The 108179-nt window shown below is 45.8% G+C and overlaps 1 protein-coding gene across 2 annotated transcripts; it reads left to right on the forward strand.

Annotated features, from left to right (window-relative positions):
- Nucleotides 1-279: 279 nt before the first annotated feature.
- TTLL11 (tubulin tyrosine ligase like 11) lies at nucleotides 280-80131 on the forward strand. 2 transcript variants are annotated; one of them, XM_060251408.1, is made up of 9 exons: nucleotides 280-463; nucleotides 20600-20696; nucleotides 23593-23726; nucleotides 28519-29094; nucleotides 31858-31953; nucleotides 34046-34164; nucleotides 64492-64749; nucleotides 67210-67316; nucleotides 79759-80131. In XM_060251408.1, the coding sequence occupies exons 3-9, from the start codon at nucleotides 23595-23597 to the stop codon at nucleotides 80046-80048; spliced, it is 1578 nt and encodes a 525-aa protein (XP_060107391.1). In that variant the 5' UTR covers nucleotides 280-463; nucleotides 20600-20696; nucleotides 23593-23594; the 3' UTR covers nucleotides 80049-80131. The 2 variants fall into 2 exon arrangements, with proteins under 2 accessions (XP_060107391.1, XP_060107389.1); XM_060251406.1 differs by lacking the exon at nucleotides 79759-80131 and adding an exon at nucleotides 73773-74171 and having other exon boundaries at nucleotides 428-463.
- Nucleotides 80132-108179: the final 28048 nt, after the last annotated feature.

The following is a 108179-nucleotide window of genomic DNA, read 5'->3' on the forward strand; positions in this document are numbered from 1 at the left end:
CTTGCCCGGCAGGGGGTGCCCCCCTCCTCTCCCGGCAGCAGGAGGAGGCCGGCCTGCAAGCGGCGGCGGCGCCGGGGCAACGACTCGGGCACACGGAGGAGGAGGTGGTGGCGGCAGCGGCGGCGGCTCCGGGGAGCATGCTCAGTTTCCCCAGCGGCGGCGGCGGCAGCGGGAGCAGGAGCAGCCCCAGGCCGCCGGGATGGAGCCGCCACCGCCCGGAGCCGCCGCCGCCGCGCCCACCGAGGCCCAGCCGGAAGGAGAAGAGAGTGCGGCCCAACCGGCCAAGGGGCCCCCGGGAGCCAGGGCGGCGCCCCACGGGAAGACGCGGGGAAGCGCAGGCGGGCGACGAGGCGGGGCCAAGGCGCAGCAGCGCCTCCGACGGCCCGTCACCGTGGACAGCTCCAAGGCGCGCACCTCGCTGGACGCGCTCAAGATCAGCCTGCGCCAGTTGCGCTGGAGAGAGGTAAGGTCGGGGCGCACGGGCAGGCCAGGGCAGGGCAAGGGGCGGCAGGCACAACGGCTCCGGAGAGGGATTGACCCGGCCTGCCCGCGGCTCGCCCAGGAAGGGCTTTCCCGGGCCCTGCCATCTGTCACTGGAGATCCCAGGGATTGAACCGGCGACCTTTGCGTGCGAAGCAAGCCCTTGAGCCCTAGCCCACGAGGAGCCAGCTGCCTTACGCCCATCCGGCTCAGCAGCTCTTCAGGGAAAGGCTTTTCACTAGCCCGGGATGCTGTACCTGGAGATGGGGGGAACCAATGAAACCAAGTTTCTCAAGTTGTGTTATCTACTATGTCTGGTAGCAGCTCTCCAGGATCCTGGGCAAAGACAGGACTTTTATCTTGGTTAGTTTGGAGGGCGGATCAGCCCATTAAACAGCCCAGGGAACTGGCCTTGGGGCTACCTGTCACTGGTGTCCTACTCAGCTCTCTGCTCAACTATGGAAGCCAACACTTGTACAGTTGGCAACTCCAACCTCCCTTGCAAATGTTGAGTTGATAGGTAGGGTGTATGTATGTATGTAAGGATGGCTGGATTAAGAGCCCCGTGGCGGAGAGTGGTAAAGCTGCAGTACTGCAGTCGGAGCCCTCTGCTCACGACCTGAGTTCGATCCCAGCGGAAGTTGGTTCAGGCAGCCGGCTCCAGGTTGACTCAGCCTTCCATCCTTCTGAGGTCAGTAAAATGAGTACCCAGCTTGCTGGGGGGAAAGTGTAGATGATTGGGGAAGGCAATGGCAAAGCACCCCGTAAAAAGCCTGCTGTGAAAACGTTGTGAAAGCAACACACCCCAGAGTCGAAAATGACTGTTGCTTGCACAGGGGACTACCTTTACCTTTATGGATGGATGGATATTCCTGGGAAAACTGCCACACCAGTGCCTGTGCCACAGATGATGTGCACCTGAGTGATTATGAGATCATCACTAGCAAATGCATGTGCTCCTCTATGTAGTTTGCTTAAGAAGTAAAGCTGTCTTGTTTGTGTTGGATAGTCTGTGCATGAGGAGTCTTGCCCTGCGCTACAGCAAGTGCCACACAACGGTGCATAAAGCAGGCCTGGCATTCTGCTGTTTTATTCTCCCGTTACTTATAAAAAACACAGGCGAGTCTTTTGGAAGTTCAGTCTGAGGTTAGTTGTGGCTCTGCTTCCTGAATGAATTCCAGCGGCATCTTCTGCCAGGAAGGGGGAGAAAGACTCTGATTTGAAGATGGAGCAAATGAGAGTGAGGGTTTGTGCACCAGGGATGTTCCTTAACTGGGGCACCTCTTGGGACAGCCTGACCTTTCCCAACCTTTGCTGAGACTCTTTGGGGCTTTCTGTGCTCAAAATTGGACATGGTCTCCTGACCCCTCGTCATATTTGTTGCGCCCCTCGGGATATGTTCCAGCTTGTCTATATCCTTCTTGGGAAAGTTAGAGGTCTTCAGTGAAAGGACTAATTGGTGAAAACCATCTTGTTTTCATTACTGCTAATCTACTGCTAAATCCATTCTTTTTTCAAACAGCAAGTATTGGAGTTGCATGTTTGAATGGGTCATAGTGTGTGTGGGGGAAACCCTAAAAAAATGGCCTCCCTCCCCAAAAGGGGTCTTTATGGTCAGCTGTCTCCATCTCTAGTCCAAGATGCTGTAAAACTAGACCAAATGTGTGGTTTGTGCCAGAGTAATCATTGAAAAGGACATCTTGGCAGGGCACATACTTAGGTCTTGTGCTTCACATTCTTGGGAAGGTCAGAATAACAGCAGTGCCCCCATCTCCTCATGCTCTATACATGCAGGGCTGCTGTATAGTCTCTGCTGGTTCTCAACATTCCATCTCATTTGAATGTAGCTGTGAATTGGACCCCAGAATCGGGTTATGCAGAGAGGAGGGAGCAGGGGTCCAGGGCAAAAGTGATTCTGAGGCCTTGGGCAGAGTCCAGGATGGGGCTCATAATCACTACCACCACTCCATCCCCTTGGACACTCTGTTGAGCTTCCCCCCCTCCACAGTAGGATCACCTTCCCCCCCCCCCATCCCTGGCCCAAGCACAGGCAAGCCCCTTATCCTGTGCAACTTGGGCAGAATCCACAGCCACTATCAGAGGCCAGCTGCTCAAGCTCCAGACTGGGTAAGTGGAAATGTCAGCTGCTACCAATGAGCCAACTGCTCAAGCTCCAAATGGGGCTGGTGCAAACAGCGGCGAGATTTTTCTTCCTTCCCTCTGTCAAGAGGCTGGGGCAATTGGAGGCCCTCCAGCATGGGGCAGCTGCCCCAGGTGTCCATTGGTTGAGACCACACCTGGGAGAGAGCCAGATCCTTAAAGGACCAATAAGAGCAAGGAGTGGGATTGACTTTGTCCCGGCAATATCCTTGCGTTGCCTTTTCCTGCTAGTCATGTGGGATGGTCAAGGAATCAAACTAAGTGGGTATCTCATCCAGCTACCCACCTAGATTCTGATATTTCAGTAGATGTTGACCTTTGCTTTTGGGCATCTTTGCAGTCTGAGGGCTAAACACTTGGTCTGATTTTGCAAAACATAGAAGCTGGAGATCTTCCTAAGTTGAATTTTGTGACCAGTCTGGGCTGCAATAGAGTGGCAACTGCACAAACAAGGCTGCCAACTTTTCCTTCCTTTTTCTTTTGGTGTCTTTTTCTGTGGCCTCCTCTCCCCTATCCTGCTTGCCCTCCTCCAGGTGCTGCTTTTGTAAATTTTCCATTCCTTTTTCATCTCCTCCTGTCCCACTATGACTGTTTCTAGGAGTGAGTTTTGCACTCTGGAGTCCTTGCGATCAGTTGCCCTGCAACTGAGCCAAAAGAACTCGTTCTGCTCAATTGGGTCTTTATGAGAAGTTTCTACAGCTTCACAGTTCTTTTGATAGACACCTTGGAAGGCTGACAGAGGGCTTTGCTGAGCTTTGACAGATGTATTTCATTCATCTCAAAGCAAGCGTGGATCTTTTGACAATTGCTCATACTCCACACTGAAGGTTTTACAAACATTTCCGCTAACTGCTCTAATTTAGTGCCAGTCACCCCCTTGCATTCTGAAATTGGTTCAAAAACTAAGCAGGGTTGACCCTGGTTAGTCCCTGGTTGGGAAATGACCCAAGAAGTTCAGGGCCTCTACATGGGGGAAGGTGATGGTAAACCACTTTTGTTCATCACTTGCTTGGAATGCCCCATGGATGGAGTCACTGTGAGTCACTTGTGACTCCACAGCACATTCTTCTGCATTCTTCTTCTTCCTCTTGTCCATGCACTTCCAAGCATTTTTTAAAAATTGAAATGATTCCAAAGACACTATAACATTCTTTGCTTGCCATTCATTTTCTCAGAAAATCCCAAATATGTACACACAATCTTGCTCTGCCCTGATGTTTTAGGATGCACTTGATCCTGGCCATACATTGTTTTATTTGCTCCTCTGCCCACTGACCCAATGAACTTTCCAAGGCTTCATGCAATTCTTAGAATGCACTTCATCTTGTGTTCAAGGGAGAGGGGTGTCAAGCATACAAAAGGTTCAGCAATGATGCCCCTGATAAAGAGTTCTTCGTAACGCAAAGGTTTTCAAAACTGTAACAGAGCCTGATCTTTTGAGAAAAATAGGCAACCCACTTAGAAAACAAGCTGAGGGGTTAAGCAGATGTTAACAGAGGGGGTTGCCTTGCTTGCATGCTTCTCCCTTATAATGGCTGCTAGAATACAATGGGCATTGTGATGTCATTGTGGGGTGAAATGCCCCACCTCTTGCTGCTGAGAGATAGTGGCCTGAGGAGAGAGTGGTGTCAGACCCAGAGTCAAGGAAAAGACAATTGAAGTTCAAGATCTTTATTCCAGCTTCATGGGCATACACACGCATTGTCGGAACTAACCTCTCTGTCATTTTCCCCAACTTATAAACCTTTGCCCTGACCGTTATAATTCAAGCCAAAGTGCGCCAAGCAAAAGTGGGGGTTTTGTGCAGGTTTTTTGCTAAGCTCTCATCATCACAGGTGCTCACTATCAGTTCATGGTTCTCATCTCCTCGAACTCTTTGACCTTGGTTACCTGGCAACTAACTAATTCCCAGACATGCCATCCTCCCTCCAGATAAGCAACAAGTTACAGATATATCAAAGGCACAGCAAGCGCAGCATAGCATTGAAGCACAGCATAGCATTGTACAATTGAATACACATGACGAGGAACAAGATGGAGTGACTCTTGACAAGTGGTGGTGGAATGTACTCCACAGTGACAACAGAATATACATCACACATTCAGCTGGGCATTACGCTGGAAAGAAGGGGGAAAGGTGTGGATTGTGGCAGCCCTCTCTGAGTCTCTCTTGACATCCAGTTAGGCACTCAGGTTGGAATGTGCCAAAGAATGGGAGGAGAATAAAAGTGTATACCGTTCTCAGGAGTCCATAACTGAGCATTGGGAGTGACCTCTGGGCCCGTAATCTGAGCCCTGGCCCTTGTTAGCTGATAGAGCATTGATTGAAATATTTCAGCTCCTCCTTTTCATCCTGTCTCCCCACCTCCAAGAGGTGTTTTTTCTAACCTAAAGCAGATTCCAGTTTTTTTTTTAAAAAAGATTCCATTAAACTCCAATCAAATCCTAATAAAACAATAAACAACCAGCTGCCAATAAAAATAATCAACAGCTGGTCATTAAATAACATGGTAAAAACAGCAAGTGGCAAATGAGAAGACAGAAACAGAAACTGAGATCTCAGCTCAAAGAGAAGGGAACCGTTTCTGCCTTGCCACTTAAAGCATAGCTAAGAATATGCTGAGCAGAGTTCTCTTGGGACAGGATTCTCTCCATGCCGGATGTGATCGTTGAGGCCTTAAATTAAGGGATGAGTGAACTCTCCCTGTTTTGCTTCTTTTTATAGCCTGTCTCTGTTTTTGTCAATCTTTCTGTCATTGGCTTTGTATTTTCGTTTGTATTGCGGATGCGCATGCTCTTTGTAGGCAATGTACATAGCATTTGCACATATCTAGCACACCATTCATATATATATTTATTGGCTCTCAAGTGACATTGAGAAATGTTTGCATTTTACCCCAACATTTCAGTCCAAGGATACAGAAAACATTGAGGGAGAAACAAAAGGAATCATGGGTTTGGTCTGCACAACAGAGAAGAGAGTTCAAAACAGGGGTTTTCAAGTTACAAGGGATTCCAGTGCTCCTGGGGAGGGGAAGATATGACGGTGGGAACAGACAGTTATACAAGAGAAGGAGACAGAGACAAAACGGTGCTCGGCCACCTTCCAGTCTACTTCCCATCCCAACGGTGGTAGGTAGTGGGACCAAGAGGAAATGCTCGTCTCCGTCACTGGTGTTATGCAACGGCAGGTCCATCAACAACAAGACCTCGATCCTCAAGGAGTTTCTACTCCAACAGGATGTGGACCTGGCTTGCATGACCGAGACCTGGGTGCGGGACGGAGAGACAGTAGCTCTCTCCCAGATGACCCTCCCAGGTTACTCGGTCTTTCACCAGTCACGGAGTAACAGGCGGGGGGAGGGGTAGCGTTGTTCATACGGGAGGGTTACACCTTTCGGGCTCTCCCGGCCCCAAAGATCAATGGCATTGAATGTGCCGGCCTGACATGGGATGTTGGAGAGGGGTTGGCGATCTGGCTGGTGTACCGTACTCCCAACGCACCAGCCAGCGCCTTACCATCACTATTGGAGGCAGTGGCGGGCTGGGCATTGGAGTTCCCGGGGCTTATGGTCCTGGGTGACTTCAATGTCCATGCCGATGACACGGCCTCCACTCAGGCGATGGACCTAGTGTCTTCCATGGCGACACTGGGGCTCTCTCAATTTGTCACAACTCCCACGCATCAGGCCGGGCACACATTAAACCTGATCTTTGCATCCGGGATTCTGGTGAACGATATCGCGGCTGAAGCGGTTCCATGGTCGGATCACCTAGCCCTTAAGGCCCGTATGGAGACGTTGCCCCAACCCTGTATGGGCGGAGAGCTTATTTTGGCTCGCCCTCGGGGCTTGATGGACCCGGAACGGTTCCAAACAGCCCTGAGGGATCCCTGGCCCACTGGCAATTCCCTCGATGACCTGGTGGAAGCCTGGCAGGGCCAGCTATCCAGGGTTATCGATGAAATTGCACCTCGGCGCCCTCTGCGCCCTCGTAAGAGGCTGGCTCCGTGGTATACCTTGGAATTACGCCAGCTGAAACAAGGGCTCAGACGACTAGAGAGACGGTGGAGGCATACTCGGGACGAAGCGACGAGAACATCCTACAGAACGCTTATGAGGTCTTATGAGATGGCAGTCAAGGCTGCAAAGAAAGAATACTTCGCAGCCAAGATTGCATCTGCAAAATCGCGCCCAGCACAATTGTTTAGGGTAATTGGAGATCTCATAACATTGCCACAAGGCAAACCAAACATTAGAGAATCAGAGATAGGCTGTGAGGCATTTGCGAAATATTTTGCAGATAAAATCTCATCGCTCCGCCAAGACCTGCCTATCACATTAGATACAGTAAGTGAAACTGAGGCTCCGCGCCTGTCTTCAGATTTAGTACTGGACCACTTCGACCCACTCAGCCTGGAGGAAGTTGATGGAATTCTCTCTGCTGCTCGCCCAACGACATGTGATTTGGACCCTTGCCCCTCTTGGCTGATTAAATCTTGCCAGAGGGAGCTTAGATGTCCTTTACGGGACATCATAAATAGATCCCTCCTAGAGGGGCATTTTCCAACGTCTCTAAAAGAGGCCTTGGTCTGCCCCCTCTTGAAAAAATCTACAGCAGACCCAGCCGAATTGGCAAACTACCAACCGGTGTCCAATTTACCATTTTTAGGTAAAATTATCGAGAGGGCAGTGGCGTTGCAGCTACAGAGATTTCTAGATGACGCTTCTGTCCTAGACCCGTGCCAGTCTGGCTCCCGACCAGGCCACGGGACGGAGACGGTCCTGGTCGCCTTGGTGGATGACCTCCAGCGGCAACTGGACTGAGGCAGTGCGGCAATACTGATGTTACTAGACCTGTCGGCTGCATTTGATACAGTCGACCATCAGTTGCTGATCCACCGCCTCGCCGACATAGGGGTTGAGGGGCTGGCCCTACAATGGCTTTCTCCTTCCTCATGGGTCGGGGACAGAGGGTGGCGATTGGGGGTGAGCGATCCCAGAGGCGCACACTTGATTGTGGGGTGCCCCAGGGAGCAGTTCTCTCCCCGATGTTATTCAACATCTATATGCGCCCCCTCGCCCAGATTGCCCGGAGATTTGGGCTGGGTTGCCATCAATATGCAGATGACACCCAGCTCTATCTACTAATGGACGGACGGCCCGCCTCCGCCCCGGGGAACCTGGATCAGGCTTTGCGGGCTGTTGCAACGTGGCTTAGACTGAGTGGGCTGAAGTTAAATCCAGCGAAGACAGAGGTTCTCCATGTGGGTCGTGGCACTCTGGGAAAGGAAATATCCCTCCCGGCCTTTGACGGGGCGCCGCTGAAGACGGCGCAGCGGGTAAAGAGCCTGGGTGTTTTACTGGAGCCTTCATTATCAATGGAGGCCCAGATAACAGCCACTGCCAAGTCAGCATTCTTCCACCTGAGGCGGGCGAGGCAGTTGGCCCCTTTCCTAGAGCGTCGGGACCTAGCAATGGTGATCCATGCGATGGTCACCTCAAGACTGGACTACTGTAACGCTCTCTACATGGGGCTGCCTCTGTACCGGACCCGGGAGCTGCAGCTAGTGCAGAATGCGGCGGCCAGGCTGTTACTTGGTCTCCCAAGATGGGAGCATATACGGCCAGGGCTGCGCGGACTGCACTGGCTGCCGATCGTATACCGGATCCAGTACAAAGTGCTGGTCATAACCTTTAAAGCCCTATATGGCCAAGGACTGACCTACCTGAGGGACCGTCTCTCCCCATATGAGCCCCAGAGAGCACTGAGGTCAATGGGAAAAAACAGACTGAATATCCCTGGGCCAAAAGAAGTTAAACTTCAAAGCACCCGCACTCGGGCCTTTTCCGCTGCGGCCCCACAACTCTGGAACCAGCTCCCAGAGGAGGTGCGGGCCCTGCGGAACTTAGACCAGTTCCGCAGGGCCTGCAAGACCGTCCTCTTTAAACAGGCGTTCACCAATGACTAAATTAATACTTACCGCCAGATTAATAATGTTTACCGCCAGTATCAGATCTAGGAATGTTTTAATCATTTATTGGTTTTAATGTGAATTTAATATGAATTTATTGTTTTATTATTGTGTTGTTCACCTTAAATGTTGTTAGCCGCCCTGAGCCTGCTTCGGCGGGGGAGGGCGGGATACAAATAAAATTTTACATTACATTACATTACATTACAAAAGCAGAGATGATGAATTTGTAATAATTGCTGCTAAATTGTTTGGGACTTGGCTTCCTGAACGGCTGCCTTCTGCTGCCTATGTGCGATCACCTGCTAAGATCTTGGGAAGCCCTCTCCCATCAAAACTTAGGCACGTAGCAACTGCAGAGAGGGAATTTCTGTGGCTGAATCCTGTTACTGGAACTCTCACCCAACTGAGAGCCACCAGGTGCCTTCTTTGTTATGTTTTAGGCTACCTCCTAGCATGTAGAGTGTGTGTTTCGTCTTCACTCCTTTTAATTTCCTGTGACATTGGCTGTTGGACTTCTCCATGCCTGAAGGTCCTCTTCGGTTTCATAGTGAAATTTTAATTTTTTAATGGATTTTCAGTGACTGAGATACAAAACAGGACTGAATTGTGGTATGAATTCTGCTTTTGCCAGGGACCACTAGTTGGCCTTAGAAAAGCCCCTCGTTCACAGCCTCTCTCACCAATCTGCAATGTGGACAATAATGATACCAGTCTACTTCAATAATACTGGCCTACTGGTTTTATGCTGTAAACTGCCCTGAGCCCAATTTTGGAATAGGATGGAGTATAAATTAGATAAATAAATAAATACTTTACAGGGTTGTTGGTAAAAACTACAACTAGACAATGCATACACAATACTTCAAACACTTGTAATTGTTATGCAAATATTTGATACTAAAACAAATACGAATAACAGTAGTAATCTTAATAATGTCCTATGTTTTGGTTTGTCAGTGATTTGTAAATTGAGAGAAGGGCAGCACTCTGTTCTTTTTTTTTTAACTGACTGGCCAGTAAAACTGAAAAGGACCTTTCCCCATAGCCACCTGTCTGAAAAGAGTTCTGAAGTTCTTTAAAGATTGATGCATATTCATATGGGAACAGGTGACTTTTTATTAGGCAAGTCTGTCTGTTTGTTTGCTGTGATTTGTTTTTCCTTAGAAAGCTTAAGACCGTACAAATTTGTCACATAAAGCAATTGAAATATATCAAGTAATTTTATAAAATACCAAGCATTTTGAAATAGCAAAATTGTCAGTTTGAAAAGTTGCCTGCTCTCTCCATAGGTACTAAACTATGTCTTCTCTGAGCAGATTTTCATGTCTTTTATGCAATTTATCCCTTTATTTTATATAATGTTGTTGGTTTTGCTAGGGGGGTGGTTAATAAGTCCCTGGAATTCTTGTTTGGACTTTCTGGTGATACACTTTCAAACTTATCATAAGGGTTAGAAACTTGATTTTAAAATAAAACAAAATAGAAGTAATTCTCAGGAAGCTAAATGTTGTGTGTCCAAACACTCTCATGGAATCATAATGTGCACAGAGCCCTGCACTTGGGGTGTGGCCAGGTGGAGGCCAAGGAGTGTGGGGATTTTTGTGGCTCCTGCTTGCTTCCTCTTCAGGACATTGCAGCCCCCCCTCCCCATCCTGGAGTAGGAACTAAGACATTTACTCAACAATAGAAACTAATATTGCAAATGGGGTGGGGGAGATGGAAGATATTGTAAGTGTTGCAAGCTACTTCAAGGACTTTATAGTTCGAAAACCAGTTATAAATGTAGTAAAGAATAAGGCAAATGGCAATGAATCAGGTGAATGGCAGTTGTAGAGTTATGGTTATGATGGCCCCTCTCCACCTGTGAATCCATTGAGCCGTTAGCCTTGCTACTGAGTTAAGTGAAAGCTGTCAGTCTCTGTGGAGAGTTTGCCTTTCTGATTGGCTGCATAACCAGGCTTGAAGTTTTCTCCTGCTGCGGTTGTGTTTGAGGGTGACAATGCTTATTAACGGGGAAGAGGGGGAGAGAGAAAAACAGTCCAGCATCTCTGATGGGTAGCTAATTAAGGAGAGAAAACGTTTGGATTCACAAGACTGGAAGAGCTTTGTTTCTCACCACTGCCCTTTCTGGTGAGGGCTTTTTCTCTGCCAACCCATTCCCAATTTTGCTAACTGGTGACACCCTCCATTTCCCATAAGGGCCCAAGGGTGTTCCTTGTCTCCTCAGCCAAACAATAAACACCCACTATTTGGCACCCATTCTCTGGATAGGCTAGGATTTGAAGTGGGAGCTACTGATCTGTGAGCCTCCTGAAAAAGGGTTTGCTGCGATCATCATCTAAAAGAAATAAAGGATCCCCCTTATTTTGTCCGGGTGTATCCTTTTTATTCACACACGAGTGTATACAGGTTTAATATACTGATTGATTAAATCATGCATAAAGCTAAGGTTAATTAGTTGACCCTCTTCTTTGAAATCCTTCTCGTTGGGGCTGGCCCTGATTCTGGCTTTGCCTGGCTGATGCCCCTTCACCCTCTGTGGCAGCCGGAAGCTTGGGTGGGGGAAGAGGGGGCTGTGCTGGAGCAGCATCCAGGCACAGTGGATACCCTGCAGCTGCGACAATGTACAATAATATCAATCTGTGATATATAATGGATATTTTAAAACAAGCAGCACATTAAAAACATATACACCAATTTTGAAACTCACAGGTGCCAGCTGTTTTTTAAAGTCAGCAGCATCCTAAAACAGCAGCTCCATAATTCAGCAGCTACATCTCAACAAATTAAAATTCCCTGGAAAGAGGACCAGTTTCAGCAGTTGCCAAAGAGCCAGTCAGGATGGGGTGGGAGAAAGTCCCCTAGCTTGGCACTGCAGCCAAGAAGACACCCGCCAGCTGACTGCCATACCCCAGGGAGAAGGACCTTTGATAACAGACTCCAGACAGGGCTATAAACATTTTTGCCTTTTAGAGCTTTAAAGCTAAGGACTGGCACTTTGAATTGAGCCAGGTTAGAAATGGACTGGTACTGAAGCTGGTGCAATAAAACGTGTGCCCCTAGAGCAGTTCTGATCAGCAGACCAGGGACTAGCGCGGGGGTGGGGTGGCCAAACTGCAGCTCGGGAGCCACATGTGGCTATTTCACACATATTTTGTGGCTCTTGAAGCTCCTACTGGGCGACTTGGAAAAGGCATTTCTCTCTCTAAATCACTTCTCCAAGCCAGCCAGTAGCTTGGAGAATGCATTTAAAGTTGCTTTCTTTCCACCCCTCTCTCCCTCACCTATCTATTTATCTATCATCTATCTATCTAATCTGTCATCTCCTTCCTCCCCCTCTCCCTCCCTCCTTCCTTCCTGCTTTCAAACATCAGATGTTCATGTCTTGTGGCTCTCAAACATCTGACATTTATTCTATGTGGCTCTTACGTTAAGCAAATTTGCTTAACGTAAGAGCCACATAGAATAAATTTCAGATGTTTGAGCAAATTTGCTTAACGTAAGAGCTTAGTTAGTTACTATAATGGATCTAGAGCCTACTCTCTATTTGTATTATGTTTTCTGAAATGAGATTTTAACTGGTTTCATTGATGCCGGCTGCCCTGAGTTGGGTTGATTGGGAGAAAAGCAAGACATTAATGTTGCAGATCAATAGCAAAGAGAAGCATAATACGTCCCCAGCCATATTCTGCACAAGCAGTAATTTCTGAATCCTCTTCAAAGGGCTGTCCTACATAAAGCATATTACAGTAGTCTTGTCTGTGTGTCGACAGCACATGAGAGACTGTGGTCTGATCCCTTGGATTTGAGAAGGAAAACAAAAGTTCAAAAATTGACCCCACCAGATATAGTCGCTTAAGTCTTTTTGGTTTCAGGGTTTGATGGGCTGCCAGTAGATTTTGAATTTGCTCCCTGAGTGGTGCTAGAATTTCTTCTTGCGGTTTTGAGGAGGGAGGCTAGCAGAAACAAGGTTGGCTAAAATTGGATTTTGTTCTAACACGATCCAAGCATTTCAGGCTGACTTGCTGAAGGAGTCAGCAAAGGTGCAAGCAGGAACTTTGTTGATTATGTATGAAGGTGTTAATCAGAACGGATAACGCTTCTGAACAGTCCGCCGAACAAATCCTTTTGGAATGAGATGACACCATCGTCCGCTCACATGATTTGCATAATATCACAGAATTAGCATAATTAGCTAAAAAAAAAAGCTGAAAGCTGCCGATTAAAATAGTTCTGTATATGGAGTTGGAAGTGAAGATCAGTGGGGATACTTGGACCTGTAGGGGGAGCCCTTGTGTTTGCTGTTGGAGACTTCTGAGGGATAGCAAAATAACAAGAGTTACAAAGGGAGATTTGGGAGCCAACCCCAAATCTGGTTGCAACCTGTTAAGGCTGCCAATCTCCAGATGGCTCCTGGAGATCTCCTGCTATTGCAGTTGATCTCCAGACAACCAAGATCTGTACCCCTGGACAAAATCGCTGCCTTGGAGGGTGGACTCTTTGTCATTATATCCTGCTGAGGTCCCTCCCATCCCAAGCTCCACCCCCAAATCTCCAGGTATTTCCCAACCCACAGCTGGCAACCCTAAACCCTGTAAAGCCAGAATTATTATCCCCATATTGAAGCAGGGGGTTGAGAGTCTTGGCAGAAGTGAGATTTTAAACCGAGTGATGTCCTCATCCACATAGCTTAATTAAAGAATTGTGTGCTGTCAAGTCCCAGCCAACTTAAGGAGACTTCAGGATCCTGGGGGTTTACCATTGCCTGCCTCTGTGTAGTGAACCTGGATTTCCTTGGAGGTCTCCCATCGAAATACTGGCCAGGGCTGAGCCTGCTTGGTGTTCAAGATCTGATGAGAATGGGCCAGTCAGGCCGCTGACTGTTTAGCCTCTTTTATTTTGATTTTTTTTGTTTCAATGTTTATACTATGGTTTTCTTCCCAAGGGGAATCTAGATCAGCTAACAACATCATTCTCCAGTTTGGTGTAGTGGTTAGTGTGCAGACTCTTATCTGGGAGAACCATGTTTGATTCCCCACTCCTTCACTTGCAGCTGCTGGAATGGCCTTGGGTTAGCCATCGCTATCGCAGGAGTTGTCCTTGAAAGGGCAACTGCTGTGAGAGCCCTCTCAGCCCCACCCACCTCACAGGGTGTCTGTTGTGCGGGGAGAAGATATAGGAGATTGTAAGCTGCTCTGAGTCTCTGATTCAGAGAGAAGGATGGGGTATAAATCTGCAGTCTTCTTCTTCTCCTCCTCCTCCCTCCTCCCATTTTGTTCTCACAACAACCCTGTGAGGTAGGTTAGGCTGAGCAAGAGTGACTGGCACGAGGTCACCCAGCAACCTTCTGTGGCAAAGCTGGGATTCTTTTCTGGGTCTCACAGATGCTAGTCTACTGCTTTGCTAATTACCCCATGCTGGCTCTTGGCTGCTACAGCACACTTGCTGAATTAAACATCATAGATGACTGTAGGGTTGCCAACTTTGGGTTGGGAACTATCTGGAGATTTTGAGAATGGAGCCTAGGGGGGGCTGGGTCTGGGGGGGACAGGGACCTCAGCAGGTTACAGTGCCACAGAGTCCACTCTCCAAAGCAGCCATTTTCTCCAGGGGAACTGATCTTGGTCATCTGAGGATCAATTGTCATAGCAGGAGATCCCCAGGTGCCACCTGGAGATCAGCAACCCTACCATGATGCTTTGGAGGTATAAGGAGCAGCGAGATAGAGTCAGAGTAAACATGCATGGGACCCATCTGCTCAAGAGCAGTAGCCTCATAGGGTTGGAGGAGCCACTTTGTTTCTCTCCTCTAGCCCACTACTTCGTTTCTCTGCTATTCAATGGACAAGGTAGGTGGGGAGGAGAAGGGGGAACCATCAGAAAGGTTCAAGAGCTGTGTTCCTGTGAGCTCTTTGTTTCTCTGTCCCTGTTGCCATGGTGATGGAGGCTTTGTGTCACCCGCATTCCTCCCTGCTCTGCAAACAACTCCCGCCCATGTTTCTAAGCATCGGCTTCCTAGTGGTGTTTCCCCTCAGGGCTTACTTCCTCCATGGCATTCCTTAAATTCTCCTTCTTTCTCCCACTGTTAGTGAGAAAAATCCTACTTCATATCTGTTGCAGTCAGAAGTTTGTGACTATACTGGGGAAACTGGGATGCTGCAACAAGGGCTTTGGGGAAGAAAAGCACAGCATTAGGAACAGGCAGCATGTTCAAATGGGTAATGCTTGGGACTAGTAGAAGGAAGCAAGTTCCATTTGACTGTCCTGGACTAGACCATCACAGAGGAATTTCATTTCATACATTTGTTCCTTTGATTGCTTCACTTTGTGTTGGTGTTCTGTTTGCACTGTGTGGGCAGAATTTGTTTGTACTCTGCTGAGTCATCACAGAAGGTCTGGAGATCTCTTTAATGATTGCATTAATAACTGGGTTTGTACTTGGAAGTCTCCTTAGCCTCTGCTAGTCCTGATTGTTTAGATAAATTTCAGCTGATTTCCAACAAAGTTTAATTCCAAGTATGAGCTTTCATGTGCATGCACACTTCTTCAGATGCATTGAAATAGGTCCTTCTGGACTCAAATTTTGTTCTGTTGCTTCAGACCAACAAAGCTACCCACCTGAATCTAGCTGATTTCCAGTTGAGAATGCTCTGATGGCTTCACTCAACCCTTGCCTATCTTAACTGACAACTGCTTGTTATTTGGGATTGGCCATTGTTGTCAGCAGAGTACTAAATGTGTCACTGGGGCCTCTGTGGGGTCTTCTGTTTTGCCTGGCATGCTGGGGGGTATGTCTCAAGCAGGCCTTGAATTCAGCAGGAGCTCACAGGAACACAGCTCTTGAACCTTTCTGAGGGTTCCCCCTCCTCCTCCCCACCTACCTTGTCCACTGAATAGTAGGTACAGCTGCATAACAATCCCTGGATTAGGACAATGGGCAGCCAGCCAGCCACTAGGAGCTTTGCCACATCCCCAGCAGCCCTCATTAACCCCAGGAGAAGCCCATACCCTTTCTCCTTATGTGATTTTGGGTGGCGGGTGGCTTGCTGGCCTTTTGACTGTTTGGGGGTGGCCAAGGAGAGTTCCAGGTGTGCAAGGCCTGCTTGGGCTGGCTGGATCTAGCCAGCCCAAGCAGGCCTTGCTTGCCCAGGGCTCTCCTTCCTTGCATTAGGTTGCTTTTGGTTGGAAGGGGCAGCATATGCTAATGAGTTATGCTAACGAGCTGTTTTGGGGGCAACATCCCAGAGGGAGTGCTACCAGGCAGGGAGGTTCCAGTTGGTGGAAACTGCAGTTCTTTCACCTAGGAATTGTCTGGTGAGGTTCTCAAACATCTAAGCACCTATCTGAAACCACTGGCCAAAATTCTTTGGAGATATGCAGCGCAGTATCATTAGTATGCAGATGCTCTTCAGTTGCATTTCTCCTTTTCACCAGATCCAGTCTGGTCAGAGAGCTTCCATTAATGTGCACCTAAAATCTGTAAGTAGTGGGCTAGAGGAGGGTAAACAAGCTGAAGCTCTGACCCAATCAGCAAGAAAGGGGCTCAGTCAGTTGGCTGGCTGGAAGTGGGGAAGTTCCTAATGCTCTCCAAGAGTGTGTTTGCTGACATTCCTCAACATTCCTTAGTGGCATATTTCTCTTGCGCTGCTATTTAAATAGCTGCATGAATATCTTCCTTGCACTTTTTTCAATGTTAATGATCTTGTGGCCGGGATAATCTGATTTGTCATGATGGCGTGAGAGAGGAGCCCTGAATGCTAGTCTGGCTGGCATTGCTCTCTTCTTCTTCTTCCCCTGCTTGTAAAAATCAGCAAAAAGGTGGGCCTCCATCTTTGCGCTGTGCTCTGGATTGACAAACAAGAGTTCAATTTTAAACCTTTATTGAAGAGCATAAGACTAAATCAGCCTTGTGGAAACAAGGCTGGAGAGTGGCCAAGCTAGATGCCTCCAGGACGTTCACATGCAGGGTGTAAAAAGTACGGTAAATGGTTTTGGTTGGTCCCCAGCATCTGATATTCAGGGGTAGATTGCCTTTATAAATGGAGGCTCTGTATAGTTAGCGTGCCTAGTTGTCATTCTTCCTCCAGGAATATGCTTAATCATTTGGTCTGCCTGAGCATCCTTAGAATACATGCATAAATTTATTGATTTTCTAGCACATCCCTTCTTAGTTGTTTCCTCCCCCCCCTAAGCTAAAAGACTCAAATTTCCCCCCTCTGCAGTACCACTTTTAAAGACTCTGTGAAATGATTTATTAAAAAATGCAATTGTTGATTTAAAATTTGAAATAAATACATTGAAATTCTGGAGAGGAGAGCACGCTGATACCCAAATCTGGATTCCAGGTGTGTTAGTGTGTTACAGCCACATTGTTTCTCGGGAGTTAATCTTTTTCACACATTCCACTCCACGCAGTCCTTTTTCTGTTTTGTTTCTCTCCCCCTCTCTCTGAATAAAATAAAAACAACCCTGATGAATCACCAATCCTTTCCCTCTGTTGTCTTCTGTTGTGAATGCCACCCTTTCCAATTAAGGAGTGGAGAAAGAAAGCATTCACCCAATTAGCATACTAATTAATTAAGAAAAAATCTTTTCCAAAGCTCTTTGCTCAGTAAAACTGTAGTTTGGGGATAAGTTGTGAACAAAGGAAGCTGGTTCAGAAGAAAGTTTGTAGGAGTACTACCCCCCACCCCCTAGCTGAAGATGCAGCAAAGGAAGTAATGGGGGAACAGCCAGATGGAATTTCTTCTGCCCGCTGCTGTTAGGCTTTTTACTCTTTCCAGTGGTTAAAGTGTTTCTCAACAGTGGAAGGTCCTAGGTCTATGTCTTCCCCTCCAAGCAGGGTCCCAGAAACAGCACTCAGGAGTGAGGACACATTTGCCTCAAGGGTTTTTGCCATGTGACATGCTCCTTAATCTGCAGCATGGATTTGCTTGTCCCAGAGAGGGGGAAATAATTCAGAGCAGGCAGGAAAGAGCAAATTGTGAAGAGGGAAGGCAGAAAGCTTTTTGCATGGGTGATGAATGCATGAGTTGGTCTTTGGACACTGCACAGTTAACTGGTGAAACTCACTGCCACAGGATGAAGTGATGCATTTGCTTAGATGGCTTTAAGATGGGTCACAGTCATGGAGGAAGAGAAGTCCATCAGTGGCTAGTAGTCATGATGGCTAAATTGAGTCTCCATGTTCAGATGCAGCACATGCCTCTTGATGCCAGTTCCTGGGGGGGGGGGCAGCAGCTGGGCAACCTTGACCCTGTGTGGGCCTTCTTGGGGCATCTGGCTGGCGCTGTTGGAACAGGGAGATGGACTAGAGAGATTCTTGGTCTGATCCAGCTGAGTTCTTCTGATTGATCAGCAAGGCTGTTTTGTATTGGGGGCATACTGTCTCATTTCTGAAGCATGTTTGGATTCTGGTATATCCTGTCCTAGGGAGTGAAAAGCAGGGCTGTCTCTCTAAAAGGGGCTGGTAGCTTTTGTTCAATAAATTACTGTAAATGTATTGGGTGTTGTATTGATTGTCCTTCAGATGGTGTTTTCTGCTCTGGCCTGCATGCACTTCATGCTAACAATTAACAACACCAAGGGAATTCAAATTCTGAAATCTGTATGTGAGGCAAATTAGTCTGGTGTCCCTTATGTGTCATAGGCTGCTTTTCTGCAGTGGTAACATGGGGGAAATGGCACCCAGGGAAAGGGTTATGTAGCTCCTGTTTGATCCTTAGAGAAACTAGGGTTGCCAATCCCCTGTTCGGGGCAGGGGAGCCCCGGTTTGGAGGCCCCCCCCCCACTTCAGGGTCATCAGAAAGTGAGCAGGGGTAGGGAAATATCTGCTGGGCACTCAATTATTCCCTATGGAGACTGATTCCTATAGGGTATAGTGGAGAATTGATCCGCGAGTATTTGGGGCTCTGGAGAGACTGTTTTTTTGAAGTACAGCACAAAATTTTCAGCATAACATCTGGTGCCTCTTCTCAAAACACCCCCCAAGTTTAAAAAAAATTGGACCGGGGGTCCAATTCTGTAAGCCCCAAAAGAAGGTGTCCCTATCCATTATTTCCAATGGAGGGAAGGCATTTAAAAGGCATGCGGTTCCTTTAAATGTGATGGCCAGAACTCCCTTGGAGTTCAATCATGTTTATCAAAACCTTGCCCTAGGCTCCAGCCCCAGTCTTTTGGCTCCACCCCCAAAGTCCCCAGATATTTCTTGAATTGGACCTGACAGCCCTAACAGCAGCCCTGGAAGGCAGTTGAGGCAAAGGGGAGTGCCTAACGTCACCAGCAGTAGGGTTGCCAGCACTGGGTTCTGAAATGCCTGGAGATTTGGGGGATGGAGCCTGAGGGGAGGGGAGGAGGAGAGACCTCAGTGAGGTATAGAGTCTACTTTCTAAAGCTGCTATTCTCTCCAAGAGAGCAGATCTCTTTTACATGGAGAACTATTGTAATTCTGGGTAATCTAACCTAACCAGCAAGCTTCATAGCTGAGGGAAGATTCGAGCCCATGATTTTGAACTTTTCTGCACATTGTGTTGCCAGGTCCAATTCAAGAAATATCTGGTGATTTTGGGGGTGGAGCCAGGAGACTCTGGAGGTGGAGCAATGGTGTGACAAGCATAATTGAACTCCAAAGGGAATCCTGGCCATCACATTTAAAGGGACTGCACACCTTCCGCTATAGGAAATAGTGAAGTATAGGGGCACCTTCTTTTGGGGCTCATAGAACTGGACTTCCTGGTCCAATCTTTTTGAAACTTGGAGGGTATTTTGGGGAGAGGCACTGGATGCTATGCTGAAAATTTGGTGCCTCTACCTCAATAAACAGCCCGCCAGCATCCCAGATACCTGCTGACCAGTTCTCCATTATACCCTATGGGAATCGGTCTCCATAGGGAATAATTCAATGCTCAGCAGACGTTCCTCCCCACGACGACCCTGAAGGGGGGGGAGGGCCTCCAAACTGAGGAATCCCCTGCCCCCACCTGGGGATTGGCAACCTTATCTGCACAGTTCATTCTTTGCTTATTTGTCATGGGGGCTATCAAAGACTGAAGTGGGACCTTCGAGATTTGCTTCCAGTCTCCAGAAGTCTTGTTTATTTACATATTTTACATATTTTATTTACATTTACATATTTATTTCCATAATTTATCGCTTGCTTTCAGGGCTGCTGGGAAGTATCTAGAGGGACAATATTCCAGGGGCCCTCAGCTCAGCATCTGCCTTAAAATGCTTCTTGAATTATAACTGTCATCATAAAACCTTACTCCCATCATACTTTTTAAACTATTTTCTTCTATGTGACCGCAGTGGCATGATGATTTCCATCTGTCTGCTTTATATGTTTTTGTGGGGAAAGATAGTAGAAAGTTTGTCAAGTCTTAGAGTTCAGCAAAATTCTCCCAGGGGGTTTGAACAGTGGAGCCCAGAAGCAAGTATTTTTTTGGTGGGGAGGGGGGGTAGAAAGAAAGAGCACAATAAAATGTAGAGGTTCCAGAGCTCCGCTCCTGTGAGCTCCTGCCCAAAATGAGGCCTGCTTGTATCTACAGTTGCAACAGTACTAATGATCTTCTGTTGTAGTGTTGTTCAATAATCTACAGTCACCTGGATCGCTAATAATTTTTGCTGTAATAAACGTCCTGAGTTGCTTTACCATATGCAAAAAACTGTGTTACTTTACGTGATCCCATTCAGAAGCTGCACTTATTCCAAGTCGTAAAGGTTTTACGTGGACAGCCTGGATATCCAGAATCATAGACAGAAATGCAGATTGAGTCCATAACCGTTTTAGCAGAAATACATCCCACTGTGGCCAATGAGGCTTATTTCCAAAGAAGTGATTGGAAGCCACTGAGGCATTTCTGTTTCTGGCATGATAGCTTTAAATTAGATTGTTTCTGCATATCATTTGCCTTTGTGCGGCATCAGTTATGTAACGCCGGATTTTTTTTTTTTTTTACTTCCCCCCCATCCTCTCTCTCCCCAGTTTCCATTTGGTCGCCGTTTGCCCTGTGACATCTATTGGCATGGCGTGTCGTTTCATGATAATGACATCTTCTCAGGCCAAGTCAACAAATTTCCAGGTAATTGATTTCATGTTACTAATTAAACCGGTGATTTTACATGATGAGGAACTGGTGCATTTTTGCATCTTCTAATGGAAAGAAAAAGGAGATGTTCTCACTGGCCTTTGTGTGAGGGCTGATCTTACTCAAGAGGCCAAATCTCAGCGGAGCTCCTTTTTTAAATAATGCAAAAAAATTTGCTTGCATGACATAAAGCTGCTGTACAGACAGCGTGGCCCTTGGCCCATCTAGCTCTGTATTTACTGCTCTGAGCAGTACAGTCTTGGGCAGAGGAAGGTCTTTCCCAGCACCTGTTTCCTGCACAAAGATTTTTTAACTGGAGATGCTGAGCCATGTGTGCTTTTCTTGTGAGCCACAGCCTAGTCAAGGATGGAAACCGAGACCAAAGGCTCATGTAGGCCAGCATTCCCTTTCTAACAGAGGCCAGCCAGAGCACCTATAGCCTTCCGCTCTCCTTGGTCTCAAGAATCTGGTTTTCAGAGGTATCCTGCCTCTGAACATGATGGTTCTATTAGATAAGTTTATCCCTTTTAAAAGAACTCTTGCAACCTCCGGCGGTAGCGAGTTCAACAGGTTAACTCTGCATTATGTGACAAAAGGTATTCTTTTCTTTGCCCTGGGACTGGCACCCATCATTTCCATTGGATGATTCTTGAGGGTCTGATTTTATAAGAGAAAGAGAAAGGTTGCTCCCTTGTTAACTCTGTTCTTCATTTTATATTCTTCTAATCAGAGCCTCCATAGTTATCTTTCTTCCCCACTCCGTATATTTAGAAAGGTCTGTCGATGTTGTCATGGGTATAGATGTAAAAGAGGATAGCCCTCAGATAATGCCCATGAATCAGAACTCCAGATTCTTTTAACAAAGCCCAAATAATTTGCTCCGTGCAATTTACCAGACTAATGAATGTGTGAGTGTATTTCCACATTCTATCCTCTCTTCCAGCAAAGAACAAAGGACAGCCACACTGCTGCTCCTTATTTATTTATTTCTGGGAATGAGGGTTTTCCCTTTAATATTGAAGAGTTTATGCCAACTCTCCTCTGCTGTCTAAGATATTAAACTTTTTAAAGCTCCCTTATTTCCCCTTTAATCCTTGTCTGAATCCCACTAAGTCCAAGCTAAGGCTGCAGTGTTGATTTATCTCCATTCTTCACTTTTCATTTATTGCACTTTAAGAAGAGCTATAAAACCATGTTCTCCTGGATTGGAGTAGGCAAAAGGGCCTCCCCGTGAAAATAAAATGAAATTCTGGAGGTTTGTTTCTCTCCTGGATTCAAAGCAGACCCATTCTGCCTCCTTTCCATCTCTCTTCTTGCTTGAGAAAAGGCCAGAGTGTGGAGGGACGTCCTTCCACTTGTGTGACAGAAGAGAGGGGCAAAGAGGGTGACAGCCAAAGCCCCTACCAGGTTGTTCTCTGATCTTGGCTGATTCAGGCCCAAACTCCCTTGATACATGTCATCATGGATCAGAGGATGACTTCCTTCTCCAGGGCTTTCTTTGTAGCAGGAACTCCTTTGCCTTTTAGGCCACAACCCCTGATGCAGCCAATCCTCCTGGAGCTTACAGTAGGCCCTGTAAGAAGAACCCTGTAAGCTTTTGGAGGATTGGCTACATCAAGGGTGCGTGGCCTAATATGCAAAGGAGTTCTGGCTACAAAAAAATCCCTGGGCAGAACAACCAAAGAGGAAGGGGCGGAGCACTTGACACAGCTGAAGGAGGCAAGTTGAGACAACTCCGGTCCAGGAACTTTCTTTGAAGGGCAAGACGTGTTCCTGGAGTCTTGGCCAATCCCCTCACCGTGGAACAAGGCCTGCTTTCTGACATGAACTTGGCTTCTGAGCCCTCCTCCCTGGAGCTCACTGCTGCACACAAGATCTCTCCCCAAGCGCAGCCTCACAAAGCCCTGAACCATCTCCACCCTCAGCCTTGTTGAAGTACTTACCACCACAATCTAGTGCTGTACCAAAAGACTTGGGGGGGGGGGGGCTTGCATTGCCACCTCCTTGTGGGAGTAGTTAAAACCTCAACTTCAGCCTTTGCTGGAGCAACATCTGAGCTCTAACATTGCTGGCTGCAGTGATTTCACTTCCAGATCTCATCCTTGAGCGGGACAAAAGGGCTCAAGTGTGTTTGAATGAGGGTTATAAAGCTGTAAGCAGGAGCCATGTAGAATGTGCTCCATCACAGAATCCTTTTCTATGTAGCGATATTGAATCTTCTTAATTATATGCAGTTAGTTATTGTTGTGATCAATGTTCTCTCTAAGCTGTAGAGTCTTGTGAGCAAAAATTCTACTTTGTGAATTATGGCATAAATTAGTTTGCTCTGGGGCCATTTTTCCTGAGCTAAGGCAAAAATGCGTGAGTCAGAGACTAAAAAACTGTGAGCTAGCTCACATTAACTCAACTTAGAGGGAACACTGGTTGTGATTATTATTAGAATGCAGGCAGAATCCGTTCTCTTTTCTGAAGTTCTCCAGCCTCCCTTTAGCTTCCCTGATACTTTTCATCAACACCAATTATACCATCAGAGAGAGGGCAGAAGGTGGCCAAGAATCACTCCACCAGGCCCAGCTTCAGCTGTACTGACAATCCCCTTCCTGAGTTACATTTCCTCTTGAGCTTTAATTCTCATCTGTGTTTGATTTTTGTTTCTGTGAACAGCTTTAGGAGCCAGCTTTTAGCTGTCAGAAATATAATAAAGGGCCATTCTTTCCCTCCCTCTCTCCCCTATCTGCTTGGCAGATCTTGTGGCCCTCGGTATGTTTCATATAGCTCCTAGCCCATTTCTGGAGGCAAGAAACGCTTTAGATGCCAGCCTTCAGAGATGTTCATGAGGCTCAGTCCTGTTGGTTGCTGACTTCCAATTCACAGTTCACCTTTCTCTCAGGCATGACTGAAATGGTGCGGAAAATCACCCTGAGTCGTGCTGTGAGGATCATGCAAGATCTGTTTCCTGAGGAGTACAACTTCTACCCCCGTTCCTGGATCCTGCCTGAGGAGTTTACCCACTTTCTCACAGAGGTGAGTTGTCCTTTTGTTTTCTCCTCCAAACTGCCAGCTAAGGGGGTTGTATAGAGATCCCTGTAAGTTCACCTTGGCTGGTGGTGTAGCCTGCAGGCCTCCTTCTCTGGAGTTGTTCTCCTGAGGGACAATGAAACTGATACATAGGAAGGCAAGGCAGCATATATCCCCCCCCCCCCCCCGCCCGACCCCTTTTACACATTCTGTATGCCATTGTAGGATCTATGCAATCTGCAGAGGCTTTTACAGACTGTGAAATGTCCCATTGTCCCATTGGATGGAGGGGTCGGGTTCTTTGTCGGTCATATGTCGCCTGAGGCTGTGGGCGGTTGAGTCATGAAGGTAGCTGAACCGTGAGTCCCTGCAGGATTGTGTCCAGGCCTGCCTTGATGGATTGGGAGTGGGATGCTGGAGTAGATTTCCTGGAGGATCTCTCCAGAGACTGTAAATCTCAGCTGAGCTGAGAAGTCCAGGTTGGCCCTAAGGTATCTAGTAGGCTGAGAGATGGAAGGTAAGCAGGGGATCATTCTGGAAAGGCAGTTGAGTAGCCGACTGTTGTCTCAGCAGAGTCTCAGCCCTGACCCAGAAGCACACACAGGCAAGAGCAGCTGGTAAACCTCTTCAGGGGAACAGCCATTATGGTTGCCAGTTGTTGAACTATACCCCCACCCCATCAGCAACCTGACCTGCTAGGGTTTCAGTGCCATGGCCAAGAATGAACCACGCCAGGCTTCATTTCTGGTCCATTACCAATGGACCTACCATAGCCTACCAGAGCACTGACCAAGAAGTGAGCCCGTTTAAGGGAAAGGGCGGAATATAAGCCTACTAAATAAAAATAAATAAGTGCCAGAATCTGTGGTCTGGGCATGTCCCTGAAGGCAATCCTATACCCACCCTCCATTTGCTGACAGCCATGCCTGAATGCCTGCTGGCACATTCCTTGCATGAAGCCGGAGGGTGGCACAAATTGCAAATATGCAGCGCTTCTGCAGTAGGATTATCATCACCACAGGAAGAGGATTTGAATTGCCATTCCTGGAAGAGCAGATGGCCCATAAAACGTCTCTGCATATGGTCCTGTGTCTGTGTGGGTGGGGAAAGTAACAGTCTTGTTACCAAACATTGTAGTATACACTGTTTTTGCTTATGTTGGGAGGATGGGAAACTGCCTTATGAAGTTTTGTAAAGGGAACCGAAGATGCTGGCAGCAGCTCTTTGCTGGTGGTTTGTTGATGCCACCTCCATATGGGAAGTCTGCACTGCTGGGTCTCCAGGGGAGAAGATGGTTTAGGAGAATTGTCCTTATTTAGGCTTTCTGTTGTATATCAGGTATAGCAGCCTTTGGGTCTGAACTGACCCATCGCTGAGGGCAGGGAATCCTGGGAAGTGTAGTTCTCTGAGGGAAGGAGGGCTGGAGAGTTCTCTGCCAGATGCCTCTCAACAGTCTTAGAAGATTACAGTTCCCAGAATTTTCTGGGGGGAACCATGACAATTAAACTACTATAAATGTACACTGCAAATGCATCTCTTAGTTCTTGCTAGCTTCTTGTCCTGAAGCAGAGTGATCATGAAATTACAGATGTGGCTGACTCAAGTCCAAACGTCAAGCCCTTCTCCTGACCTAAGTAACACGTAACACCCCCACAGTGACCTCTATTGAGAGCTGAAATAGAGTTCCCAAATCGACCACCTGAGATTATGCCCTTCTGTGATACCCTCCTTAGCATTTTTGCTGTCCGTCCATTCCTGTTTTTGTAGCATCTCATTTGTTTTTATCCCTGGTATCTCCACCAGGGGGCAGTGCACTTCATACCTTGGAACAGTAGAGGATGGAAGCCCGAAGACTCAAGGGGGGCTGGAAGAGAAATTTTAAAAATGAGGAAAGGCTTTTAGAGTCAACAGGAGGGCCAAATAAAATATTAAAAACCTTCTACTCTACCTCATTAGTCTTGTGATCTCCCTTCTTATATATGCAGCATGTGGAAGGTTATGTGGTAGGACCTGTTGCGCTAGCATTTGACAGGTGTTTTTAATATATATATGTGTGTGTGTGTGTGTGTGTTTAGAGAGTCAGTTTGGCGTAGTGGTTAAGTGTGCAGACTCTTATCTGGGAGAATCAGGTCTGATTCCCCACTCCTCCACCTGCACCTGCTGGAATGGCCTTAGGTCAGCCATAGCTCTTGCAAGAGCTGTCCTTGAAAGGGCAGCTGCTGTGAGAGCTTTCTCAGCCCCACCCACCTAACAGGGTGTCTGTTGTGGGGGAAGAAAATAAAGGATATTGTAAGCTGCTCTGAGTCTCTGATTCAGAGAGAAGGGTGGGGTATAAATCTGCAGCCGTCGTCTTCTATATTCTTGCCTTGCATGCAATGAACCGGAACACACTTGCGGAGCAAAATTTCAAGGACTCACCACCATCCATGATGTTTTCAGGGCTTCTCATGCAATAGATTCAGATCCTTGCAATTTCCGAGAGATCATGAAGGTTCTCCTGAATCCTCGCAGCAAGATGAGCCGCAGAGCAACTCCAGTTCTACAGTAATTACAGAGGGCTATCTGGTTGGGACAAGGCTGCATCCTGGTGGCTAGCAGAATCTCCTGGTTGCACCACCAAAGAACAGAGAGGATATCTCAAAAGACTCTCCAGCTAACCCAGGGCCTCTCCCATCAACATTATTCTAGCACAGACTCGAACAACTTGAGACCCTCCAAGCTGAACTTGGTCCTCCATCCCTGTACAGCAACTCACTGGATTCCTTCAGTACCACAAAGGCAACAAAGCTGGGAGTTTAGTTGAGTCCACAGCAGGCCATACGCAGCTTGTGTGGCAGCATTCTGTGCAGCAGATCAGGCATGAGACAGGCTACCATGACAGAAAGCTGGTGGGGAGGAGCCTGGGAGGGACCTTCCTCATCTCCATGGTAACTTAAGGACTTAGCTGGTATTTGGCTGAGATCAAAGCAACATCTCTCTTTAACATGGGGTCAGAGTCCAAAATGGGAGTGCATCTGGATTACGGATTTCTGGGGTCATCTCAGACTGGTCTGATAATATTAACTTATTTGGCCTGCTTGTGTTCTCAAGACCCTTCTCCCCTTTTTTGTCCTCCAAAAGGACAGGTGGCAAGGAGGGTTCCTGAGAGCTGCTGTAGTCTTCCGGCTTCAGGCCATAGAAGTTATCGCAAGGGTGTGCAGCAGTGTCTGGGGGCACCAGGAGCTGTGGGAAGTATTGGTCTTAGTATCCCTGAATACAGTTGTGATAGTTTAGTATAATACAATTGGTGTGCTATAACAAGAAGAGTGTGATACATATCGGGGAGACCCAGATTTGCATCTCCACTCAACCATGAAGCTCATTGGTTGGGTTTGGGCGGGTGGTGACAATGAAATGGGCAGGGAGGGTCCAGCAGCACCTTAGAAACTGACAAGATTTTTTTGGGGTATAAGCCTTCAAGAGTCAAAGCTGCCTTTGGCAGAGTGAGCTTTGTCTCGCGAAAGCTTATATCTTGCAGCTATTGAGGCCTTTAATGCTAAGGTTCTCTCTCAGATTCTTTTGTTGTTGGTATTTTTGTATTTTGTGTGTGTGTGTGTGTGTGTGTGTGTCTGCACTTGGAAGTCATGGTGACCTCTGGTGACTGACCCCTACTGAGGGCCTGGAAGATATTGAAAGAGGTGGCTGAATAAAGCCTGCCCCTGCCCTCCTCTGGTATTCCAAGGAGGTCTCCCATCCAAATACTTGCCAGAGTCAACCCTGCTTAGCTTCCAAGATCTGACAAGATCAGGCTTGCCTGGGCTATCCAGGTCAGGGCTACTCTCTCAAATTCTTTACATCTGGATAAATAGTGTCTCTAACTCCATTGGTTATCGACTCTTACTATACCTCCAACAAATTGCTGGGATACTGTCCTGAGGAACTATGTTAAGAATGGAGTCTGCCCATTGCTCACTGGAATGTAGGGCTTGGATTTGTGCCTTAAAACTGAGACTGAAGTCCATTTCCAGCATCAAACTGATGTGGAGTTCTGTTACATCTTCTGAGGGAAGACATGTACAAAAGTGCTGGGGCTACGTGGGTGGACAAGTGCCTGGGTCTCGCCTTTACTATGATTCAAGATATGGGTGTCCATGAGGCAGCAAGATCAAAATGAGGGTATTTTAAACTCAACAGAACCAGCACCAAGCACGTTGGGTAGGCTCCACCTTAGCTCTTGGAATCTCTCCCCCTGCAACTGTCCCTTCATATCTTACTGCTCTCAGCAACTACCGTGTCTACCCTCGGCAGGCGGAGTTCTTTCGCCCACAGCTGAACTGAGGGGGCACTTTGTAAGCATCCCATTTCTGATTGCCTTTGCCCTTGTGCCTCCAGCGTGATCGAAACCATTGATCACATTTTTGTTATTCTGCAGTCCGTGGTCCTCAGTACAAGAACTTTGGATCCTCCCCATTTTCAGCAAATATTATCTTGCCACTGAACCCCCAGGTGGTTTCTTTTCTGTTGGCTGATGTTAACCCTGAAGTGACGTGATCGGTGGCCAAATTTTTGTCTCTTATAATTTCTGTAAGATGCTCCTCTGCTACGCATTAATGTGACAACTTGAAGGGTTGTATACCTTTTTATTTGTGATATGTTTTTGATTTATTATTTGCAAATGTTTCTAATATTATTTGTGTTTTAAATGTATTGTATTCGGCTGAAGACCTCAGGTCGATGGAACAAAGGAAAGGAACTACTGTTCTGTTTGGCTACGAGAAAAATAATTCATGATTACCTTCCCTCTGCCTTTCTTTTCCAGGTTCGTTTGATGAAGGACAGCAACCCCTCCTGGAAGCCCACTTTCATTGTGAAACCTGATGGGGGGTGTCAGGGGGATGGGATCTACCTCATTAAAGAACCCAGTGAGGTCCGGCTGATGGGGAGCCTCCAGAGCAGGCCCGCAGTGGTCCAGGAGTACATCTCCAAACCCCTTCTGATTGACAAGCTGAAATTTGATATCCGGCTGTATGTCCTACTGAAGTCCTTAGAGCCCCTTGAGGTCTTTGTTGCCAAAGATGGACTCTCCCGGTTTTGTACAGAGCCCTATCAGGAGCCAACCCTCAAGAACCTGCACCAGGTGTTCATGCACTTGACGAACTATTCACTCAACATCCACAGTGGGAATTTCGTGCACTCAGACAGCAGCAACACAGGCAGCAAGCGAACATTTTCCAGCATACTTTGCAGACTCTCTTCCAAGGGCATCGACATCAAGAAGGTCTGGTCCGATATCATTGCACTAGTGATTAAGACTGTTATTGCAATGATCCCCGATCTGAAGGTTTACTATCAGTCAGACATACCAGCAGGAAAGCCGGGGCCATCTTGTTTCCAGGTGAGTTCAGAATTCAAAGAGACTGTCCTGCTGTTGAGGTCTTCAAACCAGATTTTGTAAAGTAAGCCCTTGCGATAGACTGTTTATCTCTCTATAAGCAGGACTTTTTTTGTAGTAGGAACTCCTTTGCATATTAGGCCACACACCCCTGATATAGCCAGTCCTCCTGGAGCTTACAGTACGCCCTGTACTGTAGTAAGCACTCGGAGGATTGGCTACACCAGGGGAGTGTGGCCTAATAGGCAAAGGAGCTCCTGCTACAAAAAAAAGCCCTGTCTATAAGGTTCAGGCAGACTCAAATGGAAACTGTGCCCTTTGGTTAACTCTACCTATCTCTTTTCCAAAGGACAAAAAATGGTGAATGTCTCCCTCCTCCCTGTTCTTCTGGTGTGGTCCCTGTAGGCATCTAGCTGCCCACTGTCACCAAGTGTTGGATCAACCAGAATGTACTTTCATCATCCTAAGGGCCAGATTAAATATTAGGTTTAGTGTGGGTTTGAACCTTGATGGTTCCACAGCTTGGTAGTGGCCAGAGTGGAAAAGTGGCAGGCGGAGGAAAAGGTAAGCCCTTTGCTACATCTCTTCCCCAAATACCTGTATCCCCAAACTGCTTTTCCATGAAAGAAACAGTGGCTGTGGTTTAAATACTCTTTGTATAATGTTTAGTTTGGCCCTGAATTACAAACTTCATCTCCTCCAGCCCCCTTCCTTTCTCCACTTTCTCCTCCATTTCAGGAAATAATTTTTAAGAAATCCAAAAATAGTTTGAGAAAGGTTTTGCCTCCTCCTTGGGTTAGATAGGTTCAACAGGTTTTTGAAACCATGCTGAAACTTGCAAAGGCCATTAACTGGAGGCAAAGGGATAGGAGGGGCCACGGTCTGTCTCTCAATGTGCCCTGCTTGTTTCAGGCCTAGAGACCTGTCTGGATACCCAGCTATGCCCCTTGGAGCCTACCTTCATGAACTCGCTTAAATCAGGAGATGATTCCTTTGCTGCTTGCAGATTTGGCAACTGGGAGAGGTGCGGGGGGATGAGCAGATCACACGGCGTTGCTCCTAAGCTTTGCAGAATCACAGCTCTGGCGGGTCTCCCTGACAAACTGTGGGTCCCAGGCTGTGATTATGTTAGCCAACTGTGTCATTAAGACCAAGAGAACTGCTGGAGAAACAATTTACCAATTAGTGTTTAAAAATCTACAACGAAATGCTCTGCTGGAAAAAATCCATCTCAGGCAGAGTTCTGTATCTCACTCCCACCCCCCCACCCACTCCCACCACTGTCTTCCTCCCACCCTACTTTTGATAAGCATTTACTAAGTAGCCGCAGCACATTTTCTCCTCTGGCAAGATCTGGTAGCTTGAGTTGGCAGGATGCTGGAGCCAAACTGCAGGTTCTTCTTTCCCTCCTGAGCCCTGTATCGTCCAAGGGAGCAAGAAAGGAGGATTTGGGAACTGCATTTATTTGTCTGTTATTTTAATGTCATCTCAAAGGCACAGGGCAGGGGATCTAAATCAAACATACATGTCAGGCAGAATGGAGTAAAACTTCGTCATGTTGTTGAGATTTCTTCACTCTTTTGGCAAGTTCTACAAAGCTCTAGCCCCCACAGTCAATCTTGCAATCAACACTCCCTCTAAGCTGTAGTCTTGTGAGCAAAAATTCTACTTTGTGAGCTACTGGCAATAAAGTTCTGAGCTACTGCATAAATTAGTTTGCTCTGGGGCCATCTTTCCTGAGCTAAGACCAAAATGTGTGAGCCAGAGGCTAAACAACTGTGAGCTAGCGCACACTAACTCAGCTTAGAGGGAACACTGCTTGTGATGGTTCTGGAGGTGCTCTGGCGTGGACATTGATGCATCTCCACTGGGAGGAAGTTCTTGGGGATTGAAAGCAGGGAGGGACCACTGGAAATGTCTATCTTGGGGCTCTTGCTGACAGCCCAAAGCACAGATGGCCTTGTGACCAGGGGGCCCTGGAGGAAGCACAGAAACGGTCTTTGGGGTCCTTGACTGCTGCTCAGTCCTGGGGTGTCCTTGCCACTGTCCCCTTGAGCTAGTGCAGGATTGTGCACCTCTATTTCCTAAACCTAGTGGCTCCGGTTCAGCGAGTCATTACTATATCCCATTGGAAACAATGAGACATGAATGAATTATGAGTGACTGGTTCCTCTGGTTTCAACAGGACTTGATCATGACACACTTTTGTTTGATTCCAGCCACTCTAAAGAGTGATTGGATGAACTGAGAAAATGGGTGAGTGGATGGCGGGTTCATGCACTAGCCACAATAGCTCAATGGAGCCTCCATTTTCAGGGGCCAGGAGGGCTGTTTCACAGAAGCCCCTTTAATTGGAGATGGGGCTGACCTTTTGCATCCAAAATAGATGTGCCATCACTTGCTTATGAAACTTGACTAGTACTGGGCCAGCCCATTGGTTCATCTAACCCCATAAGAGTGAACTATTCAGAGTGTGGCCAAAAAGATCTTTTCCAATTCAAACAACCCAAGATCCTTGAACTGGGGATGCTGCAGGGTGGGCCTGGGGCTTTGCCATGCCCAGCAGGTGTCTAAATGTTCTGTCTACAGTCTGCTGGGAGCAGGAGAGGCTTCGGAACAATGACTTCTTGTCCAAAGGACGATATTGGGCACATCTTTTTCATAACTAGCCAGGTCCTCCAACCAACCATAATCCAGAAATAAAGGAGGCTTAAATGGCACTTTTTTGTGGGAAAATAAAAATTTCTTGCTGTTTGTTATCCAAAGATTTTAGGGTTTGACATTCTCCTGATGAAGAACCTGAAGCCGATTTTGCTGGAAGTCAATGCCAACCCCAGCATGAGAATTGAGCATGAAAAAGAGGTAAATTTCCCCTCCCTTCCCAACATGCTGCTCTTGTGTGTCATTTTTTGGGAAAGGGAAGGTGTGATGGAACAGATCCATTCCCATAGATCTGTTATCTACTCTTTCTGTTATCTGTTCCTCATTCAAATTTAAACTTGCTGCCTCCTGAAGGGAGGGTCGTTCTGGCTTTCTCCATCTTCCTGTACATTTATATATACATTGATAATGATTAATAGAGGATCTCTTAGGCTGTCATTATTTTTTGGAATCTTTACCAGTTTTATAGATTATGTTGGATGCTGGACACATGTCCAGCTTCCATGGTGCAAGTGGAGAGGTCTTGCACCTTCTTTGTGAATGAAGTGTGAGAGAATGGAAACAGAGGAAGTTGCCCTGAGAGTAGCATTCTAGTTCAAAGAAAAGGATGCTCTATGTGTTGACCTCTCTATCTGTCTAAATTCTTGGGTGCCATCTTTCAAGTCTGAGACGGGGGACATCGCAAAGTCCTCCACATCCAGCACAAGCAACACGTTCTCATGGCAGGGCTGAAATTATATTTGCCCAGCCTTCAGTATAAGGTTGCAATCCCTTCTTCTGGTCATGCCCATGAGTGCCATCTTATGGCTCCATAGTTGGCCCTTCCCCTGGAGCCTCGCTCCCATGCCCTCTAGCTCAGTTGGGTCCTCCCATGCCTGAAGGCACACCTTCACCCAGGGCCACAGATACCTGGATCCAGCTTTATCCAACCCAAAGCACATCAGGCCAGACCATGCCAACAGGGATTTCACATTCTTGTGACCCTGAGCTACACCACTGTAAGCTGGCTTTGAAGGCATAGCCTGGCCACTGCCCCTGTGGTCCTTGGCCTACCTGGGGCTGATCAATCTTCCTGTCACGCTGTTGCTCAAAGTAGTTTTGTTGTTTGCAAAAGTACAAGTTGGGCAGGAGGAAAGCAAGCAGATTAATAGGCATAGAAGAGCTTGAAGCAGCAACAGTAACAAAGGTGCCATGTTGGTCAAACCAAGGACACCCAGCTTTTTTTTTTTTAATTTACGTAGTTTTGTGTGTGTGCACCTGGAAGTCATGCTGACCCCTGGTGACTGATCCCTACTGGGGGCCTGGAAGATATTGAGAAAGGTGGCTGAATAACGCCTGTCCCTGTCCTCCTGACTGTTGATATTCCAAGGAGGTCTCCCATCCAAGAACTTGCCAGAGTTGACCCTGCTTAGTTTCAGAGATCTGACGAGATCAGGCTTGCCTGGGCTATCCAGGTCAGGGTGACACCCAGCATTTTGTCTCTGGCCAGAGCAGCCAGATTCCTCCTGGAAGTAAACAAGCAGGGTGGCCATCCTCTGAGTTTGAGATATGTTGACTCTGCTGACTGAGGTTCTCTTTAACTTTCTGGCTAATTCACTATGGATCTCTGTACCTTTTTTTAAAAACCCTTCTGGAGCCAATCATCACAATGCTCCTGAGAAGTCCCCAAAGATAGCATAAAGTCAACAGCTGTTCCCTAGCATCTAGCACTCAGGGCCTAACTACACAATTTAACTTCTCTTGGGTGGGTACTTGGGTTGGGTCAGCTGAGCAGACATATTTTGGGGAGCTCTATGCTTCTCAGGTATTGGTGGACCCATCTTGGATTAGGACTGCAGTACGTGAGGAAAAGGGTTTAAGCTTCCCCCACTGCGCACTGTTTTCCTAGCCTGAAACAGCCAGGGAGACCTTATACAAGGCAAACAGAAAAGTCAAAAGCTTCATCCTCCTTTCCTCGTGCCCTGTGGTCCCAATCTGGACTGAGCCCACCTGCAGTTTGGAAGCATGAGACTCCTGGAACATACTTGTAAGCCTGATCTGGGAAAGTAGCTGGGAAAGTTCAGCTGTTAAGTTAGACCTTCTGAGATATCCTGCCTCTGCACATGCAGGCTTCACCCAGCATCATAAAGTGAGAGCTGCTGACAAACCTCTTGAAGACCAGCCTTTGGCTGGGAAGCAAGTCTCATGCAGTTTTGAGTTGGTTGTGGTGAGCTGTTTTGCCGAGAATATAGTGGGGCTTCCAGGTGCTGAATGCCCTTTGCCCTGATCAGTCTGTCTTTTGGATTCTTTAAAGCTTTCTCCAGGAGTTTTTGAGTGTGTCCCAAGCCCTGTCGATGAAGAAGTCAAGGTGGCTGTGATCCGGGACACTCTTCGGTTAGTGGATCCCCATAAGAAGAGGAAGGAAGATAAACTGTAAGCATCTTTTGTTTCATTTTGTCTTTCTGTTCAGGGTTGGATCCCATGGCAGAGAGCTGAGATCAGGCCTGTGTGTTCTTTTTTTCTAAATTCTTCAGGAAGAATGGGGGGGGGGTGTAGATTCTCTAACCTGCATAATTGCAAAAAAATTTTTTTTACTCTTTTGCATTTTTTTTTTTGTCTTTTCTGATCATGGGAGGGGCAAGGACCCTGGCCAGTGCAATTCTTCAGTTACTTCTCTGTCTTCAGAGATATCAGGAGACATAACAAAAGCCTTGGAAGGCTTTCCAAGCAGCCTTAAGGACTAGAAACTTGACTACAATGGAAAGCTGAGACTGATAGGGAGATGAACTTTGCCCCTGCTACCATATTCTTTGCTTTTCATTTGGCTTACATGAATTTATGGCATACACAGAACCTAAGCTAAGACATGATCCATGAGGAGCGTCTCCCACACAAGGACTTTTGAGCGAATGACAGCTGTGTTGAGGGTGAAAGACGTCTCCCAAAATGACTGGCAGAGAACAAGCCAGTGTGGTCTTGCATTAGAGCCTCTTTTTCTTGCTTTGGTGCCAGCTTTGCTATAGAGATTTAATTACCAGCCTGCCTCTTTCTTTCCCCACCATTTCTCCCCCCGCAGTTGTGTTTTCATTTTAATAGCCTGCTCTAATATTAGATCCAAGAGTCTTAGTAATTTGCACTTGCTGTTCTACACATTTTCGATTCCTGGGCATCATCTCCGACTCTTGAAATCCTGCAATAGTGGATTTGCATATCCATTCACTTTGAAAACCACGCGAAGCAGCAGTGATGAATTGCTTATCCCATCCTGACTGAAATGTGTGGAAATTGCATGTACTAAAAAAAAAAAAAAATCGCTGCCTTGTTTGGAGAGAATCAACTTGGCTTTTCAGGCTATCTCCTCTTCTCCTCCCTTCCTCCCCCCAAATTGGGCCTCTCTGCTGCCCAGCAGCAAGCGTGCACAAAAACTGCCATTGAGTGGGACCCAAGCCAGAATTGTAACCTCCAGGAAAGAAACATGGAACTGCATCTCTTCTTCTCAAACATTGCTATAGTAAAAGTTGCAGACCGGAACTACCGCTATTAATCATTTGTACTCTATCTTGCACAACTATGGAGCAAAATGCCCTACCAAGACATAACTTTGGATGGCTCCTTGCTTGTTGTTTTCCTTCACGGACATCAAAGGGTGCCAGGAGACAAAAGAATAACTGAATCGCAAAATTCAATTCATCCTCCTCTCCTCTTTCATCTTACTTTTAAAAACACACAAATGTCTAGAACTTATGGTTACAAATGAATGTTTGAATATGTAAGAGCTGCACTTAGGCAAATCTCAGTAGCTGGAAAAGGAATGGATCAGGTGGCCAGCAGTTCAGGGCAGGACTGCTTGGCGGGAATTCACAAAGCTGTCTTCATGTTGGACCAAGTTGGTCCATCCAACTCAGAACAGTCTTGTCTCCTCCGACTGGCAGCAGCTCTCCAGGGTCTCAGGCAGGGGAAGGTCCCTCACAGCTCCTGCTGCCTTGAGATCCATTAATGGACTTTGCTGGGAATGAACTAGGAACTTTTCTGCCTGCAAAACAGGGGTTCTGATGCTTAGTGGTGCTTCCTCCCTGCCTCCTAAACATGATTAAATTATATAAAAGTGTCAAAGCTGCTTGAAAATGAACATAGCATGCGTAAGTTTAAATGAAATTCAGTTTCCGTAAACAAATTGCAGAGTGAAATATGTAAAATATGAGAAATCAGATAGATTTGAAGAAGATATTGGATTTATATCTCACCCTATACTGTGAATCTCAGAGTGGTCACAATCCCCTTTACCTCCCCCTGCCATGACACCCTGTGAGGTGGGTGGGGCTGAGAGCTCTTACAGCAGCTGCCCTTTCAGGGACAACCTCTGTGAGTTCTATGGCTGACCCAAGGCCATTCCAGCAGGTACAAGTGGAGGAGTGGGGAATCCCGTTTCTCCTAGATAACAGTCCACACACTTAACCATTGCACCAAACTGGCTGAACAATGGGCACGGAATTTGGAGTCTCTTGGTGCCAGCTTTTGTGTGGGTTTTTACAGGAGAGAGTTCTGCAGGGCAGTTATAACATCCCTTGTTGCTTTCCCCAACATTTCATACTCAGAGGTAGACTCTGATTATGGGGGTTTTAATGTTTGGCTCTACAGTGGCTGATAAAGCTTTGCTTGGAGCATCCATCGAACCTTAAAGCCCTTTAATGTTAGCAGTCATTGTGAAATCCAATGGCAATGAGTCCTATAAGCTGATTGTGTGTTGTGTGAAAAAGTTACTGCTCTCCGCTCTTAGGTCTCCTTGTCTTTCAGCATTGGATGGGAGCGGCTGTGAGGCACATCTTTATTTTTAACTCCAGAGTGTGTCAGCTTGAGTCGTCCTCCCTTTAAGCTCTCCTTGATGGTTTGTATTTTGCACTTCATGTTTGCTGCTTTCACTCCGGTGCCATTCTGTGCACAAGACCATTTGCCTGAGCACCTGTGAGGCCGCCTGTGCAGAGAAGCTGTGTGAGAATGTTTGATTTTAATTAAACACCTTGTTACAAAGCAGTTGCTCTGAGGCACAGGGTGTTCCCACCCTGTTTCTAAGGAATCTGCATGCTTTGGGGCTAGTATCTGCTTTGCTCTTATCAGGCAAAAAGAAGCAGTCCCCTTTTACCCAGACTTTGCTCTTTCTCTGTGAAAAGTCAAAGCTGAGAATGGAAACCTTAGTAAGAAAAGCCTCTGTTAATTTCAGCTCCCCAGTTTCCCCAGGGGTCAGCCAAATGCTGTAGTGGAAATAAGAGGGCCAGACCCTGCCTCTTTGGTCCCTTGTACACTGCATCTACACATGGAGGTTTTGTTTTGCTGTCTGTAATGGTGAACAGACCGTTGCTTCTTCTAATCCCTTTTTAAAAACCCATCAGAGCTAAAGAAGCTATGCCTGAACCTTGTGCCGGTGAGTTCCACAAGTTAATTATATGTTGTGTGAAGCAGCACTTTCCTTTGTTTGACTTGAAGCTCTTGCCAAGCAGTGTCATTGAGTGACCCCAAGCTCAACTCTGTTTGTAACTTCATAAACGTCTATCAATGCTCCCATCCCTTCATTTTCTTTTAAAAACTATTTTGCCTTCTTTCCATGGGTCAGACACTCACCTGTTTTCTTTGAGGACTAATAATGGTGTGGAGGGCATATTTGGGTGTTGGCAGTTGCCCAGTTTTGCTCAGCAAAACCATATGGAAGGGGAAATTGTAATCTACCCTGATTCAGATACCACATAGCGTCTGCTAGCATTTGAGAAAGGCTAGTTCTTGTGCCGAAAGGGCATTTCCTATCATTCAGTCAAGCTTATCAGTCTTCGCTTGCATTGCAAGCAGCGGATACGCCACAAGATTCCGGCTGCAGGGAGAGACTTCATTTGTCTCTAATCATCTTCTCAATTAAAGCAAGCGAAGCGTCAGAATGAAAGTGAGTTGTGGATACTGTTCGAAAGCTCTTTATGATCTGGAAAAAAAAAAATAGCTCAAAGAAATATTCCGTAGTATAATTCCCTCTTCCCCCCACTTTCCCCTTTTATAGATGTTTGATATCTTTTCCCTTATGAAATGATCTATTACTTTGAGTTAATAACGTCCCGCTTTGATTACAAATCACAACATACATCTCGACTGCCTTTTTCCTCTGCAACAACTTTTCCCAGCTGTTAGATCTGCATAGAATTACATTTGGATCGCTGACAACTGCTGCAGAAGCTAGGTGGAAATGGCAGCCCGGGGTCTAGTCCCGTGCCTCTTCTTCTGTAATATCTCCTCCAGGGGACCTATATCACAAAACCTGAAATTTCCCTAAGTCCTGCTCTTCCATCTCACCATGTCCTGGTTTTCTGCCTAGAAGTCTTGCAAACCCAGGTGCAAAGCTAGCTGAGACTTGGGTCTGGTGAAGTGGGTAATTTAGAATCCTACTTGGACTGGGGAGGTATCCCCATGGTGCAGTGGCAAGCTGCAGTACTGCAGTCGAAGTTCTGCTTATGACCTGAGTTCTATCCCAGCAGAAACTGGGTTCAGGTAGCTGGCTCAAGGTTGACTCAGCTTTCCATCCTTCCGAGGTCAGTAAAATTAGTATCCAGCTTGCTGGGGGTAAAGTGTCAATGACTGGGGAAGGGAATGGCAAACCAACCCGTAAAAAATCTGTCATGAAAATGTTGTGAAAGCAATGTCACCCCAGGGACAGAAGCGACTGGTGCTTGCACAAGGGATTACCTTTACCTTTTTAGCTGGACTGGGGAGACCCAGGTTCAAAGAATCTCCACTTGGCTGTGACATTCACAGGCTGACTCTGGGCCAGTTGCTCTCTCTCTCATCTAAAACTATCTTACAGGGTAATGAAGGTTCTTTCTACCATATGTGGTGGACTTGTGAAAGAGCAAAAAAGTATTGGCAGATGATTCAATAAAAAATTTCTAAGATCTTGGGATATGAATTTAAGAAAGTAGCAGAAACATTTCTGTTGGGATTACAAATGGAAACATTTCCAAAAGAAGGTAGAACTTTGATTTGGTACTTGCTTTCAGCGGCTAGGACATTGTATGCGCAGTCATGGAAGCAAGAAAAAATACCAGAAAAATGGGATTGGGTTACAAAAGTAATAACATGGAGTGAGATGGATAAACTAACAAGAATCTTAAGAGACTATGATTTGGAAGTTTATAGAAAGGAATGGAAAAAGTTTAGAGGTTATGTAGAAAAACAATGGAAAATAAAAGGACATTGGACAATTTTTTAATAATGATTAAGTATTAGAAAAAAGAAGAACATGAATCTAGGCTTATATGGTTCATATGGCTTAAGGGTACCTTTAAGTTTATAACATCGGCGGGAGTCAAGTAACGGGGGGAGGGGGATTTAGAAAATAGCATATGGGGAAGATAAAAAAAAAGTTATTAATGGATAATGCTACCATATGTTAATAATAAAATTCTTTAAAACTAAAACTATCTTACAGGGTTGTTGTTCAGGATAAAATGGAAGAGGAGGGACCCATGAAAGCCACCTTGAGATCCTGTGAGGAAGGGAAGGGTTAAAAAATGGGATAGATAGTAGGCAACATAGGAGAAGGCAGTGGGGAATCTCAGAGGCTCTTTTTTGGGGGTATATTTTTTTGTGTGCATGCGTTTGTGTCTGCCTGCACATGGAAGTCGTGGCAACTTCTGGTGGTTGACTCCTGCTGGGGGCATGGAGGATATTCAGAGAGGTGGCTGAATAAAGCCTGCCCCCATCCTCCCAACTGCTGGTATTTCAAGGAAGTCTCCCCTCCAAGTACTAACCGCAGTCAGTTCTGTTTAGCTTCCCAGATTTGACGAGATTGGGCTTGCCTGGCCTATCCACGTCGGGGCGGGAAACTCAAAGGCTCTTTGTGGAGACTTCTTAAGTCCGATGTAGCCTGCAAGTCCGGTGTGGCCTTTGAATTTTGAAACAAAGCCAATTACATGTTCACTGCCTCAGGAAGTGTGCTTGCCACCCTTTGGTTGTATCTGCACTATAAAACTACAAAGTCCAGTGGCATCTGGAACCCTAGCAACATTTATTCTAGTATGATGACACCCAGCTCTATCTGTTGATGAGTGGCTGGCCAGTCGCCGCCCCTGACCAGTTGTCCGAGGCATTGGGAGCCATGGCTGGGTGGTTACAACAGAACCGGCTGAAGCTGAATCCAGCTAATATGGAGGTCCTGTACCTGAGTTAGGGTGGGGTGGATATGGGCATTGAGCTCCCAGCTTTGAACAGTGCCACATTGGTGCCAGCCCAACAGGTGAGGAGCTTGGGAGTGACCTTGGATGCCTCCCTTTCCATGGAGGCCCAGATCACGATGGTTGCCAGGTCTGCCTTTTGTTATCTTCGGCAGATCAGGCAGCTAGCACCATATCTATCCCCCCAGGATCTGGCTACAGTGATCCATGCAATGGTCACTTCCAGACTAGGCTACTGTAACTCACTCTACGCTGGCTTACCCTTGAGACTGATCCGGAAACTGCAGCGGATGCAGAATACGGCGGCTTGCCTGCTGACTGCACCATGTTTACGGGTGGGCATTCGGCCGATGCTCCGCAGTCTGCACTGGCTGCCCATCGAGTACCAGATCTGCTTCAAGGTTCCAGTGCTAACATTTAAAGCCTTATGCGGCCTGGGACCAACATACCTGCAGGACCATCTCTTTCCATGTATGCCCGGGAGGTTGTTACGTTCGGCCTCCCAACATCTGTTGGTCATCCCAGGCCCAAGAGACGCCCTCCTCGCCTCAACTAGGGCCAGGGCTTTTTTAGTCCTAGCCCCAACCTGGTGGAATCAGCTCCCTACAGAGATCCGGCCCTACCTGGTTTATTAGCCTTCCGAAGGGCCTGTAAAACGGGGCTGTTCCGCCAGGCTTTTAGCTGAGGCTGCGGCCATCTATTCTTGATCTGTTTGGCCTCCCCGGCCAGCACTGTCATCTGTGCTATAAAATGGAATAAAAACTGCCATCCCTATGAGATATCATGATGTGAGATGACTAGGCTGGGCAATATGTGATTTCATGGTAATCTGAGTGCTGTTGAGTTGTCTGTTTATAAAATGTTTTTATTGTATTTTATTGTTTTATCATATGTTGTACTCCGCCCTGAGCCCTATGGGGAATGGGTGGAATAGAAATTCACTAAAATAAATAAATGATAGATAGGTAGATAGATAGATAGATAGATAGATAGATAGATAGATAGATAGATAGATAGATAGTATGAGCTTTTGTAAGTCAGAGCTCACTTGCTCAGATATAGCAGAAATAAGATTATTTTCCACATTATTACACATTATTACAGAAGGAGAAGGGAAAGAGGAAGAGTTTGAGCAAAGAGATGCCTGGTATCATAAATCACGAGTGATTCTCTGTGTCAGGGACTTGAACATGAGTAGTTATAGGAGAAGAGAGAGGTTGGCAGTTACAGCCTCTCTCACATGCAGTGAAGAGAATCAGCAGTGGCTGAGGATAGCAATGGTGGTTTTCCACCAAGCCTGGCTTCTTCCATTTTCCTCCCCCCATGGGGTTAAAGGTAGAAGAAGAAGAATTGCAGATTTATACCCCGCCCTTCTCTCTGAATCAGAGACTCAGAGCAGCTTACAATCTCCTTTATCTTCTCCCCCCACAACAGACACCCTATGAGGTGGGTGGGGCTGAGAGGGCTCTCACAGCAGCTTCCCTTTCAAGGACAACTCCTGCGAGAGCTATGGGTATCCCAAGGCCTTTCCAGCAGCTGTAAATGGAGGTGTGGGGAATCAAACCCAGTTCTCCCTGATAAGAGTCCTCAGAATTAGCCACTACACCAAACTGGCTCTCTCAGATTTTTTTATTTATTTATTTATTTAAGATTTATATCCCGCCCTTCCCACAAGTGGCTCAGGGCGGCTTCCAATAGTAGATCCAACAAAATTACAATAATTAAACATATAAAGGGATCCGTATTTAAACCAGATAAAACAGATAAAACAGATAAAACCTTAGTTATTAATACACATTAATAAATATTTCAACTGTATATAAAAGAAATCCAGCAAGTTACATTAAAATTCTCAAGCTAGTTATAGGCTAGCCGGAAGAGGGTCGTCTTACAGGCCCTGCGGAACTGAACAAGGTCCCGCAGGGCCCTCACCTCTTCCGGCAGCTGATTCCACCATGTAGGGGCCATAACAGAGAAAGCCCTTTCTCTGGTGGACTTCAAACGGGCTTCCTTCGGCCCAGGGATAGTAAGGAGATTTTGTGTTCCCGACCTCAGTACTCTCTGGGGAACGTGCGGGGAAAGACGGTCCTTCAGGTAGACAGGTCCCAAGCCATATAGGGCTTTAAAGGTGATAACCAGCACCTTGTACCGGACTCGGTATATTACTGGAAGCCAGTGCAGGGTCCGAAGACCCGGCTGAATGTGTTCCCGCTTTGGGAGACCCAATAACAGCCGGGCCGCGGCATTCTGCACCAGCTGCAATTTCCGAGTTCGGGACAGGGGCAGCCCCATGTAGAGGGCATTACAGTAGTCTAACCTCGAGGTGACCGTGGCATGGATCACTGTTGCTAGGTCGTCGCGCTCCAAAAAGGGGGCCAACTGCCTTGCCCGCCTAAGATGAAAAAACGCGGACTTGGCAGCGGCTGCTATCTGAGCCTCCATCTTTAGGGAAGGCTCCAACAGCACCCCCAAGCTCCTGACCCTGTCCGCCGCTATCAGCGGCGTACCGTCAAAGGCTGGTAGGGGGATCCCCCCTTCCGGACCACGGCGACCCAAGCAAAGGACCTCTGTCTTCGCAGGATTAAGCTTCAGCCCGCTCAGTCTGAGCCATTCAGCCACGGCATATAATGCCCGGTCTAGATTTTCCGGGACGCAGGTCGGCTGGCCGTCCATCAATAGATAGAGCTGGGTGTCATCAGCATACTGATGACACCCTAGCCCGTACTTTCGGGCAATCTGGGCAAGAGGTCGCATATAGATGTTAAATAACATCGGGGAGAGAACCGCCCCTTGGGGCACACCACAGTCAAGTGTGCACCTCCGGGACAGCTCCCCCCCAACTGCGACCCTTTGTCCCCGACCTTCAAGGAAAGAGGAAAGCCACTGTAAAGCCAACCCCTGAATCCCTGCGTCGGCGAGGCGACCCTTCAGTAGCCGATGGTCGACCGTGTCGAACGCCGCCGACAGGTCCAGCAACATCAGCACCGCCGAGCCGCCCCGATCCAGATGCCGTTGAAGGTCATCCATTAGGGCGACCAGCACCGTCTCTGTCCCATGTCCCGGGCGAAAGCCGGACTGGAATGAATCAAGGATGGAAGCATCCTCCAGGAAGGTCTGCAGCTGCATCGCCACTGCCCTCTCAATAAGTTTGCCCAAAAAGGGCAAATTTGAGACCGGCCGATAGTGTGCCAATTGGGCCAGGTCTAAAGATGGTTTCTTTAAGAGGGGACGGACCACGGCCTCTTTGAGTGGCGTTGGAAAGTGCCCTTCCCTCAGATTGCCTTTCAGTGCCATCCAAAATTGGTTTAGAACTGTTACTGTTTTAAACTGATAATGTGATTGTATATGTTTTTACTGAATGTTTTTATTGAAATGTTGTCGACCACCCAAAGCCCTGTATGGGGGGGGGGGGCAGTCTATACACCACCACCTTCATCATCGCAGCCATAAAGTATGGTTAATAACAAACTGATTAAAGAAGAGGCAGTTTGAAGCATGACAGAACTAAACAACATCCATATGGTAGATTAGCTTGGTCTTTAAAGGGCTACTGAACTTCTGTTTTGCTACAACAGACTAACTTGGCTATCCCACTGGATTTATCTACGCAATACATTTCTGTCATTTTTATACCACTTTAAATGTGGGGCTTCTCAAAGAATCTTGGGAATTGTAGTTCAGTGACACAGCCGAGAATTTTCTAACAAGGTTTATGAACTACCATTTCCAGTCTTGTCTATTGGTTGGGCAAGGGAATGACTGAAGTCATAACGTTTTTCCTTAGTGTGGAAAGTGTGGGCAGTGGACTACCTTGCTTTCTCCTTCCAACAGTTTAAAACCTTTTGTTGGGGCAAAGCAAGCAATTTGAACAGGAGAACTAAATGAGTAGGACAACAAAGCTCTGAACTGTTTGTGTTTTACATGAAAACAGCAGTTTAATTAAAGCGACCATTTGGGCACATCAGCATTGGGATTTGCTCCCCCAACTGATAATCAGTTTCAAGAGGTTTCACAACCTTTCGCCCTTCTGTTTGTACCTCTATAGTGGCCACAACAGTCAAAGTTAAAACATGGAGGAAACCTTAATTGCTGATGATTTTTTTGAAAGCTTTTTTTTTTTGAACGTGTGCATTTTCTGTAAAGCTGTCAGGCTTAAATGGGGGCTGTGCATTCAGTTATCAGGCATTAGGTTGTCTGACGGGTGTTTAATTGGATGCTGTGTACATCGCTTTGGCCTGTCTGCGTGCCAAACGGCTTCTGAAGATCACTCCATGTCAACCCGAGCTTTTCTTCCCCCTACCGCTCTAATAATTTTGCTTCCCTGTTGTGCCAAAAAGAAATATTTGATCCCTGCTTTATTAGTGCTAATTAGCCTTGGAAAAAAATGGGAGTAAAAAAAAATAGTTGTTGATTTAGTAACCCGTTTTCATCATTTAAAATTGCTGCACTTCCTTTTTACAAGCTCCATAACGACTGTGTGGAACTTACCTGCATAGACTTAGGGGCAGGTGAGAGAATAGAAACAGAGACTGAGGAACCACAAGCCGAATTGAAAGGGCTGTCTCTGTTCACATGTTCCCGTGTGCCAATGATAGTCTTCTGGTTGCCACCTATAAGACGTTCTCCTACTTAAGTTCTACTAAAGTCATAATCTGTAGGAGGAGCTAAAACTGCCATTTAAAACTCCTTGGGGATGTATAACCATTTTTAGCTGAAACGTTCACAGGTTTGACCCTAGGAAACCAAGTAGAGGTGTGTGTGTGTGTGTGTGTGTGTGAAGAACTGTTTTGCAAGTGCAGAAAAGACTCTGAGCTTTGAGGCCCTGAGAGCCAGTTTGGTGTAGTGGTTAAGTGTGCGGACTCTTATCTGGAAGAACCAGGACCAATTTTGCACTCACCTTACTCCACCCTCACGCCCGATTTCTCCATGCGGCGTCCTCCCGATTTCCTGCTATTTGCGTTGGGGCTGCAGCAAAAATCACGTTTTTCATGCAGCAAATGGAAACTGGTTTTTAGCAGTTTCTGTTTGCTGCATGAAAACTGCAATGTTTGCTGCAGTTCCAGTGCAAATAGTGGGAAATCGGGAGGATGCCGCATGGAGAAGACAGACGTGAGGGCAGAGTAAGGTGAGTGTGAAATCGGTCCAGGTTTGATTCCCCACTCCTCCACTTGCACCTGCTGGAATGGCCTTGGGTCAGCCATAGCTGGCACAGGTTGTCCTTGAAAGGTCAGCTGCTGTGAGCGCCTTCTCAGCCCCACCCACCTCACAGGGTGTCTATTGTAGGGAGGGGAAAGATAAAGGAGATTGTGAACTGCTCTGAGATGCTGAGATTTGGAGTGGAGGGCAGGATATAAATCCAATTTCTTCTTCTTTTGTAGCCAGCCCCCCCCCCATAGGCAGGGGCACACCGTACAGGTTCATATGAGAATGAGTGATCGTTCAGGTCTTCTGATCCAGGATCATTAAGAGTTCTTAGAGTCCCAACTAGCACTTGGAACTGGGATCCTGAACTGACGGGCACCTAGTGAAGCTTTTCAAGTACCAAGAAGCTCCTTCGTTGAGTTGGATCCAGGCTAATGCTTCCATGGGCACAAGGATTTCCTCCTGCAGGGTGCAATTTTCTCACCTTCCCCCCTCCTGCAGCAGCCTGAAATGCCCGCTGAAATCCTATTAGGGGGATTTCAGGGGGTATTTCAGGTCGCTGTGGGAGGAGGGAGGCAGGAAAATCATGTTCCATGACAGGAAGTTTTGAATCCGCAGAGACACTAGTCTGGATCAAAGGCCCAAGCTTGTTATTAGCCCTTGGAAGCAGCCTGGCTATCTCATTTTGACCCAGCTGGAACTTCTGAACTGCCTTCAAGAGCAGTCCTGTGCAGAGCCTGTTACAGTCTTCCAGCCTTAATGTCATCAGGGCATGGAGCACTCTGGGTGAATCTTGCTTTCAAAGGAAGGGCTGCAACTAGTGAACCAGCTCAAGCTGGCTTTGCATGCCACAAACACCCCTTCCATTGACCACAGATCTTTCTCCACTGCACCTCTTCATCCGGAGGTCTTGCTAGCTGGGACCGGGGCCCTGCAAACCACTTGGAGCATCTGGTCTCGTCCTACAATTAACTTGGGCAACTCATCGCATTCCCCCTGTTTGCTGCTGCAGTTACAAGGCTAGCCATGCTTAGGGACTGGAACTTGACTATTAGGGTATGAAGCTGGGGACTCAGTATGTGAGTGTCTACTGATTGCATGTGCTTGGGTCCCTGTACTCTCTTCAGGACTGGGCAGCAACAGGAAGGCATGAAACATAAGCCCCTATGATTGGCTGGCAGTACAGAGCCTTCTGATTGGCCAGCTGTAGTATAAATCTAGGGAACTTGGCCTTCTGCCATCACTTCAGTCTCCTTCTGGGGGCCTTGGATTGGAGAGCACCCCCTTCCAACTCCACAATTGGGTCTAGCTGTCTCTGGCACAGCCCTGACAAGCTGTTGCGTTTCCATATCCAGGTAGTTCTTTTTAACACCGTGGTGTGCTTCTGACTTTGTTAAAGGAGGGTATTGTAAATCGGGAAGGAAGGTGGGAACTGAATTAATTCCAGAACCGGTGCTGTGATCACAGCAGCTACCTTTTGGAAATGGAATGGTTGTCACGTCTCCGCGACCTAGAGCTGTCAGAACCGTCTATAGAGACGTCAGGAGATGCATGTCCAGGAAATTAATTTATGGGGAGAAGTCATTAGTGGGGAATGCAGCGCTGGCATCCATGGATAAACAAGCATGCGGCTGTCAAGCAGCCGAGAGCAGCTGCTGTTGTCTGAGATGACAGCAAAACCCAGAAAAGCAGACCTTGCTGGATTCTCTGTTTGAATTCTAGAGCCAGAGGGAGCCTAAAGGCCTTCAAGCCACCCCCCCACACACACACACTTGCCCCAAAGCCAGAGCAGAACTGGGTCTTGCTTTGTGTTGACTAGGCAGTGAGCCCACAGGGCTCTGAGTTAGGCTTGGAGAGAACTGGCTCTAGCAAGGATCACCCAGCCAAAGGAGAAAGAAGAAGGCTGCAGGTTCTAAGTGGCAGGTATGGTGAGGAGATTCCAAGTAGATAGCTTCAGAAGGTGGCCATGTTGGTTTGCAGGAGAACTGTTAGATTTGAGTCCAGAAGCACCTTAGAGACCAAGAAGAAATTCTGGCTGTAAGCTTTTGAGTGTCAAAGGTCCCTCCGTCAGACACATTAGAATAAGAAGAGGCGAGTCCTTAATATACATTGTACCATCGTCTCCTTTGCAAGCATTCTTTACAATGCCCGTCCCACCTTCTGACTAGGATAAGAGGACTCATATCTTCACTTTTATTCTAATCCATCTAACAAAGGTGCCACTGGCTCATATCTAACTAGATTTCAAGTAGATAAGTTCAAGTGGACAACCATGTTGGTCTGAAGCAGCAGAACAAAGATTGAGTCCAGTGGCACCTTTAAGACCAGCAAAGTTTTATTCAAGGTATAAGCTTTTGTGCACAGGCACACTTCCTCAGATACAGTGAAATGGAAATTACCAGTTTATACATATAGGTATGTATAGGTTATACAGCATAATGAAGATTTTTAACAGATTCAATGGCCAAACAGGAATAACAAGTGTAGTTCATATGGTTACCATTTGTTTGGGTTTAATTCTAGAGGTAAAAATTTGTCAATACTGATGGGCAGGCAGATGTATTCTTAATTGTGGAGTACTCAGAGTGATTAACTGAGACCCTGCCATTTCTCTCCTTCCATCTTTTCTCAAGCATGGGAGCAACCTTACAGCATATTTTTCTTTGAAGTGGGGTGATTAGCTGTGTAGAGTTATCTTCCCTGTCCCCAGACCAGAGAAGTACATTACAATCTACCATTCCAAATTACATTATATTCTACTATTCATTATATTACAATCTACTATTCTATTATTCCAAATAAGAAATAAAATAAAGAGGGTTTGTGGCCCTTCTGAGGAGATTGGTGAGAATACAAATGTAAAAGCTGAATTAGATTAGCATATGTAGTGAGAAAAGAAGCCAATATCCCTGTTAAGTCCTGGTATTCTGAGCATTGTAATAACTTGCAACTCAGCAATTTCAAAGTAGCAAGACTAGAGTCAGATTCTTCAGGACCTGGGAGAGCTCCCAAGGAAAGCTGGTGACACTGACACTGCTGAGCCTTGACATCCCCAGGCAGGATGTGGCTGCCAGAGTTCAACTTCTCAATCAAAGCTGCAGCCCTGCTTCTTAATGGGGAGGCATCCCTGTGTGCCTTTGGGTTTTTTCCCCCAGAGCCTTGAAGAGTCTTTTTTTTTTTTTTAAGAAATCCCATCATTAAACGCATTCTAGAGAGAAATGAAAAATCTCTTTTAAAGTTCTTTCCTGAGCTTTCCTGTTGTGTCCCCTGTTCTTTGGGTTTATAAAACAAACAACAAAACTGTCCTCTTCTAGTTTTGCTCTTATGCAATGTGTTTAGTAGTGGATTTTTTTTTCTGTTGCAGTGTACACTCAGACATGTGAAAAGTGACTGATGAATTCTGCAAGTAATTAAAAAGATGGGAAGGGCTGGCATTCCAGCTTGGGGCTGTGCAGGATGAGCTGCCAAATGGTCTTGGGCATTGCCCTTTGCCTCCCAAGAAGAGAAAACATGGTGGGAATAAGGCCACGACTTCAGTGCCCCTTTGTGCATGTGCACTGTTGCACTCCCCCCTGCATCATTTTGCAGAATTCATGTGTGCCTCTCCATGCTCACAAACAGTGAGCAGAATTTTAAATCCTCAGAACCACCCTCTGTGTTTAAAGAGGGCCAGAATGGCTTAGCTCATGGCAAGTGAGTGTGTCGCTGATGGGTCTTGCTGGTCTGAAAGCATTAGCAGACAAGAATTAATGGAACTTTAAAAGGTTTTTGTTATGTATCCCCACCCCCCTTGCAGCAGTATAGAATTGACCTCAAATGTAGCATATTCCAGCAGCAATTACTGTGTTTGAGGTTGTCCTCTGTTCTGTGTCTGCCTTAGCCTGTTTCTAACACTGTCAGGCTGTAGACAGGAACCCAGTTTGTCCAATTAGAGCTGGTTTGCTCAGCTAGTGCTTATCCCCCCCCCCCCCAATCTGTATTGGCTGTGTTTTTTTAAATTGCTTTCTAATGCTTTTAGAAATGGTTCCCACTCTTTTAAAAAAGATAAAAGAAAGATTTCTTCTCAAATAAGTGTTTCTAATTTTGGTGGCTCAAGGAAATGTTAGATCTGTCACCTTGTTCCAGGCATCCAAGGGGGTGTAAATCTGTCTGAGCTATATGGGAGGCCTGTGTTCCTGAGCCCACTGAACATGAGACTCTGTCTTATTCAGAATCATAGAGTTGGAAGGGACCTCCAGGGTCATCTAGTCCAACCCCCCACACAATGCAGGAACTTCACAAATACCGCCCTCCACATATATCCCCAGTGAGCCCTGCTTAACACCCAGAAGATGACAAAAACCTCCAGGATCCCTTGCCAAACTGGCCTGGAGAAAAATTGCTGACTGACCCCAAAGCGTCAGTCAGCATTTCCCTGGGCATGTAAGAAAGGGCCACAAGAACTAAACATTGCTGTCAGATAGCCATCTAGCCTCTGCTTAAAAACCTCCAAGGAGCCCCATTTTGTCTTCTGCCCCTTATTCCTGAAGCTGTCTCACAGAACTCCTGTGTGCTGGAGTTCTCTCTCTTCCTCACAACTTCCCTGCAAATCACAACTTTTCTGCCCTGAAACCATCGCAGAGCTCAGCTTTCATCCCCAGTCACAACAAAGTCAAGTTCTGTATAATGACCTTTCAGCTTATTCACCTCTGCTGCTTTCTCTCCCCATTTCTCTCTCTCTTTCTCTTGGCACTCTCAAACTTCTACTGTAATGCACCATCCCTGCTGAAGACCTTCTATAAATAAATGATGTGGTGAAACTTCAGAAAGTTTGTGCTTCCCTGTGAGGGCATCGTAACTTGAATTGCAGGCCTGGGTGGCATTTGCAAGAGCGCGTGAAAACTTTCAGGCTAAATGCCCAAGCAGCCCTCTGAATATTGGCAGAGAATCAGAAGGATGTACATCTGTGCAAAGCTAAATATGAAAACAGCTTTTTAAAAGAGGGAATTAGATAAATTAATGCAAGATAAATTTATCAGGGGCTATTTGTCAGGCTAGCTAAATGGAACCGCCATGTTCAAAGGCAGTCTGCTTCTAAATGCCAGATGCTAGGATAAATTGATTGGGGTGTGGGGGTGCCTTCATGCCTGGCTTGTGAGTTTTCTGCAGGGATGTGGTCGGTTGTCACTGGCAATGCAACCAGATGCTCATTTGGGCCTAATTCAGCAGGGCCCTCCCTTGCAGGAAAAGATGGCTGGTGCTGGGACAAAACCTGCCTTCCTCTCCCTGTGCAAATGCTGCTTTCACCCCCTTCATAGCAACAGAAAAGGACCAGTATTTCCTCCTCCTCCTCTTCCTCCTCCTTTTAAAAAGAGGAAGCTAGCTCTCCCCTTGTCACTTGTTCCCTGCATCGAAGACTTAGAGGTAGATCGCCTCTGAGCATGGAGGTTCCATTTAATTCTTGTGACTAATTCCTGCCAGCAGACCTTTTCCTCCATGAATTTGTTTTAATATAAAGGGATTACAGAGCAGGTTGTGAGGGACAGTGGAATGGCAGTGGGGGGAAACCATAGCTTTCGCCTTGTCTTCACAGCATGAAATCTTGCTCTTCCTTCTGTCGCAGTCATCCTTCAGGTGTCAATTCTGCAGCCTCCCAAGTTTATTACCTCCATTTCACAAGCAGCTTAAAAGCCCCCAAGAACCCGCGTCACAGACAGCTGTTGAGCCTGCCTGGAGATTAGAAAAAGATCCTCTTCCATTAAGTATAAATTAACTTAATCACTAGGTATGGGAGATAAGCAGCATTGACACACTCCCCAAAGCCTTCCTTAAAATTAAAATTCTATTTAAAAACCTGGTTTGTGTTTTCTACTTGGTACCCCCCCCACCCGCCCCCCTCTTCAGAGAGATTATAAGTGCCATAAAAGAAGAGTTGTTTTTGTGGAATCAGAGTGACAGAACTGGAAGCAATAAAGCGCTTATGTAATTGACCGTCTGCTGCTAGTCATAGGGCCGGTTCGAGCTATTTTCAAGCAAGAATCAGTGCTTGGTTTCTTAGCCAAAGAGGTTAAGGTGGGAATGCAGAATATCCATCCCTCCCCCATCCTTTGTTTATATTTTTGCTTTTGTAGATTTCATTGGTGTGGTGTAAACAAGTGGCATGTCTTTTAATGTGCGATTTATACAGTTTCTCTGCGTACAGTGTATGCCACTGATATATTTACAATACACAGATAATTCTGGTTTATTAGTGCTCAGATAAAATTGAGAGATGTGCAGGGTTTTGGTGGGAAATAGTAGAAAAAATGAGAACGGGCATTTTGGAGGCGACATATGAAACCTCCCTTCTGTATAGGCAATAAAACTAATTTTTATTCCCATTCCCAAATGAGAGCATCAAGCGACATGGCTTACAATGGTGTGCAATTCCTAGTAGTGTTGGGAGAAATTCTTCACATTGAGCTCTGGAGAGGGTTTAATTCTTCCATCAAAGTTATCCAAGGCCCACAGTGGTGCCAGAATTTTATTACTTCTGCCTGTTACCTGCTTGGGATCCAGGCTGCTCTGGAATGCTCACAAATTTTCTACTGCTGGGGAAGAGCAGTCACTAGTCCAATATTCACAAACAGGGCAGCTTTCTTGAGATGGCAGCAAAAGACCATCTTGGTGGGGTGGGATCTCCTGGGGTTTTTGGGATGGCTTATGGGAATAGGAGCAGAGGGTGACTTCACTCACTGCACTTAGGAAGGTACATCAGCCAGTTTTATTTTGGTGGATGCTGACTGGATGGTAAACTGTTTTGGCAAATCTGGTGGTTTTTATCATGTGCATTTATATTTTCTGTTTGTTTTTTTATCTTGTTAATGGATTCCTATATTGTTTTTAGGTTTTTGCAACCTATGGTTGCTTTGTTGGCTGCCTTGAGCCTCGGGAGATAAGACTGGCTAAAATATATAAATGAGAAAGAACAGATGCTGTTGCTGGGAGGAACAGCCAAGGAACAAGAGAAAAAGCATGAAAGGGGGGGCTGGAGTGAAAAAGCAGGGACCAGAAAAAGGACGAAAGGGGGAGGCAGAAGGCAGAGGGAAAGAAGCTGACGGGTGAGGCATTGTGGAAAGAGAGGTCATCTGAGATAGGAGAGACTGGGAAAGGAGCTCATGTTTGCTTTCAGAGGAAGCTGGGGACAGGCTGAGAACTTGGGAGTTTAAATGAGTGGAGGGCAGAGATGGATTTCTCTGGAGAAGTTAATTGAATGAATTTCATATAGCCCGAGGCAGTCAGTGGAAGTCTATTACAAACCTTGCTTTTTGAGCGAGTTCTACATTTGCAATTGCATTCAGTGGCAGGCACAATGCCTACTCACTCCAGGTTTCTTTTTTAAAAAATAGCAGTATTTCTGTATAACTTTATTTATGCCATCCTGATGGAAATGCCAGACTCCCATTTTAACTATGCTGTTACATTTAGAGCCTTATTTTTCATGCATTAAATAAAACTGAGAGGGAGCTACCAGAAGATACAAGGCACAATTGACTCTTAAAGGGAAAGGAGGAATTAAACAACTATGTGTGGAACTCAAGTAATTGATCCAAATGCTACAAATAGGGCAAAACAACACAGTGCTCCTCCTGTCACGGGGTGTATAGTGTTATAACATTCTACTGCTGATGTTTTCCCTCCTCACAGGCTAGAATGTTAGTGAACATTCTGTACCTTCACAACAATTCGTTCAGTGACTAGCAATGTTCCCTCTAAGCTGCAGAGTCTTGTGAACAAAAATTCTACTTTGTGAGCTACTGGCATTAACATTCTGAGCTACTGGCAATAAAGTTCTGAGCTACTGCATAAATTATTGTTCTCTGGGGCCATTTTTCCTGAGCTAAGACAAAAATGTGTGAGCTTGCTCACACTAACTCAGCTTAGAGGGGACACTGGTAACTAGTGACAATGGAGAATATACACAGGTTTGTGTATCAATGTATCTAATTCTGAACATGGACCCATCTGAGGATAGTTAAATCTGAAGGTTGGGGCCATGAACAAGACAAGACAGATATTTGTACAAATCTGAGAAAAGCATCAGATGTGCAGAAGAATCTGAAATCTAAACCAAAAATACATTGGGGTTAGCCCCACACAAAATAGTAAAAGCAGTGCCTATAGCTTTAAGAAACAAGTGCCCTCTCAATCACTGTTGTGGCCATCATTATGGAGCCACAACAATATTGCCAGCCTTCAGGCTTTGGTTTCTGTCAGTAAAAGGCAAGAAGAAGGGGCATGGTCCTTTCCAGAGCAGTTTTGGCCTTGCGGGAGGACTCATAAGGTCCAGGTCCACCAGCAATCATCAGGTGACTTGACGCTACTCAGTTTGCATGACTCACATAGGCTCCACTGCTTGCTACAACAGCAACAGCTTCCATTACATGGAAGCCAGTGTAGTGCAGTGGTTAGAGTTTCAGACTAGGATCTAGGAGACCCAGGTTTGAATTTTTACTCTACTTTGGAAGACTGATGGTTAAACGTCCACCAGTCACACAGTCTCAGCCCAACCTATCACCAAAGGGTTATTGTGAGGATAAAATGAAGGAGAGGCAAATGATGTAAGCTGCTTTGGGTCCCCATTGTAGAAAAAGCTGGGGCAAAAATGAAGTAAACAAAGATTTGATACAGCTGATGATAGAGGGCAGATAAAAAGTTGGTTGTTGGGTAGGTAGGAAGCAGAAAAGTTGAGGGTATGGAGGCTGCCAGGAGGATAGAAGGAGGAAAGAGTGTGGGGAGAGAGATACAGAAGAAATTGAGGTGCCTCTTGCAACTGCTTCCAGGTTCCCCACCCTGCCAGCACTGCACATCTTGAATTGTCCCAGTCCAGTGGTAAGAATGGTCCAGTTTTCTGAGGGAGAGACTACCAGGGGAGGGAAGGAGGGGTGGTTGGGAAGGAGAGAAGGAAGCAGGAAAAGAGGGGAGGCTTTGGGAGGCTGTCAGGGAAGAGAAAGAGGAGGAGATGAAATTATGTGTAACAATTGGCAGACCCTGAATCAAATCTTGTCCACTGAGAGAGGTGGGTCATCACCTCCCTTCTGCCATCCTAAGTACAGACCTGCTGCTTTAAGGGTTGAATCACTGCTCCCGCCTTCTCACTCTGCACAAACAAAAGCTTTTTGCAAGCTTACTAGTAAACTGCATTTTGCTTGTCCCATTTCTGTCCCCCGCCTTCCTACAAGCAGCTCAGAACAGTGTGTCCCATTTTAAACTTAAAACAATTTTATGAGGTAGAGTGGGCCAAGAAGGACAGCGCTTGGCTCAAGTGTGCCTGGAAATCCTTGTGGCCCAGTGGAGATTTAAACCCAGAGCTCCCCAGTGGTATCACAACACCCTTTCCATTCTAAAAGTCCTCTGCCTCTGACTTCATGGCCTGGGTTTCCCAGATGCAAGGAGTGCCAGTGCTGCTTCATGTTTGTAGGTGACGTGCAATGGAGCGGCGAAATGTTGAATGAGTGACAAGTCACCAATCATTCTGCTTGATGAACCAGGAACACTTGCAATACAATTATCCAATCTGCAGACATTAAAGGCATAGCACTGATGCCATCGACCATGCGTGGTCTCCACTTGGGTGTACACAGGCCTCAGATTCAGCAGGAGCTCACAGGAGCACAGCTCCTGAACCTTTCTGAGAATTCCTCCTCCTCTTTCTGAGAGTTCCACCTCTTTGTCCATTGAATAGTAGGTGCAGCTGCATAACAATCCCTGGATGAGCTCCACCACCTATTTTTTTACAAAATGACCCCTGGGTGTACATCAGCATTTCTAAGTGTGTGGAAATGGCTGCGGATGGGATTCCTGGAAAGCTGGCTTGCCTGTACCTTCCTCTTCCTTGACCTTTGCACTTGACTGCTCTTATGGCTATGGGGCTTTGACCCACCCCTTTGAGCCATCTCCTAGCCACTACTCCTGTCTCCCATTCTTTGCGGCTTCAGGTGTTGAGGTTCTCCTGGATATTCAGTTTGGCTTGGGATAGCTCAGAGGTGGTTTGCCATTGCCTGCCTCTGCTTAGGGACCCTGGTATTCCTAAGTGTGTCTTCCATCCAAATACTAGCTAGGGTTGACCCTGTTTACTGATGAAATCAGGCTAGCCTTGGCTTTCTGGGTCAAAGCACTGACAGATTTTTTTTTTGGATGTCAAGTCACAGCTATGGTGACTCTGTAGGGTTAGGGTTAGAGACGTTCAGAGATGGTTTACCATTACCTGCCTCTGTATCACATCTCTGGACTTCCTTGGTGGTCTCTCATCCAAATACTAGCCAGGACCAATTTCCTTGGCTTCTGAGATTTGATGAGATTGGGCTAGCCTCGGCCATCCAGGATAGGGCGCTAATAGAATAGGGGCTAAATATTCTTTCTGATTTTGGCTACATAGTCCCTCCTGTTAATCTGCATAGCTTCATCCTGATTCTTGATCATGTACCATTGTGACAGGATGCTGGAAACTGGGATTTATACCTTAAAATGCTTGATGGGCGATATAAGGGAAAGCCCATTGGTTGCTCGGCAACTTTTCCATTTTTTTTTAACCTTCTGTTCTTGTTAGAAAGCTTTGACTAGTGTTGTGTCTGGAGTGGGTGGGGGAATATAATTCTAGTTTATGAACCCTGACCGATTCGTTTCCTTTTAATAGGGTGAAGTGACAAGTAGCTGATTAAAAATTGCAAAATAAGTCTCCCTCTTTTGATGGTTCTCTCCACCCCCACCCATCCCAATGCAAAATCTACAAAGTGAGCATTTCTGTCTATACCTCTGCCTACCACTCGGGGCGTTCAGTAGCTTTGAACCTGTTAGCTGCCTTTTGGGCTGCTGGTACTCACACAGTTGTAAATCTCTGGGCCTTTAATTAGCAGTTGGAAATGTGGCTGAGGGACCAAAAAAAAGAGAGAAAGAAAATGTGTATTAGCATAAAGATTAAGGCCAGTGAGAATGAAGAGGATATGGCATAGACCGGGGGTGGGGGGGGAGACATTAATAAATTAGTAATCATGTATAAAAGATAAGCAGCCTTGGATTTTCTGAAGCTTTGTTCAAATTGAAATTTCTTCTTTCTTTCCTCCCTTCCTCCTCCTCCTCCAGAAGGTCATTAATATTTTCTTCGCTGGTGATCCCTTCTGAAGAGAGATCTGTCGCCAGCCGCGAAATTAGAGAAGTGGATGGATTGGGGTCAGACATTAGTATGTAAATGAAGCTTTGCTTCTCTGGCTGGGGGGTACCACATGCTCCGCCTTACGTTTGACTGTTTCTTTAAGTCTGGCTCTGCTTTGTCAAGTCAGAGCGTTTAATTTGGCACAGGTTCTGAAGACCAGAGGGCTTGGTTTCTGCCCCGCTTTCTTGGCCCCACTTGCAGGCAAGTCAGTTCCAGTAGGTCTGTCCTTGATTGCCCTACTGGTATGAGACTTTTCAAATCCTTCAGTTCCTAGGAAAGGCTTGGACTACATGGCCTGTTCACACTGTCAGATTCTGTCACGCCATTGGTGGTTTTCAAGCTATGCGTGGTATATCCTGGGTTCCTCAGAGAGTGGATTCATATGTTATGAAGTACATGCTGAGGTTCCCGCCCTGAGTCAGACAAAACAGTCAGGCATGAGGTGCTGGTACTCTTCGGTGCCCATGCATGTGGTGCCCAATGTGAATTGGGACCATGGTGCACATAGGGAAGGGTTGTCAACCTTCTCAATCAGAAGCAATCTCTCTGTGTGTGGGAGTGTGTGTTGTGTATGTGTGTGTGTGTGTGGGGGGGGGTGATGGTATTTGGTCCACTGGGAAAACCCATGTGTTCCTTGGGCATAAGATACATGTGGGTTTTCCCAAATGGCACATCCCTGGGTCCACTGCAGGTTAAGACCACAGCTCTGGCACAAGGGACTGAAACCCCTTCTTCCACATGGACCATGGTTCTAGTCCATATCAGATGCCACACATATGGGAATGGAGAAGAACCTGCAATTAACACCTGACTGTGTTGTCTGACACAAGGTGGGAATGCCAAACCCAACAGTGTACCATGTAATGTGTGAATTTGTCATTTTAATGGTAGACAAAGGTTCCCAGAACTGATCATCCACTGCTTTGTACAGCTGTGGGAGAGTGTTGTGTTCTCAGCCACCTTTCCAAATCCTTTGGAGACCACAGTGAGTTGTTAGGAGGTCCCACCAGTACCCTGCAGGTCACTAACTGCCTTCATTCATGGTCTTTGCTTGGTTCTTCCCTCCTTCCCTTCACTGTCCGGATTATACAGCCTTTTAGAAATGTGTGAGAATGTTGCTACTCTCATTCAAGCTTTCCCCATTTCTTTCATAATGCATCTGACGTTTCTTCTGTCCTCCAATTCACTTGGCATTTGATGTGCCAACCCTACTCCACGTATATAGGAAGAGGTTCAGAGAATAAAGTGAAGTGTGAATGCTGTGTGAATGGTGCAGGAAGTTCTTCTGAGATTAATTACAAACTATTTATTAAACAAAGATCCTGGCTAAACTTAGGCCCAGACAACACAATATGTTTTTAATGAGCTGGTTTAGGGTTCTCAGATTGATAGGGAACTTACGGTACTTCCCCAAATGCCTCCTGACCCAGTTCAGATTAGGACCACAGCATTGGAGGGAAAGAAGCTTCATGCTCTACCCTGCACTGTTCTCCTGAGCAGAAACAGCCCTGCAGGAGGTGCTTTTTGCCCCATTGTTGGCTTGTATTTGCAATATTCAGTGTGTATGCAGCTGTATAGTGGGAGGGGGGAAAGTATCCTCTTGAGGCTACTTTGGCTTGAGAAAACAGCACAGAACCCCAGCTCAACCTGTTAGAAACAACATACTGTGTCATTCAGGCCTTAGAACAAAATCAGACACTTCTTTGTCTAACCTAACTTGGTGCCAGGCTCATTCCCAAGTACTGGAAAACTGGCTGATACTGACCATAGCATGTAAGCTGCCATAAATGCAATTGCTGCAAATGTGGGGTGATACATCATACCTTTTGTTCAGATCAAAAAAAGAATATGAAGTGGGGGAGATTCCTGTATATTTTAAAGGTGTCTCTGAGCCATACTACTAAAAAAAAAGATGGGAGTTTGCTCATATGCCTTGTGAATTATGTTATCTAGTTTGGCCTGACGGTTCCTGAATGACAGATGGCTCCTGGAATCCCAAGAAGGGTGTAATGGAGCATCTCAAGTCAGATCAATTTAAGCCACAGTTGAGGAAGGAGTGAGGGACCTCATGCAGGTTTCTAGCATAAAATGGAAATAATTGCTGCAAACTGCAATGGTCCTGATTAAAACCTCACTTTCTAGACTTGTATATGTCTGGACCTGACCTACTGCAGTATGTATTTTCCACCTCAATTAGCAGTATCCACCTTAATTAGCAGTAAATTATGAATACTGTATATAACTTGAACCGACTCAACCCATATAGAACCATAATGTTTTCAGGGCAATTTCCTGCATCCTAACACACCAGCTCTTATCCTTATTTTCAGCTTTGGTATAAGGGATGCTTCTGAATTTTGCAGCCCTGCTGTTTAGACTCTAATAACCCTAGGTTTGTTTTCACTTTCCCCATATATCAAACCCATTGGGGCTTTATTTTTGCTCTGTTTCCTTGTGCCATTTTTTGTGGTGTTAAATTTATGCAGAAACAGAGGGGGAAAGAGATGATTCAACCACTGTCATTTTGTATGTGGGCAATCACACAAAACTGAGATGCCATGAGGTTTTCTCCATAAATTAAGCCTGAAGGTCAGCTTGAAGGTTCCTGTTGGGAACAAACAGGGCTTTTCCCCCTGGGGGAACATGGTGGAATGGAGTTCTGGAACCTCTTTGTGGAAACAAAGTTCTCAAAAAATGTTGTAAAAGTTCATGAGGGGCACCCATGTGTTTCTCCTTCATTTTCCTCTTGAGAGTTCCAGCACCTCTTTTTCCAGAAAAAGAGCCCTGGGAACAAGCCTATGAAGAAGTTGGGCAGCAAAGAGAGTAGGGGGTGGCGACCAGCAACAAGTTTCAGGAAGGGTCTTTCGCATCCCTAATGCTAACCTAATGAAGGAGGACGTCGCTGTTTCATAGGCAGGGGGGGGAGTATGTTTTGTCCTTAAAAAAAATAAGTTAACACCTAAGATATGTCAGTTGTGGTGCTGAATCTTGCTTTGTTCAGTTAGGAAATTATTGCTAAGAATTAAAAGGCCTTGCTTTTGGAGCGTGATGTTTTCAATATTAGGCAATAGCTTGCAACTGCTGTACTCAGATCTGTGGAATGAGCTTTCATCTCCTTTCTGTAGAAGGACTTGAGGGCCCCCCCTCCCAAAGTCCCCTCTCCCCAGCAAAACCAGTTTGACCAGAAATCTACGGTAAGTTGAAAAAAAAATGTCATTTGTTACTAGAGTTGGAAAACAGCTCTGGGTTGGAAAAAACATGGAAATTCGGGGGGTGAAGCCTGAGGAAAGTGGGGTTTGAGGAGGGACTTCAACAGGGTATGATGCCATAGAGCCCACCTTCCAAGGCAGCCATTTTCTCCTGGTGAATAATTAAAACCAAAAATCACCAGAATAGCAATAACACTTTACACAATGAGTGTATATGCAACCTACATTTATCAAAATACATGTGTAGCGATAATGATCATTAGTAACTTGTTAACCACTCATAGTACTTAGTTCAACAAATGCTCATAATACATGATTAAACCAACGCAGCTGGGAAAAAAGGTCCCCCACACTGCCTGCTGTAAAAAGATAAAAAAATACAGTTCCTTAGAGGCAGATGCCTTCCTGTTGTTCCAACGTGCTCAAGCTTGTATTCAGCAACTTGGGTGGAGTTTGGATTTCCAGCTTGTCTCTGAGAGTCCAGCCCAGGGTTCCTCACAGTTTCTGTCCTTTGTCAGCCTTTTACTTTCAATATTTTATCCTGGAGCCTCAGTACCACATTTAACAACTTGGATTAACGCATGTTAATTGCTCTTTCTATTTCTGGCTTTAATTAGTCACTTACATCAGAACCTCTGGATATCTACCATTTTCTCCAGGTGAGCCGATCTCTTTTATCTGGTGATCAGTTGTAATCCTGGGAGATCTCCAGCCACTACCTGGAGGTTGGCAACCCTATTTACTACTGAGGTCAATCTGGAGGTCAGAATATCAGAGTGGGGACTAAGGGACCTGGGTCCAAATCCCTGATAGGCCACGAAGGCCACTGGGTGATTTTGGACCAGTACTTTTCCCTTGTCCTCATCTACCTCACTGGGTTGTTGTGAGGATAAAATGGAGAAGAATCATGTACCACCTCCCAAGCTGGAGGGCAGGATGAAAATATACTGTATAGATATTGAGTACAGTATCTATTGCTCTTTTTTTTAATTGCTCTGTTTTTTTAAAACAGGAATCTGGAACCCAGATCTGCTTCTCTGCTCTTAAGACTGTATTTAGAATGGGGAAATTTCCAGCAACACATACACACTGTTCAAAAATAGATCACTTATCTCTTGTGCATAAATAAGTTTCTGGAAATTTTGTTGGAAACACATGGGGCAAAACCCTGGCTTATCCTTCAGGCTCTACACAGACATTGCTTTTTCTGCACAGATGTATCCAGATCAAACTTCAAAGTTTCCATTTTGTAAGCTTTGTATTCGCTTTCGTATTTTTGTTTGTGTTCTTTTGTATTCTCTTGCTCTCTCTCCTGTGAGCTCACACAGCTTGTATTTTGCCTGTAGTCACTCTTGTAGTCAGTCAGTCAGTCAGTCAGTCAGTCAGTCAGTCAGTCAGTTTATTGCGGCTCTAGGCCAATCAACAACAACAACAACTCATCAATAACAGTACAACACAACACCAAGCTAAAATATAACATAACAATATAAAACTATGTACAACCATCAAAATAGTAATAAAATTATCTGACGTAGGCAACACTTAACTAAGGGCATCTTCTTTCAAATACAAACAGCATTAAGTTTCTTCCTGTCAAGGTCGGTAACATATAGAAACTTAGCTAGATCCAGAGAAAGTTGATCACTCCCATCCCCTAAGAGGAAGTAAATGACTTGGGCCTGATTTAAAGATTTAGCTAGCATTAGATGGTTCCGCAGAAGTCTGTACCTTGCCTCTGTATGGAAAAGACAGTTCAGAATGAGATGGGGAACCGTATCGACCTCCTCCAGGCCGCACGGACAGATCCTGTCTTCTAACGGGATCTTGTGGAAACGGCCCCTCAGTACTGCTGTGTCAAGAATGTTCAGGCGTGCCAAGGACAGCATCCGCCTGATCTTAATTGGCTGTATCTTTTCAAGATACCTGGCACATTTAAGATCACTTGTAAAAAAGGTTGGGATATACGTCCCCCCAACTTTGGCCAGAGATTGTAGTCTTTTCACCATCTTTGGTGTTCAGCAGCACCTAATTATTTTTTTTGTTTTAGAGTGTATTACATTCTCAAGTAAATGGTGGACCAAATTTACAATACTGAATGTCCTGAAACAGGAATTGCTCCATTGGTGTTGTGAAGGAGCACACAAACTTACCCCACGGGTAGCAAATTGTGTGAATGGATTTGTTTCCTAAGCCACAGAATGTGTCTTGGTGTACTAGTTTAGAGCTAGGGATGATTCTGCATTTCTCATTCCTGATGTTTCATCCTTAAAATCCCGTTTGCAATTTCAGTCATCCCTTGAGTGAGCTGAACCTTTGATTCTTTATTTTTGTGCCATTTTCTGTTTTCCCCATACCCAGTGTTAACCATAAAATGTTCAGATTTTTAGACTTTATACAGGCAGAAGTAAATCAGAATTGTGGACATATAGCGATAATGTGCATTTCACACATATAAATTGTGTATAAGAACTGTATAACATGCATACACAGTGCAGACAAATCTACAGAGCCCACAGCAGAAAGTAGAGAACCAAAACCTCTTACAATAATATAAACGAATGTAGAAAGAAGCAAAATGGGGAGATTTAACTCATCTCAAATTTTAGCTTCTCATCTGTAATGAAAGTGCCTTGAACCACTTTGAAAGTGTGAGAGGCCCATGGGTGTTTTCATATAGGAGCGAAAAAAGGTTATGGATGGTCTGCTGGACAGAAGATAAAGAGTTTGACACTAGTATGCATGTGTGATATGCACTGGAGAACATTTGCACTGGAACTGGGTTGCCATCAGCCGCCAGTAAGCAGCAGGCACATGGAACAGTTGACAGCAGGACAAAATAACTTGTTTAACTCATGCCATCACTGAATACAGTGAATATGCTTGCTGTTTTAGGGTTGTTCTAATGATGTCTTCTTGAGATAGATGATGGCACAAGGACTCTGGGTGTTAATCTCATATTCCCTAGTAACCTAGCAACAGCCAATGCTAAATTTCTGATGGTTTAGGCATTTCCTGCCAATGGGAAGTGTGAAATTCCTCTTGCAAATGGTTTGGCTCAAAACCCTATGCTTCCCTGCCACTACTCATTTATATCCTTCTGTAGTCTGCATTCTTGCTCTTTGGGCTAGTTCCATATGAACTTCTGGACTTATTAGCCCCTTCTGGGAAGAAATATTGTGTGCCATTGGCAACCCAGTGGAATTGACGTGGATATAAGCAAAAGGACAGAGACAGGGATGCACTGATCTGTAGCCCAGCAAAACCAAAATGTACAGGTCTTGATGGAAATCACATAGGTTCACTTCCAAATGACAGGCACTTTGTAAATCTGATATCAAGAGGCAACTTGCCTATATGAATGGATCATCATGGATCTGCCATCATGACAGACCTTTTCTGTACTACAAAGCTTTGGGGTGGAATCAGTTCAACATGAATTTACCAAGTCTTATGTGCGACAGCAGCCAAAAGATTGCATGTGTGAAATCTGCTTTTGGAATTAAATTGCATTGCAGTTGAGGTCCCTGCACTTCAAGGCTTTGTGATCTCTGTCTGATACTTGGCTGGATGTCCCTTTCTTCCTAAATCTTTAGTGAGAGAGGAGGAATTTCATAAAGAATATTTTAAAATATTGTGGGATTGTTGTCTTGGTGAATGTGCCTAAAGTGGCATCTGATGAAGACTTTGGACAAAAAATAAATATTAATGTTCTTTAAAGACTGCACAAAGTTGCCCAGTTGTTGACTTGGTCAAGTACCCTCCATAATTTGGGGGAAGTGTCACCCCTTCAGCTGAAGAGGAAGCAGATATATGAGTATGCATGAAGAAACAGGTATTAGAAGTTAGGGAGAAAACAAAGATAAAGGTGAATGGAGAGCTGTGAATTGGCTGAAGGTAGCACGCTTTGGGGTGCAGGCTACCTCTGGGAGCTAATACCTGTGTTGTAACCCACCCTGAGCTCACTTGGGAAGGGCGGGATATAAATAAAAGGAAATGAATGAATGAATAAACATTTTGAATGTTTTTTTAAAAATGAATGAATGATACAGTATGGTGGTTCTGCTGCCTTGAAAGCAACCTCTCTGACAACTGGCATCCATCTTGCATATTTGTAAACACAGCAAATATCATAAAGGAACCAAAGGATTCCATTGTCTGTTCCTCCAAAGGTAACCAGGCCGTATGACTCAGCTTCTCAGACATATCTCATGGATTGGGAAAGTGGGGAGTACATCATGACAGTATAAAACTTGCCCCATGCTGCCATGACCTGGATAGTCCAGGGAAGCCCAATCTTGTTAGATTTCAGAAGCCAAGCAGGGTTGACTCTGGCAAGTACTTGGATGGAAGACCTCCTTGGAATACCAGCAGTCAGGAGGACAGGGGTGGGCTTTATTCAGCCACCTCCCTGAATATCTTCCAAGAGTCCAAGCCCCCAGTAGGGGCCAATCACCAGAGGGCGCAGCGATTTTCAGGTGTGCGTGCGCACACACACACGCAAACATGCACATATAAATGCAAAATTTAAAAGAAAACCCTTGCCCCATGCTAAGCCCCATGCCACTTGTGACCACTTGAGCTGATGTAGCCTTGTGTGGCAGGCCAGTCTGGAATGGACATCTCTCCTGGTTTCGCTGCCTGCTTAGAATAGCCCAGCATGTGGCTAGTGAAGTTGCTCTAGCAGGGCAAGCCCAGAAACCCAACCCTGGGAGCCTTGACGTCATGCTAGAAACAGCACAAGACAAAACATTTTTTCTTTACTTTTGGGTAACTGAAGAGGACTTCAGGCTAACTGCCCTGAATCTTTTCCTCCTTCCATTTTCTATTACACATTCTGCAAACTTGTTTCTTCCAAGCCTGATTAAACATTTATACCCAGTTTCTTTCCTAACCTTTTTTTTGGGGGGGGGGCGAATTGGTGATACAAGCTCAGACAGGAATGCTAATGGACCATCATGATCATTTCTCTGGTTGAGCAGAAAAACCCAGCACATCCTTGACACAGTTTTTTTATCACTGTTTTGCCCTGCAGATCTCAGCTTGTGGAGCTTGCATCACAGGAAAACAAAGATTTCCCTGAAGAAGACTCAATAGACAAACTGGAGTTGGAGCCAAGCACTGTCCCTGAAAACAATTTGCCCACCGTGTGCCTGAAGCAGGTGTTTCCAAAGTATTCAAAGCAGTTTAACTATCTGCGGCTGGTGGAACGGATTGCTGTTTTGTTCATCCGCTTCCTGGGCGTCAAAGGCACTACCAAGCTGGGACCAACGGGTTTCCGGACATTTGTAAGGTTAGGCTTTTGGGTAGATCGTCTTAAGGAATACCCCAGAATTGGCCTCTTGTAGAATGCCTGGGGCAGAAATTTTTCTAGGTGTTCAGGGAAGTTGCTGGATACACTGATGAGGGCTATCATGCCCTTCCTTCCATCAGTGTACTGATTTGTAGGTCTTCAGGACATTGGCTGGTAATCAGCACTCTTCAACATATTTTTGCTACCCCCTGGATAGAAACCTGGTTTGTTCATTTAAATAAAAGCCAGAAATCATCAGGAAAATTAGTTTTGTTCAAAATTGATCATGTTCTTCACAGCTGCAAGGGATGGGGAAATTTCCTCTGACATATTCCATTTTTTTGTTGGAAACTTTTGCTCTGCTGTGCGTAATCTCAGATTTTAGTTTAACTAGAAGAACCATAAAAACTGATTCTAGAATTGTTTAGATTTTACTGTAGTTTTCAGATATTTTGCATTTTCTCACCCCATTGCTTCTGATGCGCAGAAATACATTGATGTGATTATACATATGGCTGCATCAAAATTCTTTTTGGCAGAATTTTGAAAGGTGTGTACATGTGCATTGGTAGAATCCTACACTGAAAACATCTTCTGCAGTTGTGCATGCAGTCCTACCAAGAATGCTTTTTGCAGTGTTAGATGCACATGTGTATGTGGATACATAATGTGTATGGAGAAGAAAAGACACTAGTGAAGAGAAAGATCAGGAAGCTGTTGCAATCCAATCTTAACACATTTCAGGTTGTTTTTTTTAAAGAAACAGTGAATCGCTAATGTGCCAGTTGCACTTGGTAAACAAAGCTGGATAACTTGGAGCTCCAAAATCCAGAGAGGAATTTGGATGACAAGAATTTCAGAAACATCCTTAACTATAGCATTTGTTGCAGCTACGTATCTAGATACTAGAATCTATCCCAACCAAAGTCAAAATGTTGGGGAAGGATACAATCCAATTATTTTCAGTGTTGGTAGTTTACAGTGCATCCCTATGCCGAGTTATTCCAAGCTAAACCCACTGGTTTCAGTTGCCTTGTACTACAGTGATTTTTCCATGGGAGTTATTAACATATTGCTGTGCTTTTCAGAGTAATATAAGCAGCAGCAACAAAAGTGAGCCTTTGCTCATAAGGAATGTAACAGTGCAAACATAATCAGTGGGGAAAAGGACAGAGGTGCAGAGGAGGGATAATGAGTGATGAATGTGAGACGATCTCCTGATGATCGTTCATTCATCTGTTCATCCCTGTGCTTCCTCATAACTTTTGTGTCAGCTTATAAAATGTTAATAAAATACATAAATCAATAATAAACAAAACAACAAGCATCTAAAAGCAGAAAGCAGGAGCAGTTTAAAGAAGTTGGGGGCAATTAAAAGAGAAATTAAAACACCAGTTATTATGCAGTGTCTTCACTTGCTCCCTAGAACTCAAAAGAATAGATGCCAGGTGAAAGGAGGCAGGGAAGGATTTTCCTAGATGAGGCAACACCACAGAAAGGGCTGTGTCTCTTATGACTGCTCATTTAGCTCCAGAAGAAGGGGAGCACACAGAACAGTGTCTCTAACAATAATCTGATGTTAGTGATGGGGCAGATGTTTGCAGGCAGTCTTCAAAATTATCTGGGTCCTAGGCAATTTAGAACTAGCGGTAAGAAGCAGCACTTTAATCATGCCTAGGAAAGCTGTTCTTTCAGTTCTGGCAAAATGTATTTCCTCTGACCTGTGTCAGTTAGCCTGCTGTATTCTGGATCAACTGAAGTGTCCATACAGCCTCCAAGCCAACCCTCATATATATATAGACTGCATTGCAGTATAATGTGGGTGTGGTGAGAGTCAGATGTATCTACACTTGTAGCGAGGGTTGCCAGGCCCTACCTGGCTATGGGTGGGGGGATGGTCCACACACGCGCAAAGTGCGGGTTTGTGATAATGTCACCCAGAAGTTATGTCATAGCACCAGGCATGTTGTGTGGGGGACACTAGCAATCTGGGTATAAACTCTGTGGCACCATAGAGATTTTAGCCATATTGCTAGAGCATCCCCTACACTTGTGGTTGACATCATTGCACCAGGCACGTCATATATGACGGAACTCTTTGGGGGTGGGAATCCCCCTGGGGGCCAGCTCCATGCCAGTGGATTGGGGGCCCCCAAACTGGGGGAAACCCCACCCCCAGTGGGAGGCTGGGAACCCTACTTGTAGTCAAGTGAACTTAATATAACTTCCATACTGTACACCTCTGGATACTAGATATTGTAGGAAAAGAGGGAGGCATATGGGCCAAGAGATATCAGCTTTCCTAAGGCTGAGATTTGAAGCAAAGACTTCCATCTGCCCTCTTAGCCATTGGGGCTGGTTGGACTGATGTTGTCAGCAGAAGAATGTCTCCATTTTTACCTTTCCAGATGATCCCTTCTTGATTTCTGCTTTTTCCTTCCCCCTTTTCATGTTCCCCAGAAACTGCAAGATTAGTAACAGCAGCTTCAGCATGGCAGCTGCAGACATACTGTATATCGACATCAGCAGAAAGTGGAATAGCCTTGGAGTAGACCAAAGAGAATCAGGTATTTCCCTTTTCCAACCTTAAGGAGACTCTCTTGTGAATTCCATGGGATTTTTAATCCCGTTGCATTTGCTAGTACAGCCCTCAAGGATTTTCTGTCTCTGATTTTGTTCTGTGCTAGCTCAGAGGTGTCGAACTCATTTGTTACAAGCGCCAGATCTGACATAAATGTCACTCTGTCGGGCTGGGCCATGTGTGTCATAAAATGCAACACCAGGTACTGGAGATATAAACTTGATTTCAGATGCTGAATGGCAATAGGCAGGTGAATGACAATAGCATCTTGATTTGATTAGGTGTGATATGCAGAGGGGTAATAGAAGATACCAGCATTGGTAATGAGACAGGAGATAGCAGCGACCCCAGGGAATCATAGAGTCAGAAGGGACCTCCAGGGTAATCTACTCCAGCCCCCTGCGCAATACAGGAAATTAACAAATGCCTCCCTCCATCCCCAGTAGCCCAGTAGCTCCATCCTCCATGCCCAGAAGATGGCAAAAACCTCCAGGATTCTTGGCAAAACTGGCCTGGAGAAAAATTGCTTCCTGACTCCAAAGTGGCAATCAGCATTTCTCTGGGTGTGTAAGAAAAGGGCCACAAGAACTAAATACTGATACAGAGAAGGAAGCAGGAGAGAATTTCATCTCCCTGAACTCAGCCAAATGCATACCTACTGGATTTTCTTTTACAGAAACCTAGCACAAGCATGTTTAAAGCAGCCTTTCTTGTTCACTCATCCAAAACTTGTTACATATCCATTTAAGAATTAATTTTCCATTTTTCACATAGGAGCATTAGCTGTGGGAGAATGGCTTGTGTAATTAGCCCCCCCTCCCCAACAAAGCCAATTTTACATTAAGAAACCTATAGATATTGAGCAAGAGAACACCTCTGCACAGAGGGGTGTGGAAGGGGAGATTTGGGGGGAACTATTGGTGAAGTGATGCTTCCAATAATAGTTTTCTTCTCCACCATCAGCACCTCTCAATAGTTACCACCTTCTTGTCCAAAGTTGTAGCCTTCCACATTCTGGCTCCCTGGCTGAGAGGAAGATAGCCTCCTTCCTCCAGTTTGTTCCTACATCCCAAAAAGAAATCTTGCAGCTTGCAAAGTGAAAGTAAATCAAACTCCTCCAAACTGTCTCTATGCCATTGCAACATCACCAGAAAAGGTTTTACTTTCACAGGGAGAATCAGCATTTTCTGACTTTAGGCAATGCAATCTCCAGGACAAAAAGCTTCATATCCCTCTCTCTAATCAAACTGCACACCCCCAAATCTCCCCAAATCCGTGACCTCTCCAAAATATTTTTCCATTTGCCAGGGCTTTTTTTTGTGCAGGAATGCATGGGAATGCAGTTCTGGCTGGTTTGGTGTCAGGGGATGTTGCCTTATATGTAAATGAGTTCCTGCTGGCTTTTTCTACAAAAAAAGCCCCGTGTGAAACAATAGTGATGACAGGGGGTGTGGCCTAATATGCAAATGAATTCCTGCTGGACTTTTTCTTTTTAAAAAGCCCTGCCAATTGCACAGAATTCAGTGGGTGCAAAGTGAACAGGGAAGTTGCATGGCTGAAGAATAGGGCTGCCAAGTCCCCCACAGTCTCTGGCGGGGTACTTTTTTTGTGCGCGCACAGCACACTCAGTGCGATGACATCACTCACAAGTGACGTCATTGCACCAGCGACATCATGCGCCGGCCACTCTAGGAGCTTCTGGGAAAATGCTATGATTTTCCTGGACACTAGCAATCTGGGAGGGAAACTCTATGGTACCAGAGAGTTCCTCTCCAAAACTGCTAGAGTGTCTGGGAAAACCATAGTTTTCCTGGAAGCTCCTAGAGCGGCCAGCATGTGATGTCGCCGGTGTGATGACATCACTTGCAAGTGATGTCATTGCACTGGCAACGTTGGGAAGGGATCCCTGCTCTGGCCCAATGTGGTCTGGTGGGTTGGGACCTCTTAAGCAGGAGAACACCTGCCCAGCCCAGGAGTTTGGCAGCCCTACAGAAGAACAAAAAATAGACTCTGGAGGAATCCTTCTCTCGCCTCCATTTCCCTCTCTCTTTTTTTGCCTCAATAAATCCACAAATATCAAAAGCCTCCTAAAAGCCACTGAAAACTTCTTAATGCACTGGATTGGAGCTCTCTCTTTCCCTTTTTTTTTGCAAAATGCATCAGGAAGGGGGTTTTGGTTAAAAATGGAAGACTCCCTCAAAAAGCATGATCAAATGTGATCACTTTAGCAACCCCCCCCCCTTTAAAAAAGAAACCCACCCCTCAAAAGAAGGAGAAGAAGGAAGAGGAGGAGAAGGCAGTGCTTTTTTTGTAGAAAAAGCCCAGCAGGAGCTCATTTGTATATTAGGCCACACCCCCTGGCCTGGGAGCTCATGGCTGCTGCATTGCAGGTTGGGCCAGCCAGAGCCTTGGCCAGCTCAGGTGGAGCACTGCTCCTGTGGGCTCTGGCGGGAAAAAAAGCCCTGGGAGGAGGAGGAGGGAAGGGAAAGGAGAAGAAGTGTACCTGCACACAAAAACTTATACCTTGAATAAATGTTGCTGGTCTTTAAGCTGTTTTTTCTCTCTTTCCTCCTTCCCCCCACCAAAAAGAGGAAAAGCAGCCTCTGAGAAGGAAGCAGAAGGTCTGTGTGTGTCTGTGTGACTGAGAGAGAGAGAGAGAGAGAGAGGTTTGTCTTTGTTTGTCTCCCACACCAAACAGGAAGCAGCCACAGAGATCTCTGCATGTGTGCATATCTGTGTGAAAGAGAGAGGGGGGGGGAGAAGAGAGGCAGGCAGGCAGGAAGCAGGAAGCGAGGAGCCACTGAGGGAGCTGGAAAAAAGCTAGTTACGGTGTGGTTGCAGTAGCAACCCTGGAAAGGAAGCAGGAGAATGAAGTTGCTTGGGTGGGACAGACAGATTAAAGCCCTGCATGGGCTGGATGTGGCCCATGGGCCACATCTTTTGACACACCTTTGCTAGCTAAACCATAAAAAAACACCCTCTTGGTTCTAATGATAGAGGGGGCCATTCAAAAGCTTATATTTGTCAAGCAAGACTGCAATGACTAGAATACTTACTGATGGAGCCCTGAAATTCCAGCTGCCAAGTGGCTAGATGTGGCAGTAAAACTCAGGGTGGGTTTTTTGTAGGTGAGAATCAGAGAAAGGGAATGAAATTGGAATATGTGGAAGGGAAGTAGCCATATGAGTGTTCACATTACAGACTAAGACTTGTCACATTGCCCAAATTTTGCTGAGGCATATGCAACTTTACTAGCCTTTCTCTCCCAAAATACCACCCAAAAAAGCTTTTCCACTGCTGCTGAAATAAGTTAGCAGAAATGTCCAAGTTTCTGAATTTCATTAGCAAGAACTGAAATTGATCGGCAATCAGAGCCACAGGAAGCTATTTTTCATGTTTATTGCTTCAAACGAGCATTACCATCTGGCCCATTGTTAATTCTGGATTAGCGTTTGGTGTTTGGTTTGCATCTTAAATTGCTGCGGATAAGCAGAATCTGCTCGTGGGATGTTCCTAGTGCAGATTTATGTATGTGTGTGTAGTTTTATTTATTAGCATCAATTTTTTTGTTGCTTTGTTTTGCTGACCAAGATGGGTGATGTGAAAAATATTTATTTACACTGCATCAGGGTAACAAAATTCTCCTCCTCCTCCTCCTCCTTTTCCTCCAAATACAGCTGTTGTGCAGATTTTCCCAGATCCTTTTTGTTTGTTAAATCAAACTTTCTTTTGTCCTGGATGTACTCGTTAGCTTTGCAGAGGTTGGCTGCTGTTGAAAGAAGAATGGTGGCCTAGAGGGACCCAGGAAGGCTGATGTGTTCATTTACAGCAGCCCACCAGCTCACTTTCCTTCAGCCCTTTCCAATTGTCATGCTCTCTGCACCTTTTCCTCTGAATGTGGGGGCTATTGCACCATGGTCCTGGCTGCTGTGGCTAAGCAGGGCTGTGCTATGCACCAGTTCCTATGGAAACATGACAGTCAGAAGTTGGGTACTAGGGGCCTCTCTAGCAGGTGCCCATGCCCTGTTTTAGTTTTACCTGTTGCTCTTGCGGATGCTCAGGAAAGAGTCTGTGGGTCTTGGCAGAAGACTTACAGGAAAGAAGTGGTAGTAAGCAGCAGTTAGAAGAAGAAGAAAGAGATTGGATTTATACCCCACCCCTCATTTGGAGTCTCAGAGCAGCCTACAGTCTCCTTCCCTTCCTCTCCCCACAACAGACACTTGTGAGGTAGGTAGGGCTGAGAGAGCTCTTTGAGAACTGCATTTGAGAGAAGAGCTCTGAGAGAACTGTGACTGACCCAAGGTCACCCAGATGGCTGAATGTAGAGGAGTAGGAAATCCAGATTAGAGTCCACTACTCTTAACCGATGTATCAAATTAGTTACTTCTAAGGGGTCGAGGGAAAAAGGGAAATAAGGACGGAATCTCCCATCTGTTATTGTTTCTGGAAATAGCTTGAAGAGAGAAGCCCCCAACCCTGATGAAAATTCTATATTGTATGTTCAATATCTGTCAAGGGATTACAGTATTACACTCACAATGACAAAATTCTCAAAGATGAACTCTTAAAATCCTTCTGAGTGCTAGAAGGCAAAAATGCTGTCATTCGGGTTTTGCTTTCTGACGTTATCCTCATTCAAGGGGCTTCCAAGTCCTAGCCAGAAAACATCACTTGTGTCCCTTGAGTCTTGATGGGCACTCCAAGACCAAACTAGTGTTGCTGTGGAGGGACATGATACAGCTGCTTCGCTAAAACTAAGAAGTTCTAGGTGTGGTCATTGCTACACAGGGGACCTCAGAGGAATCTGACATGTGCCACCTTGGGTCTCATGATGGGTACAAAGTCAAAAATGACCAAACAGCAGCTTATAGCCTTGCAGTTCTAGGGTTCTCAATGGGCGTTTTCGCACTGACCTTCAAGTGGTGCGACCACCCTCCTCACGCCGGCGGATCTGCAGGGATTTCGCACCAGATGCGCCGGCGCACCCAAAAGAGCCGGCGACTTCCGTCGCGAAACCAGCTCAAACGGAAACCGCCAAGAAGCAGGAAAACGTTTGAGCTGGTTTCGCGACGGAAGTCGCCGGCTCTTTTGGGTGCGCCGGCACTTCTGGTGCGAAATCCCTGCAGATCCGCCGGCGTGAGGAGGGTGGTCGCACCACTTGAAGGTGAGTGCGAAAACGCCCAATGTTATTTTTTCCCTCTTATTTATTGCAGTTCTTGCTACATAAAATACATTTGAAGTGGATGATGACAACAGAAACAAACATACATGAGACAAAAGAAAAAGAATAACTAAATAATTATTTATTAGTTTAGAAAAAGGATTTTATGCCACCTCTCAAAGGACCTACCTGAAGCATCTTACAAAATAAGAATAAAAAAAATTAAAAGAGATTGATTTAAAACCTGCCTTAAAACAATCATAGATCGTAAGAACAGACCATAAGCAGTTTAAAATAACATTTCCCAGACTAAAGTAGTGTCAAAAAATCTGCCCCTTCATTAACAGCAACACAGATCTTCTGGCTGGTTGGACAATATAGGAGAAGGTGGTAATTCGTATTCTGGTCCCAAGTCATTATTACCTAATGGAGGGCTGGGCACAGCCATACCTCTTAGCTGCCTGCTCCTAAAAGAACTTGGAAACAGGTACTATTTTGTTAAATAATGGCCAATTATTTGAAGTTTGTATTAGGCTTTATATTTGTTTTCTGCCTTGGGTGTTCCTTTGAACAGAAAGCTGGGATTCAAATAAATAAATAAAAGGAGCAATGAAACATTAATACAGCAGGATAAAATAACATAATGCAACAGCTTCAACACACAGCTCAAAAGCTGGGTAAACCAATCTCAGCAAGGGATTAAATTTTATAAGATCAACCAGAGCACAGTTTACGAAAACCAATTAACAGATTGCCTGGGCATGCAGCCACGTTTTCACTTGAAAAATGAAACGCAGCAGACTAGAGGCCAGACAAACCACTGAGGCGGGCATTGCAATGACTGAAGCACCATCACACGGAAGACCCTGTTTGTCACCCACCAGATGGTGTGGGCACCCAAACAGGATCTCCAGAGTGGACAGGTTGCTATGGCAGAAGATGGGTCTCTAACGTGGTCTCTTAGCATCCCAAGCAACGTGGGCATGAGACTGAACAATGGGTGATGCAATTCCTTGAAGAGTTTAAGCGTTCAGTGTACCAGAGCAGGGCTTCTTCTTTCTCATTGGGGTCCATAGCCTATTCCTCTAAACCTGAAGGTCTCATATCTCTCAAATCATGAAAGGTCTCAGATGATGCCTCCTTGGGGCAGTGTTCCAGCTGCTACTTGGGCCTAGGGATGTGTCAGCAGGACTGACAGTTTAGGGAGTTGGCCATCCCAGCCCAGCCACCTGCTTGAGAAACACTTTCCAAGTGCTGTTTCATCTCTTTGTACTCGTGTAGATTTTTCAACAAAGCAAATGGAATTCACAGCCATGTGCCGAGGGAAGTATAACCCACAGATGTCCTGTGCTTTCCAGACTAAACGTGGATAAATCTGTTCTAAGGGGAGATGGAGCTTAAACGGCCTCCAGCGGAGGGCCCGTAAAAAAGAAGATGTGCAGGGGAAGGCAAAATTAAAAACCCACATTTGGAAAATGATGACATTTATTTTGCAAGGGACGACTCCTTTTTGTTCCCTACCAGGTTTTTAATATGTGCTCTGGATCCTGATGAAACTTAACGATGGGAAGCCTTAAATGTTCGTTTTGTGTCTCTTGCACTGATTTTAATTGTCAAGTTTTATTAAAAATGGTAATGGATGAGTTTTGTTTTAATATACATGCAGAAGTTTCATGCCAGGGAGAGAAAACCAGGAGGTTGCCTGCTAGTGTGTGTGTTGGGATGAATCCATGTCTTGCTCACAAGAGACGAAACTAGTGACTGTATTTTATTCTGTAAACATGGAGATACCCTTCAGATGGGAACAAGCTCCTGGCATCTTTTATTTTAATTTTCTTTCTGATCTCCCCACAATTAAGAAAAGTGCTGTGTCTATCTACTAGCCACACGAGAAACAGAAGAAGGCAGCTGTGAAGTCATGGAATGTCTCCCAACATTTCTAATTCACAAAGGCTGTGTTTGCTTCTCTTGACATTGTATCCCCTGCCCCTAATCCTCGCACATACACCTGGTGTCATTGAATGTTTCTAAGTTAGACTGGATTCCACAAGAGCCAGTAAGAAGCAGTGGTTGGAGTGTTAATTTGGGAATTTGGGAACCTCAACATTCAAATCTCTAATCTGCCATGTAGGTAGGGTTGCCAAGTCCAATTTAAGAAATATCTGGGGACTTTGGGGGTAGAGTCAGGAGACTTTGGGGGTGGAGCCAGGAGACATTAGGGGTGGAGCCAAGATCAAGGCTGTGACAAGCTGTGACAAGCATCATTGAACTCCAAAGGGAGTTCTGGCGATCACATTTAAAGGGACCACACAATGCCTTTCTTCCATAAGAAATAATGAAGGATAGGGGCACCTTCTTTTGGGGCTCATAGAATTGGACTCCCTGGTCCAATCCTTTTGAAACTTGGGGGGTATTTTGGGGAGAGGCACTAGATGCTATACTGAAAATAAGGTTCATTTACCTCAAAAAACAGCCCCTCCCAGAGCCCCAGATACCTGCTGATCAATTCTCCATTATTTTCTATGGGAATAAATCTCCATAGGGAATAATAGATTTCCCAGCAGACATTTCCCTCCCCCCGTTTTCTGATGACCCTGAAGCGGGGGGAGGGCCTCCAAACCGGGGGATTGGCAACCCTACACGTAGGCTTGCTGGTTTGCCTTAGGCCAGTTATTTGCTCTCTAATGTACCTCACAGGGTTGTTCTTGTGAGGACAGAGAATGACGTTCTTGTGAGGGAAGAATTACGTTGGAAGCTACTTTGGGTCCCCATTGGGTAGCAAAGCGGATTATAAATATCTAAATACATTTTGGACCGGTGCTTATTCTTCCATAGAGTGTTTTTAATAGAACACAGCGTGGGCTTCAGTCTTATGAGTGAAGAGGCCAGGCCTGGAAGGCCTCTGGATCCACTGAGGATGCTGTCTGTCCCTTGTTCCATTGCCACTCAAAGGATCATGTGGCATCTGTTCAAAAGAACACACCTATACAGGGTGTTTTTGAGGGGCTGTGTGTACGTTCTGGCCTGTCAACATCACTTCTTTTTTAAAATCCCTTATCCAACTAGAGACTAGCAAGTCTACCCAGTTTTAGTGAACCTGCGATGAGACTGTGAAAAACAAACACCCAAATCTCAAAACTGCCAAGCCAATTAAGGTGCCTTTCGCTTGGGAGTTGGTGGCGTTTCTGAACTGCTTGCCATGATGCAGCTTTGATTGTGGTCCTGCTTCTAGCTGTTCAGTTGTGCAATGATTGCTGTTTTCCCTCCTCTTCAGGTAAAATAGAGCTTTCTTTCTTTCTTTCTTTCTTTCTTTCTTTCTTTCTTTCTTTCTTTCTTTCTTTCTTTCTTTCTTTCTTTCTTTCTTTCTTTCTTTCTTTCTTAAAAGCGCCAGGGGAGTATCACTTATGGGGCAGTGGAAGGGATGTCTTTCCCCTCCCTTTCCATTTCACCACAACTGATAAAACATGGGATTGGCAGCTGCTGAGTGCCGATAAACCCGGCGCATTATTTGTCAGTCGGTTCATCGCCCACCTCATGAGTGACCCCAATTGCAGTCCTTGGTTTGAGGGAAATTATACTTCAGAGCGTAATTGTTCTGTTTCAAAAGAGGTCTTTTCCCTGCTGCCTCAAGAAGCCCAAATTGAGTTTACAAAAATAATACAATCTATGCACTTTGGAGTCTTATCTGGAAACAAATCCTTTCAAGAGTTTGCCCTTAACTGGCTGAGCCTGTCAAAAGTTTATTTCCAGCAGGTTACAAAAGTACAGCGGGGCACAGAGTCTTAATTAGGTACCAAATTTAAACTTTTAATTCATGGCCAGGTTCAGGAAAAAGCAGGGATTATTGTTAAGAAGGCTGTTTCCCCTCTGTTTCACCTGATGGAATGAGAAAATCACCAGGTATGATTTTTTAAAAAGCCTATTCTCAACTGGCTCTAGACTGTGCCTGTGCAGTATGGGGGGGGGGAATTATGGTGGCCACAGGTGGGACTTCAGTGGCTAAGAGAGGTGGCGGCTTGGCATTCTAGTTGGAGCAGCATGACGGCCTTGGTGTTGGCTAATGCAGACGTTCCCAGTTTGTTACCCACCATTTCAATGCAGCCCCACAACAATGTCTTGTGATGGGCAGAGTATTTAATGAACATCCTTTCCCCTGTGTTTTTTTATTCGCAGACATGTATCAAAATCAGGAGATGATTGAATAGTTACTCTCTGCCTCATATTTTTCCACACCAGAGTCTTCAGCTGGGGTTACTCCCCAAGTGGATGGCAAACCATCTTTCAAAGAGCAAGAGTTGATGGACAGCAGTACTTGACTTGAAGGCTGTCTTCAGCTTATTTGTTATATTTATGTATTAAAATATTTGTATTGTGCCTTTCCCTGTGGCTCATGGTGGCTAGTAGATCGCAGCTGAAAGCCTACAGAATAAAGTAAAACCTCAGATACCACAAGTTAGCTGTGGGCCTCTTGGAGTGGTCACTGGCTTTCCTCGTGCTTAGGGTAGCTGGAAACCTCCAGGAAGAATGGGGGACTAGGCCTGGTATTACCAGTGTTGTGCTGGTGCACTGGCATAACTTCTGGTAAAAAAATGGAAGCAATATCTTTCAATGCTCTAGCATTTTTAAAAAAAACTTCCAGGTTTACTGGACATGACATAAACGTGCCAGCATGATTCTGTTGTGCACTTCTTTTTCCTCACCGTTTCTTCCCACTGGCACCTGAAGGCAACTGGCCAAGATACTGGGAGGCCTTCTACTCTTGGGTTTCTGTGACATTCTGCCAGGTTCCTCCTGAGAGCTCTTATTTTAGTTGCTATTATTTAACACACCTTGTTTTAGTTGCTATCATTTAACACAAAGTGTCACACCTGGGTTTGAACTCAACAACTTTTAGGGCCTCAGCAAATCAGTGCCTCCTTTACAGTTTATTTTGTGGCAGCCAGGCTCCTGAATCAGATCTGTCTGCCTTTCTTTAAGGCAGGGACAGGAAAAAGGGTCACTCAGGAGTCAGGAGTGACCAGTCATTCCTCTCCAACCCTTTTCCAGTTTTGGTGTAATCACTTTCTTGTGTATTAAGTGCTGTCAGGTCAATTCTGACATGACAACCCTATCAGTTAATGACCTCCAAAATGTCACTTTCTTATTCTTCCCTTTAAGGCTACATTAGTAGCTTCTCTCCACTTTTATGTGAGGGATTAGGATGGGAAAATTTAGAAGGAACATTGGCTCTGTTAACCTGGGGGGAACAAAATGAAAAAGTGACATCTAAAGGATGGATAGTGTTTATGTTGATGACAGCCCATAGGACAATAGCAAAAAGTTGGAAATCTGCAGAATTTTTAACATTTACATTTTTGGTATCTTGAGCTATGGCAAATAGCCATGGCAGAAAAGTTGACATACCAACTTAGAGTAATAAAAGGTAAAGCCAGACTTTTTCAAAATGTGGCATGATTTTACCTTATATACAAATCAAAGAGGCACTCAACATCCAAGCTCTTCTTCAAATTATGGGGGAGAGAAAATTAAGTATGAAGTACATAAAGAATAAGATAAATTTCCAAAACATGCTGAATAATAAGCCCTCTGTTAATACTTTGATTCAACAATATTTCTTTGTGTTCTATGTATTTTTCTTATCATCTTGTTCTTTATGTTGGTAATTTAGAAGGTTCCTTTCTATGTTTGCTTTTGTTTTGTTGATAAAGTGGTGGTGATTACCGATTTCTTTTATGTATTGCATTTAAAATAAATAAAATTTGCTTTTTAAAAAAGAAAAACTAAGAGGGAACTGTACATTTTCTCCCTGCAGGGCAAGTTATAATTTGGGATGGTAATGGTGATTTGCTTTGGAAGAACAGCTGAGGATAGGTTTCCCCATCCAAGCACTGTAGACCTGCTCTGAATTGCTGCAAGTTTTGTACGAAGCACCATTTTATGACTGGGTCTATCCACTGAGTCACCATTTTGTGACTTGCTCCACCCACCAAGAAAATATTTTGTGATGGTAGCTCTCAAAGCTCTTGAGGAAAAAAGAAATTAAGCATCTTCCAGAAACAGAGAGTCTGCTTTAAGGGACATTCTAGCCACTTTCCTACTATACATATATGTAATTTCCCAGTCTGTAATTACAGACTTTTTGCTGTTAGGATACTTTCCCACAATATTTTATGTGAGCAGGGCTTTTTTTCTGGGAGGAATGTGGCAGAATGGAGTTTCAGCACCTCTTTGTGCAAACAAAATTCTCAAAAAATGTTTAAAAGTTCATGAAGGGCACCCACATGTTTCTCCCTCTTAATTTCATTTCATCTATTCATTTCCCTCTTGAGAGTTCTGGCACCTCTTTTTCCATAAAAAAGCTCTCGATGTGAGCCATAATATACCACAATATATAAGATTTGTTTAGGAGAGATCAGAAGCCAGAAATTAGTCTGGCTTCTTCATACTGATTTATGAAAATTCATCCACTGTGAAGCCTCTGGCATCTTTCCCTACCTGGCTCCTGATTCTACAGGATCCAGATCTCCATTACCTGTCCAAATTACCTGTTTAAACATATGAAGCTGCCTTATACTGAACCAGGCCCTTGGTCCATCAAAGTCAGTATTGTCTACTCAGCCCTCCAGGGTCTCAAACTGAGGTTTTCACATCTCCTACTGCCTGGTCCTTTAACCTGGTAACTTCAGCATGCGAAGCAAAGGCTCTTCCACGGAGTACAGCCCCTGGTCCAAATCTACTCTAAATCTTACTAAGCCTAGTTAGTTCCTGTGTGTAGTTTTCCCAGCTGCCCTTTCTCCTTCATGTGTCATTTTCTCATTTCTTGACTCCACTCCCTTTTTCTTCAGGCCTCTCTGTACCACACTGCCTTCATCCTGAGCTGTCCTCAGCTTCCTGCCTGCTCTCTCCCCTTTCCTTTAATGGAATTACTGAGGCTTTCCTCCTACTCTTCTTCACAGCCTCCATGACTGCCTGTACACCAGAAGGACCTCCAGTGACCCTCCTGTCTGATGTTACAGTTCCTCCACTGAAGCTGTGTGGCTTGTCAGTGTTGTCTTGTTGACACTAAGCTGTGGGAAGGTTGGAGAGTGTTCCCTGACATTATAGCTGCTCCCTTCAGTAGATGCATCTCACTGTCTCAAAGTTTAGCCAATCAGCTGGATGATGGAGGGGAGGTAGGGAGGCTGTTCTTTTTGGAGATGCTGGCCAGAATATTTTTAGGTAGCAAGGCCTCCTTTGGCTTCTAACCGCCTCTCTCTTTTTCTTCAAGGGATGGGCCTGCAAGCTTTTGTGGAGGTTTTCTTTTTTCTGGCACAGAGACGGTACAAATCTCTCTCCCTCCATGAGCAAGTGGAGCTGCTGACCGACTTCTGTGAGTACAACTTGGCTGCACTAGATGAGAAGCGCATGGCGTGTAGCCGCGGGATCCCTGAGCGGCGCCCTGCCCTGGTCACCTGTCAGCAAGATCGACTGCACCTCCGGCCTGCTTCTCGCACACTGCCTCTGAACCACCACCCTGTCACCCATAAGCTGGTTGATTACAGAAGTTCTCGGCCCTGAGGCCATTTGGCTTGCGTCAGGGAAGAGCTGTGGTCTGAAAGACCCGAAGCTGGTTGTGTGTGCCATGGGAGGCACCTGACTCCCCCTCCACCAACAGACCTCAGAGTTACAGCTTCTTTAATGTGGCTTGCCTGATGGAGGATCCTCTGCCATGATCCCTGCTGCCGCACAGCATCTCACTTCCAATAATGCCTGTTGGCCGCAAGAGCCAGTGATTTACAGCCTCCCCTCAGACAGTCACTACAAGTGGACTCCTCTTTTGATTTTCTGCAAAAAGTCATCAGTGAATACCAGTGGTCATCGGGGAATCCACCCACTGAAGAGAATCCAGCCTGAATCCTGCCTTGCCGAAGGCCCTGTGGCCTGGGAGAAAATGACTGCGGAGATGGGTGGGGATGAGATTGGTAAGGTGTGCCAGTGGTAAGAGTAGGGGATGTTGATTCTGGTGAACTGAAATTCTATATGTGGAGATATATATAGATAGATATATGTATTTCAGCCAGCTTGTGAGGGTTCATTTCTTTCTGACCGAGCAGAAGGAGGCAGAACCCTGGTCTCACACTTTGGGCATGCTGTAGCTTTGCACATAGCAGGTCCCTGGTTCAGTTCCTGGCATTTCCAGTTAAAGGATCTCAGGTTGCAGGTGCTGGGACAGAGCTTCCCCTGCCCAGGACCCCAGAGAACTGTGTGCAAGCTGGAGGGGGGGGGCGCATTTTTCCTCTGCAATGAGGTAGCTGGTCTGTGGCCGCATTGCTCTGTGTGAAAATCAGATTGCAGACGTAGCATACCATGTGTTCTAGTGGGTGAACCTTTGCGTTCAGCTGAGGTGACAAAGAAGAGCAGATTTAATGTTCTGAATAGGCACATCACTAACAGTACAATCTTGTACAGAGTTGCTCCAGTCTAAATCCATTGAATTCTATGGCCATAGACTAGAATAACTCAGTGTAGGATTATTCTGTAAATGACTTAGTCTTTGGGCATTGGAAGTTCTCAAGGAGGGCTGTTCATATTCTGCAGTGCTTCGGGCACACCCATCAGGTGCAGGCATCTTGTATTGGGTGTGTCATTTGGCATCCCAAGAACATCCACACTTCCATTAAAATTTTGCAGCCCTTGAGGCTGCAAAGGCAGCTTTAAAGATGTGACGTTTTGTGAAAGAGAAGATGCCAGAGATCCAAAGGGGCAAGTCCTTCCCAGGCTCCCTTCCCATGACTAGCAGGAACCAAGTAAGCTGATGTGTGCCCATTGCCATGGATCAGCCTCGTATCAGCCGGTTGCAGGATTCAGCTGAGTCAACTTTGGTGTCAGAAGGTCGATTCCTTCCTACTTAGAATATGTAGCACCATGCACTTGAATTCATTTTGCCTTAAGGAAAGTCCTGCTTCCAAAACATAATCTAGGAGGAAGTCCATTATTTGACTTAAAGCTAGTCCAGGAGGAAGATTCTGGTCTGGGCAGAGACTTGAATATGTGCCACATTGCATGGAGTCTGGGGTGCAGGCAGTAGAGGAGGGGGGGTATCCCTGCATCAGGGGGTTGACTTGGCTTGTGACTTTGGGCAATGTAAAAGGGACTGGAAGTCCCCTAGAATGGACAGGAAATGCTGGGGCTTCTTCCACCTCCATCATCTCATGTTCCCAACCTGTCCTTGCCCGTTCTGGCTTTTTGCATTGCTCTTTCTGTGCCAACTGTTCCATGCAGCTTCTTTGCTCTCAGAATAAATGTCTGAGTAGCTGTTCTATGCCTGCTGTCTTTGCTTTTAGTATCTTCAGGCTGCGAAGCAATCGAGCAATCCACCTTCTATCTCTCCAAGACAATGTTAAGGATCTGCAGAAGGGCCAGCATGTAAGCAAAGAAACACAATTTTAAAATTGTTTTTAAGTATAAGGAATTCCAGGGAAGAGCTCCCCCCACCCCCCAAAATAACCATCAAAGTTTCTGTTCATTAGCTAGTAACTGTCTTGCTCTCTTGACTCCACAAGAGATAATTCTTGTCCCAGTTCCCCTGCAAATTCTAGGAAAGCTGCAAATCTGATGCCTAGACAAATTACAGCACCCCATATGCCTGTGATGGTTGGGTAGATAACAGGCACTACCTGCAGGTGGGGAGATGTTAAGTCTCCTTCTAAATGGCAGATGTATTTGTTTGCTAGCCCGTGGTCTGGTTTGTAGGCTGAGGCCTAACAAGGTGTTACATTTTCCTCAGGGAAATGTTCTGTTCTTAAGTATGATACCTCTGAGGCATGTGGGCTTGATTTGCATAAGGACTGTGGTGTTGGGGACTTAGGCTTCCCCCAAGCTTTTTCCTGATTTGAAACAGTGGAAAGCACACTTTACCCCACTGTGGAAATAATATGTAGTTTCTTTGCACATGGTGCCCCAAGTCTCATTTGTCTTCATACTGTATGCTCGTTCTTCTGCCACATTCTTTGAAGCTTCAGTTCATCTTGTATCTACTGTTGGGTAACATCATATTGCACCCCGCCCCCCTGCCATCTCGCCTCTTCAATTGGCAAAGCATTTTTAGAGCAATTTGCCATGAGCACAATTTAAAGAAACATCGGAGCTTTTCTCTGTTCTTGATTTGAACCCTAGGTTAAATTTTGTATAGGTGAGTCCCCTCCCCCTATAGCTTTGAAACAGTTTGCTCTGAGTATTGGTATCTATCACACAGCTGAAGCTGAAAAGGCTGACTCTCCCTTCCCCCACCTTTTCCATAGTCTATCTGAAGGTGTGTGCTTCCTTCGCAGTAATGACATCTAGGATTTGTCTCCCGATTGACAGCGTGTTCCCAGAAAATGGCTCTTTGCACTGGCAGATTTATATCTTTTGCAGATTGTCTTGGATAAGGGCTGCGTCAGCCACAGGGGATGCTTCAGGGACTGTGACATACTGTTGGGCCCTCCCCTTACTCAGCTGCAGACTGGAACTCATCCTTTAAGTTTTACAAACTGGCTGGGGGCAGCTAGATGCAGATCTCACATACATTCCACATAGACAAGTCTGGGTGGGCCTGCTTTGGACCTTTCCCCTAGGCAATACTTATTCTAAGCCATTTCTCAATAGCCAGGGCAACAGCGAAAGGCCCCCCCTCATCCCAATAGCTACAGTCTCATGCACCAGTACTTGTCCTAATTGGAATGGGGGGGCGGGCAGGGTGGAGGGTAGGCAGCGGACAAAAACAAAGGCAGTATTCCTTTTCTAGCTCTATTTTCTTTCTCCTCCCACTTGCCTTTCCTTAAAGAAACAATCTAGCTCTTTACTCAACCCTGAGCAGCACAAAAATAATGTCCCCCCCCATATTAGCAGGGCTTTTTTTGTAGCAAGAACTCCTTTTCATATTAGGCTACACCTCTCTGATGTGGCCAATCCTCCAAGAGCTTACAGTAGGCCCTGTAAGAAGAGCCCTGTAAGCTCTTGGAGGATAGGCTACATCAGGTGTGTGTAGCCTAGTATGCAAAGGAGTTCCTGCTGCAAAAAAAGCCTTGCACATTAGAATCAACTCTGCCCCTGTATATAGAAGCCCTCCCCTCTCTTCCACTCACTTCCTTTGCTGGGAATGGAGGAGGGTGCCCTGAAGCACAGATGCTGAGGAGGAACAAGGGAGGAAAAAGGGGTGGGAAGCTGGGATCCACAGAAGCTGATGCCTGGCCTTGGAGGCATCCCATTCAGCTTTTGTCACACTGCCTCTGCCTTCCTATTAAACAAATGGCTTACCATAATGGCTCTGAGGGGGGAAGTCCACATAGTCCAAATCTTACCTCTGCCCCCAACTCACTCAGTGGGAAACAAGTTTCAACTATCAAGAACATTGAGGGTGTGGGAAGGAGGTGGAATAATACTGGTCTACCTAGGGTTGCCAGTTCCAGGCTAGGAAATTCCTTGAGATTTTTTTAAGAGCTGCAAGTTTTATTGATCAACTAAAACTGTACTTGTTTGATGAAGGCCAATTTCAACTGGTGTGACTGAGAACGTCACAGAGCAGGATCCATCTAGTTCGGTGGTCTTCAGTCCTTCCAGGCATGGGATCCTCTGAGCTGAGATGTTTCCAAAGCCTTTTTTGGAAGAAAAAGCCCAGCAGGAACTCATTTGCATATTAGGCCACACCCCCTGGTGGCACCATTGTTTCACACAGGGCTTTTTGGTAGTAAAGCCCAGCAGGAACTCATTTGTATATTAGGCCACCCCCCCCTGGTGGCACCATTGTTTCACACAGGGCTTTTTTGTAGTAAAGCCCAGCAGGAACTCATTTGCATATTAGGCCACACCCCCTGGTGGCACCATTGTTTCACACAGGGCTTTTTTGTAGTAAAGCCCAGCAGGAACTCATTTGTATATTAGGCCATGTTCCCTGATGCCAAGCCAGCCGGAACTGGATTCCTGTGTGTTCCTGCTCAAAAAAAAGCCCTGGACGTTCCCCTTATTTGTGAGTAGGCCAGTTTTGCTACCCGTCTGATAGCCACTCAGCCATCAGCTTTGCTATTAGTGGAAATATAATAGAAAGGGCCTTTAAAAGACTTTCCAATGTTTCAGGTTTACTGCTGCCATGGGTTGCAGGTGGCAGTGTGTTTCTGAAGCTGTGAAGCCAATGCTCTGCAACCGGAGCAGAGCTCTCTCCATAGCCCTGTTCTAAACCTCCAATTGCAGCTGTAATTTTAGTGCTGTGCTGTAGTCCACAGTTTTTTTGCCTTAGTTTTCTTATGATTTAATTTGGGCCCAGGCCAGGGTGGTGGCGCAGATCATTCAGCGCAGCTCTACCCACAGTGTTCTCATTCCTACAGATCTGAGGGCGGTGCCTGTGGAGTGGGAAATTTGAGGAGAGATTTCATCTAGAATTTATGGTATATCTTACAGTCTGCTAACTGAAGCTGCCGTTTCCTCCAGACAAACTGATCTCTGCAGTGTGGAGATCAATCAACTTTCTACAACTTCAGGCCCTGATGATTACACAAACACCTAGAGTACCACAGTACAAATCAGTTGTGCAAAACTCAGAAAAAACTGTGGACCAATAATGAACAAATATTGAAAAAGTTATTTTATAATGAATCAAATTTTCAAAGCAGCTCACAAATCCATTTTACTACAAAATATACAGAAATCCTAAAGTTCCAGAGCACAAAGTGGGGAGAATGCAGTTCCAAGAATATTTCATTTCATTTCATTTATATCCCACCCTACCCCACCGAGGCATATTTCCCATTCAAACTTGTCAATTTCAGACTTCAAGCATTTGTAGACCACTCACCCACATCTGCGGGTGAATTAAAGTGCCAGTGCCAGCAGAATTTTACGTGCAGTTGATTTTAGTTGTTTCACAAACATTTCTCTTGTTTGCAAAATAACCAAGAGAAAAGCTTCAGCCTTTAGTTCAGCTCTACATTGGAAATGGGTAGCCAGTAGCCTCTGACAGTAAAGCTGCCTGTGATACTGTTTCCAAAGATTCCTTTGTCAAAGAGACATATCCCACTTGTCATATCATCACCCCATGCAGCACTAGCCTTGGAGAAAACTCTCCAAGCCATCCGGAACTGCATTCCTGTGCATTCCTGCTAAAAAAAAAAAAGCCTGGCTAATCTGACTTTACAGGGCTATCATAGGGATGACTGAGCTCATGTATGAAGTATTCCAAAGTACTATAGTTTAGAGAAAATATTATTTACTTACAATACCAGACTTACTGGCAGCTTCTCCTGGAAAGGAAATGGGTGTGTTTTCAAGTGTGCAGTGGATACATGGCAGAGAGTCAAAGACAGTCCTGTTCCCCTCCCTGTGGCATGGGTCTTGTGCCCCCAAAGTATTCAGCGATGGTAGACACACAACAGGGATGAACCGTGTGTGAAAGAGACTTGCTCTTTCTTTCTGTCTCTCATGAGAGAAGATGGTGCTTTGGGTGACAGAAAATAACTCTATGACACATCAAGTGTTTTGTCAGGCTGGATTTGCCCTTGAATGGAGCGTCCTATAAACATTTCAGATCTGGACTTTATTTTTAGCCTGTTTCTCACTTTCCGAAGCATGGCCAATTTGCCTTAGGTTGAACTGACAATAGAATCTCAGTGAAATCAGCAGTTCCCCAGCAGACAGAATCCAAAGTCAGTTTCTTTCTAGAAGTGGAAAATTGCTCTCCTTATCAGACTGCCAGTAAATATAGGTCTGCACTGGCCTGGGGGAAGTTGGGAACGGCAGTACTGGTTCATCCCTTTTCTCAGATCAAGCTTGAGGTTGGGGTGGGGATGTTATGTGTGGCGCTGGTGAAAGAAGAGTACTTTTCTGTGGGCCCTTGCGCTTGCATAGCATCTTGTTTAAACTGGGCTGTTACTTACCCAAAGCAGCTATGCTGCACACTTACAATGAAATCCTAAACAGAGTTACACCAGTCTATTCCATTGCCCTGAATGGATTTAGAAGCGTTTAACTCTGCGTAGGATTGTCCTGTAAGTTGCTTAGTCATGGGTAGAGCCTGGGTCAGATGAGACACTGGGTGCATTCACACACACTAAATAACGTGTTTTACAACTGGGTTTTTACTGTGTAAGAATGGCAAAATCCACTTGCCAACAGTCGCTATGTGAAAGCACCCACTGTGCCAGGTGCAGTCTTGCAAATCCCAGAGGGGAGACTTTTGTTTTGTTTTGTTTTACTTCAGACATCATACAGTCTAAACTAGGCCTCATTTTCAAACCCTAATATGTTGGTCATGAAAATGGCACAATCTGCTAAAAAAGCATGAATGGTGGTTTGGGCCCCGCAAACAACTCTGCTGGTTCAATCCAATTGTGCAAGATCTCTTCAGCTTCCCCCTCTTCAGCCTGGCAGCACATTGCTTTAACTCATTCTTAACTGCAATTCTTTGAACATTCTCATATTTGGTAGCAGAATTCAGGCTGCAAAAATACTTACATAATTGTGCTTATACAACTATTGTGTCTTTTTGAAACATGTTTTGAGGGAGAGAGTGAGCCCAGCATTCCTAAAGCTATGCAGTGGGTCAAAGGAGATCTTTCTGTCTCTTATTACAGTCGTGTCTATCACTATAGGAAGTTGTGATATTCCCCCTTTGCATCTTTAACAGCCATTGAACATAGGAGTTAATCAAGCTTTTGCTTCACCCCAGTAAAAGTGTTACCTGTTGAATGTCTCCATTTCAGGCTGCCATTGAAAGCCCAGGGGGGAAAGGAGGCAAATCTTGGTCATTTACTTGTGAAGATGCCCCACAATTTTGACTTGGAATCATGCAAGTGCAACTGCTGAGCCTGCCAAGAAATTAGCAAGTGTTCATGCAAAGTTGGATTTATAATATGCATTGGAAATTACTGTAATTAGATCAGGTTGTTAATTGGTACCTAGAAGAAGGAGACATAGGAAAAGGAGCCTCCTTTTTATCTTGCTGGTGGGGGTGGGGGTGGGGGTGAGAGGGTAGTAATTAGGCATGCCAAATCCCATGCTGGATTGCAGTTAAAAGTTGTAGAGGAGGGAGAATTTCAAGTGGTTCAGCTTGTTTTGTTAGGCTGTGGAAGGACAAGTTGCGACTGCTTGCTGCTTTCCCTTCAGTACAACTTTTCAGAGAGACAGGAGCCTTGATTGTGGCTTGCAATTTAGTTTCGTTTTAGGAGGAAGCACAAAACGTCCCCCAAAGGGACTCTGCCAGAGGATGCTTTGGTGCATACTTTTCAAGAGGTCTCCTCTAGTGTTTAGGGGCGCTGGGGGAGGGGCTGAGCAGCCTCTGTGTGTTGGTGCAGAATGCTGGGCCTAGAAGATCAAGAACTTACCAAAGGCCACCCACTGAGCTTGTGCAGGCGATGTGATTTGAGCCTAGGACTTGATTTTCCCACTGGTTCTCTGGATCACACTGCTACCACTGCCCAGTTAATGTGGAAGTATGTATTTGCTTGCCCTTGTCTACTAGCTCAATCCTGCTTAATACCTCTGAGCACCAGATCCTGGGAATGGGGCATGATTGTCACTTTCATGCCTCTCACTACTGGAGACATTTGTTCCATCATCAAAATACTCACTGGTCTGACTTGGCATGGGCCACTGAAATGCAAGAACTACAAAGCCCAGCATCCTACGCAAGCAAGCAAATTATCCTACGCAAGCAAATTATGCTGAATTATTTGCTAGGATGCTGGTTTCTGGTGTCTCTCTGCCTTGAACAGTAGGGAGCCCCCAGCTGGTGAGCAGAAACACCTGTTGGTGTTGGGTGGTACAATGGCAGTGTGGTGGGGATGGAGTGAAACGGAGCAGCTGATACCTCCTCCACTTAGGGGAGCCTTTCAAAGCAGGGGTAGGCAACCTCAGGCTGTTTCGTTCTCAGATCCAGATGCGTAGCCCTGTTGGTCTGAAGCAGCAGATCAAAGTTTGAGTCCAGTGGCACCTTTAAAACCAACAAAGTTTTATTCAAGGTATAAGCTTTCATGTGCACACACAATTCTTCAGATACAATGAAATGAAAGTTACCAGTCCATACATATAGGTAGAGGGTGAGCAATAAATTAGCATACAACATAAATGAAGATGTTTAACAGATTCAAGGACCAAATAACAAGCTCAGTTGATATGGTTACCATTTTGTTTGTGTTTAATTCTGCTTAATAGCATAATGGCAGGGCCTCCCCGAATTATTCTCAGCAATCTACAATTAAGGATACATCTGCCCATCAATCTCCAATTCTGCCATTTATTTCCTTCACTGTGTCTCCCCCCCCAATTAAACCCAAACAAATTATAACCATGTAAACCGAGCTTGTTATTTGGTACTTGAATCTGTTAAACATCTTCATTAAGCTGTATGCTAATTTACTGTTTGCCCTCTGCCTGTATGTATGGACTGGTGGTAGCTTCCATTTCACTGTATCTGAAGAAGTGTGCGCACACGAAAGCTTATACCTTGAATAAAACTTTGCTGGTCCTAAAGGTGCCACTGGACTCAAACTTAGTTTTGTTCTCAGTTAAAGTCCCAACTAGCCTGATCTCAACTTCAAAGCTAAGCAGGGTCATCCCTCCTTATTACTTGGTTGGGAGACCACCAAGGAAGTCTGGGGGTGCTCCACAGAGGCAGACAATGGCAAACCACCTCTGTTCATCTCAAGCACTGCAAGGTCCTGGGGTTGCCATGAGTCATTTTCAATTTAACAGCATGCAATTATTATTCAAGCAACCAAGGAGAGCATGTGAGGGGCTGCTGGTGCCCCTGGGCATGACCTGTGTCCATCGTTGCTTCCCTGGCCCATGCATTTGCCAGCAGGATCCAAAGCAAGCCCTTGAGGCGCTAGCTGTGTGCTGGGGCTGTTCCTAATGTGTCTTGCCTGGTAGAGCCTTCACCTCCCCCCCCCCACTTTGTTTTCCTTCTCACTTGTACAGGTACCTGTTGTTTGGAGGTTTTTTTCTAGCAGTTCTGCCCCAAAGGTTGCCTACCTGTATTTTAAAGGTTCTGAGTGGGTGCCTGGAGCACTGCAGAGGAATACAGCCAGCTGGATCAGTGCTTTGGGAAGCAAATGCTGATCTCACAATCCTGACTTCTAATAACTGTTGTACTAACAGCGCATGTGATGCCACTGCCCCACCTGGCCCCTATGTGTGACACTGCTTGCCATGGTCAGAGGTGGGCAGTGGTGATGGATGAGTTTCCTGCCTCTTGGGTGCTTTTAATGGCCCAGTGTCTTGATCAAGAATGGTGGGATGGGGTGACAGTTGAATTTGAGATCAAGGAGGGGTCTTTGTCCACCCACAAGTGGGCTGTCAGGGATCCATGGGAGGGAGCACTTTGCCTGACCCTACATCATGCAGCGTGGCTTGCTTACAGGAGAACTGGAACTCTTTACTCTGTGGACACTTTTTGTGCCATGCTACACGTTGTCTAGTGCATGCGCCTGGCACGGTTCTGACACAGAACTGAACCCTGGTTTGCTGCTGTATGAATGAGCTTTGACGGAGCTCTATGTTCATTTACACCAAGAGAGAGGGAAGTGAGGTTTGGATACTGTCCCTTCCAGAGAGCTTTTGCCATTGCAGGATTGGCAGCAAACCATGATTTTTCATGGACTTGGCTGGGGAGGGGAAGGGTTTTTATTTTCAAAAATACTAGGTCAATTATTGGCGATGTCTTCTTAAAGCATTAACTTTATTAGATTATCTTTTTAAAAAGCCTTTGTATTGCATTCAGGAGCGATCCTTAGATTAATTATGGAAATGCGTTAGGCTATTGATGCAGAACAATGGCATTAGCTTTATTTAACTAAAAACCTGTAATGAATTCTTTCAACAATATTACAGGATGTTTCAAATGGGAGTGATTCACCAGCTGTTCTCATTGACTTTTATCTTGGAGCAGCAGGGTCAGCTGCAGTTTCAAGATTTTAAAAAGGGGGGGATTAAAGAAAAATGAAGGAACAATTCAATGGAAAGGTTTGTTTTTTTCAAAAAAGTAGTGGTACCAAATTTTTCAAATTTGGAGAGGTTTGAAAATTCCTTGCAGCAGCCAGAGGGAGGCACTCTGCTGTGTTGCTAGATCTTCCCCAGAGTTCTGCAGAGCTGGAAAGCCTGTTGCTTCTAACCTTGACACCAGAGTAGGCTTTCCAGCTCTGGGTAGGGATATTCTTGGAGATTTTGTGGGTGGAGGCTGGGAAGGGCAGAGTTTGGGGGGGGGGTGGGGGGTGGGACTTCAGCAGGGTACCATGCCATAGAGTCCACTTTCCAGAACAGCCATTTGCTACAGGGGAACTGATAGCTATAGCCTGGAGATCAGTCGGCATTCCAGCCAATATCCAGCCACCACCTGTAGACTGGCAACCCTACACCAGAATAAAATACAATTGTATTTAGGTATTTATACCTGATTTTATTTCCACTGGGGATCCAAAATGGCTTCTCTGTTTTCACCTCACAACAATAATCCTGTGAGGTAGGTTAGACTGAGAGTGTGTGGCTAGCCCCAGCAAACTCCCATGGATGAGTGGGGATTTGACCCTGAGATTGCCCTAGTCCAGGTTTCTAACCTCTATACCATATTGGCTACAAAAATACCCCAAAGGGAAGCTGCCGCAGACAAAGCAGTATTCTTCACTTCAAGGAATAAGTGACCCATGGCCCATAACAGGTGGTTGATGGACAGCCTGATTGATGTCTGTGCCTATCTCAGTTTGCTGCTGGGCCTGAATCACATGTGGGAAAGTTTGGGTGCAGGGACAGTCTGGGATGATGAGTAGAAGATTGACTAGATGATCTTCCGGTGTATCACAGCTCTGAGGGTCTTTGGTTCTGGAAAATGCTGATGATTCATCATTTCTCTCCTTCCTCTTTGAGCGCCCAGTTGCATGTCCTTTACTTTAAGGATGAAAGGGGAGGGCCAAGTACTTTGTATGACCCCAGAGGTATACTTCTTTGTAGGATGATAACTTTGTATCTGTTTCTTTAAAGAATGGACGTGGTTTTTATTTGAAAATGCAAGAATGGGCAAAAAGGGTTATTAAAAAGGTAAAGGTAGTCCCTTGTGCAAGTACCAGTCGTTTTCGACTCTGGGGTGACGTTGCTTTCACAACGTTTTCATGGCAGACTTTTTACCGGGTGGTTTGCCATTGCCTTCCCCAGTCATCTACACTTTCCCCCCAGCAAGCTGGGTACTCATTTTACCGACCTCAGAAGGATGGAGGGCTGAGTCAACCTTGAGCCCAGCTTCCACTGGGGATCGAACTCAGGTCGTGAGCAGAGGGCTCTGACTGCAGTACCTCAGCTTTACCACTCTGCGCCATGGGGCTCTTGCAGAAAAAGGGTTATTACACCTTGCTTAAAATTTAGTAGAGCTGCTAAGAATAAGATAAAATAAATTTGGGCCTGGAGCCTGCTCCAGAGTAAACCACACTGCTTTTAGGGTTGCATTCCTTTAAAAGATTCATCAGTAACTTTTTTTGAGGGGGGTATCTCAGGTGGTTCTTTACTGTGCAGAACCCAGATCTTGCAGGAGAAAGAAATGTACAATAGGGGCTGATGTGATGCTCCCCAAAGGCATGGAATGTGAGCATGATGAGCTCAAAAATCACAAGAATCTCAGCTTATGGTTTTTGTTCCTAAAAGCAAGCTACTACCCCTCATGGCTTGGGAGTTATCCTAGAGAGTATGCGGGAAACGCCTATGAAATCCCAGGATAAGAGTACACATAACCCGAATGTATTTGTTAAAGTATTTGTATTCTGCCTTTCCTCTTGGCTGAAGGCAGCTATGGAAATTTAAAGCTAAACATACACTGATTGGAATGTCCACACTATTCTTGCATGGCCTCTTTGGTGATAATGCATCCACATGTAGCATAAACAGTTTGTGAAAGTCTTGAAGGCTCTTCTTAGCATGTGTGTGAAAGCTAGCACTAAAACAAACTCGACAAAGACTAATGCCACATATTCTTGAAATGTTTAAATATTCGCAGAATATTTGCCAGTCTGTATTTGACATCTGGTGATATTTCATTCCTGGGTTTGATGACAGCTGATATTGGACCGTATTTGATGGTTAGAAGGTGATGAGAGTTAGTATCTGTCAGCACATGACAAATAACATGCAACAGGGGCTCTGCATTTGACAAGTTATGAGAATCTTGAGCATTTCGGAGATACCAACAACTCTAAAGCACTCCTATTTCAAAGTAAAATGTTCACATTTGAGATGCAGGTTCATGTTTTCTGCATTTGAAACTTGATGTGTGTCCAAACTGAATTTTTATTTTTGGAAAATCAGAACATCCGCAAATATTTGCTTCTGCTCAAAGTCCTGCTATCCAGCCATTTGACCAAGCATGGAATGAAGCACCATTGTGAGGCCTTTTAAGCACCAGCATGGAAGTATGTATCTTTGAATCTCTCACAGACTGCATTAAAGTTGCCTTTCACTCACTTGTGGATTGTTTCAGTGGTGGCTTGGCTTTTTTCTTCTCAAACACGTTATACATGTTGTTAAATTTCCGTCTCATATTTTTATCTTGCTTTTCAGCCAAAAGTGGCTGCCAAAGTGGCTATCGGAAACACGACAACAACAGCAAAAGCACAAATGACCTTACCAACACAAAGGATTGGACCTAAACTAAACTAGCAATTTCCACTGCTTCCACCTTCCCAAAGCAGACCTCCCCCCAGAGGGCTCCCAGCTCCCCAGGCAAAGCATTTTGTGGCGATCAGTGGAAGGAGGGAGGGAGGCAGGACAGCTCCATTTTGCTGATGGGGAATTTAGTCTGGATCCAACCCAAAGGTGGAGGATATTCTCACCTGAGCCTGGTCCAGGTGTGATGCCTGTAGCCCCACGGAGGGCAGCGGGAAACTACAGAGAGGAGGGCATTGATTTTAATGGAGGGCAGAGTGGAGGGTTATGGTGTTGGACTGCAAAGCTGAAATTGGAGATCTCTCTCTCTCTTGTTGCCTGGGACTTTTCTCAGCTCTTCGTCTGAATAGTTGCCACAGCCAAGACACTTTTCCTCTTGCAGTGGAACATACTGGAGTCCTCCTGCTGAAACACACTGGCCTTGGTTGAGATGCTATAGCAGCATCTTAGCCAGGGGGAGCTCTCTCTCCATCTCTTTTGCTCTGTTTTGGATCTGGCTACCTTGGGAACAGACCAGAGTGAGGTTTACAGGCAGCTTTATTAACTTGGCTTTTATTAGCTTGAAAACCATGATTTAAGTAGCACTGGATTCACCAGGGTGCTTGAGCCCTGCAGGGAAACTTGGTCACAGTCTGCTTTGCCAAAGAGATTATTAAATGCTCATTGTGGGTGGAGGATTTAAAATGTTGGGCTTGGCGGTCATTTAATTTTTGAAGCCGGGGGTGTTGGGGATCACAGTCAGCCTGGAAGGTGAGATGTGTGGGAAGTGATAGCAGTTGTTTATTGGTGTGCAAAATTCACTCTGTGCATGCTTAGAAGGTACTCTTGCTATCATGAATTGCCTACTGTAGTATAAAAGCAGACCTGAGTGACTTTCTTCAAAAGTTTGGCTCTTTCACCCAGAGTCTGCCAGTGGCACAACTGGGGAAGGATTTGACTTCTGTGCTGTCTGTTGCCTCCCTCCCAGCGGCAAGACAGCAGCTCAAAGCATGAGTTTTGCCTGAACCCTGTGATCCTCACTTTGAACAGCACTTGCTTGGATTCTCCTAATAGGTCCCTGAGAGGCTGGAGAGAGCTGTCCAGGAGTTCGCTTGTCAAAGGATCCAAAAGAGTGGCATCGCATTGCCCGGCTGCTCTGGGCTGCTTCAGATGTTGCCAAGGTCAGGGCTGAGGCAGTCTGCCATTCTGGGCACGTGTCAGATGGGCGTCTGATTCTGTCTCTCTTTCTTTCTCTCTGACTTCTGGTCTTTTCAGATTGTACCAGTTGTTCTCGGTCTGATCCTGTGGATCAGTTTTGGAGTGGGGACCAAACCGTCAGTGGCTATCAACTGCCATGCCTGTAGCCAGAGGGAGAAGGGGCAGCAGCCAGGCTCACTCCTGCCATGACTGGACTATCATTGGTTTTTAGGCTGTCCCAATATGTATCTCTGCAATGCAAATACATATCTCTGCAATGGAAGAGGCTACAGACTTAACAAATTTTTAATAAACCACACACCAGCCTCACTGAAATCCCTTTTGTGGGTACCCCTTTTGCAATTCAATTTGAACTGATACTTGTATTTTTGTTGAAGGGGATAAAAAATATAGCAAAGAGGCACCAGAGGTGTATGTGGAGGGGGACAGGTTTTTGAAGAAGAGATAGCTTGGTAGCAAATGTAGAAGTTTTTGCCCAAGACGAATGAGGAATGTTCAGGGGGGGAACATTGCCTGTTGAGATAAGTTGGTGAAAAGCTGAGGGGAGGGATGTCTCTGTGCTTCAGAGAAAATACATGGGTTGTTAATACAGCTGTCCTGGGGAGGGCATTCTCTGCCATAAAAGCCAGCACTGTTTTTCAGCAGGAGCATTTGTTCAGGAGCAGAGGACCTCATTTCTGTGCAAAGGGTGTCCAGTTCAATCCTCAACACCTGTAGTTTGAAAAGGATTCCTGGTATGGAAGACTCTTCTCTGCCTGAGATCTTGGAGAACCACTGTTTGGAGAGCAGCTGCCAGTCAGAGTAAATGATGCTGAGTCTGGTGGGCCAATATCACAGCATTAGGCTGCTGCAAATCTTCGTAAGATGAGCCCTGCTAGATCAGGCCAAACATTCATGTATCCTTTTCCCCACTGCAGTCAATCAGATGCCTCTGGGAAGCCCACAAGCAGGGCACAAAGGCCCAAGCCTCACACAGTTGTGCTCCCCCCCAGGCAGCTAATTTTCAGAGGTGCACTCCCCCTGAACATGGAGGTTTCATTTAGTTACTGTGATTAATAGCTAAAGATGGACCTATCGTGTTATTTGTGTTCTTTGCCGCTGCCTTTGTGTCTTTGGAAGCGTCCGTCCACTGCTTGTGGGAAATGTGCCTCCTTGGTGTAAGCAAGCCAGGCTCTTCTTATGATCTCAATCCCTAGGACAAAACAATTGGAGGAAGGTATGCAAAGGTGTCTCGAAAGGGTCTATTATTTCAGTACCCCCGATGAGGGTGCTGCTGCTGTTTGCCTGGGGTGTTTCCTCACTCCTCTTCTACAAGACAGGTTGCCCTCCTTGGAGGTTTCTTCCACCCCACCCCCCTGGTTCTCTCTCTTTCCCCCTCCCTTGCCCACTTCTTCTCTGCGGACTCTTCCAGCTCATAATAACAATGTTGGGAAGGATATTGAGTTGGTAGGGGAAATGTCACTGTGATAAATCAAAGTCAATAGGCACGCCACTGCTCTTACTCCAGTTCTCATTCCTTTCTGCCATGGTGCAGGCTGAGGCTATCCAATTAAATCTCCCATCAGCACTTGGGAAACGGGGGTGGGTGGGAGGGGGCAGAGATACCTGTTCCTCTCTTCTGTGGGTAAGGAAAAGTTGAGCTTTCGGTCTGGCAAAGGAAAACCGCAATTCCCTTCTGCCTTCCTATCCAATACGTTGATTCCCACTTGTCCTCCCTATCAGCCAAGGTGCCCCATCTGAGATGGCTGATCCAGGCAGCTCAGGAGGACGGACTGAAAGACAGCTTTTCCTGTGTGCTGCTTTGATCCTAATTAAGTTGGATGCTGCCAGCAGGCTGAGTGGATCTGAGTCTGGCTAGGCCTGGCATTGCCATCTCTTGTGCTTGTAATGTTCTTCCTAATTAGCTTTTGGACCCCAGGGCTGGCAGCCTGCCTGCTGGATATTTGCATCTTACCAATTCCCACAGCCTTGCAACAGACCCACTCACGCACCAGTGGTCAAGAGGATGGATGTCATCTGTGCCAACCCAAGTGCATGACCCAAAGGAACTACAAGCACACTAGCACATATGTTTCCAAGGTGTGATTAGTGCTGGGAGCTGGGTTCTAATTTGAAATCGTGTATGTGATGGACACTGGAAATCATGCTGCTCAAACCTAGAATTGCTGGGTAGTTCTGAAATTTTTTTGCACATCTTATTAAAGGTTGCCAGGCTTACCAAATCTTCTGGCATTCATATACATCTAATTTGGAACATGGTCCCCAGTGTACAGATCAAAAACCTGCAAATAGGGCTAGGTACAGATAGGGGATTAGAACGCTAGAAGAAGATCTGGGAGATCCAGATATGAATCCTCCCTCTGTCATGGAAGCTTGCTGAATGACCCTTGGCCAGTCACACTCATTGAGTCTAACCTACATCACAGGGTTGCTGTGAGGTTAAAATGGAAGAGAACAATGGAAGGTGCTTTGGGGTCCCCATTGGAGGAGAAAGGTGGGTTATAATTGAAGGAAATAAAATAAATACAATTTCCCCTACAACTTTACTGCTATCTTTTCTCTCTCAACCAAGTTCTACCCAACCCTCAGGATACAACATGGAACACCTGAGCCCTTGTTACCTTCCCTACCTGGATGCTCCCCAGCTTCTCTCACCTGGCCCCCAGCACTCTGTTTAAAAGCTTGTTTGAGTATTTTGTGGCAAAGAGACAGACTGGCTGGTTGGATTTAAATTCAAACAGAGTTGGTCTCTTTTGTACAAGGTTGATTTGTCCCAGAAAGCCTGCCTGGGTCTTCCTTCTAACAATGACCTCTCACTCCCACATTCAGACCCTTCAGCTTGTCTGTCTGTCTGGCCCTGCCTGTGGAGAAAGGCAGCATTTCTGGAAAAGCTGCCTTTTAGCACCCAGGTTTAGCAACACAGTGTTAAAGCTGCAGTACTGCAGTTCTAAGCTCTGCTCATGACCTGAGTTCGATTCCCGGTGGAAGCTGGGTTTTCAGGTAGCCGGCTCGAGGTTGACTCAGCCTTCCATCCTTTCAAGGTTGGTAAAATGAGTACCCAGCTTGCTGGGGGGAAAACATAGATGACTCTGCCATGAAAACGTGTGAAAGCACCCCAGAGTCGGAAACAACTGGTGCTTGCACAGGGGACCTTTCCTTTCCTTAGCAGCCTAGCTAGCAATCTACATTTGGCTTCACTGACTTTGCAACTGTATTTCCCAACACTGCTAGTGCTACAGTGCATTATACCCAATCCAGCAGACATAAGGAAAGCAAGTTCCATGGTAGGAATCCTTAGGCACGATTCTGAAAGCAGAACAGCCAATATCATGATGCCCTTTTAGAGATCTACGTCACAGCTGTGTTTCAAATACTCTGTATAGATCTGGTCACCCCCTTCTTAAAATAGGTGTCGTGGTGCTGGAAAAAAGTGCAGAAGTGAGCAACCAAAATGATTCAGGGATCGAAGCATCTTCCCTATGAAAAACAGCTAAGGAGTTAGAGTCTTTTTAATTTTGTAAGGGTTGGGGGACTTGATGGATGTTTATAAAATGATGCATAGGGTCATCATTCTGCTAATAATAGAATATGTAGGTACCTAATGAAATCAATGGGCAGTAGATCCAATGCAGATGAAAGGAAGGATGGGTTCCCTCAAAGAATAATTAACTTGGGGAAGTCACTGCCACAGGATATAGCAATGGCTTTTTGTTTTGATGGCTTTAAAGGTGTATTAGACAAATTCACAGAGCAGCAATGGCTGCTAGCCACAGTGGCCAAGTGGAATGTCCATGTTCTGAGGCTGAAAATCCTTTAAAGACCACTGCTGAGGAGACAAAATCAGGGGGCTGCTGTTATCTTTCTGCCCTGCTTGTGGGTTCCTTGTTGATATCTGGTTGACCTCTGTTGGGAACAGTCCCCAGGAAGAACTGAACTTTTGTTGGTCCACTCCAACAGAGCAGCTATTGCATTACATTGATCTTGTGTTCTGCTTTACTGACCACTGGCTTGTGTTTCTCTGAGCCCGTTGCCATCCCTGAACCTGGGCAGAAGGTGGAATGTCACTAACAGTGAGACAGAAAAAAAAAATATGCTGCAGTTTTAGGTTTCAGTTCAAGTTATTTAATTGGTCAAACCATTATATTAACCGACCCAAAAACCTCAGCTTGTCTTCATAAGAACATAAGAGAAGCCATGTTAGATCAGGCCAATGGACCATCCAGTCCAACACTCTGTCACACAGTGGCAAAATTTTTATACACACACATACACACACACACACACTGTGGCTAACCCACTGATGGACCTCTGCTCCATATTTTTATCTAAACCCCTCTTGAAGGTGGCTATGCTTGTGGCCGCCACCACCTCCTGTGGCAGTGAATTCCACATGTTAATCACCCTTTGGGTGAAGAAGTACTTCCTTTTATTCATTTTAACCTGTCTGCTCAGCAATTTCATCAAATGCCCACGAGTTCTTGTATTGCGAGAAAGGGAGAAAAGTACTTCTTTCTCTACTTTCTCCATCCCATGCATTATCTTGTAAACCTCTATCATGTCACCCCGCAGTTGACGTTTCTCCAAGCTAAAGAGTCCCAAGCGTTTCAACTTTTCTTCATAGGGAAAGTGTTCCAGCCCATTAATCATTCTAGTTGCCCTTTTCTGGACTTTCTCCAATGCTATAATATTCTTTTTGAGGTGTGGCGACCAGAACCACACACAGTACTCCAAATGAGACCGCACCATCGATTTATACAGGGGCATTATGATACTGGCTGATTTGTTTTCAATTCCCTTCCTAATAATTCCCAGCATGGTGTTGGCCTTTTTTATTGCAAACGCACACTGTCTTGACATTTTCAGTGAGTTATCTACCACGACCCCAAGATCTCTCTCTCGGTCAGTCTCTGCCAGTTCACACCCCATCAACTTGTATTTGTAGTTGGGATTCTTGGCCCCAATGTGCATTACTTTGCACTTGGCCACATTGAACCGCATCTGCCACGTTGACGCCCACTCACCCAGCCTCAACAGATCCCTTTGGAGTTCCTCACAATCCTCTCTGGTTCTCACCACCCTGAACAATTTAGTGTCATCCGCAAACTTGGCCACTTCACTGCTCACTCCCAACTCTAAATCATTTATGAACAAGTTAAAGAGCATGGGACCCAGTACCGAGCCCTGCGGCACCCCACTGCTTACCGTCCTCCACTGCGAAGACTGCCCATTTATACTCACTCTCTGCTTCCTATTACTCAGCCAGTTTTTGATCCACAAGAGGACCTGTCCTTTTACTCCTTGACTCTCAAGCTTTCTAAGGAGCCTTTGATGAGGAACTTTATCAAAAGCTTTCTGGAAGTCAAGGTAAACAACATCTATCGGGTCTCCTTTGTCCACAAGTTTGTTTACCCCCTCAAAGAAATGTAACAGGTTAGTGAGGCAAGATCTTCCCTTACAGAATCCATGCTGAGTCTTCCTCAATAAGCCGTGTCCATCAATGTGCCTACTCATTCTGTCCTTGATAATGGTTTCTACCAACTTTCCCGGTATTGAAGTCAGACTGACTGGCCTATAATTTCCCGGATCTCCTCTGGAACCCTTTTTAAAGGTGGGGGTGACAATTGCTACCTTCCAGTCCTCAGGAATGGAGGCAGATTTCAATGAAAGATTACAGATTTTTGTTAGAAGATCCACAAGTTCAACTTTGAGTTCTTTCAGAACTCTCGGATGTATGCCATCCGGACCCGGTGACTTATTAGTTTTTAATTTGTCTATCAGTTGTAGGACCTCCTCTTTTGTCACCTCAATCTGACTCAGGTCTTTCAACACCCCTTCCAAAATTAGTGGTTCTGGGGTGGGCAAAAAGTTCTCATCTTCCACAGTGAAGACGGAGGCAAAAAATTCATTCAGCTTTTCAGCCATTTCCCTATCCTCCTTCAGTAATCCTTTTACCCCATGGTCATCCAAGGGCCCCACTGCCTCCCTGGCTGGTTTCCTACTTCTAATATATTTGAAGAAATTTTTGTTGGTCTTTATGTTTTTTGCAGTATGCTCCTCATAGTCCCTTTTTGCCTGCCTGATCACAGTCTTGCATTTGATTTGCCACAGCCTGTGTTCCCTTTTACTAATCTCACTTGGACTGGTTTTCCACCGCTTAAAGGAGTCCTTCTTACCTTTTTACCTTTAAAAAGGTAAGGATCTTCTATCCTATGACATTTGCAGAAGTGGGAGGCAGGAGCAATCTGAGCTCTTATTCAGGCACTGGACTACGTGCTGCCTGTGTATCTTTCTTTGTGTATGTTCCAATGAAAGGGAGGAGAGATTTTAATTTTCTGTTGGATGAAAACTGAACATTCAGGGATGAAGCCCGGGGCACCCTGAGGGCTAGCCCAGCTCAGTGGGGAAAGGAGGAGGAGGGGCACATGGTGAGCAGTTTTCATGGGCTAATGAAGATGAATATTGTAATACTTGATTGCCATACCGGTGGGTTTTCCCCCCACCCCTCTGACAAGACCATTAGAGTAAATGATTAGTCAATTAGATCAAGGAGGCTGGCAAAGTAGGAGCTCCACAGACACCCGCATACCCAGACTTCCCAAGCTGATGCTTGTGCATATTTCATCGAGGCAGGGAGAGAGTCTCACTATGCACTGACCTCACCCTGCTGGAGTGGTTTGTGGAATAAAACTGGATCTGGGGTGGCCAAGCAGAGGCTGCTGAATTCATTGGATGAAGTGCCTTGGTTTGACTCTGATGGTGCCATTATTTAATTTAGTAAAGTGTGTGTGTGTGTGTGGGAGGGGAAGTGCGCACAGTATCAGTGATTGAAAAAGGAAACAATGCAGGAAGGTCACATGAATGATAGAGGGTCTGATACAAATTTTGGAAAGGCTGCATTGAGGATGTCTCTCGAGTGGATCATGCAAGAAGCCATTGAACTTCCATCGAACTAAACACACCAGTTGCTTGAGTCTGGACTCCATGTCTTGCTTGTCAGCCTTCTGGGGGCATCTGTGAAACAGGATGCTGGTTTGTAAAATGGGATGCTGAACTAGATGGACCCACCTTCGTCTGATCCAGCATAGCCATGATCATATTCTGAAGCAAATTTGTTGCTCAGCAGCTTCATTCCTGACCTTTGTGTACTTTGTACATTGAAGTTGAATTGCTAGAGGATGCTGGTGTTACTATAGACTTGAGCATCTCTGAATAGGTCAGGGACCTCTGGCTCCTCAGATGGGCTTTAGGGCAGCCAGACTCCCAGCTGCCCATGTCCCAGACGTGCCTTGAATTGCTGGGTTCTGGACAGCAGCAGGACCACACAGATCAAAAGACAGTCGTGAATATTTAGCAGGCCAAAGTTGCTGCTGCATCAGTGAATGACCCCTGGATGATCTGCCGATGGAGGGAAAGAGTGAGGGGCTGTGTGGGTCATGGAAGTTGAGCAGGACACATGGATTGTTTTCAGCATCCCTGCAGGGCTCCACTTCAAACAGGGAGGGAGAGCTTGTCCATTAAAGAGGTTGAAAAAGGACCTCTCTTGTGCCGGGTCTCGAGAGGAACCTTCCACTGATCTTCTTCCTGGTCAATATCCATCTGTCCTCATCAGAGAATTGTCCTTTAAAAACACTATAATGCCTTTTTATTATGTTTATTATCAAAGTCACTAAATGATGAGCTTGTGAATTTCTCAGAAGAACTCTTCTTCAGGTTGGAGATTTGGTACAAAAAGGGAGAGGGAAAGAAAAGAAGTGTTCCAGGGTACAATGGAGCAGTCCAAAGTCTACAGTTTACCATTGCCTTGAAACAAAGATGGAGAGGCATTGCAGACAGAGGTAATTTTCACATTAGAACTTGACAGTACCATATAGTTATACTGATGTACCATTATGACAGTAAGTGTAAATCCCAAGGTTTCATTAACAAAAAAGGTAAGCTTCTTTCCATTGCAGAGATATAAGAAGAAATGTGTATCTCTGCAATGGAAGAGGCTACAGACTTACTTTGAAAAAGAATTCACAGAACCTGTTACACTTATTGATATAGCAGTTATACAACAATATGAGAGTGTGTGTGTGTGAGAAACCCTCTTGTGATGGTGGAGAATGGCTGCCATGTAGGTGGTAAAATCCAAATCTCTCTACCCACACAGCATCCATCCAAGCTCTACTGCGATCTTTCCCAAACCTTTGTAGCAAAGCAGGACTGGAGAGAAGCGTCATGATGCTGTGAAGAAGCAGAATAGCAGCTCACTTCCCAACAACTTTGAACCTGGGGCAGATAACCCAAGTATAAATGGCCAGAGTGTTGCAAAAGAGATTTCACGCTGCACCAGAGGCTGCTGGGACAGAGGAACAAGAAATGGCCACAGATAAAAGCCAGGTGTAGTTCAAGCCTGTCTTTAGTACTAAGCAAAACTCAAGGCAACAGCAAAGTTTTTATTTTTAATGGTAATCCCAACTTGCTGGTTAGAAAGTGTAGATGACTGGGGAAGGCAATGGCAACCACCCCAAAAAACCTCTGCTGTGAAAACGTCGTGATGCGACGTCACCCCAGAGTTGGAAACGCTTGCTGCTTGCACAGGGGACTACCTTTTTATATTGGTATTAACAAAGGGGGGGAGGACAAGAGCACCACATCAGGATAGCATAAATTAGAGATAAGTTTGTCTCTAACTTTGGGTGGTGCGTTAGGTAGAGTCACCAGCAGCCAGAATTGGGTTGAATTGCCTAGTGGTTGGGGGCAAGAACCACTTGCTGCCATAAACGAAGTCCTGCCGGGAGACAGCAGAAGGGCATCTGCCTCCGTTTGCTGAATCTCTTTCTTGGATGGTTTAACCTGATGCTTTTCAAACAGGCAGAGCCATATTGGCCCAATACATCCACACGCAGTGGTGCCAAGGCTGTCAGGACTTGACAAACACCCTTATTCCTTGGTGCCATTTGACTTGGCCCAGTTACAAGGAGATTCAGCTGCTTTTGAGTCCGTGTGGTTTTCCCGAAGACCTGGCTACCTGTGACAGGCATCGAAATCCACCCGAGCCCATGGAGTGCTTTACCCTGCCCATCTTCTGACATGGAGGATGGACCACACACAGCACAATGGTGCTGAGGCAGGAGCCTCCAGCAGCCATTAAAGGCAGCGCACGCCAGGGGCCTGTGACACATCCATAGCGTGGTTGCTGAGAGGGTGGGCCAGCCTGTGCTGCCACAGAACTAGGCAACGGTTGTCCCTTTTCTTGCACAACCCTAGAGAGGAGAGCAAAGTAGTTGCACTTTTGTGTCTGCAACACAAAGGCCTCGACTTCCATGCTTGTGGAATCAGTTACAAGTCCTAAAAGGGTTGAATTAGCAAAACATTATTAAGGCTGATGGATCTGGGAGTCGGAGCTGCTCTGTGGATCCTTTGCCTTCTCCCTCTTCTCCCCCCCCCCACCCCGCGTCTTTCTGGCGTGGCGGCCCCGTCAAAATGATTTGCAATTCCAAGTTTCCTCCCCACCCCCCCAACTCTTGTCGGTGTGACAAGCGCGCCGGGAGACTCGGGCGGCAGGCAGGCCTCAGCTGCAGGAGAGCTGTCAAAAGCTCGGAGCTGCTCCAGTTTTGTTTTCAGCCGAGATGCCAAGCTTGGCTCTAATGAAGCTGTAACGGAGCCCTCGGAAGAGATTTTATTCAAAGCAAGGTGCTCCTTATTCCTCCCTTCAAGCAGTCATTGAGATGCCCTGGATTTCTGAGACGCTGCTCCCTTCCTCCCCCCGCCCCCTCCAGCGTCTTCCTCCCTTTTTCCCCGGTCTTCCGGTTGAGTAAAATGGTCTGACATTTTCTTGTTCTGTCGGATTTTGCCCACTGGTGCTGTCCGGGCTGGGCTTCAGGCCACGAATACAGCGGGTTGGTGACTCCTTCGCTTAGTGACACCCCCCCCCCCCCAAAGTATGCTGTAGCTTCACATTCAGCATATACCACTTCTTGAAGGAGGAATCCGGAGTCTAAAATCATCTAGCTCCACCACGGATTCTGCCATTCCCCCACCCCTCGCCGTCCAGGGTTGCCAGATCCAACTCAGGAAATATCGGGGGTCTTTCGGGGTGGAGCCAGGTTGTGACAAGCACGATTGAACTCCAAAGGGAGTTCTGGCCATCACATTTAAAGGGACTTTACTTCATTGGAAATAATGGAGGATGGGGGCACCTACTTTTGGGACTCATAGAATCGGATCCCCTGGTCCAATCTTTTTGAAACTGGGGGGGGGGGGGCGGTATTGAGGAGATGCACCAGCAGCTATGCTGAATACTTGAAGTCTCTACCTAAAAAAAGATATACACCCCAGCCTTAGGTACCCACAGATGGATTCTCCATTGTTATGGAGAATCTCAGTGCTCAGCTGACATTCTGCCTCCCCCCCCCCCGCTTTCTGATAACCCTGAAGTGGGGGGGGGCTTAAAACCAGGGGATCCCCTGTCCTCAACCGCGGATTGGCAACCCTACTCCCATGTCAGACTAGGATAGGTAAAACTCTAAGAAGAAGAATTGCAAATTTATACCCCGCCCTTCTCTCTGAATCAGAGACTCAGAGCGGTTTACAATCTCCTATATCTTCTCCCCCCACAACAGACACCCTGTGAGGTGGGTGGGGCTGAGAGGGCTTCTCCACAGCAGCTGCCCTTTCAAGGACAACCTCTGCCAGAGCTATGGCTAACCCAAGGCCATTCCAGCAGGTGCAGGTGGAGGAGTGGGGAATCAAACCCAGTTCTCCCAGATAAGAGTCCATGCACTTAACCACTACACCAACTCTCCTAGTTTGTAAGGAGCAGAGATGGCCCTGGCTCAGTGGTAGGACATCTGTTTTGCATGCAGAAGGTCCCAGGTTCAGCCCCCAGTATCTCTGCTAAGGGCTGGGAAAGACTGAGAACCTGGAAAGCCACTGCCAGGCAGAGTAGGTAATGCTGGACCTGAAGGGCAAGTGGCCTAATCCTGTGCTAAGCGGCTTCATTGGTTTGTATGTTTGCCTAAAGTAGCCCTGCTTCTTGCCTGCAGTTTACCAAGGGCAAATAGCCAGAGGAGCTGCTGCGTGACTATTCCAACATGGGTCATCTTGGCCTTCCTTGCAACTATTAGTAATACATGAAGATATCCAAAATAGTAAAACATTGCAGGAAAGGGAGTTTTGCAGGGCTTTTTTTGAGCAGGAATGCACAGAAATGCAATTCCAGCAGGCATGGTGTCAAGTGGTGTGGCCTAATATGTAAATAAGTTCTTGTTGGGCTTTTTCGACAAAAAAGCCCTAGGAGTAGCTACTCTTGGGATTGCGCTGCTCAAATTAAATTGTATAGCGTGGCAACCAATTCCCTTCCCCTGCTGCTGCCTGGCCCCATATCCACCTGTTGCCCCTGCGATATTGCAGGGATGTGGGAGCAGGATTGGTGTCTTTGCAGACCCCCTCGAGTAGCAAGAAAAAGATAGAGATGGCCATGGTGCCTGTTAGTGGGCTGCCAGGATCTTCACAGAACCCAAACTCCAAACCTCTCTCTGTTACCAACAAGTTGTCCTTGTTTTCTTCCCTTTTAAAAAGTCGAAGGCAACCTTGGAAGAGGCTCATTAAACACTGGGAAGAATTAGCACCTGTGCCTCATTAACAGCGATGTAATTAGCTCCTGGGAGGGTTGTGTGAGACAGGCGGTCTAGATCAAAATAAGCCAAGCCTTGGAGTGTGTGTGTGTGTGTGTGGGGGGGTGATTGTTGCATTGCTGGGCCCGGAGAGAGGAGAGGAATGGTCCCCAAAGGAAGTGGGGGCCTCTTTATTTAGCATGGGTGGGGCTTGCTTTTCTTGTTCCATGGCAAGGGCAGTCCCCCCCCTCCCCGATGCTTTTGGGAAGCCATTTCTGTGTTCCCCAACTGGTTTCTAAGCCAAGGCTAAGGTGAGGTTTAGGCTTGGGCTGATGGCCCACAGATCTTCTGACATATGCATGGCCATGTGTATTCTGCAGCAAGGGGCACTTGAATCATGCAGCTTCTCAAGTGGAATCCTGTGACCCACAAAGCTATGGTGGACAAATTGCTGCCATAATTTGATTCAGCTTGAGAACACGCAAGGGCTGTTAAAGGCCGCTGAAGATCCCCTTCCCAATTGCTGGACAAGGGTGTCAGCCCTCTTTTACATGTCTCCTTAATATCTGCAATTTGTTCCGTTTTTGTCAGCTATGGAGAAAGTAGGGTTGCCAGATATCCATCCATCCTAATACCAGGCACACAGGGCTCAGCCTTGCCGCCTCTCAGCACAAAAAGCATGGAGTGCACTGGCATCCAGGGCTGGGTGCTGCCTCCCCCCCCCCCCCCCCAGTGCAAGCAGCATGCTTTACACTGAGCTTGGTAAGGTGGCTAGTTGACCAGGAGAGTCCAGTGTTTTCATTGACTGCTCAGGAAAAACTGGAAAAACAAAACTGGACAATTAAATGTCTGATGTCCTTTTAGTTTTCCCTCAGCTCACTAGTGAAAATACTGGACTATTTGGGTCAATATTGGACACCTGGCAGCCTCAGGAGAAAGATATGCATGGCCTTGGAACCTTTTGTCCCAGAAATCTCACTGAGCTCTACTTGGTCCTTCTTAACTCAACTGAGTCTTGGCTTTTTTTTTTTAAAGGTGGTTGAATACTCTGGCTAGTATTGAATTCTGTTTCTTCAATGCTCATGCGGCACACTGGTCTACTTTCTGCAGACTTCCCAGGAAGTTTCGACAGAGGCTGAGTCACCTGCTTCCCTCACTCAGAAATGGCTCTGCTCTTTGGCTGCTTGGGTTCTCATAAGGCTCTCTCCCCCCCCACTCCCAGCTCCATTAAGCAGATCTGCAAAATGATGCCTATATTATATACAATCCCCCCTTCCCATGTTTTACTCCTCAGCATTGGTAAGCACTCAAAGAACAGCCAGTGCCCATGATTGTGTGTGTGTGTGTTATCTACTGTCTCCTTCAGAGAAGAACAAGGTTTCGGTGAACTGCCCTCAGAAACAAATAGGCTGAATTCCTTCCAGCTTCCCCCTCCCTCAAGATGTCTTGCACTTTGCATGAAGTTTGCTTTCTCTTCTCTCTACAGCATAAAATATTAATGTGTTGCCTTTATGTATAAATTGGACTGTCTTCATTATTTAGAGGGAACCTTTGCTTTAATATTCAAAAGGCGGAATGTTCACTGCAAACATTATCGGAGGCTTCTGCACCTCGCCCCATTTAATGAATAATTGTACACAACCAGCATTGTGACCTTTTTAGCAAAAGGCAGAACTTGAACCCAACAGGGTAGCAGGAGACAAAAGATGAGAATACTGCAACTTTGGCTCCAGATACTGTGGTGTGTGTAGGTTGCTGGGGGGAGGGAGAGACTGATTTATTTTTGAGAATTGAGTGGGGGGCATGCTCCACACTGGAATCCTAAGCAGGTGGGCAGGAGCTTCAGGCTTGTAATTTAAACAAGCGGCTGTCATGGGTTATAAAGTGAATGGAGGCAGAGCAGCTTCAGGGATTCCTGAATGACACATTTGCCTTGATTCATTTCAATCTGGTTTCAGGCCTGGGTTTGGTACAACATGGCTCTAGTCACACTGGTGGATGATCTTCATCTAAAGTCAGACAAGGGACAATCTTCCCTGCCGATACTATTGGACCTCTCAGGAACCTTTAATACTGTTGACTCCTCCATTCTTATTGATCGGCTTGAATATGGAGTTGCTGTGAAGGGCATAGCCCTTTGGTGATTTCTCTCTGTTCTGACTGGAGAGAGTTTCCACTGGAGGTGCAGAATCAACGGGGTGGAATTGATCTTATGAGGTGCTGCAGGGTTCTGTTCTCTTAT

The sequence above is a fragment of the Heteronotia binoei genome, chromosome 12 (genome assembly GCF_032191835.1).
Source record: "Heteronotia binoei isolate CCM8104 ecotype False Entrance Well chromosome 12, APGP_CSIRO_Hbin_v1, whole genome shotgun sequence".
Taxonomy (NCBI): Eukaryota; Metazoa; Chordata; class Lepidosauria; order Squamata; family Gekkonidae; genus Heteronotia; species Heteronotia binoei.

Excerpts from the sequence above, each read along its gene's own strand:
- TTLL11 (XM_060251408.1), top strand. The coding sequence starts at position 23,595 with ATGACTGAAATGGTGCGGAAAATCACCCTGAGTCGTGCTGTGAGGATC. Across the intron at positions 29,095-31,857 it reads CGGGGCCATCTTGTTTCCAG|ATTTTAGGGTTTGACATTCT; the intron begins GTGAGTTCAGAA and ends TGTTATCCAAAG. Across the intron at positions 64,750-67,209 it reads GGTTTCCGGACATTTGTAAG|AAACTGCAAGATTAGTAACA; the intron begins GTTAGGCTTTTG and ends CATGTTCCCCAG.